Consider the following 126,660-nt stretch of genomic DNA (forward strand, 5'->3'; position numbering starts at 1 on the left):
TATGGAGCTGGAGACACTATTGTACGATGTGGACGACAGAAAAAGAATATTGTTTCCTGGCGTGGGCAGACCTGGCAGGCAGGCAGTACATAATGCATGGAGGGAGGTTGCAGGGGAAGTGTCAGGCACCTCCATATATGTGAGGATGCACCCACCCAGGAGGGCGCTGGCCAATCTGCACCCAGCTCTTCTAGGGTGGCGATAGGTCGATGCCTCCTAGCTCTGGGGCGACGGGGATCTTCCTCCTCCTCCTCCTGCGCCTTCTCCTCCTCCTGCACATCCTTCTCCTCAGGTGGTACTGCTGACTCGTCCTCCAGCGGCTGTCCACTCATGATGACAAGGTTGTGCAGCATGCAGCGGACCACGACGATTATGCAGACCTATTGAGGGTCAGCAGGGTACCGCCAGAGAGTTCCAGGTACCGGAATCTCTGCTTAAGGATGCCTATGCACTGCTCGATGATGCACCTGTTGGCACAATGAGCATCATTGTATGCATACTCTGGCACTGTCCTGAGGTCCCGCAGAGGAGTGAGCAGCCAAGTGGACAGAGGATATCCCTTGTCCCCAAGCAACCAACCGCAATCCTGATTCGGGCCGGTGAAGACGGAGTGTACACTGGTCTGGCGCAGAATGAATGAATCATGGCTGCTGCCTCCCTTGCCCGCTGCCTGTCTGCACGGTGCTGACGGCAACGCCATCTCCTGCGTGCTGACCTGCTTCTGACCAGGTGTCGCCCTCCCAACACTCCTCCCATCCTCAGGGTGAACACTGCCAAGCGGGTCTCTGCAGCCCACAGGACTCCACTAAAGAGTCAGACCTGAAAGTTGTACAAAAGTATGTGCAAATCTCTGAGCAGTGCTCAGCAGGTTGAATGGAGCCAAAACTATTAAAAGATAAATACAATGTATGCTGTAATCTTAAATAAAAATACTAAAATTAATATTTTAAAATTAATATAAAATGATTTCCCTACCAAAGAGCAACACTCCAGCGTGTCCCGTTCGAGCACCGACTCGAATACCTTGTGGGGGCACCGCTGGGAAAAGGTTTACCTTTTTGCAGCTGAAAATCCCGGTGTGGAGTTCGTGGTGTGTCGGCGAGAGGCTCGGGAGGTGTGTGGAGAGGCCTATAAAAAGGCCCAACGTCTGTGAGTCGTCAGCAGATCGTGGTGTGTCGGCGAGAGGCTCGGGAGGTGTGTGGAGAGGCCTATAAAAAGGCCCAACGTCCGTGAGTCGTCGGGAGTTCGTGGTGTGTCGGCGAGAGGCTCGGGAGGTGTGTGGAGAGGCCTATAAAAAGGCCCAGCGTCCGTGAGTCGTCAGGAGTTCGTGGTGTGTCGGCGAGAGGCTCGTGAGATGTGTGGAGAGGCCTATAAAAAGGCCCAACGTCTGTGAGTCGTCAGCAGATCGTGGTGTGTCGGCGAGAGGCTCGGGAGGTGTGTGGAGAGGCCTATAAAAAGGCCCAACGTCCGTGAGTCGTCGGGAGTTCGTGGTGTGTCGGCGAGAGGCTCGGGAGGTGTGTGGAGAGGCCTATAAAAAGGCCCAGCGTCCGTGAGTCGTCGGGAGTTCGTGGTGTGTCGGCGAGAGGTTCGGGAGGTGCGTGGAGAGGCCTATAAAAAGGCCCAGTGTCCGTGAGTCGTCGGGAGTTCGTGGTGTGTCGGCGAGAGGCTCGGGAGGTGCGTGGAGAGGCCTATAAAAAGGCCCAGTGTCCGTGAGTCGTCGGGAGTTCGTGGTGTGTCGGCGAGAGGCTCGGGAGGTGCGTGGAGAGGCCTATAAAAAGGCCCAGTGTCCGTGAGTCGTCGGGAGTTCATGGTGTGTCGGCGAGAGGCTCGGGAGGTGCGTGGAGAGGCCTATAAAAAGGCCCAGTGTCCGTGAGTCGTCGGGAGTTCGTGGTGTGTCGGCGAGAGGCTCGGGAGGTACGTGGAGAGACGTGGCTTGTGCAGCTACAGGGAGGCAAAAAAGAAGTAGAAAGAAATCGGAAGGTGACATCACAGCCAAGGGGGTAAGTGATTGGCTGGTGATTGGTAAGTCGTTTTTCTTTTTTCTTTTTCTTTCTTTATTAGTAAGTACCCTTTTAACATTGTTGTTGCCCAATTAAGTTAATCCAAGGGTTAAGTCATGGCAGGAGAGCTCGGACACGTGTTATGCTCCTTCTGTACTATGTGGGAACTCAGGAACGCTTCCGGTGTCCCTGACGACTACCTGTGCGGGAAGTGCATCCGCCTGCAGATCCTGACAGCCCACATTGCGGCACTGGAGCTGCGGGTGGATGAACTCTGGAGCATCCACGATGCTGAGAATGACGTGAATAGCACGTTTAACGAGTTGGTCACACCACAGGTAAAGGGTACACAGCCAGATAGGGGATGGGTGACCAACAGGAAGAACAGTACAAGGAAGGTAGTGCAGGGGTCCCCTGCGGTCATCGCCCTGAAAAACAGATACACCGCTTTGGGTACTGTTGAGGGGGATGACTCATCAGGGGAAGGCAGCAACAGCCAAGTTCATGGCACCGTGCGTGGCTCTGCTGCACAGGAGGGCAGGAAAAAGAGTGGGAGAACGATAGTGATAGGGGATTCAATTGTAAGGGGAATAGATAGGCATTTCTGCGGCCGCAACCGAGACTCCTGGATGGTATGTTACCTCCCTGGTGGAAGGGTCAAGGATGTCTCGGAGCGGGTGCAGGACATTCTGAAAAGGGAGGGTGAACAGCCAGTTGTCGTGGTGCATATAGGTACCAACGATATAGGTAAAAAATGGGATGAGGTCCTATGAGACGAATTTAGGGAGCTAGGAGCTAAATTAAAAAGTAGGACCTCAAAAGTAGTAATCTCAGGATTGCTACCAGTGCCACGTGCTAGTCAGAGTAGGAATCGCAGGATAGCTCAGATGAATACGTGGCTTGAGGAGTGGTGCAGAAAGGAGGGATTCAAATTCCTGGGGCATTGGAACCGGTTCTGGGGGAGGTGGGACCAGTACAAACCGGACGGTATGCACTCCTCAGGGCAGTGTTTGCTAGTGCTGTTGGGGAGGAGTTAAACTAATATGGCAGGGGGATGGGAACCTATGCAGGGAGACAGAGGGAAATAAAAGGGAGACAGAGGCAAAAGATAGAAAGGAGAATAGTAAAAGTGGCGGGCAGAGAAACCCAAGGCAAAAAACAAAAAGGGCCACATTACAGCAAATTTTTAAAGGGGCAAAGTATGTTAAAAAGTGAAGCCTGAAGGCTCTGTGCCTCAATGCGAGGAGTATTCGGAATAAGGTGGACGAATTAACTGCGCAGATAGCAGTTAATGGATATGATGTAATTGGCATCACGGAGACATGGCTCCAGGGTGACCAAGGCTGGGAACTCAACATCCAAGGGTATTCAACATTTAGAAAAGATAGACAGAAAGGAAAAGGAGGCGGGGTGGCATTGCTGGTTAAAGAGGAAATTAATGCAATAGTAAGAAAGGACATTAGCTTGGATGATGTGGAATCTGTATGGGTGGAGCTGCGGAATACCAAAGGGCAGAAAACGCTGGTGGGAATTGTGTACAGGCCACCAAACAGTAGTAATGAGGTTGGGGACAGCATCAAACAAGAAATAAGCAATGTGTGCAATAAAGGCACAGCAGTTATCATGATCGACTTTAATTTACATATAGATTGGGCGAACCAAACTGGTAGCAATGCGGTGGAGGAGGATTTCCTGGAGTGTATTAGGGATGGTTTTCTTGATCAATATGTCGAGGAACCAACAAGAGAGCTGGCCATCCTAGACTGGGTGATGTGTAATGAGAAGGGACTAATGAGCAATCTTGTTGTGCAAGGCCCCTTGGGGAAGAGTGACCATAATATGGTAGAATTCTTTATTAAGATGGAGGTGACACAGTTAATTCAGAAACTAGGGTCCTGAACTTAAGGAAAGCTAACTTCGACGGCATGAGGCGTGAATCGGCTAGAATAGACTGGCAAATGATACTTAAAGGGTTGACAGTGGCAAACATTTATAGATCACATGGATGAACTTTAACAGTTGTACATCCCTGTCTGGAGTAAAAATAAAACGGGGAAGGTGGCTCAACCATGGCTAACAAGGGAAATTAAGGATGGTGTTAAATCCAAGGAAGAGGCATATAAATTGGCCAGAAAAAGCAGCAAACCTGAGGACTGGGAGAAATTTAGAATTCAGCAGAGGAGGACAAAGGGTTTAATTAGGAGGGGGAAAATAGAGTACAAGAGGAAGCTTGCCGGGAACATAAAAACTGACTGCAAAAGCTTCTATAGATATGTGAAGAGAAAAAGATTAATGAAGACAAACGTAGGTCCCTTGCAGTCAGACTCAGGTGAATTTATAATGGGGAACAAAGAAATGGCAGACCAATTGAACAAATTTTTTGGTTCTGTCTTCACGAAGGAAGACACAAATAACCTTCCGGATGTACTAGGGGACCGAGGGTGTAGTGAGAAGGAGGAACTGAGGGATATCTTCATTAGGCGGGAAATTGTGTTGGAGAAATTGATGGGATTGAAGGCCGATAAATCCCTGGGGCCTGATTGTCTGCATCCCACAGTACTTAAGATGTTGGCCCTAGAAATAGTGGATGCATTGGTGATCATTTTCCAACAGCCTATCGACTCTGGATCAGTTCCTATGGACTGGAGGGTAGCTAATGTAACACCACTTTTTAAAAAAGGAGGGAGAGAGAAGGCGGGTAATTATAGATCGGTTAGCCTGACATCAGTAGTGGGGAAAATGTTGGAATCAATTATTAAGGATGAAATAGCAGCACATTTGGAAAGCAGTGACAGGATCGGTCCAAGTCAGCATGGATTTATGAAAGGGAAATCATGCTTGACAAATCTTCTGGAATTTTTTGAGGATGTAACTAGTCGAGTGGACAAGGGAGAACCAGTAGATGTGGTGTATTTGGACTTTCAAAAGGCCTTTGACAAGGTCCCACATAAGAGATTGGTGTGCAAAATCAAAACACATGGTATTGGGGTAATGTACTGGCGTGGATAGAGAATTGGTTGGCAGACAGGAAGCAGAGAGTTGGGATAAACGGGTCCTTTTCGGAATGGGAGGCAGTGACTAGTGGAGTGCCGCAGGGCTCAGTGCTGGGACCCCAGCTCTTTACAATATACATTAGTGATTTGGATGAAGGAATTGAGTGTAATATCTCCAAGTTTGCAGATGACTCCAAACTGAGTGGCGGTGTGAGCTGTGAGGAGGATGCTAAGAGGCTGCAGGGTGATTTGGACAGGTTAGGTGAGTGGGCAAATGCATGGCAAATGCAGTATAATGTGGATAAATATGAGGTTATCCACCTTAGTGGCAAAAACACGAAGGCAGAATATTATCTGAATGACGGCAGATTAGGAAAAGGGGAGGTGCAACAGGACCTGGGTGTCATGGTTCATCAGTCATTGAAAGTTGGCATGCAGGTACAGCAGGCGGCGAAGAAGGCAAAGGGTATGTTGGCCTTCAGAGCTAGGGGATTTGAGTACAGGAGCAGGGAGGTCTTACTGCAATTGTACAGGGCCTTGGTGAGGCCTCACCTGGAATATTGTGTTCAGTTTTGATCTCCTAATCTGAGGAAGGACGTTCTTGCTATTGAGGGAGTGCAGCGAAGGTTCACCAGACTGATTCCAGGGATGACTGGACTGACATATGAGGAGAGACTGGATCAACTGGGCCTTTATGCACTGGAGTTTAGAAGGATGAGAGGGGATCTCATAGAAACGTATAAGATTCTGACGGGACGGGACAGGTCAGATGCGGGAAGAATGTTCCCGATGTTGGGGAAGTCCAGAACCAGGGGACACAGTCTTAGGATAAGGGGTAGGCCATTTAGGACTGAGATGAGGAGAAGCTTCTTCACTCAGAGACTTGTTAACCTGTGGAATTCCCTACCGCAGAGAGTTGTTGATGCCAGTTCATTGGATATATTCAAGAGGGAGTTAGATATGGCCCTTATGGCTAAAGGGATCAAAGGGTATGGAGAGAAAGCAGGAAAGGGGTACTAAGGTGAATGATCAGCCATGATCTTATTGAATGGTGGTGCAGGCTCGAAGGGCCGAATGGCCTACTCCTGCACCTATTTTCTATGTTTCAGTGGCCCGCACGCTGCAGAGGTCTCCGCTGGAATTTCTCATTTACAGCGGCTTCATCATGCCGTTTCCGGCAGAAGTGCACACTGCTCAAATCCCCCCCCCCCCCCCCCCCCACCCAAGCTAAATATGGCTCGGGGAGGGAGAATCATCCGACCGCGGTGGCCGATCGATTTTATCGGTCGCCCACCCAAACTCTGCGGCAGCCGTCCCTTCGGGGACAGTGAATTTCGGCCCCTAGGACTTTTCCACTGGAGCAGAGATTCGATAGACATTTTCAGAACATGTGAAGTCAGGGGATAAGTTGCAGAATGGATAGCAAGCTGGCTACAAAACAGAGAATAGGGGTTAAAGGTAGTTACTCAGACTGACAAAAGGTGAGAAGTGGTGTTCCACAAGGATCGGTGCTGGGACCACTGTTGCTCACCATTTATATAAACGATTTGGATTCGGGAATCAGAAGTACAATTTCAAAGTTTGCGGTGACACCAAATTGGGGGAGTACAAAGAAGGACTGCGACAAAATACAAGATAATAATAAATTTGCAGAATGGGCAGCTCATTAGAAAATGAACTACAATCTTGATAAGTATCAGGTGATACATTTTGGTAGGAAGAATAAAGAGGTCATATACGCCTTGGAAAATTAGTGTCTAAATGGTGTAGCGAAGCAGAGAGATCTAGGAATTCAGATACACAAATCACTAAAAGTAATAATGCAGGTTAGTAATGTCATTAAAAAAAGCAAGCATAGCACTGGGGTTCATTTCTAGAGGGATAGTATTGAAAAACAGAGAAGTATGTTAAACTTGTATGGAACTTTGGTTAGACCACACTTGGAGAGTACTGTGAACAGTTCTGGTCTCCGTATTATAAAAAGGATATAGAGGGACTGGAGAAGGTGCAAAAAAGCTTTACTAGGATGATACCAGAACTGAGAGGTTATAACTATCAGAAAAGATTGAACAGGCTGGGACTCTTTTCTGTAGAAAAGAGAAGACTGAGGAGGTCTTATGAAAGGGTTTGATAGGATAGACGTAGAGAAGATAGTTCCACTTGCAGGGGAGACCAGAACTAGGGGCCATAAATATAAGCTTGTCACTAATAAATCCAATAGGAATTCAGGAGAAACTTCTTTATCCAAAAAGTGGTGAGAATGTGTCACTCGCTACCACAAAGTGTAGTTGAGACGAATAGCATAGGTGCATTTAAAGGAATGTGAAATAAACACATGAGGGAGAAAGGAATAGAAGGATATGTTGATGGGGTTAGTTGAAGAGGCTGGTGTGGCGCACAAACACCGACATGGTCCTGTTGGGCCAAATGGTCTGATTCTCTGCTGTAAATACTATCTAATATTATGTAATATATATATTTTTTAATTCTGAAAGTTTTTGATAGGGGGAGAAAAAACAAAACTCTCAATTCCAGGTGGCCTGTGAGGAGAATAAAGGAAATTTTAAAAAGGAAGAAAAGGCAAAAGAAAAAACAAAAAGGGAAATGAAAAAAGACGAGTTGGTGATGCACATGATGCCGTTTTTGACGTGAATCTCATTTGTTGCGTGCTGCCAGAAATGCTTTTGTTGGAGATTATATTTGCACAGATTGCATTCTAGGTGTTTTACGTTGTCGGAATGCGATAAGAGACGCAGAGAGGGTGGGGCCACGCCGTGCTGCTCCCGGGGCTGAGTCGGAGCCGCGAGTGCCCCAGTCTGCGTTCTACCGCCGGCCGTTGAGGGAAAGACGCACTTCCAGGCTAATGGCGGCGGACAGGGCTTACGACCTCATCGTCTTCGGCGCCTCTGGCTTTACAGGCCAGTTTGTGGTGGAGGAGGTGGCCCGTGTGGCGGCGGAGGCGGACGCGCCGCGGCCACTGACATGGGCCGTGGCGGGCAGGAGCCTCAGCAAACTGGAGGAGGTGCTGGAGCGGGCGGCCAGCGCCCTGGGTGAGTGAGTGAGTGAGTGAGTAGGCCGAGGAAGGGAGGGGCACTGCACAGACACTTCAGCCTGCTCTTGGGTTCCATTCCAGAGACATGAGCGCAACAATCTAGGCTGACACTCCAGTGCAGTGCTGAGGGAGCCGCTGCACTGTCGGAGATGCCATCTTTCGGATGAGACGTCAAAGTCTGCTCTCTCCGGTGGATGATAAAAGATCCCGTGGCTACTATTTTGAAGAAGAGCAGGGGAGCTAGTGTAATGGCCAATATTTATCCCTCAGTCAACATCACTTAAAAAAACCACATTATCTGATCATTATCACATTGCTGTTTGTGGGAGCTTTATGTGCGCAAATTGGCTGCCATGTTTACTGCATTGCACTTTTTTTAAAAAAGTACTTCATTGGCTGTAAAGTGCTTTGGGACGCCCGGTGGCCGTGAAAGGGGCTATATAAATGCAAGTCTTTCTTTACCAGGGATATAAAAATAATTAAAACAGCTTTGACTTTATTCCATACTTTAAATTTATTTTAAAATGGTCAAAAATATCTCTTGCTGATTACTCCCAGTTATGAGCAGAAATGTTATCAAGGCATAAAATGCTCTTTTTTTGAGTTTGACGTGCAAACTTATTGAAACATGTGCAATTGTTTTGCTAGAGCTGTCACCACCAAGGCGATGTTGTGTTTGGAGTCAGATTTCTGCTCCCTTTTTTTCCAGGGGTGAAAAGGATTGTAAATGAATTCAAATGCACGGAGGAGCTGTGTTTAATTTTAGGCCTCATATTTTTTAAACTAAAATGAGACACTCCTAGCACTGGGCTGGTCATTGATTTTTGCAGTTTGACCAACAGCGAGCGGTGTGCATTTATTTAGTGTCTTTAATATGTAGCAAAGCACCCCGGGGAGTCAGACCCAAGTAATAAGAGGACGAGAGATGACCAAAGGCACTATTGAAGATTTAGGTCTTATGGATTTGAAGGTGGGGAAAGGTGTAGGAAGACAAAGAAGTTTAAAGTGTAATATCCAGTGTATGGGTAAGATGGTTGAGGAAGGATGGTGCAGTAGATCAGTATTGGAAGAATGGAGTGCACAGCTAAGGATGAAGGGCTTGAGGAGGTTGCAAAGATAGGAAGCAACTTTTACAAACTTAATTCTCAGGATGTGGCCATTGATCGCAAAGCTGGTATTTGTTGTCAATCTCTAGTTGCCCTTGAGTAGGTGGTGGGCTACCTTGAAATGCTGCAGTCCTTGTGATGAAGGTACTCCTACAATGCTGTTGGGTAGGGAATTCCAGGATTTTGAACCAGTGACAATGAAGGAACATAAAAACATAGAAAATAAGTGCAGGAGCAGGCCATTCAGCCCTTTGAGCCTGCACCACCATTCAATATGATCATGGCTGATCATGCAACTTCAGTATCCCTTGGACGGTATATGTCCAAGTCGAAATGCTGCGTGATTTGGAGGGGAATTTGGAGGTGATGGTATTCCCATGCACCAGCTACCATTGTCCTACTAGATGGTGGAGGTCACGGGTTTGGGAGGTGTTGCTGAAGAAGCCTTGGCAACTTGATGCGTTGCATCCTGTAGACAGTACATACTGCAACCATGGTAGGATGGTGCTGGAAGAAGTGAATGTTTGAGCTGATGGATGGGGTGCTTATCAAACAGACTGCTTTGTCCTGGAAGGTGTTGAGCATCTTGAGTTTTGTTGCAGCTGCACTCATCCAGGCAAGTGGAGAGTATTCCATCGCACTCCTGACTTGTGCCTTGTAGGTGGTGGCGAGGCCTTTTAGAGTCAGAAGTTGAGCCACTCACCACAGAACATCCAGCCTGTAAACTGCTCCAGTGGCCACAGCATTTATGCGGCTGATCCAGTTGAGTTTCTGGTCAATGGTGACTCCCCAGAATGTTGATGGTGGGGATGAACCACCATCAACCAGACCATGAAGGGATTTGAAGATGATGTTGAAGTTTGTGCGCTGGAGAACTAAGCCCAGGGAAGTTAGCAAGGATTCAGGTGATCAGTCGGAGGTTTTGTGGGATTGGGTACAAAGATGTGGATGAAAGTTTCAGTGCCATTGGGGGTGACGTAGGGATGGTGATGAGCAATGTTTTGAGGTGGAAGGAAGCAGTCTTGACGATGGTCTGAATGCATGGTTTGAAGATCACCTCAAGATCGAGCAGTTGAGCACGAGTGAGCATCCAAGGGTAGTGGGATCACTCCCGAGGGCATGGTGTTCCTGGCTGGAGCTAAGTAGTATAGCTTCGGTCACCCCAACTTTTATTTATGTTTAAGAAACTAATGAATCAAATTCTCTAATTTCAATCATAATTGCATTTGGAACCCTCCTATCTGCAAGTCCAGTTGAATAATAAACATGTCATTGACACTGTGCTTTGTCACAGTACCCTGCAGCTGCAGTCTGCTCAGCCATTCAGATTCACAATTTAGCCATGGTAAGATAGTAGGATACTTGATAGTTGAATTGTCTGTGCTACAGTTGAAATAGTAGCTCCTTTACGACCAGCAATGCCAAAACATAAATAACCTTTTTGTTTTTTAAAATCTGATTAAGTCCCAGCTGCAAATTGTTATTTTGTATACATTTGTTTTCTGTAGTAAGGCAGAGGAGCTCCTTGAAGGCCACAGCCAGTGTTGCTTTTCACCTGACTGCTGGGAGCTTTGCAGCCAAATGATGAGCTTTTCTTTTCTTCCCTCCCCACATCATGGGGGGATGGGTACCTGCTTTCCACTCAGTACATGAACGTGACTGAGTTTGGAAATTCAAAGGAGTAGAATAATAAGCTTGTGCCTCTGCTGTATGACTATGCATGTTCTTTCAAACTTGTTTTAATGTAGATTGTTTTGTCTCCACCCTCGTATTATTAAAGGAGATTTATATGCTGTTTTAATATTACATTGGGCGTGCTTCAATGCTGAAGATATTGGCCTGGTCGAGGACGCTAATGTTGGTGCATCTGTCCTCCCAGGAGATTTGTAGGATCTTGCAGAGACATCATTGGAGCACTGACCACACTTGATCAGCTCCGCTGGGCAGGCCACATTGGGCATGCCAGACACGAGACTCCCAAAGCAAGCCCTCTACTCGGAACTCCTTCACGGCAAACGAACCAAAGGAGGGCAGAGGAAATGTTGCAAGGACACCCTCAAAGCCTCCCTGATAAGTGCAACATCCCCACTGACCCCTGGGAGTCCCTGGCCAAAGACCGCCCTAAGTGAAGGAAGTGCATCCGGGAAAGCGTTGAGCACCTCGAGTCTCATCAAGCGCAGGCAGCGGCAAGAGCGTGCGGCAAACCTGTCCCACCCACCCTTTCCATCAACAACTAAGTGCCCCACCTGTGACGGGGACTGTGGTTCTCCTATTGGACTGTTCAGCCGCCTAAGGACTAATTTTTAGAGTGAAAACAAGTCTTCCTCAGGTACTGAGGGACTGCCTACGATGATGATGATGACATTGGGCGTATCACTAAGGTGTGCAAAAACACACCAAGAAAGTAAAATAGTACAATACATTTCTAAAGTGGATTTGTATTTGACATATCCCACTGTGCCCAGTCTGAATAAAATATATTGCATTTTGTTACAGGAGAAAAACATTATTATTTTGCAAAATGTATCTCCAGATATAAAGGAACAAAAATAATGCTCTTGTTTCAGGAATTCCGGAACTAAAGTCTAAAGAATCTATAATCTGTGATGTAAATGATCCACTCTCACTTGCTGAAATGTGCAAGCAGGGATCGGTGATCCTCAACTGCGTAGGACCAGTAAGTATACTTTTGACAACAAAAGCAGGAAATCTGTTTGCCTTATTGGAGCAGTGTAGTCTTGTCAATTTTATTCAATTTAATGTATTTGCAGTATCTTTCAGAATAATCAAATTTGAATTCAAATGGGACATTTGGAAGAGCATAATTCAATCAAGCAGAGTCAGCATGGTTTTATGAAAGGGAAATCATGTTTGACAAATTTGCTGGAGTTCTTTGAAGATGTAACGAGCAGGGTGGGTAAGGGGGAACCAGTGGATGTGGTGTATTTGGATTTCCAGAAGACATTCAATAAGGTGCCACATAAAAGGTTACTGCACAAGATAAAAGCTCACGGGGTTGGGAATAATATATTAGCACGGATAGAGGATTGGCTAACTAACAGAAAACAGAGAGTCGGGATAAATGGGTCATTTTCCGGTTGGCAAACAGTGACTAGTGGAATGCCGCAAGGATCGGTGCTGGGGCCTTGCTATTTCTGCAATGGGATATAGACAGGCTAAGTGAGTGGGAAAAAATTTGGCAGATGGTGTATAATAAGGGAAAATATGAGGTTATCCACTTTGGCAGAAAAAAATAAAAAAGCAAATTACAATTTATATGGAGAAAAATTGCAAAGTGCTGTAGTACAGAAAGACTTGGGGGTCCTTGTGCATGAAACACAAAAAGTTAGTGTGCATGCAGGTACAACAAGTAATCAGGAAGGCAAATGGAATGTTGGCCTTTATTGCAAGGGGGATCAAGTATAAAAGCAGAGAAGTTCTGCTGCAACTGTACAAGGTATTGGTGAGGCCACACCTAGAGTACTGCGTACAGTTTTGGTCTCCGTATTTAAGGAATTATATATTTGCATTGGAGGCTGTTCAAAGAAGGTTCACTAGGTTGATTCTGGAGATGAGGGGGTTGACATGAAGATAGGTTGGGCCTACATTCATTGGAGTTCAAAAGAATGAGAGGTGATCTTATCGTAACATAAGATAATGAGGGGGCTCACCAAGCAGAAGTGCCATTAATAGCTAGCATTTTAAAACCATTGTTGGAAATTAGCTAGCATTTTATGATTAAAATACATATAATGCAGACAACTTTTTTTTTAAAGCGCTGGTAATGTGCATTAGAATGCGTATTCATTGTTGCTGAGGTACTGTGTAAAAGCCCCTAGACATAGACAGCAAGATAATATAAAAGTCTGGACCTTTTGCACAATTCAATTGTAATATTTCAGTATTTGTTGCACTATTATCTGAATAAGATTTCTGTAATAGAAACTAAAGAATGGAATATTTTTTTATTCAAAAATCAATATGGTATTACTCAGTCCTTGCATACATTATAAATAAATCAAACAAGACAACATTTGTGTTTTTAATGGCTTGGATCTTAACCAAAAGATTGACAATTTAATTATTGTGTAAAATGACCTGAAGCCCATGCGTTTGTGTGTAAGTTAAAGTATTTTTAACATAGACTTTATTTTGAGCTATTCAAAATGGCAGTATGTGTCCTTTTTACAATGAAATACACTCAAAAGCGTAATGATCCAATCTGACGTTGCCAGTAGCTGACACCAGACTATCTGTTATTAGTACAGGTTTTTTGGCGAGCCGGTGGTGAAGGCCTGCGTTGAAAATGGAACCCACTGTGTTGATATTAGTGGTGAACCCCAGGTATTGATATTTTTCTCTCTTTTAAGAAATGATCAGATATTAATTAAGCCATTTCCAATTTTAAAAAGCTGTTTTATATGAATTTCTCAGGAAGCTTTCAACATTTTCCAAATACTCCCTTGTATTTTTGTATATCTCCTATCATTAATCCTGAATCCGCAGACATTACAAACACTAGTTGCCATGTATGATTAAAGGCATTGGCGCAGTCCTTTTGAACTTAATCAGTTATTATATTATACAAGCATTGTTTACAAGTGGCAATCTGGTTAGACCTGTGGTCAAAAATCCAAATTGATAAAGCTGAGGATGGTATCGTACACTTTTGACCAGTCCCACTGTCCATGTGATCAGATATTGTCGCAATGGTTATGGGAGGGATTATATTTTTAGTAGCTCAAAGTTTGGTGTATTATTGATCACCTCTAACTGTGGAGCCATACATTTTAGAGAAAGAGATAATTTGCAAGTACTGAAAATCAGGAATAAAAAATTGGAAATGCGCACCCAAAGAGAGAAGCTGGATTTGCTTTTCAGATAGAAACCCTTCATCAGAATGCCCAGTTTTGATGGAGTCTGTACCTAAAACAACCTATTCTTTTCTCTCTTCAGACATTGACCTCCTGTGTGTATGTAATATTTCTTATTATTTGAGCAATAATTTACCATTGTTTGAAAAACTATGATGTAAATTTTGTGCTTGCTTGTACTTTTAATTAAACAAAATTTGGTGTAGACATACTCTTGATTTTGGTAGGTTGGTCAGCTACCTACTAATACATTAGCAGGAATAGTGAAAAACACTCTCATAATTGTGAGAAACATAAAACAGGTCAGTTAGCACCCAAAATCAATAGGTTACCTTTTTGGGTGAGACCCTTTTATTTGGAATTCTGATTTGGTCTTTCAAATGCTCTGTACTTGCAGCGTTTTATGTTTTTAGTTCAGATTTCCAGCATTTGTCACATTTCACATTTGACTGTTCATATTTTTAGCTCTTCAATGCAGAGGTATAGTTGAGTAACTTTAAAAAAAAACTTGCAATGTTTTATTATTCACAGTATTTGGAAGGGATGCAACTAAAATATGACAGCCAAGCTGCTGAAAAAGGAGTGTATGTGGTTGGAAGCTGTGGGTTTGATTCCATTCCAGCAGATATGGGTATACTCTATACCAGGAACCAGTTGAAAGGTAATTTACAATAAGTAACTTGTAAATGATGATAACTCTAATATTTGCATTGCTTTAGTTGTAGAGCACCCATGTCCTTCAGTACCATTCAGACCGTTTTGCATCGGGAGTTGTGGTTTTGAACCATATACCATTTAATAATGTGTTGGTGCACCAATGCATCACGTCACTCTATTGCCTGATGCTGCTATTTGCAACTTAGAATAATTGTAAAAATGACAAAAATAAGGTGTACTTTTCTGATCATGGATAATAAAACTAGGCAGCAGGGAATTTTGCTTGTTATGATGCAATTCTAAAGTGCAAATCATTTTCTGTTTGCTAGAATTTAATGACTTGTGCAGCTCCAGACATTCTGAAAAGCCACGATGTAACCAATAATGTACAGTGATACCAACAAGTTGCCTGTTGGAAATTATTTTTGAGTGCCAAGTTCAAATACAAATGTTAATGGACTTGGGTATACATCAGGTAATTAGTTGCTAAATTAAGGTGAGCCCAGGGGTGAATGGAGAAAGCTATCCAGCTGGAAGAGCACACTGCTGATGTGCCAACCTGAGCTGAACGTCAACACAGTACGCCATCTGGCTACTGAGCAATATTAGCAAAGGCTGTGAAGATGTCAACAGTTACGTGCCAGCCTTCATCCTCGATCCTTGGGGAATAGCCCGAAGTGTACAAATGAGATAACCTTTTTAAGAAGATAGTACCTAACTTGGTATCTGTTTGGAATACCACATTCATGGCTTAAAGTGTAATCCAGTATTTTTGTAATCTGATATATTTCCCGATTTGAAAGATTCCAATTCAAGTAAACTGAGCTGCTCTGAATTCTGTGGGCACCTTAGAAATAGTTTGGTCATTAGTCTCATAAGAACATAAAAAAATAGGAGCAGAGTAGGCCATTCGGCCCTTTGAGCCTGCTCTGTCATTCAGTAAGATCATGGCTGATCTTCGACCTCAGCTTCACCTTCCCACACTATCCCCATATCCCATGATTCCCTTAATATCCAAAAATCTATCAATCTTTGTCTTGAATATACTGATTCCAAAGACTGAAGAAGTTTTTCCTCATCTCTGTCTCAATTGTACATTAATATATGACTACCTTTTAACAATAATTAATTTACTAATCCCTTTATACTGTTTGGCTTCTCGTGCTGTTTATCTCCTTACAACACACTTGTTTGTCGTTTTAAATTTTTTTTGTTATTTTACTTTGTTCTTGTTCTGCTTTTCATAAAAATGTGCTTTTCCTGAAGCGGATAGATGAGATTATTTGGATAATTGGAATATAGACTTCCTTCCAGGATTGGGGAAGGGTGATAATTCGCTTACAACTTTGTAGTGAGTTATTAAATTCTTTAATTAGAATGAATTGGTTGTCTGTTTAAATCATCTGTTTTAAAAATGTTTTAAATTTTAATGTAGATGTATAAGGGAAAAAATGACTAGAAAGCACTAAGCAGTCATTCTGACCAATTCCTAAAACATGCATCTCAATTGCCCATTCCCTTAAGTATATGTCTAATTTTCCCTGAAATTTTTCTACATTATCTGCCGGCCCTGGTCAGTTCATTCTACGTATTCACAAGTGTCGGTGTAGTTAAATCTAACCGGTGCATCTTCTGTCTTCTCTGGCCATATCCACTAGTTCTAAAACTTGTGGCAGTTATCGGGGTTCAATTTATCTTTTCTCTCAAGAACCTTGAATACTCACTCCCTTGAACCTTCTCTACTCCAGACTGAACAATCACTGGCTCTTCAAACTCTCTTTATAGTTCAAATGCTGATGGTTTTACAGCCACAAATGTAACCTAATTTTTGTAAATGGTTCAGAACTATGGAAAATCTTTAAATTATAACTAAACAATGATTTGGGGCTTTTTTAAAAGCAGATGCATTAGAGAATAAGGTTATTCATCAATACTTTTACTTTTCAGGTACTCTGACTGCCGTTGAGGGCTTCCTATTGGTACAGACTGGACCTGAGGTTTGTCCCTTGTTAATAGTGACCATTTTTTCTGAACCATAATGTAGTGTTCTTGAAATGATGAACACTGGCATTTATATCGTTGCATGTTTACATCCAATTAACTAGTGTAGCAGATCAGATTTAATCTACATTAGCAGCTCTCCCTTGGTGTTGCTCTGGTTGAGTTGGAGGATCTGTTACTTGAGAACAATACTGGGGAGAGCATTATAGGAAGTAAGTGTGACACGTGGAGGAAGTGCAAAACTTATTATCATCGCTAGCTATTAACCATATAATTTTCTGAATCGTTAAATATGAAATTACATACTGCATATTAAACATGCTGTTTGTGATTCCTTTTTTGGTTTTATATATTTTGAAACCCAACCTTGGTTTCTCTATTTTAAAAGATTATACAATTTAAGATGGTTTTGTTAGAGATGTATTTGAGAAGCCTAGTTTTTAGATTAATTGATTGCTTTCCTGCTTCCAATCTGTATAATTCTCAAACTCTTCAGTGAATGAATTACTTTTGAAGTGTATTCACTGTTATATAGATAAATGAAACAGACAGCTTGTACACAGTAAGGTCTTGCAAACAGCAATGGGATAAGTGACTAGGTACTCTGTTCTTAGTGATGTTGGGAGGGATAAATGTTGACCAGGACACTGGGAGAAGTCCCGAATGTTTCAAACATAAGAACATTTTTTTAAATAGGAGCAGGAGTAGGCCATATGGCCTCTCAAACCTGCTCCGCCATTCAATAAGATCATGGCTGATCTTATCTTGGCATCAACTCCATTTTCCTGGCTGTTCCCCATAACCTTTGACTCCCCTATAGCTCAAGAATCTTGTCTATCTCAGCCTTGAATATATTTAATGACTCCACTTCCACAGCTCTCTGGGGTAGAGAATTCCAAAGCTTCACGACACTCAGAAGAAATTCCTCCTCATCTCTAAGTGGGTGATGCCATATTCTGAAACTATGCCCCCAGTTCTCGATTTCCCCCACGAGGGGAAACATCTTCTCGGTATCTACCCTGTCGAGCCCCCTCAGAATCTTCTATGTTTCAATAAGATCACACCTCATTCTTCTAAATGAGTACAGGCCCAACCTGCTCAACCTTTCCTCATGAGACAACCCCTTCATCCCAGGAATCAACCTAGTAAACCTCTGAACTGCCTCCAATGTAAGTATATCCCTCCTTTAAATATGACTTAGATTTACCCCAAGGTGCGCACTTGGTTCACAATCCCGAATGGCAAGGAACTTGTCATAATTGACTTGAATAATAGAAACATAGAAACATAGAAAATAGGTGCAGGAGTAGGCCATTCGGCCCTTCTAGCCTGCACCACCATTCAATGAGTTCATGGCTGAACATGCAACTTCAGTACCCCATTCCTGCTTTCTCACCATACCCCTTGATTCCCCTAGTAGTAAGGACTTCATCTAACTCCTTTTTGAATATATTTAGTGAATTGGCCTCAACAACTTTCTGTGGTAGAGAATTCCACAGGTTCACCACTCTCTGGGTGAAGAAATTCCTCCTCATCTCGGTCCTAAATGGCTTCCCCCTTATCCTTAGACTGTGTCCCCTGGTTCTGGACTTCCCCAACATTGGGAACATTCTTCCTGCATCTAACCTGTCTAACCCCGTCAGAATTTTAAACGTTTCTATGAGGTCCCCTCTCAATGTCTGACTTACTACTTAGTTTTCTAAAATGCACATAAGAATGTCTGTGTAAAATATAAAATATGTTTCTTCAGATAAAACGGGCTCTATTGTAGAAGTTGTCACCATCCCTTCGTGGATGCTATTGTATATGAATTTTACAGTAACTGTATGCCAGGCGAAAATCGATATTGGCAAGTTTTTAATAAAGGAATGCACTGTATTTTCAACGACTTAAAGATTGACCTTGATAATTAGGCAGACTGATTTAAGAAAGGGTTTGAACTGTCTCTAAGCACTTTAGTTTGAGGTTTTTGCTTCCTTAATAGGGTGCAAGTTTTCATGATGGAACTTGGCAGTCAGCAGTCCATGGAATGTCTGATCAGGATAACCTGAGGAAACTGAGAAGGCAGTTTGGACATAAACCCCTCCCAGTTATTGGGGCCAAACTAAGACGGAGGTGAGAAAATAAAATTCCATGTAAAAAATCTATTGCTGTTTAGTTAAGGTTGATACCTATCTTTTTTTCCCCCCATGGAAATAACAGTATTATACAGCCCAACTGGACAAGTCATGCACTGAAGCTGAATGTAATTACGTGGGGGATTATATTCTGTTGACTATTGTACATTAGTATACAATCCGTATACAATATTTTGCACTCTCTATGGAATCCAGTTCAGTGATGTCTCATTTGACTAAATTGTAGATGTTTAACTGCATATGAGGAACTTTCAAAAATGCTGCTTTTGAAAGGGATAGTATATTTGACAACTAAAGGGTGTAGCAGCTTTAAGTTAGACATTTCTACAATTTCTCAAAATTGTAAAAATATAATACGACTCTGTGCCCTTAATGCTTTCTTGACTGGCTCTGGATGTCGTCACCACCCCCGCCCCTTTGCATGACTTGAGGAAACTAGACATTGGACCCAACAAACATCTTCCTTCTTGACTAATTCGAACCCAGCTTCTCACTGAATATTTCAGTCCTTAGTCATTCTCTCGCTCCTTGCCCCCATTCCCCCTATTTTTGCTGCATCTTGAACCTATTTATGTTGCTTCCATAGCTTTCACTGGTAATTTATTCCATAAGTATATTATGTGACATCGTAATTTTCAACTTATGCTCCCTAACATTTGAGCCCCTTTATCTAGTTTAAAAACATGAACATTTTATATTTAGCTAGCAACAATATTTTATCTGTTCATTCTCTGGTTTCCAAATTTTCTTTTATCTTCTGCTTGAGTGCACAATTTTGCATACATTAACATGAAATAAATGCTCATTGAGATGTGTGGCTGGACTTAGATTTACCGCAAGGTGTGTGCTTGGTTCACAATCCCAAATGGCAAGGAACTTGTATAGGTTTGACTCATTATTGCTTAGTTTTCTAAAAATGCACCTAAATGTCTAGTGTAAAATGTAAAATATGTTTCTTCAGATAAAGAATATGCCAGTGATGAAAAGATCAGTTTGTGTATGTGTGTGGCATAAATCTACATATTTGACTACAGACTTCCTTGAGCTTATTGTTTTTTTTTCCTTCAGAGGTTCAGTATTTCATAGTAACACAATGAATCAATATGCTATCCCATTCATGGGATCTGATGCCTCTGTAGTCAAACGCACACAGCGTTATTTGTATGAGAACTTGCAGGAAAGTCCTGTAAGTATATTCTTGGTTTCCTTAAATCCTTTATCTCTGTATTGGTATTCATGGTCTTGTTTAGTTTATTAAAAATTTTGACCTTGGCTGAAATGTTAAAAATTATACAGGTTATATGCAATTCTCGTAATCCCCAAAAGCTGAGGCTTACTGATATATTTTGTTTTGCTTGCTCTAATAATTACAAACGCAATTGGCTGTTGCAGAGCCTGTATAATTTTGTTGGATTTGTCTCCTGCCAAAAAAAAAGAGATGTCCATTCAGCCTATAGGCTTGTATGGACTCTCCATGATCATCTTTGGCTCAAGTACAAGGGAGGAAGGTCTTCAAATAAAAACTGCTGGAAACACTCGACAGTTCAGGCAGCATTCATGGAGAGAACAGACAAGTTAATGTTATGGGTGTGGGCCTTCAAAACTGAAAAATAAGAGGCAGACGGGCATATGAATACAATCAAAAAAAGGGGGGAGGATGGGGAATAATGACACTGGGATCATAAGTGCAATGGTGTAACCGATCATCTCCATCAAGTAATGGACAAAAGTATTAAAACAATAAAGAAAGGATATTAGAAACATAGAAAATAGGAGCGGTAGTAGGCCATTCGGCCCTTCGAGCCTGCACCGCCATTCAATATGATCATGGCTGATCTCCTATCTCAACACCATATTCCTGCTTTTTCCCCATACCCCTTGATGCCTTTTGTGTCTAGAAATTTATCTATCTTCCCTCTTAAATATATTCAGTGACTTGGCCTCCACAGCCTTCTGTGGTAGAGAATTCCACAGGTTCACCACCTTCTGAGTGAAAAAATTTCTCCTCATCTCGGTCCTAAATTTCCTACCCCGTATCCTGAGACTGTGACCCCTTGTTCTCGACTTCCCAGCCAGGGGAAACATCCTCTGTCCAACCCTGTCAGAATTTTATGTTTCAATGAGATCCCCTCTTATTCTTCTAAACTCTAGTGAATACAGGCCTAGTCGACCCAATGTCTCCTCATACGACAGTCCTGCCATCCCAGGAATCGGTCTGGTGAACCTTTGCTGCACTCCCTCTATGGCAAGAATATCCTTTCTTGCGTAAGGAGACAAAAACTGCACACAATACTCCAGGTGTGGTCTAACCAAGGCCCTGTATAACTGTAATAAGACATCCTTGCTCCTGTACTCAAATCCTCTTACAATGAAGGCCAACATACCATTTGCCTTCCTAACTGCTTGCTGCACCTGCATGTTTGCTTTCAATAACTGGTGTACAAGGACACCCAGGTCCCTTTGTACATCGACATTTCCCAAGCTATCACCATTTAAATAATACTTTGTCCTTATGTTTTTCCTACCAAAGTGGATAACTTCACATTTATCCACGATATACTGCATCTGCCATGTGTTTGCCCACTCAGTCCACCTATCTAAATCGCCTTGCAGCATCTTTGCATCCTCCTCACAACTCTCAATCCCACCTAGTTTTGTGTCATCAGCAAACTTGGCAATATTACATTTGATTCCCTATTCAAATAATTTATTTATTTATATATATCCCCCAATCCCATGTGCTTTAATTTTGAACACTAACCTCTTATGTGGGACTTTATCAAAGGCCTTCTGAAAATTCAAATACACTACATCCACTGGTTCTCCCTTATCAATTCTTTGTTACATCCTCAAAAAACTCAGTAGGTTTGTTAAACACGGTTTTCCTTTCATAAATCCATGTTGACTTTGTCTAATCCCGTTGATAGTATCTAAGTGTGCCATTATCACATCTTTAATAATAGACTCTAGCATTTTTCCTACTACTGATGTTCGGCTAACAGGTCTATAGTTCCCTGTTTACCCTCTCCCTCCTTTCTTAAATAGTGGAGTTGCATTTGCCACCCTCCAATCTGCAGGAACTGTTCCATAATCTATAGAATTTTGGAAGATGACAACGGATGCATCCACTATTTCCATGGCTATCTCTTTTAGTACTCTGATATTACAGATGACTAGAACAAAGGGAAATGGAGAAAACTTGTATGTGCATACATACACAGCACATAAGAAAAAGACGGATCTGTAAACTGCGGTAGTGAAAACAGAAGATTGTTAAATGGTTTTGAGTTTTTCAAGAAGGGATGTCGACCTTGGGCAGCCCACCTCAATTATTTGGTATGTCTGTATAGGCACATGTGGTGATGTATATTGTTAGTATCTGAAGTGGAGAGAACACAAGAAAAGGGAGAGCATGATCTTTAGGGAATTTAAGAAAGCAGCAATTTGATGTCGAGCATCTGTTTTCATGAACACATTTATGTTCAATGGATGGTGTACAGCATTTCTCAAAACTCATTGTAGTGTATTTGCTTCATGGGTTCTTTACTTAAGAATTCATAGCTACACAGAATTGGCTGGTTTATTAGCAAACTGAGCACTACCAGTTCGTTCATCCAGGCTCACAACTGCACACCCAAGAGCCTAAACTCAAATAATTGGGGTTTTATTGAGTCTAGTGAACATCACATGACTGGCTAAGCCACTCACCAGTGCATACATTACACTCATTATGATTACAGTTGTGTCCATTAATATACCTTTTCCACTTTTGGGAATTCCTTCAATGCATTTTATAATTAGTTGTTACAGCCCCATTTGATGTCTTTGCTTAACTGGTTTACTTTAGGTCCAGTATGGTGCTTATGCTACCGTGGGTGGAATTGGCTCAGTCATATTGTTGATGGTAGCTGGCTTCTTCTTCTGGTGTTTCACACAGTGTCGCTGGGGAAGAAAACTTCTAATCCAAGTAAGTGGCTTGGATCTATGATTTGCACACACAAATATTATTACAACCTCAATTTTTGTAATTTAAATATTTTAACATTTATTGGGTATGTACTGGTCTGTATAATTTTTATTGCCTTCTGTTTTATCATGCAGTATCCAGAGTTTTTCTCAGCTGGATATTTTACAAAGCAAGGGCCAACCAAAAACCAGGTATGTTCATTTTCCCCTTGCCCTCTTTCTGTTTTCTTTGTTTTGAGCTTGTTTAACACTAATGCCATCATCAATCCTAAATTTTCAAATAGATATCTGTCTATTCACTATCTCTGCCTGGTTCCTCGTGCAGCAACGTGGTGAGAATGTGGAACTCGCTACCACAGGGAGTGATTGAAGTAAATGTTATTGATGCACTTGAGGGGAAACTAGATAATCATATCAGGGAGAAGGGAATAGAGGGTTATGCTGATGGGGTTAGATGAAGAAAGACTGGAGGAGGCTCGAGTGGAGCATAAATGCTGGCATGGACTGGGCCAAATGGCCTGTTTCTGTGCCGTATATCCTATGTAATTATATGTGGTGGAGGACTAACACAGTTCTTTGAACTGCCTGACTGTCCAAAGTATATTAATTTTTATTTTTTTTTAATTTGGAAAACATCAGACTTCAAACCATTTCACTGTGTATATATTGTATGTAATGTATGAACTTCAAATGAAATCTGTGTTATGAGAAGATATTTTAAGTAGTAAACTATTAATTGAAGTAAAAAGGGAGTCTGACAGTAAATCACAAAATCTTACAAGGTAGAAGAAGCCTATTTGATCTTTCACTCATCTAGCTGGTCTCTGAAAGGGCTGTTCACTTTGTCCCTTGTCCTGTACCTTTTTTTAAAATTTTTATTTTTTTCAAATATTTATCCATTTCCTTTTTTAAAAAGCTATTATGGATTTTGCTTCCACCATTGCTTCTGATTAAGCCATTCCATGTCCTCACAGCCCCCTACATAAAGACTTCCTGCAACCTCTCATCATTCTTTTGGTGATGATCTTAAATTTCTGCCCTCCAGTTATTGACTCACTGATAGTTTTTCTTGATTTAAAAAAAAATCTTTTCATAATTTTGAACACTCCTATCAGATCTTCTCAATCTTCCTTGTTCTAATGAAATGAGCCAGATTTTTTAGTCTCTCCTCATAACTAAATCCTCTCATCTCTGGTATCATCCTAATGAATCCCTTCTGTACCCTCTCCATGACCTTGAGACCCTTCATAAAGTACCCAAGACTGGACACAATGTTCTAACTGAGGCCTAACCAATGATTCATATAGGTTTGGTATTAGCTCTTTTGCTTTAATACTCCATGTCTCCATGTATAAAACCTAGGATCCCGTATAAGCAGCTGTATCAACTTCTCTCATTTTAAAATTTTTTATATCAAACTGATACCTGCTACATTTGCACATTGGAACATGTAATGTAGGTGCAGTAAAATTACTTTTCTTGTGACACAAATGGTTTCAGACTATGCCCCTGACATAGCACAGGCAGCAATATATCCCTCTGTAGTGCACAAAGTTGTTTGTTTTCACTTTGCAGCACTTAACTGGATTGAGACAAGTTGCCCTGATGGCTTACTTTATATATGGAAAGGAGCAAAGCAAATTGAAATCTGAGGCTGCACAGTCTAAATCAAACCAGAGAAGAAGAATCTGCAACAAATGGAAATAAATTGAGTTAAAAAAGCTTATTTGTATTTTGCAGATGGCGGGGACCTCTTTCAGCTTTATGTTCTTTGGTGAAGGGTATAGAGAAGACCAAGATCCACAGCAAGGAAAACCTTCAGTAAAAATCTGCACTCAAGTGAAAGGGCCAGGTACGGCCAATTTTTTATATAAACTAATCTTACGACATTGAAATACTCGCCTCTTCCTATACCCTTTTTTGTGGAGGCTTACCGTGATGAAAAATAGACTGCACAAATTCAACTAATAGGTAGGTAGATATTTGTGTAAATTAAAACTGTCGGGTAGCTGTTTATCACGATGGAGTGTTGGGATGTTTGTTCCCACGTGCCGTATTCCTGATGTAGGCATAGTGCAGAGGGTAAATCCAAGGAAAACCCATTATGGATGGTAACAGTGTTATTTGCAGAGGCTTGGGTTGAGCAAGTAGTACATGGCACTAGTACATGGACCAAAAGAAGGCCGCACAAATCCGGGTAGAGCAGGATAGAAAGGGGGAGATGGAAGTGAATTTTAATTTATATTTTAAATATGTTTTGAGTGAGTTCCAGACTACAGTATATAGTCACGTCTTTGCATTTTCTTTAATGAATTTCTGTCATTTACAAAACATTAAAAGCTGTATGCAGTTGAGAAGCTGATCCACACAAGAGAGTTGTCTTGGTGGTGGTTGAGATAGGACTGTTCACCACCACCAAAAACACATCAATAGTTATTAAACCGTAGCTGCTTGTGTAACCTTGCTTTGCCACGTTTACCTACATAACTGTGTGTGCACTTCAATATAATTCTTTGAAATACCTTGGGACGTTTGAGAGAAATGATCAGGCACCACTTGCATGCAATCCTTCCTTTTCTTTTTACACACAGCAGTGTTGCTCTGAGCACAATAATGCTAGTTGAGCAGAAGATCAAAACAGGCAGCCAAATCGGTGATGAGACTGAAAAAGGATAGAGTCAAGAAAATACTGATTGTTCCTGTAATCTGATTGGACTTTTTTGTACATCACATTACTTCCTCTTCTCCCATTATTTTTGTTCTGTTTTTCTGTCTTTCCATTGTACATGATTGAAAGCACGCCAAGAAACAGTGAAACTTCCCATGATTTGTGCTCACTTCTACAGAAATTTCTTAAAATATAAGATGGCATTTATAATGCTTTACTTTCCCTCTGCTTCTTAATCTCCCTCCCCATATAACATTCTCGGTTGTGTCTTTGTGCTTTTTGTTTACACCCTGTTGCGCAAGCGGCAATTTCACTAGTCGTGTGACTAATAGTTGCCGGCGATGGTTCCCGAGTTAAATACCAAATTACACACTAGACAAATGACAGTATCGTTTAATGTTCGTTTAATACAGGAAAAGTACAAGACTCACTACTTATACTCTAATTCTCCGATACAAAAGAAGTACAAGACTCACTACTTCTATTCTGTTTGTTTAACTCTGTAGAAAAGGTGTTCCTTTCCGATCAAAATGCTAACTTTGTTTAACTCAACATACTCTCATAGTTACCCGATATGTCCCGGGTGATCAATCCGGTCCTGACATTGTTCCTTCAAGGGTCGCTCCCTGGTCCCTGCTTCTGTTGAGTGTTGTTCCCGGGTTCTCGCTCCGGACTGTTCGAGCTTGTCTATCTTTATTTTTTTTTTGTCTCTCAGTTAACCATGTGTGTTGCTAAAAATTGCCTGCTTGTTTCTACAAGATACAGAGACATTCTGCTGTTATCTCAACTTGTCTCTCGCCTCCAAGTTATTACCAAGTCTGGAGTCTCCCTTCCCTTGTGTGAACATTATCTTGATCAATGAAATCCTTTCTTACCACCCCTTGCTGTCTCCACAGCTGGTCCTGTTTTGGTAACTCCCTCCTGTCCGTTGGCCTTCAATCTGTTATTCCTACACCTGACCTTTTGTTTGGTCATTTGCAATTGCTGGAACTTTATTAATTAGCATTCAGTATTTACACACTATCTCTTATCCAGGGCGACTCCTTTGAATTTGGCTTTATTATCCTGTAGCTTCCCAGCTGTTTTACAACTTTACCTCATCTCTTAACTCATTGACCCTGAGGTTAACGCCGGCTTGTTTTTTGTGCAAGAGAATTTATTAGTTTTTTAGACCCCCAGATCTGAACTGACTGCTTAAGCCTTTCTGATATTTCCACACACCCATATCATTCTTTTTTTAGTTTCTTCAAGCCTGCTGTCTGCATCCCACTGCAATAGAATGGTGGCCCTTTTTTTTTTGTAGTTGCCTTGGACACTGGAAATCCCACAGATGAGGCAACTTTGGGAATTCTTTGCCTGTGTATCTTGCTTCCCATGTGATAGGGCAGGGATCCGCACTGAGTTATCTGTGGATTTACCCCAGTGAAGAAACGGAAATTTCCATGAAGGTGGTAGCACTGGGAAATGCAAACTCTTTCTATATTTCATCATCTTGAAGTGCATGTCTGTGACCCTGTCACTAGTGAACCTTACTCTTGTACAGCAATCATTGGTTGTGTTGACAATTGAATTGTTGGATACGTAATATAAATTCATTGAAAATGAATCGTCACAATGGAGCTTATTTGCTTCTGTCTGTTAGTTCCTACCAGCTGTCACACTCTTTGTAAAGCCTTGCATCCTTTCAGTAGATCTGGCATTCATTTTTGTTACAAAATATTACATTCTACACTTTGTCATGTTTTTAATCACCTTGCAGTTGATTTACATCAAAAAGTAATTTGAATAGATACTCAAGGGAATTTTTTTCCAAACTTATTTTCTCTGCTCATTATTTAGGGATTTTATTAAATTGGACTACTTTGAGGTCAATAATACTTGTAGCAAAAGATTCATAAATGAAAGGCTGGTGTACAAATTGCACATTTTAAAAAAGTTGCTCTACTCGTGTAACCTGATGACTATTGTCTTTGCTGCTTCCCCCTGTGTGGTGGTGGTTTTTTGGTGAGGGAACATGGAGTGGCAAAAGTCATCATCCTAGGCAGTCTCTCGGAGTCAAGGATGACTTGAAGTGTCTGAGTTCGCAGCCAACAATGGCAGAACGACTATCTGGTCTGTTGCTGTTGGGATTGTCCATGAGTGTCCTGACATTCCAGATCCCGAACTTCATTTTAAGCGGTGGAAGATGTCTTTGCGTGAATTCTTTTAATGTGGGGTGGATATTGCACACCAGTCACCAGACAGGCTTGACCGAGCAAGGTCTTGGTCCAGTGGCAAGGGGATCCAAGACGACTGGAGACCACGCTGCATTAACCTAGTACATATATACAAACACAGACATACGCCTACTGTCCACCTTCCCACAGGCCCTCTCTCCATGGAATTCATAGGACATTCCTCGTTGGTCCCTTTCTCTGCTTCTACCCGACCACCGCTCCCGACCCCTCCACTGGGCTCCACCACTTTCCAAAAGTGGCAAAAGTATATTTTTAAAGAAAACAATGTATATCTGCTTATGTGTGTCATCTTCCTCATCATCATCATCATGGGCAGTCCCTCGGAATCGAGGAAGACTTGCTTCCACTCTTAGAATGAGTTCTTAGGTGGCTGAACAGTCCAATACGAGAACCACAGTCTTTGTCATAGGTGGGACAGATAATCGTTGAGAGAAGGGGTGGGTGGGACTGGTTTGCCGCATGCTCTTTCCGCTGTCTGCGCTTGGTTTCTGCATGCTCTTGGTGATGAGACTCGAGATGCATTTTCTATAGTGCAAAGCATTACTTTTTTTGTCTGCCTTATTTCAAAGCTCGCTGCTCTTTTATTTTATTTCACAGAACCTGGTTATGTCGCTACCCCGATAGCTATGGTACAGGCAGCTGTCACAATACTCTGGGAACCCAAGTCTCTGCCGAATCGGTGAGTTTCATGACTTTGACTAGAGTAAAATATTTGAAGCTTTAGAAACATAGAAACATAGAAAATAAGTGCAGGAGTAGGCCATTCGGCCCTTCGAGCCTGCACCACCATTCAATAAGATCATGGCTGATCATTCACCTCAGTACCCCTTTCCTGCTTTCTCTACATACCTCTTGATCCCTTTAGCCGTAAGGGTCATATCTAACTCCCTCTTGAATATATCCAACGAACTGGCGTCAACAACTCTCTGCAGTAGGGAATTCCACAGGTTAACAACTCTTGAGTGAAGAAGTTTCTCCTCATCTTGGTCCTATATGGCTTACCCCTTATCCGTAGACTATGTCCCCTGTTCCTGGACTTTCCCAACATCGGGAACATTCTTCCTGCATCTAACCTGTCCAGTTCTGTCAATTTTATATGTTTCTATGAGATCCCCTCTCATTCTTCTAAATTCCAGTGAGTATAAGCCTAGCCGATCCAGTCTTTCTTCATATGCCAGTCCTGCCATCCTGGGAATTAGTCTGGCGAACCTTCGCTGCACGTCCTTCCTCGGATTAGGAGACCAAAACTGCACACAATACTCAAGGTGTGGTCTCACCAAGGCCCTGTACAACTGCAGTAAGATCTCCCTGCTCCTATACTCGCATCCTCTCGCTATGAAGGCCAGCATGCCATTTGCTTTCTTTACTGCCTGCTGTACCTGCATGTCTACCTTCAGTGACATACCATGACACCCAGGTCTCGTTGCACCTCCGCTTTTATTAATCTGTCACCATTCAGATAATCTGCCATCCTGTTTTGGCACCAAAGTTTATAACACATTTATCCACATTGGGCAAATGCATGGCAGATGCAGTATATTCAAGTCACCCTGCAGCCTCTTGGCATCCTCCTCACAGCTCACACTGCCACCCAGCTTAGTGTCACCTGCAAAATTGGAGATATTACATTCAATTCCTTTGTCTAAATCATTAATGTATGTTATAAATAGCTGGGGTCCTAGCAATGAACTTTGCGGCACCCCACTAGTCACTGCCTGCCATTCTGAAAAGGACTCGTTTATTCCCACTCTTTGCTTCCTGTCTGCCAACCAGTTCTCTATCCACGTCAATACATTACCCCCAATACCATGTGCCTTAATTTTGCACACTAATCTCTTGTGTGGGATCTTGTCAAAAGCCTTTTGAAAGTCCAAATACTTTCCACTGGTTCTCCCTTATCCACTCTACTAGTTACATCCTCAAAAAACTCCAGAAGATTTGTCAAGCATAATTTCCCTTTCAAAGGGAAATAAATCCATGCTGACTTGGACCGATCCTGTCATTGCTTTCCAAATGCGCTGCTATTACATCTTTAATAATTGATTCCAGCATTTTCCCCACCACCGATGTCAGGCTAACCGGTCTATAATTCCCTGTTTTCTCTCTCCCTCCTTTTTTTAAAAAAGTGAGGTTATATTAGCTACCCTCCAATCCATAGGTACTGATCCAGAGTCCATGAAATTTTGGAAAATTACCACCAATGCATCTACTATTTCTAGAGCCACTTCCTTAAGTACTCTGGGATGCAGACTATCCGGCCCTGGGGATTTATCGGCCTTCAGTCCCATCAGTTTCCCTAACACCGTTTCCAGGATTTCCCTCAGTTCCTCCTTCTCGCTAGACCCTCGGTCCCCTAGTATTTCTGGAAGGTTATTTGTGTCTTCCTTCGTGAAGACAGAACCAAAGTATTTGTTCAATTGGTCTGCCATTTCCTTGTTCTCCATTATGAATTCACCTGATTCTGACTGCAAGGGACCTACATTAGTCTTCACATATCTTTCTCTTCACATATCTATAGAAGCTTTTGCAGTCAGCTTTTATGTTCCATGCAAGCTTACACTCATACTCTATTTTCTCCCTCCTAATTAAACGCTTAGTCCTCCTCTGCTGACTTCTAAATTTCTCCCAGTCCTAGGTTTGCTGCTTTTTCTGGCCAATTTATATGCCTCTTCCTTGGATTTAACACTATCCCTAATTTCCCTTGTTAGCCACAGTTGAGCCACCTTTCCTGTTTTATTTTTATGCCAGACAGGGATGTACAATAGTTGTAATTCATCCATGTGATCTTTAAATGTCTGCCATTGCCTATCCACCGTCAACCCTTTAAGTATCATTCACCAGTCTATCCTAGCCAAATCACGTCTCATGCCATCGAAGTTTCTTTTTAAGTTCAGGACCCTAATCTCTGAATTAACTGCGTCACACTCCAGCTTAATAAAGAATTCTACCATATTATGGTCATTCTTCCCCAAGGGGCCACGCATAACCAGATTGCTTATTAATCCTCTCTCGCTACACAAGACCCAGTCTAGGATGGCCTGCTCTCTAGTTGATTCCTCGACCTATTGGTCTAGAAAACCATCCCTTATACACTCCAGGAAATCCTCCTCCACAGTTTGGTTAGCCCAATCAATATGTAAGTTAAAGTCACCCATGATAACTGCTGTACCCTTATTGCACGTGTCCCTAATTTCCTGTTTGATGCCACCTCCAATCTCCCTACTACTGTTTGGTGACCTGTACACAACTCCCACTAATGTTTTCTGCCCTTTGGTCTTTTGTAGCTCTACCCATATAGATTCCACATCATCCAAGCTAATGTCCTTCCTTACTATTGCATTAACCTCCTCCTTAACCAGTAACGCTACCCCACCTCCTTTTCCTTCCTGTCTATCCTTCCTGAATATTGAGTTTCCAGCCTTGGTTACCCTGGAACCATGTCTCTGTAATCCCAATTGTATCATATCCGTTAATAGCTATCTGCGCAGTTAATTCATCCAGCTTATTACGAATGCTCCTTGCATTAAGACTCAGAGTCTTCAGGCTTGTTTTTTAACACTCTCTCTTTGTCCTTTTAGAATTATGTTGTATTGTGGCCCTTTTTGATGTTTGCCCTTGATTTCCCTGTGTCCACTCTTGCTTTTCTCCTTCCTACCTTTTGCTTCTGCCGCCTTTTTATTTCCCTCTTTCTCCCTGCATAGGTTCCCATCCCCCTGCCATATTAGTTTAACTCCTCCCCAACAGCACTAGCAAACACGCCGCCTAGGACATAGGTTCCGGTCCTGCCCAGGTGCAGACCGTCCGGTTTGTACTGGTCCCACCTCCCCCAGAACCGGTTCCAATGTCCCAGGAATTTGAGTCCCTCCCCCTTGCACCATTCCTCAAGCCACGTATTCATCTGAGCTATCCTGCAGTTTCTACTCTGACTAGCACGTGGCACTGGTAGCAATCCTGAGATTACTACCTTCTGCGGTCCTACTTTTTAATTTAACTCCTAGCTCCCTAAATTCAGCTTGTAGGACCTCATCCTGTTTTTTATCTATATCGTTGGTACCTATATGCACTACGACAGCTGGCTGTTCCCCCTTCCCCTCCAGAATGTGCTGCAGCCGCTCCGAGACATCCTTGACCCTTGCACCAGGGAGGCAACACACCATCCTGGAGTCTCGATTGCGGCTGCAGAAATGCCTATTTGTTCCCCTTACAATGGAGGAAAGGTTGAGTAGGTTGGGCCTCTACTCATTGGAATTCAGAAGAATGAGAGGTGATCTTATCGAAACGTATAAGATTATGAGGGGGCTTGACAGGGTGGATGTTTCCACTGATGGGGGAGACTAGAACTAGAGGGCATGATCTTAGATTAAAGGGCCGCCCATTTAAAACCGAGATGAGGAGAAATTTCTTCTCCGAAAGTTATAAATCTGTGGAATTTGCTGCCTCAGAGAGCTGTGGAAGTTGGGACATTAAGAAACACTCTATTTCTGTTTTAAATTTATTCAAACAATAAGTGGTTATGGTGAGTGGGCAGAGAAGTGGAGCTGAGTCCAGTTCAGCCATGATCTTATTGAATGGTGGAGCAGGCTCAAGGGGCCGTATGGCCTACTCCTGTTTCTATTTCTTATGTTCTTATGTGTGTAACTTTGCAATGCCTTATGGTGTTAGTACCACAGCTGACATGATTTCCATTTTGACTATCATCATGCAGGTTATTTCTACCAAAGTGCACTTTGTTGGATTTTTCAACTATTTATTCATTTTTGAAGTCCATTACAAATTAAATGCTATTTGCCTCTGATGTTTTTCTTTAATTTCGTGTGAGTGATTGGCACTATCGATTGTAGACATTAAATGTTTTGGTACATGTGCATATTTCAATAAGCTTTGCATACATTTGAATAGATTCCCAGAGGAGTACTGTGCTGTCCTCTGGCGACTGCTTGCCCGGCCTTCCAGTGACTGCACTAATTGCTATAGATTTGAGGAGAGTCGGGACATCCTCCGATTCAGGGTCCTGAGTACAGATTTGTCAGTTTGTTTCAAACGTAACTTTTTTTTCCATCTTTTTATAGGGGTGGGGTGTACTCGCCTGGAGCAGCATTCTCTCGGACCACCCTGACTGAAAGACTGAACAAGCATGGCATTGAGTTCACTGTTATCAGCAAGCCTGAAAGATAATTGTTCCACACAGTGTCCTTTCAGAATGTGGTACTTTTAGTCCTGCTATTTACTACAATGACTAGATTGCACTCAGTAGGAAACCTTTAATTAACCGCTTTTTAGCAGCAGCTTGTTTGCCCATATCGCAGTATAATGACCAAGAAGCATAAACTGTTTCAGAGACGATTTCTTGTGGATAGAGTAAAATTATACTTGTGTTCTGTTCTAATGGCAATTAAACTTGTTGAATGTAACACTACTAAAGTTGACTCTTGTATATTTTTTAGTTGAATTACAATGATTTTATTTGCATTCAGGCTGTTAAGAAAAAGTTGAAGCATTATATGACCAGACAGAATGCAAGACTCTTGTATAGGTTGCCTGGCTGTTTTATAATAATATTGATAAATCCAAATAAGCACGCTTTCAAAGATCCTTCCCTCGTGAATAAGAAAGCAAAACTGGGGTTAAAATAGTGAGAAGGGAAAAAATTGAGCAATTTGCCCAAAACTGTCAGTGTGCCTGCATCACTCTTTCAGCTGAAACTTTGGATCCCATGAACAGCAGTCACCCTTACTTGGGTAAGCTAAAATTACAAGACGTAAATAAATGTTAGAATCCAGATGGAACATATTGTAAATGTCCCAGAACCTTCCATATGGGCCTAAAGGTATTAACAACAATTTGCATTTATGTAGAAAAATTCTCAAACACTTTGCCGAGGCATAATCAAAAATTGAATGGCAAGCCAAAGCAGGATTTTAGGAGTGAAGAAAAAACATCTTTAAAGAAGGAGCAGGCAAACCTGGTTTAAGGGAGGGAATTCCAGAGCTTGGGACCTGGACGAATTAACTGCACAGATAGCACTTAATGGATATGATGTAATTGGCATCACAGAGACATGGCTCCAGGGTGACCAAGGCTGGGAACTCAACAGCCAGGGGTATTCAACATTTAGGAAGGATAGGCAGAAAGGAAAAGGAGGTGGGGTGGTGTTGCTGGTTAAAGAGGAAATTAATGCAATAGTAAGGAAGGACATTAGCTTGGATGATGTGGAATCGGTATGGGTGGAGCTACGGAATACCAAAGGGCAGAAAATGCTCGTGGGAATTGTGTACAGACCACCAAACAGTAGTAGTGAGGATGGGGACAGCATCAAACAAGAAATTAGGGATGCGTGTAATAAAGGTACAGCAATTATCATGGGCGATTTTAATCTACATATTGATTGATTGGGCTAACCAAACTGGTAGCAATGCGGTGGAGGAGGATTTCCTGAAGTGTATTAGGGATGGTTTTCTCGACCAATATGTCGAGGAACCATCTAGAGGGCTGCCTATCCTAGACTGGGTGATGTATAATGAGAAAGGACTAATTAACAATCTTGTGCGAGGCCCCTTGGGGAAGAGTGACCATAATATGGTAGAATTCTTTATTAAGATGGAGAGTGACACAGTTAATTCAGAGACTAGGGTCCTGAACTTAAGGAAAGGTAACTTCGATGGTATGAGGCGTGAATTGGCTAGAATAGACTGGCGAGTGACACTTAAAGGGCTGACGGTGGATAGGCAATGGCAGACATTTAAAGATCACATGGATGAACTGCAACAATTGTACACCCCTGTCTGGAGTAAAAATAAAACTGGGAAGGTGGCTCAACCATGGCTAACGAGAGAAATTAGGGATAGTGTTAAATCCAAGGAAGAGCATATAAATTGGCCAGAAAGAGCAGCAAGCCTGAGGACTGGGAGAATTTTGTAATACAGCAGAGGACGACAAAGGGTTTAATTAGGAGGGGGGAAATAGAGTATGAGGGGAAGCTTGCTGGGAACAAATACTGACTGCAAAAGCTTCGATAGATATGTGAAGAGAAACCGATTAGTGAAAACAAATGTAGATCCCTTGCAGTCAAATTCAGGTGAATTTATAATGGGGAACAAAGAAATGGTGGATCAGTTAAACAAATACTTTTGGTTCTGTTTTCACGAAGGAAGACACAAATGACCTTCCAGAAATACTAGGGGACAGAGGGTCTAATGAGAAGGAGGAACTGAAGGATATCCTTGTAAAGCGGGAAATTGTGTTAGGGAAATTGGGATTGAAGGCCGAAAAATCCCCGGGGCCCAATAGTCTGTATCCCAGAGGACTTAAGGAAGTGGCCATAAAAATAGTGGATGCATTGGTGATCATTTTCCAACAGTCTTATCGACTCCAGATCAGTTCCCATGGACTGGAGGGTAGCTAATGTAACACCACTGTTTTTAAAAAAAAAGGAGGGAGAGAGAAAACAGGTAATTCTCGACCGGTTAGCTGGACATCAGTAGTGGGGAAAATGTTGGAATCAATTATTAAAGATGAAATAGCAGTGCATTTGGAAAGCAGTGACAGGATCGGTCCAAGTCAGCATGGATTTATGAAAGAGAAATCATACTTGACAAACTTTCTGGAATTTTTTGAGGATGTAACTAGTAGAGTTGACAAGGGAGAACCAGTGGATATGGTGTATTTGGACTTTCAAAAGGCTTTTGACAAGGTCCCACACAAGAGATTGGTATGCAAAATCAAAGCACATGGTATTGGGGGTAACGTACTGACGTGGATAGAGAACTGGTTGGCAGGCAGGAAGCAGAGAGTCGGGATAAACGGGCCCTTTTCAGAATGGCAGTCAGTGACTAGTGGGGTGCCGCAGGGCTCAGTGCTGGGACCCCAGCTCTTCACAATATACATCAATGATTTAGATGAAGGAATTGAGTGTAATATCTCCAAGTTTGCAGATGACACTAAACTGGGTGGCGGTGCGAGCTGTGAGGAAGACGCTAAAAGGCTGCATGAGTGGGCAAATGCATGGCAGATGCAGTATAATGTGGATAAATGTGAGGTTATCCGGTTTGGGGGCAAAAACACAACGGCAGAATATTATCTGAATGGTGGCAGATTAGGAAAAGGGGAGGTGCAACGAGACCTGGGTGTTATGATTCATCAGTCATTGAAAGTGGGCATGCAGGTACAGCAGGTGGTGAAGAAGGCAAATGGTATGTTGGCCTTCATAGCTAGGGGATTTGAGTATAGAAGCAGGGAGGTCTTACTGCAGTTGTACAGGGCCTTGGTGAGGCCTCACCTGGAATATTGTGTTCAGTTTTGGTCTCCTAATCTGAGGAAGGATATTCTTGCTATTGAGGGAGTGCAGCGAAGGTTCACCAGACTGATTCCAGGGATGGCAGGACTGACATATGAGGAGAGATTGGATCGACTGGGCCTTTGTACACTGGAGTTTAGAAGGATGAGGGGATCTCAGAAGATTCTGACGGGACTGGACAAGTTACATAGAAACATAGAAAATAGGTGCAGGAGCAGGCCATTCAGCCCTTCTAGCCTGCACCGCCATTCAATGAGTTCATGGCTGAACATGAAACTTCAGTACCCACTTCCTGCTTTCACACCATACCCCTTGATCCCCCGAGTAGCAAGGACTTCATCTAACTCCCTTTTGAATATATTTAGTGAATTGGCCTCAACTACTTTCTGTGGTAGAGAATTCCACAGGTTTACCACTCTCTGGGTGAAGAAGTTTCTCCTTATCTCGGTCCTAAATGGCTTACCCCTTATCCTTAGACTGTGACCCCTAGTTCTGGACTTCCCCAACATTGGGAATATTCTTCCTGCATCCAACCTGTCCAAACCCGTCAGAATTTTAAACGTTTCTATGAGGTCCCCTCTCACTCTTCTGAACTCCAGTGAATACAAGCCCAGTTGATCCAGTCTTTCTTGATGCGGGAAGAATGTTTCCGATGATGGGGAAGTCCAGAACCAGGGGACATAGTCTTACGATAAGAGGTAGGCCATTTAGGACTGAGATGAGGAGAAACTTCTTCACTCAGAGAGTTGTTAACCTGTGGAATTCCCTACCGCAGAGAGTTGTTGTTGCCAGTTCATTGGATATATTCAAGAGGGAGTTAGATGTGGCCCTTACAGTTAAAGGGATCAAAGGGTATGGAGAGAAAGCAGGAAAGGGGTTCCGAGGGAATGATCAGCCATGATCTTATTGAATGGTGGAGCAGGCTCGAAGGGCCGAATGGCCTACTCCTGCACCTATTTTCTATGTTTCTAGACGGCTGAAGGTTCACATAGAAATAATGAGCCTTTTGGGGAAATACTGGAACTGTACTGCATCAAGGAAGGTAGAAGAGATAATTGCAAAAGCACAGGGAAAAAAAACACTGGGCTCTTGAGTAGCTTAAATTTAGAAAAACAAATATATCTATATTTAAAATAGTGTACACAAGTAAAAACAAAAAGTAGATCACCAAGAAGGAAATAAAACAATGAAAAACCATTTCACAAAATAGATTACATAATAGTTCTCCAAATGGCTATTCAACTTCACTTCACTGTAAATTGTTACCAAGAACAGCTCCTTGTCTAGTCACAGGTATTTTAAATTATGATTGTTTGGAACAGTAGTTCCTGTGCTACTGGAAATCTGCCAAGGAAGGCAACCGATCAACATGTATAATGTTAGATAAGTAGGCTAGAGTTTGCTTAATGGATGTTTTGGGAGGAAGCAGAGATAAGCATTGCAGAACCATTGCTCAGCAGACTAAATGGATGTGGTACAATCTATGATAGATTGCTCTATAAAGGATCTGTGGAAGGAATGGGGTTGATGAGCAAAATGACTGTTGCCAGACAATGACCATCTCCAACAAGACACTCAATGAATGGCATTACCATCATTGAGTCCCCCACCATTAACATCCAGTGACTAGAATCTCAACTGCACCAGCAACAAAAATACCGTTGCTACTGCAATAGGTCAGAGGCTGGGTATTCTATGGCAAATGGTTCACTTGACTTCTCAAAACCTCTCCACCACCTACAAGGCACAAGTCAAGAGTGTGATGGAATACTCTCCACTTGCCTGGATGAGTGCAGCTCTAACAACACTCATGCTCAACACCATCTTGGACAAAGCAGTCTGCTTGATTGGCACCCATCCATCAGCTTAAACATTCACTCCCTCCAACTGACACACCGTGCCGACAGTGTTTACTTTCCCCAGGATGCACTGCAATAACTCGCCAAGGGTTCTTGGGCAGCATTTCCCAAACCCGCAACTTCCACCATCTAGTAGAAGGGCAGCAAGTGAATGGGACCACTGTCCCCTCCAAGTCACACACCATCCTAATTTGGACATATAGCACCATTCCTTCATTGTCACTTGGTCAAAATACTGGAACTCCCTACCTAACAATTGTTCGACCAACTTCACTACATGAACTCCTACTGTTCAAGATCACCTTCCCAAGGGCAACTAGGGATGAGCAATAAATGCCAGCCTTGCCAGTGCCGCTCATATCCCAAGAATGAATTATTAAAGAAAAACTTGCATTTATATAGCATCTTTCACGACTACTAAATGTCCTAAAATGCTTCACAGCCAAGGAAGTACTTTTTTGAAGTGTAGTCACTGTTGTAATGTGGGGTACGCAGTAGCTAATTTTCGCACAGCAAGCTCCCACAAACACCAATGTGATCATGACCAGATCATTTGTTTTAATGTTGATTGAGGAATAAATATTGGCCAGGACACTGAGGATAACTCCTCAGCTCTTCTTTGAAATACTGCCACGGGATCTTTTACGTCCACCTGAGAGTACAAACAGAGCCTTGGTTAACGTCTCATCTGAAAGATGGCACCACCAACAGTGCAGCAGTCCCTCAGCAATGCACTGGAATGCCAGCCTAGATTTTTGTGCTCAAGTCTCTGGAGTGGGACTTGAACCCACGACCTTCAGAGACGAGAGGATTTAAAAGAGCATTTAATAGACACATAGACTATGGTGCTCAAAGGATCTATATCAACACTTAAAAGGTGAAAGCGAAGTTAAGATTGACACATGGAAAGTTATTTTATTGTTGAAAAGAATGATTGATTTCTTGCATAATTTTTGAATACGGCACCCAGCTTTCACCTATATTGCAATTTGCCACTCCCATTGAAAGAATGAGAGAGAGATGGATGCCATGGCCCAATTGCCTATTGTTGCTCCTAACCAGGTGGAAATGTTTTCTTGAGTATTTTGTGCTACAATTAGATTGTGAAATTTTCAAGTAATAAGCATGTTAGGTGAAAGCTGGAAACCTTTGATAAATGGTAATTTATTAACAATAGCAATAATTAAATCCTGTCTCTTGGAATCGTGTTGAGCGCTGATCATTGTGTTGATTGTAAAACTCCTAACAACCTTTTAGTTTCAAACTTTTATTTAAGACTTGCAAAAAAGTGAGTGCGAGTACAAGTTAACTATCTTGACTAGAAATTCAGTACAAGATTTAAAACCAATCATAGAAACATGGTATTAAAACTGAGCAATTGTTCTTACCATAACCGGCTCCTAGTCTTTACAGTCCTCTCTCTAATATAGCCAATTCCCGTTAAGTGAACAGAAATTGAATATAAAAAGACTTGCATTGATATAGCGCCTTTCATGACCACCAGATGTCTCAAAGCGCTTTACAGCCAATTGAAGTGCAGTCACTGTTGTAATGTGGGAAACAGTTTATTTATTAATGAAAGAGTTTATTTCGCAGGAATTCCTGAAATAGGATATTGATGAATGGGTGTAAAATAAGCCAGCTGACTGGCTCTAAAATATTGGCATTCTGTTGAAGCATCCAACCTGAAGCTTTTAGATTATCCTATTTCAGCTGCGTATTGTCCTGCTGTGCATTTCCAACATTGTTTTTATTTCTAGTAGTTGGTGTTGCTCAGGGGTAATCTAGGGTCTGGACTGGAGCACAGTTGTGATATTTAGTTGTTAATATAGACTCCCTTTGGCCAAGTGATCTAAATAAGGAATTCCTGCGGTAAAGCAGAGGCTAATTGCTGTTGCTTTTTTTTAAAAATGTTTGTGGGATGTGGGCGTCACTGGCAAGTGGTGAGCCTTGAACCACAGAGGGCAATTCATTAAGAGTCAACCACATTACTGGAGTCTGGAATCACATATAGGCCAGACCAGGTAAAGACTGCAGATTTTCTTCCCTAAAGGACATTAGTGAACCAGATGGGTTTTTACGACAATCAGGTAATTTCATGGTCACCATTAGTTTTTTATTCCAGACATATTTAATTAACTGAATTTAAATTCCACAGTTGCCGTGGTGGAATTTGAACTCGCATCTCCGGATCACTAGTGCAGGTCTCTGGATTACTAGTCCAGTAACAGAACCATTATGCTACTATTCCCTGTGCTGAGGGACATTTCTCTGTGCCGCAAGTTGCTTAGAAATTCCCCATTTGGAGAGACCAGGTTATCGAAGTCAGAGGAATGACTATCTTTTAAATTGTTCAGTGATGATTTATTACTATTTTATGCGTACTCCAGTTGTGTTAAATCTGATGATCTGTGACATTGCTCAAGGGTGAAGCAAGATCGAGATTTTAAGCCGCTAACTTGGCCTGCACCTTTAAGATGGCTGCTCAGGTACTTCCTGTGGGAAGTTGTCTGGTTAGGTCCTGAGCTCAATTAAAAACTATGCATTGTTGGAACTTTCCCGAGATTGGCAGCTTCTTGGCTGTACTCCACAGGGTTTTACTTCACTTTGGTGAACAATCTATCTGACCAGAGAAAGGATGGGTAAATAGAGGGAATGAAGGCTTCAGAAAATTGAATGCCCCTTTAACAAATGTGGGTACATTACCTGACAACTAATCTTTGTATACCTCCTAGCATTTGGGATTATGTTCATCTTTCTAATAACATATCACTGGGGTGATTTTATGAGTCTGTGCTGCAAGAAAGTAAGTCTCCCTTGCCAGGTACTTAAAATGACCTCTTTTATAACAAAAACAACAATGCATTCATATAGCACCTTTGACAGAGCAAAACATTCAAAGATGCTTCACGGAGCATTACCTGACAACAATTCACACCGAGTCAAAGGAGGAGACATTAGAACAGGTCAACGAGGTAGGTTTTTAAGGAGCGTCTTAAAGGAGGAAAGAGAGGCGGAGAGGTTTAGGGAGGAAATTCCAGAACTTTGGGTCCAAGCGGCTGAAGGCACAGCTGCGAATGGTGGAGTGATTAAAATAGGGGATGCACAAGAGGCCAGAATTGGAGGAACGCAGAAATCTGGGGGTTGTAGGGCTGGAGGATATTACAGAGATAGGGAGGGGCAATGCCCCCCTTTATATAAAAGGAAGTGAATATGTAGTTATCATTGAACAGAGAGCTGGACCTTACTTGCCCAGTAAAAGAAACGGAATGACTATGTCTTAACTCTCGCTTGACGCATGCGCAGACGCGAGACTTAGGACAAATAGTCACGGACTCTGCCCCACCCCCCAGCACAATTTACACTAACCCTTTTCTGCGCATGCATCTGGCGGGGAGAGAGAGAGAAGCAGTTCATTTCTCATTCAGCGCTAGGTTGAGGGAAGAGTCAAGCGGCACCACAAAGTGCTCCATGAGAGAGAGAGAGAGAGGCGGGGTGGAGAAAGAGAGAGAGCCATGGGGGTGGGGGGGTGGCGGGGAAAGAGAGAGATACTGGGTAGAGAGAGGGAGAGCTTGGGGGGGGGGGTGGAGAGAGAGAGAGAGATCTGTGGGGGAGGGGGGAAAGAGAGAGCAAGCTTGGGGAGGGGAGGGGAAGAGAGAACGAGATGTGGGAGGGGGGGGGGAAATTGGAGGGAGAGAGGGAACTCAGGGAAGACGGATCACGTTCTTCCAATCCCCTGGTGCGTGCAAGCTCAGTGCGTGTGCTACAAGGTACATCGTTGGGGTGGTGAAATCCAGAAGTCACGACATGGTCACTATTCACTTCATACTTAACCAATAAACCGGTTAACAATCCGCACAAAATGCTCCATCTGTGGCGGGGGGGTGGGGGGGAGGTATAAGGTCTTGCGCTTAGATAAGGGACTTTGGCTGGGGAGGGATGCATTTGCGCTGGGGTAAGGGACTTCGGCTGTGGGAGGCAGCACTTGCGCTGGGGTAAGGGACTCGGCTGGAACTTGGTGGCTTTTGGGGTGATCTGTCCTCTGGCTTCTGAAATCAAAATGGATCGAATTACAAATTGGAAAGTCAGTCAGAACTTGGGCTGGGTGGCTCCAGTTACACATTCCAGAGGAACGTCAGTGTGTGGCTTATCCTCCAAAAAGACCAATCAGCAATAGGTCATGTGATAATGGAGAGCCAATCAGAGAAACAGCTGCCTTTCAGTTAGTACAAATAAACGCATCCTAAAAGAAAAACAATTTTGTTTTGGAAAGAGGAGTCAGTGGCTGCCTCCCTCATTTCCCCTCGAGAGGATTCATTGTGTCGAGTAGGACTTGACTTCACTTAGTCATAGAGCTGCACAGGGTGCGCTCCCTCTTTTTCTTAACAATGAGGCTGACATCATTCTTCAGAGTGTTAGTGCACGATTCAAGACAATCCCCAAAATCCTTTATCACCTGAGTTTGCTTGTCTAGATATATTCGCAGCATTTCAACATCATCTTCATCCTGCAACATACATGGTAAAATCAATGAACCAGATGTGGAAAAATACATGTACTGTTTGACATGATTGAAATACTGCCCACAGTGCTTGATGTCTGCTTATCACCTCCCACCACTGCACAGCTAAGATGGGGAATCTGCAATGGTGAGAATCGCAGCCTCAAACACGTGCACTGTGTCACTGAGCAGAAGGCCAAGAGTGAATCAATCGGGCTGAATTTGCGGCCCCTACGGGTGCGTACACGCACCCATAGGGGCCCTGCAAGTTACGCATTTAGGTGTGCACTGCGCATGCACCTAAACCCGCAACTTGCGATCTGTCAAGGAAAATAAAGTTACATATTTTAAAGGATCTAAAAAACAAACGTAAGGCCTGCTTTTATCAGCGCAAGTCTTTTAAAGGGCAGAAAAATACTTTTTTTTTCAATAATTTAAATATTTAAAAACCTGTGAAATAAGGCACGTTTATTTTTGGACCCTTTAAAATAGGTAAATTTATTTTTCAAAAAATTTAATTTTTGTTTTAAGTTAATTAAATTCCAGTTTGATTAATGTTAAATGTGATGTTTTTAAAATATATATTTTAAGTGTTTTTGGGGGTATTCCCATTCATACTTATAATGATTCAGTAGGCACGGAACTCACCACAAGTATGAATGGAAATACCCCTACTTTGATTGGTTGGGCCGGCTGAGGTGATCCCAGGGACGCTTACGAAACGCCTACGTCCCTGAGATACGTGGGCCTCCACACAGGCCTACACGTAGAGGGCCCAGGACCACAAGTCTCCAAACCTCCCGGACCGCCAGGTAGTTCGTAGATTTTTTTCAGGTCGGAAGTATCCGACCGCGATTTCTGCACCAATACGTCCTGCAAGACCCATATCTCATTTACACTTGTTGCATGTGCAACCAGGCAAGTTTAAGAATTGAACTTGCACCAAACATACCGGTGGTCGATGCCGCCTCAATCCCAACAGTTGGCTTCGCACCCTGTTCATGCTTTGGTAAAATGTTTTAAGAGCCTTAGCAAATTCAACTTCGTAGCTGGCCTTGGGTGTACCTCTGCAGCCAAAGGCTTGTATGTTCATTTGGTGGAAAGACTTCTCCTCGGGCCTTGAGGCTACAGGAAAACAAAGTGAGATCAAGAAATAAGACCCGGGGGGTGGGGAGGAAAATTCATGTCATAGAATCATAGAAATTTACAGCAGGAAGGAGGCCATATCAACCCATCGTGGCCACATCGGCTGACAAAGAGCAATCCAACTTAATCCCACTTTCCAGTTGTTGGTCTGTAGCCTTGTAGGTTACGGCACTTCAAGTGCATATCCATGTACTTTTTAAATGTGGTGAGGGTTTCTGCCTCTAGCATCCTTTCAGGCAGTGAGTTCCAGACCCCCACCACCCTTTGGGTGAAAATATTTCCCCTCAAATTCCCTCTTAACCTCATTCCAATTACTTTAAATCTATGTCCCCTGGTTGTTGACCCTCTGCTAAGGGAAATAGGTTCTTCCTATCCACTCTATCCAGGTCCCTCATAATTTTATACACTGCAATAAGGTCTTCCCTCAGCCTCCTCTGTTCCAAAAAAAACAAAGCCAGCCTATCCAATCTTTCCTCATAGCTAAATTTCTCCAGTCCAGGCAAAACCTTCATAAATCTCCTCTGTACCCTCTCCAGTGCAATCACATCTTTCCTGTAATGTAGTGACCAGAACTGTACACAGTACTCTAGCTGTGGCCTGACCTGTGTTTCATACAGTTCAAGCCGTCTCCGTCCGTATGCCTTCTTAACCACCTAACCTACCTGGCCTGCTACCTTCAGGGATCTGAGGACATGCACTCCAAGATCCCTTTGTTCCTCTACACTTCTCAGTGTCCTACCAGTTAACATGTATTCCCTTGCCTTGTTAACCCTCCCCAAATGCATTACCTCACAATTCTCCGGATTGAATTCCATTTGCCACCGTTCTGCCCACCTGACTAATTCATTGATATCTTCCTGCAGTCCACAGCTTTCTTCTTCATTATCAACCACACAGCCAATTTTTGTATCATCTGCAAACTTCTTAATCATACCCCCTATATTCAAGTCTAAATCATTGACATATATCAGAAAAAGCAAGGGACCTAGTACTGAGCCTTGCAGAACCTCATTGGAGACACCCATCAATCATTACCCTGTGCTTCTTGCCTCTGAGCCAATTTTGGATCCAACTTGCCACTTTACCTTGGATCCCATGGGCTTTTACTTTCGTGACCAGTCTGCCATGTGGGACCTTATCAAAAGCCTCGCTAAAATCCATATACACTATATCAAACTATGTCACTATGTTCTGACAAAGGGTCAGCGGCCCGAAATGTTAACTCTGCTTCCTCTCCACAGATGCTGCCTGACCTGCTGAGATTACCAGCATTTTCTGTTTTTATTCCAGATTTCAGCATCCACAGTATTTTGCTTTTGTATGTCACTACTGCCCCATTTGCGTTTAGGAAAGGAACAATAGCAGAGTCAAAATCAAGCAGCGTGTAGTTGCGCTGACTAACTGCTGCATTGACGTCCAGCCCAATTTTTTGGTAAAGCTGCATTCTGGTAACTGATGCTCCCGTCGGAAACAGGTGGTAGCTTCAGAGGTCAAGTGGCATGGCTGAGACCCCAATGTAATTTTCCGTCCTGCCCCCCCAAGTCTAAAAAAAATCTCTATTCTTTTCATCCTCCATACAGGTCTTTCCAGGTCATGTCCTGAAGTTGAACGGGTGGGTGAACAAATGGCTTGCTCTCATGATTCCAGCAATGAAGCTGAGCATTAGAAACATAGACATAGAAAATAGGTGCAGGAGTAGGCCATTCGGCCCTTCGAGCCTGCACCGCCATTCAATAAGATCATGGTTGATCATTCCCTCAGTACCCCTTTCCTGCTTTCTCTCCATACCCCTTGATCCCCTTAGCCGTAAGGGGACCAGTCATGGCAAAGATATTTCTTATTGAGAAACCGAGGCGAAGGGCCAAGCTCCAGTTACTATGGAAGCACGAGCTTCATGAGTAAAATGGCCACTTGGGATTATGTTCATCTTTCTGAAGTAAAATGGGCACTTGCATCTATACTTATCTTGGTGGAAAAAATAGGAAATAAGGACATGTAAATGAATATGTCATGTTTACCTATTACCAAGCTTGTATCTTATGAACTGTAGGAGGAAAAAGTATAAGGTTCTGGGAATGAATACGTTGGATTTTTTTTTTTCTCCCTTATGGAAAGATGCTCGACCTCTGTTTGTTTGGTTGGAATTTAAAACTGTGGAAGTGATACAGATTGAACCTCCTTTATCCGGCACCCTTGGGACCTGGCCTATTCAGGATGAGGGATTTTTCCGGATGAGGGGTGGTCACGTTAAATTGGATGGTACAGGTACTGAGCAAGGGGATATCGGGGCTGACTGGCTTGGGGGTGGGAGTGCGGCAGAGAGATCATTAGGGAGGGGGGGACAGTGGATTGCGGGGTCAGGCCAGTGTTTGCGGGAGTTGATAGCGAGGAAGGACTTCAATTTGTTCGTGTCGGAGTTCTGCGCATATGCCACCTGATGGCCAGGAATGATTCTGGACGAGGGTTGGTTCCGGATAAGGGAATTCTGGATAAGGGAGGTTCAACCTGTACTTCAGTTGTACAGAACTTTGATCAGACCCCATTTGGAGTACTGCATCCAGTTTGGGGCACCGATCCTCAGGATGGATATATTGGCCTTGTAAAGGGTACAGTGCAGATTCCCCCAGAATTATACCAGGGCTTAACGGGTTAAATTATGAGGCCAGGTTGCATAACCTTGGCTTGTATTTCCTTGAGTTTAGAAGCTTGATGGGTAATCTAATTGACGTGCTTAAAATGATGAAAGAATTCAACAGTTTAGATGGAGAGAAACTATTCCCTCTGGTGGAGGGAATCCAGAACAAGAGAGCATAATCGTAAAGTTAGGGCTGGGCCAGTTAGGAGTGAAATCAGGCAGCAGTTTTTTTTCACACAAAAGGGTAGTGGAAATGTGGAACTCGCTCCCCCAAAAGGTTGTAAATGCTGGGTCAATTGAAATGTTCAAGACTGAGATCGATAGACTTTGGTTAGGTAAGGGTATCAAGGGTTATGGAACAAAGGCAGGTCCATGGAGATGAGGTGTACAGATCAGCCATTACCTAAAAAAAGAAAGACTTGGATTTATATAGCGCCTTTCACGATCACCGGACGTCTCAAAGCGCTTTACAGCCAATTAAGTACTTTTGGAGTGTAGTCACTGTTCTAATGTAGGAAATTTGACCTAATTGAATGGCTGAACAGGTTCGATGGGCTGAATAGCTTATCCTGTTCGTATGTTCCTATAGATTATTGTGTATGAGAAAGAAGCTGCGAACTTAGATCTTGGTCCCTGTGGTTTATGTTAAGCAGAACCTGATCTTATGCTTGGTGATGTACATTGTGGTAAATGGAACAGTGATATAGAGGGAGTGTTTGCTCTTCAGCCTGAGCTAAGTTGCAGCGGGCATCACAATATACTCTGCTAGTTCTTCATACCATCACTCGTCATTCTCTGTAAGGTGCCCTTCAGGGTGACATTCTCTTTGCTTAAGGTTCTGTTGACATCTCTCAGAAGTTCAATCTCCTGCTCCAACTTCGATAACTTGACAGAAAGTTCGGAGAGCTGGTCATTGCCCATCTCCTGCAATTGGACAAGAAATTTGATCATGACATGTTGTACAGAATGTATTATATTTGTTTTCCCACCTGTATTGAGTTTCCTGCAACGCACAAAGTAGGGTGTTACAAACATCGTCTGGTAAGGTGGCAATTCTTCTCATAATTTTAATAAAACATGCAACTTGTCAAAAATAAAGCACAGAGATCCAAACCATCTTGTTTTTTTGGGGGATGTTTGGCAACAACAGATCCATTTAATTGAATTGTACTAATTCACTAGAAAAGCATTTCTAAGCTGTACCATTATGTGTGGGCTGGCATTTAGGACCACCACCAAAGGCTAAAAAGTAGCTGCGTTGGTTCCAGGGTGGGCCCTTCTACCTAGCATCTACTGATTTTTATGGGAGAGCTCTACACTTCTACCACCCTTTGTGCGAAGTGTTTCCTAACTTCTCTCCTGAATGGCCTCGATCTGATTTTAAGTTTGTGTCCCCTTGTCCTAGACTTCCCCAACAGCGGAAAATGTTTCTCTCTACCCTATTAATTTCTTTCAAAATCCTAAAAATACCTCAATCAGATCACCCCTTAACCTTCTATATTCCAGGGGAACACAAGCCTAATTTATGTAATCTCCCCTCATAAAAAAATGGTAACATTCTGGTGAAACTGCGCTGCCCTCCTTCCAAGGCCAATATATCCTTTCTAAGATGCGATGCTCAGAACTATACACAGTACTCCAGATGTGGTCTAACCAGGGCTTTGTATAGCTGTAGCAAAACGTCCTCCCCTTTATATTCCAGCCCTCTAGTTATAAAGGCTAACATTCTATTAGAGTATTTAAGCTATCAATGTCTCTTTGTAACTTTATGTCCCCGTCTATACTACTTACTATGCCACCAATCTTTGAGTCATCGGCAAATTGGTATAAATGCAAATTGTGGCTTGGCTCAGTTTATATGTTACAAATTTACAACAACCCACTTCAAATGTGAATAGACCAGTTCAAAAACAAGTTGTGGCAGATCCTATTGCTTTAATGTCTCTCTTCCAAACGCACCCCTCCACAAGGAGACAGTAGGGAAAATGTCACTTATGAAGCTGACTGGAACTCATTTGCGACCTTTTGTTCACTAGTTACGCAGTCAGCTTCAGTCACTGTGGAGCTGTACCAGAGCACAGAAATCAAGGAATCATAGCATAGTTACAGCATAGAAGGAGGCTATTCGGCCCATCGAGTCTGCACTGGCTCTTTCGAAGGACAATGCAGTTAGTCCCATTCCTACCACTCTTTCAGCATATCTCTGCAATTTTTTTCTTCTTCAAGTATATATCCAATTCTCTTTTGAAAGCTACTATTGAATCTGTATCCACACCCTATCAAGCAGTGCATTTAAAATCCTAACCATGGTGAAATACAATTAGTACAAAAGCAAACTATAAGGATATTATACATTAGAGCGAAAAAGTGTACTTACCACACGACTGCTGCTGGGCAGTTGTGGACTCACATAGTCAATAACAATGCTGCCTTCGTCAGTGATTTCTATGTCACCTGAAGAGGAGGCCATCTCTGCACAACCCTCTTCGTAACATGAAAAAGAAACAAAATTCCAGAGGACAGAATACAATTACAATACTGGCACTCACTCTCATTTGCTGTTTACCAACATGGTGACCCCCACAGGACAGAATGATGAGTGCAGCTCCAACAACACTCAAGAACATAAGAATTAGGAGCAGAAGTAGGTCAGACAGCCCCTTGAGCATGTACCGCCATTCAATAAGATCTTGGCTAATCATCGTCCTCAACTCCACTTTTCCGCCCGATCTCCATTCCCCTGGATTCCCCTAGACTTCTAAAATCCATACCAAGCTCGATACCATCCAAGAAAAAGCAGCCCACTTGAGTGGCACCCCATCCACCATCTTAAACACTTACGCCCCTCCACTCCCGGCGCACTCTGTCTACAAGATGTTCTGTAGCAACTCGCCAAGGCTTCTTCGACAGCACCTCCCAAATCCACGACCTCTATCACCCAGAAGGACAACGGCATGGGAACAGCACCACCTCCACATTCCCCTCCAAACGTCATGGAAATATCTCACTGTTCCTTCATCATCGGTGAGTCAAAATCCTGGAACTCCCTCCCTAACAGCACTATGGGAGTACCATCACCTCAAGGACTGCAGCGATTCAAGGCGGCAGCTCATCACCACCTTCTTAAGGGCAATTAGGGTTGGGCAATTAATGCTGGCCTTTCCAGTGACGCTCACATCCCAGAACGAATAAAAAAAATAATTGGAGTTACAATAAAAGAAAAGCAAATCGCTATTTACTGCCGACTGCTTTTCGTGAATTAAATGGATTGGTCTCACAAGAACAAGGTTGTTACCAGTGTTGTTTAACTTTAGTGTCAGCTGTGGCTCAGTGGGTGGCACACTCACCTCTGAGTCAGAAGGTTGTGGATTCAAGTCCCACTCCAGAGACTTGAGCACAAAAATCTAGGCTGACACTCCAGTGCAATGCTGAGGGAGCACTGCACTGTCGGAGGTGCTGTCTTTCAAATGAGACGTTAAATCGAGGCCCTGTCTGCTCTCTCAGATGGACATAAAAGATCCCATAGCATTATTTCAAAAAAGAGCAGAGGGGAGTTCTCCCTGGTGTCCTGGCCAATATTTATCCCTCAATCAACACAGCAAAAACAGATTATCTGGTCATTATCACATTGCTGTTTGTGGGAGCTTGCTGTGTGCAAATTGGCTGCCACGTTTCCTACATTACAACAGTGACTACACTTCAAAAAGTACTTCATTGGCTGTAAGGTGCTTTGAGTCGTCCGTCGTGAAAGGTGCTCTACAAAGGCAAGTTGGGAGGTGGAGTGGGACATCGAGGAGGCCTATAAAAGGCCCAACAGTCGTTGGGAGGCTAGCAGTGAGTCGGGAGGCAGACCGGGACATCGAGGAGGCCAGCCAGTGCAGCTGCAGCAGGGCGAGAAGGCAAAAAAGAAGTAGAAAGAAATCGAAGGGTGACGTCACAGCCAAGGGGATTAGTGAGTAGTTTTTCTTTATCAGTAGGTAACATTTATCATTGTTGTTGCCAAATTAAGTTAATCTAGGGGTTAAGTATTGGCAGGAGAGCTCAGACACATGTCATGCTCCTCCTGTGCTATGTGGGAACTCAGGGACACTGCCAGTGTCCCCGATGACTACATGTGCAGGAAGTGTATCCTGCTGCAGCTCCTGACAGACCGCATTGCGGCACTGGAGCTGCGGGTGGATTCACTCTGCGATGCTGAGCAAGTTTAGAGAGTTGGTCATACCGCAGGTAAAGGTTACACAGACAAACAGGAAGAGCAGTGGAAGGAAGGTAATGCAGGGATCCCCTGCGGTCATCCCCCTCCGAAACAGATACATCGTTTTGGGTGCTGTTGGGGGGGATGACTCATCAGCGGAGGGCAGCAGCAGCCAAGTTCATGGCACCGTGAGTGGCTCTGCTGCACAGGAGGACAGAAAAAAGAGTGGGAGAGCTATAGTGGTAGGGAATTCTATTGTAAGGGGAATAGATAAACAATTCTGCGGCCACAATCGAGACTCCAGGATGTATGTTGCCTCCCTGGTGCAAGGGTCAAGGATGTCTCAGAGCAGCTGCAGGACATTTTAGAGGGGGAGGGTGAACAGCCAGTTGTCGTGGTGCATATATGTATCAACGATATCGGTAAAAAATGGGATGAGGTCCTATAAGCTGAATTTAAGGAGCTAGGAGTTAAATTAAAAAGTGGGACCTCAAAGGTAGTAATCTCAGGATTGTTACCAGTGCCACGTGCTAGTCAGAGCAGGAATCGCAGGATAGTTCAGATGAATACGTGGCTTGAAGTGTGGTGCAGAAGGGAGGGATTCAAATTCTTGGGACATTGGAACCAATTCTGGGTGAGGTGGGACCAGTACAAACCGGTCTGCACCTGGGCAGAACCGGAACCAATGTTCTAGGGGGAGTGTTTGCTAGTGCTGTTGGGGAGGAGTTAAACTAATATGGCAGGGAGATGGGAACTTATGCAGGGAGATAGAGGGAAGCAGAATGTGGGCAGAAGCAAAAGATAGAAAGAAGAAAAGTAAAAGTGGAGGGCAGAGAAACCCAAGGCAAAAATCAAAAAGGGCCGCATTACAGGAAAATTCTAAAGGGGCAAAGTGTCTTAAAAAGACAAGCCTGAAGACTCTATGACTCAATGCGAGGAGTATTCGTAATAAGGTGGACGAACTAACTGCACAGGCAGCAATTAATGAATATGATATAATTCACGGAGACATGGCTTCAGGTTGACCAAGGCTGGTAACTCAACATCCAGGGTATTCAATATTCAGGAAGGATAGACAGAAAGGAAAAGGAGGTGGAGTAGCGTTGCTGGTTAAAGAGGAAATTAACACAATAGTAAGGAAGGACATTAACTTGGATGATGTGGAATCTGTATGGGTGGAGCTACGGAATACCAAAGGGCAGAAAGTGGGAGTTGTGTACAGACCACCAAACAGTAGTAGTGAGGTTGGGGACAGCATCAAACAAGAAATTAGGGATGCGTGCAATAAAGGTACAGCAGTTATCATGGGCGACTTTAATCAACATATAGATTGGGCTAACCAAACTGGTAGCAATACGATGGAGGAGGATTTCCTGGAGTGTATTAGGGATGGTTTTCTAGACCAATATATCGAGGAACCAACTAGAAGGCTGGCCATCCTAGACAGGGTGATGTGTAATGAGAAAGGACTAATTAGCAATCTTGTTGTGCGAGGCCCCTTGGGGAAGAGTGACCATAATATGGTAGAATTCTTTATTAAGATGGAGAGTGATACAGTTAATTCAGAGACTAGAGTCCTGAACTTAAGGAAAGGTAACTTCGAAGGTATGAGACGTGAATTGGCTAGAATAGACTGGCAAATGATACTTAAAGGGTTAACGGCAGATAGGCAATGGCAAACATTTAAAGATCACCTGGATGAACTTCAACAATTGTACATCCCTGTCTGGAGTAAAAATAAAATGAGGAAGGTGGCTCAACCGTGGCTAACAAGGGAAATTAAGGATAGTGTTAAATGTAAGGAAGAGGCATATAAATTGGCCAGAAAAAGCACCTGAGGACTGGGAGAAATTTAGAATTCAGCAGAGGAGGACAAAGGGTTTAATTAGGAGGGGGGAAAGAGAGTATGAGAGTAAGCTTGCAGGGAACATAAAAACTGACTGCAAAAGCTTCTATAGATATGTGAAGAGAAAAAGATTAGTGAAGACTAATGTAGGTACCTTGCAGTCAGAATCAGGTGAATTTATAATGGGGAACAAAGAAATGGCAGACCAGCTCAACAAATACTTTGGTTCTGTCTTCACGAAGGAAGACACAAATAACTTTCCGGAAATACTAGGGAACCGAGGGTCTAATGAGGAGGAGGGAATGAAGGAAATCCTTATTAGGTGTGAAACTATGTTGGGGAAATTGATGAGATTGAAAGCCGATAAATCCCCAGCCTGATAGTCTGCATCCCAGAGAACTTAAGGAAGTGGCCCTAGAAATAGTGGATGCATTGGTGATCATTTTCCAACAGTCTATCGATACACCACTTTTTTAAAAAGAAGGGAGAGAAAACTGGTAATTATAGACCAGTTAGCCTGACATCAGTAGTGGGGAAAATGTTGGAATCAATTATTAAAGATGAAATAGCAGCGCATTTGGAAAGCAGTGACAGGATCGGTCCAAATCAGCATGGATTTATGAAAGGGTAATCATGCTTGACAAATCTTCTGGAATTTTTTGAGGATGTAACTGGTAGGGTGGGCAAGGGAGAACCAGTAGATGTGATGTATTTGGACTTTCAAAAGGCTTTTGACAAGGTCCCACACAAGAGATTGGTGTGCAAAATTAAAGCACGTGGTATTGGGGGTAATGCACTGGCGTGGATAGAGAACGGGTTGGCGGACAGGAAGCAGAGAGTCGGGATAAATGGGTCCTTTTCAGAATAGCAGGCAGTGACTCGTGGGGTGCCGCAGGGCTCAGTGCTGGGACCCCAGCTATTTACAATATACATTAATGATTTAGATGAAGGAATTGAGTGTAATATCTCCAAGTTTGCAGATGATACTAAGCTGGGTGGTGGTGTGAGAGGTGAGGAGGATGCTAAGAGGCTGCAGGGTGACTTGGACAGGTTAAGTGAGTGGGCAAATGAATGGCAGATGCAGTATAATGTGGATAAATGTGAGATTATCCACTTTGGGGGCAAAACGACGAAGGCATAATATTAGCTGAATGGCGGCAGATTAGGAAAAGGGGAGGTGCAACGAGACCTGGGTGTCATGGTATATCAGTTATTGAAAGTTGGCATGCAAGTACAGCAGGTGGTGAAGAAGGCAAATGGTATGTTGGCCTTCATAGCTAGGGGATTTGAGTATAGGAGCAGGGAGGTCTTACTGCAGTTGTACAGGGCCTTGGTGAAGCCTCATCTGGAATATTGTGTTCAGTTTTGGTCTCCTAATCTGAGGAAGGACGTTCTTGCTATTGAGAGAGTGCAGCGAAGGTTCATCAGTCTGATTCCCGGGATGGCAGGACTGACATATGAGGAGAGACTGGATCGACTGGGCCTGTATTCACTGGAATTTAGAAGGATGAGAGGGGATCTCACAGAAACATATAAAATTCTGACGGGACAGGTTAGATGCAGGAAGAATGTTCCCGATGTTGGGGAAGTCCAGAACCAGGGGACATAGTCTAAGGATAAGGGGTGGGCCATTTAGGACTGAGATGAGGAGGAACTTCTTCACTCAGAGAGTTGTTAACCTGTGGAATTCTCCACCACAGAAAGTTGTTGATGCCAGTTCATTGGATATATTCAAGGGGGAGTTTGATATGGCCCTTACGGCTAAAGGGATCAAGGGGTATGGAAAGAAAGCGGGAAAGGGATACTGAGGGAATGATCAGCCATGATCTTATTGAATGGTGGTGCAGGCTTGAAGGGCCGAATGGCCTACTCCTGCACCTATTTTCTATGTTTGTATGTTTCTTTTTTTCTTTATGTAGCCGTGTGTCTTGGAATTGCACTGTAAGAACTTAAAGAGGTTAAGACGTACATCAGACCCCGATTGCCCTTTTTTAGGACAGTACCGTGTGGAAAGTGCGCCGGCCCCGTTCCTAACCGAAGAGGAGCCCAAAGGGTAAGTTGTAATTTATTTTTAAAACAACCTGCCGCTGTCACACTGGGTTCACTCCTCCCCCGGACGACCTATCTTTATTGGGCCCAGCGGCAGGCCGAAGCCTACAGGTGCCGAGACACTCATTTTCCGCTCGGAGCCTGCTCACAAGGACTGGCCCTCAAAATTGAACCTGGCCTCCCGTCAGATGTGTCAGGTAACCGATGGGTGCACTCAGAGAGAAAATTGACCCCAATGTTTGAACCCAGCCCCCTCATGCCATCATTATAGGAAAAGTTCTACTGTTTTATTCTCCGAATAAATTTGCCCATCACTTTTGACATTTAATTTAATTGTCCATCTCTTTTTGGCACTCTCCGGGCAGGGGAGGAACCCACCAGTTGAAGAGGGTTGATAGGATATTGATGACCTCAATCATTTGCTTTTAGATTTCTGTCTAAGCAGGCACCTTAGTAGCTGGTTTTGGTTGAGTTTAGAAATTTGATGTGTGGCATATCACAGGCACAAATACACCTCCTTCTGCTCTGCAACACTGAAGCACTGTCTTGTAGTTAAGTTATCGTTTCAATTGCTGGAGAGACTGAGGAACACACATTATACAGAGGGGTTTAGTGGCTAATTAAGGCAGATTGATTTTTGCAGCAGCTTTATGGGCTGATTGATGTATCGGTGGTTGTTGAGTGAGTTCAGCGGCAGAGAACGCACTGCGGATTCCAACTGGCCAGTCAGTTACAGTGACCATTTGGTCTGGGCCCTGTGTAGAAAGGAGATGATTCTAACTTTGGGTGGGCAGGAAGGGAAGGGAAACAGCAAAAAAAAAACTTGCATTTATATAGTGCCTTTCACGACCAGCGGACGTCTCAAAGCTCTTTATAAAGTACTTTTGGAGTTTAGTCACTGTTGTGATGTAGAAATCGTGGCAGCCAATTTGCGCACAGTAAGCTCCCACAAACAGTAATATGATAATGACCAGATAACTTGTTTCTGTTACATTGATTGAAGGGATAAATATTGGCGAGGACACCAGGGATAACTTCCCTGCTTTTCTTCGAAATAGTGCCATGGGATCTTTTGCGTCCACCCGAGAGAGCAGATGGGACCTCTGTTCAACTTCTCATCCGAAAGAGGGCACCTCTGACAGTGCAGCACTCCCTTAGCATTGCATTGGAGTGTCAGCCTAGATTTATGTGCTCAAGTTCCTGGAATGGGACTTGAACCCACAACCTTCTGACTCAGAGGTTCAGAGACAGTACTATGATGTGACTTTGACTATGAATACCTTTTTAGCAAGATGCAAATAAGTGGGATATCTGTTTGACTGGAGCTACCCATCCTTAGGAATCGATTTCCCTTCAACATACATTGCAACAAAGAATGTTATTACTTTTGTACGATTCATTGCTCTTGACCCAAAGGCATAGAATACAAGAGCAAAGGGGTTATGCTTGAACTGTATAGAACACTAGTTAGGCCACAGATAGAGTACTGCATACAGTTCTGGTCACCACATTACAGAAAAGATGTGATTGCACCAGTGATATATCCTTACTAAACAGTATAAATGCACACGAGGCCCATACTAGAGAGAAGGTCACTCTGTGATCACTTACCTTTATTCCAGCACTGAAGTGATGAAGGTGGGTGGAGCTTCCCCTTTTATACCTGAAAGTCCAGGTTAGGAGTGTCTCTCACAAGTTCACCACCTAGTGGTCAGTGTTCTCACGGTGTACAACTTAGGTCAGTTTATACGTAGATTACAATGATAGTTGAATACATGACATCACCTCCCCTCCAAAGTCTTATTGGGATCACAGGTTAAGTCTCTCTAGTGGTTTACGCTCCCTTGTAGAGCGCCTGAGTTGGGGCTCCGGTTGTTGGGCGCTGACCTGAGTGTCTGCTGTTTGCGGTGCCTCAGGTCTGTCCGGACTGCCCACAGTGACTTGGTTCTGGTGTTTGGTCACCTGTGGTGGAGTGAACTCTACATCGTGCTCTTCCTCTGCTTCTTCTGAACCTCCTTTTTGTTTGATCCACGTGTTTGCGGCAGATTTGTCCATTGGTGAGTTTAACTACCAGAATCCTATTCCCCTCTTTGGCAATCACAGTGCCTGCGAGCCATTTGGGCTCTGCAACGTAGTTGAGGACAAAGACAGGGTCATTGACATCAATACATCGCGCCCTTGCATTCCCGTCATGGTAGTCACATTGTGACCTGCGCCTGCTCTCAACAATTTCTTTCATGGTGGGGTGTATAAGGGATAACCTGATTTTGAGCGTCCTTTTCATTAGCAGCTCTGCGGGTGGAACCCCTGTGAGTGAGTGTGGTCGGGGTCTATTGGCCAACAGGAGGAACCCCCTTGGATTCTGAGCATCCCCTGTTTGATTATCTACACTGCTCGTTTCGCCTGACCGTTTGAGACTGGCTTGAACGGTGCCGTTCTGACATGGTTGATACTATTTCCTGCCATGAAGTCCTGGAACTCAATGCTTGTAAAGCACGGGCCATTGTCACTGACCAAGACGTCCGGTAGACCATGGGCGGCGAACATTGCCCATAGACTTTCTACTGTTGCAGATGATGTGCTTGAATTGAGGATGTCACACTCGATCCATTTGGAGTAGGCATCTACTACAACCAAAAACATTTTCCCATGAAAGGACCTGCGTAGTCCACATGGATGCATGACCATGGCTTGGCGGGCCAGGACCAGAGGCTAAGGGGGGCTTCCCTGGGCGCATTCTCCAGCTGGGCACACACGTTGCACCTGCGAGCATAAATTTCCAGGTATGCATCTAACCCTGGCCACCAAACGTGTGAACTGGCAATTGCCTTCATCATGACAATGCCCGGGTGCTCATTGTGGAGTTCTCGGATGAACGCCTCTCTGCCCATCTGGGGCATGACTACTCGGTTTCCCCACAGTAGGCAATCGGCCTGAATCGAGAGTTCATCCTTGCGCCAGTGAAATGGTTTAAATTCCTCAGGGCATGCCCCGTACGTGGCTGTCCAGTCCCCATTTCTTCTCTATTTGTCCAGACTTTGATCTGACGGGCTGTCACGGGTGAGCCTTCGCTTTCAACAGCCATGACCATCTCAGCAGCATGCTCGGCTGCCCCCTCGGTGGTGGCTAGTGGGAGCCTGCTGAGTGCATCGGTGCAGTTTTCAGCGCCCGATCTATGCCGAATTGTATAGTCATAGGCGGTTAACGTGAATGCCCACCTCTGTATACGGGCCGACGCATTTGCATTTATGGCCTTGTTGTCAGCCAAAAGGGACGTTAGGGGTTTGTGATCTGTCTCCAGCTCAAATTTCCTGCCAAACAGGTACTGGTGCATTTTTTTTTACTGCATATACACATGCAAGCACTTCATTTTCTAACATCCCGTAGCCCCTTTCTGCCTGGGACAGACTTCTGGAGGCATAAGCTACCGGCTGTAACTGACCCTTGGCATTAACATGCTGCAACACACACCCGACCCCATAGGACGTCGCATTGCACGTTAAAACAAGTTTCTTACATGGGTCACATAGCGTTAACAGATTGTTGGAGCATAACAAATTGCATGCTCTATCAAAAGCCCTTTCCTGGCTGTCCCCCCAGACCCATTCGCGACCTTTGCGTAGGAGCACGTGTAGCGGCTCTAACAGCGTGCTCAATTTGGGAAGAAAGTTACCAAAATAGTTCAGGAGCCCCAGGAACGAACATAGCTCCGTCGTGTTATGGGGTCTGGGTGCTCTGTGGATCGCTTCCGTTTTGGACGCAGTAGGTCTGATCCCGTCTGCTGCTACCCTCATCCCCAGGAATTCAATCTCTGGAGCTAGGAAGACGCACTTTGCCTTTTTCAGTCACAGACCTACCCGGTCCAGTCTGCGTAGCACCTCCTCCAGGTTGTGGAGGTGTTCTTCAGTATCGCAACCTGTGATGAGGATGTCGTCTTGAAAAACCACCGTCCTTGAAATCGACTTGAGGAGACTTTCCATGTTTCATGAAAGATCGAGGCGGCTGAGTGAATTCCGAATGGACATCTGTTGTAGTCAAACAACCCCTTGTGTGTCGTGATGGTGGTCAGCTTCTTCGACTCACTCGCCAGCTCCTGGGTCATGTAAGCTGAGGTCAGGTCCAATTTTGAAAAATGTTTGCCACCGGATAGCGTCGCAAAGGGGTCCTCTGCTCTCGGTAGCGGGTACTGGTCTTGGAGTGATACCCAATTGATGGTGGCCTTGTAATCGCCACATATCCTGACTGACCCGTCCGCCTTGAGCACCGGCACAATCGGGCTCGCCCAGTCACTGAATTCGACTGGCGAGATGATGCCTTCCCTCAGCAGCCGGTCCAATTCGCCTTCTATCTTTTCCCGCATTACGTAGGGCACCGCTCTGGCCTTGTGGTGTACTGGCCTGGCGTCCGGGGTTATGTGAATCACGACCTTGGTCCCCATGAAAGTGCCGATGCCGGGTTGAACTAGTGAGTCAAATTTGTCCAGAACCTGTGAGCACGATATTCGCTTCACAGAAGAAATTGCATTGACATCGCCCCATTTCCAGTTCATGACAGCAAGCCAACTCATCCCCAGTAGTGCGGGACCGACCCCTGGGACAACCCAGAGTGGCAACCTGTTCTCCAAATCTTTGTTGATCATGGCTACTGTGGCGCTGCCTCGCACCGGAATGATCTCCTTTGTATATGTCCGTAGCCGTGCATCAATCGGCAATAATTTTGGGCTCCTGGCCTTGGACACCCACAACTTGTCGAACTGTTTGATACTCATCAGGGACTGGCTGGCCCCTGTGTCTAGCTCCATTGATGCTGGGATGCCATTGAGGAGCACTTTCATCATTATCGGTGGCGTCCTGGTGTATGAACTGTATATGTGCTCCACATGAACTTGCTGAACTTTAGCTTCCAGCGATTTCCCCCAGTGTCCATTTGGCCTCGTAGGGCTTACATCGGGCCCGTCCTCCTCGTACATCAACCTGGCTGCAGGCTTCCTGCACATACGCGCCAAGTGACCGCTGGCATTGCAGTTTCTGCAGGTATATTGCTGATACCTACAAGCTCTGGCTGTGTGTTTACCTCCACAATTCCAACATGAGCCGTTGTTGGAAACAAAAGGTCCATTACCAGTCGATCGTCTCTGACTGTCTCTGTAACTGTCCATAAGCGCACCATTGACAGGCGTTGATGGCCCCATTACTGGCCGCATTGTCCCTTGTGATGGCATGAATCGCCGTTCAGCTAGCCATTGTCTCTGTTGAATTTCCCCTTTGGGTTCGACTACATGTTCGGGCATGTCCGATTGCCCCTGTCTGCCTGGAGAACTGTGTGCTGCGTTAACAATGTTGACTCCCTGTCCATTTGCTGCATTTAAACCAAGGTTTTTGTCAAACATCATTCTGGTCTCTTCCTCCCCTGAGATAAATGTCTGGGCCATCAAAGCCGCCGTTTCCAGGGTCAAGTCTTTGGTCTCAGTCAGTTTCCTGAAAACCCCAGCATGCCCGATGCCCTCAATAAAAAAGTCTTGCATGCATCTGGGAACTTACATAGGCTCGCCAGTCGCCGGAGGTCTGCCATGAAGTCTGGAATGCTTTGCCCTTCTCGCCGCCGGTGCATGTAAAACTGGTGTCTCGCCATGTGCATGCTGCTTACCGGTTTAAAGTGTTCCCCAATCAACTTACTGAGCTCTTCAAAAATCTTGACCGCTGGCTTCTCTGGCGCTAGAAGGTCCTTCATCAGGGAGTACGTCCTGGATCCACAAACCGTCAGGAGATGAGCCCTGCGTTTTCCGGCCGAATCCTGTCCCAGCCATTCCTTAGTGACGAAACTTTGCTGTCGTCTCTCAATAAAATCGTCCCAATCATCACCAACACAGTACTTCTCATCTGTGCTGCTAGTGACCATGCTCGCGTGGTTTAAATCCCAGTTTCTCGTCGCTAATGGTATATCCTTACTATTCAATACAAATGCACACGAGGCCCATACTAGAGAGAAGGTCACTCTGTGATCAGTAACCTTTATTAGGCAGCACTGAAGCGATGAAGGTGGGTGGAGCTTCCCCTTTTATATCTGAAAGTCCAGGTTAGGAGTGTCTCCCACAAGTTCACCACCTAGTGGTCAGTGTTCTCACGGTGTACGACTTGGGTCAGTTTATAGATGGATTACAATGACAGTTGAATACATGACAACTAGAGTGGATACAGAGGAGATTAACGAGGATGTTGCCAGGACTGGAGCATTTTAGCTATGAGGAAAGATTGGATAGGCTGGGGTTGTTTTTCTTGGAATAGGGGAGGCTGAGGGGAGACTTAATTGAGCTGTATAAAATTGAGGGGCCTGGATAGAGTGGATAGGAAGGACCTACTTCCCTTTGCAGAAGGGTCAACAACCAGTAGGCATAGATTTATAGTAATTGGTAGAAGGATTAGAGGAGATTTGAGGGGGCATTTTTTCACCCAGAGGGTGGTGGGGGTCTGGAACTCACTGCCTGAAGGGGTGGTAGAGGCAGAAACCCTCATCGCATTTAAAGGGTACTTGGATGTGCACCTGAGGTGCTGTAACCTGCAGAGCTACGGACCAAGAGCTGGAAAGTGGGATTAGGCTGGGTAGCTCTTTTTCGGCCTGCACAGACATGACGGGCCAAATGGCCTTTTTCTGTGCCATAACTTTCCATGATTCTATAAGAAACAGCATTCTGAAGCGGGAGGTTTCCAACTTTAACTCATTCTTTTCCAGGACATCAAACTTTTTATTACCTTGTAGACCCCACAGATCCAGAACCAGGGCGTGGTTTTGTAGATAGTTCAGTAACTCCTGTGACACACTTTTGACAGTGAACTGCAATACTTGATCTATTCTTGCATTTACAGTGTTCCAGACTGGTTGCGTGTGGAAAGGGTACGGATGGTTCAATACACGATACCTGGAGGGATTAGCACGCAGTTAGTACTTTTCATTCCCCTGGGTTACAAGGGCTTCAGGTCTATTTTTCTTCCTTTTTAAATTCCCTTTATTCTCCTCATCTGGAATTGAGACTTTTGTTTTTTCTCCCCCATCAAAATCTTTCAGAATTAAAAAAAAATACTATTACATAGTATTTACAGCACAGAAACAGCCCATTCAGCCCAAGAGGACCATGTCGGTGTTTATGCTCCACACGAGCCTTCTCCTAGCCCTCTTCATTTAACCCCATCAACATATCCTTCTATCCTTTCCCCCTCATGTGTTTGTTAAGATTCCCCTGACCGATTTTTCCCATTTTATCCCAAAGCTGTGGACTCTTGCTGGGGTGCCAGTAATCCTGCAGTAGCTCACTAGACTGCACAGTAGCTACTGTTCATGTATGAGCCTTTGCAGTGAGTGTCAGACTATTCCACCATGCAGGGCATCACAGTCGCATCTCATTCTGCCCACATTTGATGTCCCACATGTGTACTTTCCAGCAAGGGATCAATGGAGAGCAATCAGGAGTGGAAACCCGAGCTGATTATTTTCCCTCTTGGCCTTGGGCACGGGGGCCAACTGTACAGCTCCCACTGGCTCGTTGTCTGAGTTAAACGAATGCATCCGAGATCAGTGATTAAATATGGGATCTCCCTATCAGAAACTATAAGTGATGGAAATCTGAAACATAAATAGAAAATGCCGGTCGATCTGCAGCTAAAAGGAAAGACAGTTTGTTTCGGGTGAGACCCATCATCGGAATACGGGATCTTCCAGGCCAGAGAGCAGGCACTTCCTCAATGGAAGGAGGGAGAATGGGAGGAAAGGCACCCAGATCACTTTCTTCCTATACCCCGTAAGCCAGTGAACCCCTATGTCCTGCCTACATTCTTGGCTGAGATATAGCTTAGGATTTAGAGCCAGAGGGATACAACATGTCTCAGGAAGTCATAATCCTCTTGTACAAGCCACTGATGCAACCCCATCAGGAGGGGAGCATTTTGTACAGTTTTGGTCACAATACCCCAGTGGGGACCTCCTGACATCAGAGAGGGTGCAGTGAAGAATAACTAAAATTATAACTTGGATTGGGAATCTGAGCGAGAAGGACAGACTAACACAATTGTGAATGTTTACATTGGCAAAAGGCAGCTCTGGGGTGAACTTGTTTACGTTGCAAGGGGGCCTAGAAAAAACTGAAACCTAATAAATTATTTGACATAATCACAAACTCTATCACAAAATGGAATGGACTCAAGTGCAGAAGTGCAGAAGTGAACATGCAGGTTGTATTTAACCAGTTAACACAGAAGATGGGGAAGCTATGGACCAAAGGTGTGGACCAATGTTAACCAAAGCTATTAAGGGATATGGACCAAAGGAGTTAAGATCGCAGGTTAGCCATGATCTCATTGAATGGCGGCAGAGGCTCGAGGGGCTGAATGGCCTACTCCTGTTCCTATGTTCCTATGACCAGATTGCCCAGGAATGTGGTGGAGGTTGATATCATCAGCAAATTCAAGAGGGAACTGGATAGATTATTTATCAGAGAAAGGGATCAGTGATTTTAGAAGTACAAAGTGTATGATCAGTTTCAGACTTCGGGACCAACCAGCAGGATGACAATGGTCTATCGCAGTCCTGTCCATTCCTGCGTTCCTATGGTTGGTTCAGGGAGGTCGGATAGAGTGATTAATACCCATTAACCAAGCAATCAGAATGTTTAAAATCCATAATAAAGGATATACTCACCAAATCTGAATTCCTCTCTTGCTGTTTTGTTTCAGCCACTTGATTCCCAGGCACTGAATGATCTGAACTTGAAAATCTAGCCTCTGGTCCAATAACTCTGTGGGATCAATGAGGATCTCATCTTCGCCCAGCGGTCTAGAGAAAAAGTACAAACTTATACTCTGAAAATGCACCGTTATACGACAGGTAACAGTTAGAGATTGATATCTGCTCACAGCAAGACCAGAGTTATACTACTGGTTTCACAATGTGCTCTAGCCAGACAAAGTGAAGCTCTACGCTTAACATTGGCATCCAAGTACTGATTAAATTGTAATATAAAAAAGCTATTGGGATCATAAACTCATCCTTAACACTTAAAAGATTCAAAAATAAGTTTTGGGACCGTTAAGGAATTTAAAAAAAGAATTGCTCTGGCCTGGTTGTAGTTATACTGTTCGCAGCGTGGCCCTGAACCAGAGTGAGGCTAACTCCTCAAGGTGATCTTACACCATTGGCTTAAATTCAATTCAAGCGACTTCATATTTGACTTATATTATGCATTTCACATCACTACAAAGCTCAGACCACTTTGCATCAATACAAAATGTGTTGTGTAGCTGGCATATAAAGGAGTTTTCCACGAACATGCCTCTGGGTCATTTCTGTTTGGTCCAATATGATCTACGCCTGCAGAGATTTGTTGGGGCATGGAATGCTTTGCCACAGGGAGTGGCTGAGGCAGAGACCATTGCTTCTTTCACAGGAAAATTGGATAAATATTTGAAGTAGAGAAAATGCAGGGCTTATGGGGAGCGTGCGGGGCAGTGGGATTAATTTTGAATTGCTCTACAACAGAACCAGCACAGATACGATGGGCCGAATGGCCTCCTTTTGTGCTATAACTCTCTGTGGTGTATATTTACTGTAGTATATTTATTTTATTGTTGGCTGTCTTATAGCCTTTCACTTCAGCCTCTTGGCTATTGCCTTCCAGACACAATCAAAGTGGACGTGCAAATTATCAGTGTCTTTTGCAATATATTTTGGTTCCAGATGATATTTTAAAAAGAAAAAAAACAAACTAAAGGTCCATTCTGAAACTTACTGTCCAGTTGTGGTGCACGGCACCAAGTTCATCTGTAAAATGGCCTCTTCTATGCCCTGGGAATTGTGAAACTCCACATGTTCCTCCAGTGCAATACAGTAGTTCAGAGACTGAAGCCAGACATATGCAGTACCTAAATGTACTGCCTCAATAGGGTCCCAGAACGGATCACTCTCTCTGTCCACAGAAATGTTCTCCCCATCGACAAAATGCTGATACATGTCCTCCATGATGAACTTCCTGTTCACAAACTTAGCCCTTGACCAGACCCACACCTGTTATAATAGAGAACCACTTGGATAAGTCCTGCTAATTCTCTGCTCAAGAACACGAGAGAGAGAGAGAGCATGCTGCAATTTTCAGTGAGCGTTTTACAGTAACAAGTCTGTTCAGTTCAAATCTGGGTAACTGCATCACCAGATATGATGCATATGAGGCTGTACTTTGTAGGGAGTGAGAACTTGCTTAAAGGAGTGGTCGCTGATGCTGACTCAGGGAGATAGTTGGTGCAGTCCAAGAATCCCTTATCTTATGATGGTGTACGTAATCTGCCCGCAGGTTTCTGTCAATGCTTCTCTTACCCGGTTACTAGGAGATCCATAAAAGTATCTCAGTGAAGATTTGCACGTGACGTTTGCTCCCTAGTGACGGTTTCAGTCCAAATTTTACCCCCGATTAGTGTCAAATAGAGGCATTTTTGTGCAGTATACTAGGAACATTTCAAACTAGAATCATCGAACTCAATTTTCCCCAGTTACCTCCGCTGATTTTTTTGGCGTGCGCCGTTTTTTTTGGGCGTAAATTAAAATATCCAAGTTTCCCCAAAGTTTCTGCACCAGCGTAACTCAGTTAGTTACGATTTTTTTAGGTTAGTATTTTTTTTGCGTCATGGGGGCGTAACCTGATGTCCAAGCCAGTTTTACACATTTATGCAAGTTTGGCAAACTTACATTTTTCCTAGGACGGCGTATGTGAGCACTCCCAAAAAACCTTCCGGGCACTTAAGAAAAACCAGCGCACATTAAACAATCGGCGCAGAAAGACGCCATTGTTCTTGGGCGAAGTTTTGGAGGGAGTCAAGAAGGCAAAGAATATGCATCATGAAGCCTAATTTTTTTTCAAAGTCAAAAGGGAGAAAATAGAAGTCTACTACAATTCTTTTCATTTTTGATTTTTTTTCCAAAGTACCATGCCACCACCGAACATCTCCTCACCGGGCTCGAGGGGCGGAGCATCGGCTGTCAGAATCGCTCCCTCGCCCGGACACAGGGGCTCGGGGCTCGGCTTCAAAAGAAGCCCGGGGAGGGGTGGTGGGGTGGGTTGGAAGCCGAGCTGAAGGGAGGAGAACCCTTAGGGCTATACAGCAGCTTCAAAAGAAGCCCGGGGAGGTCGGGTGGGCGCCGAGCCCTTGTCTGGGCGAGGGAGTGATTCTGACGGCCAACCCTTGAGCCTGGTGAGACGTTCGGTGCTAGGGTGGTACTTTGAAAAAAATCAAAAATTAAAGAATTGCATCAGACTTTGTTTCTTTAATGAATGCCTAGCTTCCGATTCTAAGCAAGCCTATTGGGCATGCGTAGATCAGGGTGTGGTCCATACTAGGGAGTCGACCTTGGGGCGAGAGAGAGGAAAGAAGGTGTGAGTGCTTTCTTTTCTCCTGCTGTTTTGAGCTTCTTACAAAGCTACAATTAAATTAAGGGGGCAATAGTGACAACAACATACCTTGTGCAAGCCTTCTGCAGGATTGTACTGTGGAGGAGAAGAATTATTAGACATCATCACAGGAGGAACCTCAGAGCACGTAGGATGATGGGCAGGAGGCCTTACCCACATCGAGACAGGCGTTCATACCTGCTCCTGAGTGATGCAGACTGTGTGAGAAGGCTGTGTTTCCGCAAAGAAGTTGTAACCGAGATCTGTGAGTTAGTAAAAGCAGACCTGCACCCTAGAAGCATAAGGAGGACTACTTTGTCAGTTGAAGTGAAGGTTACAGCTGCACTTTCATTCTATGCACCTGGATCTATCCAGGCCACAACTGGGGATGTGTGTGTCATTTCTCAACATGCAACACATACCTGCATTCGACAGGTGACTGCTGCACTATATGCCTGGAGGGATGTACAGAAATAACAATTTTGGTCACTGGGACTTCAGTCAATCTAATTGAGTATCCCTGAGTTGTAGTATTTCACTAAAGCTAAGAAGGGATATGTAGCAAGACTGTCAGTTAACAAAGCAAAAAGTTTTTATAAACACATAGAAAGGAACACAATAGTAAAAGGGAGGGCGAGGGGAACTGCCCAGGCAATGCGTGACAGGGCTGTGGGCTTCTCCAGGATTTCTGGTACAGGGCTGCATCGATTGTACCCATATTGCCTTACGAGTACCTTAGGATTCCAAGATGCACAGGAACAAAAAAGGCTTCCACTCTGTGACGACATGCATCATAGCATGGCAGTTGATGCGAGATACCCTGGAAGCACCCATGATGCGTTCATCCTACATGAGAGGGCTATATCTGCCATGTTTCAGCAGCAGCCAGAAGGGCAGAGCTGGTTTCTGGGAGACAACGGGTAACGGCCTCGCCACCTGGCTCATGATGCCCCTTCGCGTAACCCAGACAGAAGCTGACTGGGAATACAACATGTCGCACATTGCACCGGCAGCATAATAGAGAGGACCATTGGTATCTTGAAGCAGCGTTTCCAATGCCTGGACCATTCCGGAGGCTACTTGCAATACTCCCCTGAGATTGTCGGTCAGTTCACTGTTGTCTGCTGCATGCTGCATAACTTAGCCATCATGAGGCAGCAGCAGCTGGTAGTAGAAGAGCCACCTGAGGTGAGAGTGACTGATGATGAGCAGGAAGATGAAGATGACGAGGAGGAGGAGGAGGAGGAGGAGGAGGAGGAAGAGGAGGAGGAGGAGGAGGACGAGGAAGCCATGCAACTACCTGAACCCGGAGCATGACGGCGGAGGATGGCGGGCCGTCGTGCCCCTTTAACGATTGCTCGAGCCTTGTGCCAGCAGCTCATCAGTGAACACTTTGCTGCCTGAAGGCTCAGCGGCAACTATTCCACATGGACCCTGTTTACTATTTGGACCTGTTCGGTAATGTTGTGTTGTATTAACGGAACAAATAATGGAAATGATTCTTCTTTATTTCAAAAAGTTGTGTTAATAATGGAATAATGGAAATGATTCAGTTATAATTTAAAATATATTTTATTCAAAAATTTAACACTTGTTTGTACTTAACTTAAATAAAAATATTTTTATATCAAACTTTAAAGTTTTCAGTTAAGATCACTTAAAAACATTAAGATCACTTACAAACTTTCAAACTTGTAAATTTACGTCACTTACAAAAAACTTTAAATTTGAGAACAGTTACAACAGTAACAACAATAATATTATCATAGGCAGTCCCTCGGAATCGAGAAAGACTTGCTTCCATTCTAAAAATGAGTCCTTAGGTGGCTGAACAGTTCAATACGAGAGCCACAATCCCTGTCACAGGTGGGACAGATAGTTGTTGAGGGAAAGGATGGGTGGGACAGGTTTGCCGCACGCTCTTTCCGCTGTCTGTGCTTGATTTCTGCATGCTCTCGACGATGAGACTCGAGGTGCTCAGCACCCTCCCGGATGCACTTCCTCCACTTAAGGCAGTCTTTGGCCAGGGACTCTCAGGTGTCAGTGGGGATGTTGCACTTTACCAGGGAGACTTTGAGGGTGTCCTTGTAACGTTTCCTCTGCCCACCTTTGGCTCGTTTGCCATGAAGGAGTTCCGAGTAGAGTACTTGCTTTGGGAGTCTCGTGTCTGGCATCTGAACAATGTGGCCTGTCCAGCGGAGCTGATTAAGTGTGGTCAGTGCTTCAATGCTGGGGATGTTGGCCTGGTCAAGGACACCAACGTTGGTGCGTCTGTCCTCACAGGAGATTTGTAGGATCTTGCGGAGACAACGTTGGTGGTACTTCTCCAGCGACTTGTGGTGCCTACTGTACATGGTCCATGTCTCTGAGCCATACAGAGCAACAGCCCTGCAGATCATGAGCTTGGTGGCAGATTTGAGAGCCTGGTCTTCAAATACTCTTTTCCTCAGGCGGCCGAAGGCTGCACTGGCACACTGAAGGCATTGTTGATCTCGTCGTCCATGTCTGCTCTTGTTGATAAGAGGCTCCCAAGGTATGGGAAATGGTCCACGTTGTCCAGGGCTGCGCCCTGAATCTTGATATCTGAGGGGCAGTGCTGAGCGGCGTGGACAGGCTGGTGGAGGACCTTTGTCTTATGGATGTTTAGCGTAAGGCCCATGCTTTTGTATGCCTCAGTAAATACGTTGGCTATGATTTGGAGTTCAGCCTCTGTATGTGAGCAGGTGCAGGCATCGTCCGTGTACTATAAGCTCGACCACAGAGATTGGGGTGGTCTTCGACCTGGCCTGGAGATGACGAAGGTTGAACAGGTTCCCACTGGTTCTGTAGTTTAGTTCCACTCCAGCGGGGAGCTTGTTGACTGTGAGGTGGAGCATGGCAGCGAGGAAGATTGAGAAGAGGGTTGGGGTGATGACGCTGCCCTGTTTGACCCCAGTCCGGACGTGGATTGGGTCTGTGATGGATCTGTTGGTAAGGATCACGGCCTGCATGTCGTCATGGAGCAGGCGGAGGATGGTGACGAACTTTTGAGGGCATCCAAAACGGAGGAGGACACTCCATAGACCCTCGCGGTTGACAGTGTCAAAGGCCTTTGTAAGGTCGAAGAAGGCCATGTATAAGGGCTGGTGCTGTTCCCTGCATTTTTCCTGCAGCTGTCGCGCTACAAAAATCATGTCCGTTGTGCCCCGTAGGGGACGAAATCCGCACTGTGACTCCGGGAGGAGCTCCTCGGCCACAGGGAGAAGACGGTTGAGGAGGACTCTAGCGACAACTTTCCCAGTGGCTGAACACAGGGAGATTCCTCTGTAGTTGCCGCAGTCGGACTTGTCCCCTCTTTTAAAGATGGTCACGATCACTGCATCTCTCAGATCTCCCGGCATGCTCTCCTCCCTCCAGATGAGAGAGATGAGGTCATGTATTCGTGCCAACAGTGTCTCTCTGCCATACTTCTATGCCTCAGCGGGGATTCCATCCGCTCCCGTAGCCTTGTTGTTCTTAAGCTGTCTTATGGCTTTTTATACCTCGTGCAGTGTTGGGGTCTCACTGACGTGGTGGTGGGTAGCATGCTGCGGGATGGAGTCGAGAACACTCGAGTCAAAGGCAGAGTCTCGATTGAGGAGATCTTCGAAGTGCTTCTTCCAGCGGGCCCTGGCTGCCTTGGTGTCCTTGATGATTGTTTCCCCGTTCTTGGCCAGCAGTGGGGTGGGGCCTTGGGTGTTTGGACCGTAGGTGGCCTTGACTACGATGAAGAATCCTCGCACATCATGGCTGTTGGCCAGCTGCTGTATCTCCTGTGCTTTCTCCATCCACCACCTGTACTTTAGGTCCCGGGTTTTTTGTTGGACCTCAGCCTTAAGCCGTCTGTAATGCTGCCTTGTTGCTCCCGAGTTGGGTTGTTGTTTAAGGCTCAGAAATGCCCTGCGCTTACGATCTATTTGCTCTTGGATCTCCTGGTCATTCTCATCAAACAAGTCCTGGTGTTTCCTGATTGAGTGACCGAGTGTCTCTTCGCAGGCACTGGTTATGGAGGCCTGAAGGGCAGACCAAGCGCTGTGGGCATTCTGCATCTCAGAGTCATCAAGGCACACTTGGTTAGCTGTAGGGTGCTGATAGTATAGGGCTTTCTTAGCTGGGTCTTTAAGTGCCCGGTATTGACTTTTTTACAGAACTGCTTCTGCTGTCCCCCCACCACTTTGGGGCTGTGTTGATGTCAATGATCGATTGGATTAGGCGGTGGTCCGTCCAGCAGTCATCAGCTCCTGTCATGGCACGGGTGACACGCACATCATTGCGATCCCTGACTCGGACGATGACGTAGTCGAGCAGGTGCCAGTGTTTGGAGCGAGGGTGTTGCCATGATGCCTTGTATTTGTCCCTCTCAACAACAACAGTAACAACAACGAAAGGCTGCACCCATCTCTCCTCCACCTTATTCTAAGACCAGCCGCTGCGCTTGATCTTGGTGACTCCACCCCTGCCCTCAGGTAGTGGTGTAGCTTTTCTCAGGTTGGTACCAAGCTTACTCTTTTGAGCATCTCGGGTAATGCGACTTCTTGATAGGGGGCGTGGGCAGGCGGTAATGTGGAAGGCCTGGCTTGGGCCTCTTCAGAGGCTGGTCTGGGGATTGGAGTGGGAGTGGCAGTCGATTCTGTCAATGGGCGCGGATCTGGGTGTATTCCCTTATTGCAGCAGCTAACTCCGACATTCCCTCTCTCATGTGCCCGGACAGTGTTCCCATTTCTCCCGACAGTCCCAATACCTCATCACCCACCCCACTGATGGTGTCCAGGAGTGATCGCGTACGGTCAATGCTCTCCGCACTCATTGCCATCATCTGAACCACATCGGTTAGATCCTGCACCTCAGGAGAGCGCTGTCGAGCTCTCCTTCCTCTCCTCACCCTGGGTGTCCCACTGGATCCCGCAGCCTCGGATTGTGTGAAACCATGGAATGTCCCAACGTTTGTACCACTCAGGAAAGGGGCTGGCACCTCAATGGGTGGCACCAGCACCTCCTCCAGAGTGAGTACAACAGTGGGGGCTTCATCCCCTTGCCCCTCCCCCTCATCCCCATGCTCTTGGTCTGAAAGGTGGGATTGGAAGATGTTCTCCTCTTCAGGCTCATCCGCATCTGAATAATCTTCTGCATCGGCTTCAGCCTCGTCAGGGTTGGCCTCAAGTTCTGCAAAATATAACAGAACAGACAAATGGCTAGCAGCAGAGGAGGGGGCAGTGTGGGTGGCATGAGTAGGCTCACACAGCGCAGGCAGCAGGCTGATTTGAAGGACCACGATGAATGATAGCACGTTGCATCAACCGAAGCGTAGCTGACGGAGACATCCCCATGAACTGAAGCATGGCTAGCCCGAGCAGTACTTAATATTTAGCAAAGCCAGACTGTGGAATTTGCAGGACCTACCCTCTCGCTCGAGTGCAGGCCCAGCTTGTGCAGTGGTGGTTGCTTTTCTCCAGGCAGGACCCATCAAAGCAGCGACCTGGTCTTCCAAGGGTGTCAGTGGATGCAGATTTGCCGGGCCTCCTCCTGTTCGAGTTCTCTCTCTTTTGTTGTGTGCCACCTTCCTCTGCAAAGATCGGCCAGAAATTGATGGCTTTACCGCTCACTGCAACCGACATTCCTCTTGAAGTTGCGGCCAGTGCCACTTTCCATTTGGTGTGGAGCAGGCGGGAGGGGAAAACCGCCGGGAACCGCCCGCTGACGTCAGCGGACGGCCGAGATGCCATATTGATGCGGGCGGGAATCAGCGCCAGAACGGGAAAGGACCAGTGGCTGGAGGCTGTTCTATCCCCGACGGCGAGTATAAAAAGCTGAAAAAAAAGGTTAGTAAACATTTTTTTACATTTTTTTCTTTACAGTGACTTACCTGAAGGTGTTCCAATGTTTTTTTTTGATGATTTTCCTTTTCAGGTCTTCGACCCTCCGTGGGCCCAACTGCATCCTCGGCGGCAGTTGGACAGCTCGCGCTTTTGCCGCCAAGATTGGGAGCTCCTGCTGGCTGCCGCCCAGATTGACGGCATAAGTCCCTGTTTTGCCACCCACCGCCCTTTCAAGGACCTTTTTGACGAAAACCCCATCCAAAGTACCGTCAGATACCTCGGCGGCCATCGGCGGTCCTTTGGGTGGCACTTGGACGGGCGTGGGCTTTCACCAATTTCGGCCCCGTAACTTTTTTGAGAGGGTGTCTTTCTGCTGGATGGGACACACAGATGGTCACATTTACAATTGCAATTCCAGTCAATGAATGAAAATATTACTGACACTAACTACTTGACCAAGGTCCTGCCACTTCTTTTTGCACTGGCCTCCAGACCTCGGGGTGGTCACCATTGCACAGTAATCTTCAGCAAGTTGGTTCCAGCGTTTCTTCATTTCTTTTGGTGAAACTTTTGTGTCCTCTGCTGGTGTCCAGCTCGTGCCATCTGGCCTCAATTACAGTAACCAGTGCCTCCACTTCCTCGTGAGAAATTCTTGGTCCTTGAGCCGCATTGCATGTTGCAGCTCCGATTTTTCCACTGAGAATTAACACACACTTCTCACACACAACTGGCTCTTTAAAAATGGCCGAATGCAGACCAGGTAGTGTACTGGGCAAGCGCATTCAAAGCAGTCATGTAAAAAAACGTCAATTTTATTTGTGCATGTGCAGAAGGTGGGGGGGGGAGGGGATCCTTTTTTCAGCGCAGACATTAGGCTCCACCCCCTAAAGTTAAAGGACAGGCTGCGTGGCGGCAATTAAAAAAATTAGAACAGGGAAACTTTCAAGTTTTTTTTTGGAGTAGTCATGGCCAAATAAAATGGGCGTAGCTGTTGAAAGACGCCAAAAAACAGCACTAGGGAAAATCGAGCTCATAGAATGCTCACAGCACGGAAGAACGCCATTCTGCCCGTCGAGTCCGTACCGACTCTCAGCCCGTCCCACTCTCCTGCCCTTTCCCTGTAGCCCTGCTAATTTGTTTCCTTCAGATACTTATCCAACTCCCTTTTAAAAGATCAGATTGACTTTGCCTCCACCACATTTTCAGGCAGTGCATTCCAGAACCCAACCACTCGCTGCGTAAAAAATCTTCTTAAATCGCCTTTGGTTTTTTTGCCAATCATCTTAAATATGTGTCCTCTAGTTCTCGACCCTTCTGTCAATAGGAACAGTTTCTCTTTATCTACTCTGTCCAGACCCCGCATTAAAATTTTGAAGACCTCTATCAAATCTCCTCACAACCTTCTCTGCTCTAAGGAGAACAACCCCAGCTTCTCCAGTCTATCCATGTAACTGAAGTCCCTCATTCCTGGAATCATTCTCGTAAATCTTTTCTGCACCTTCCCTAAGGCCTTCACATCCTCCCTAAAGTGTGGTGCCCAGAATTGGACACAATACTCCAGTTGGGGCCAAACCCGTGTTTTATACAGGTTCATCAGAATTTCCACACTTTTGTACTCTATGCCTCTATTTATGAAGCCCAGGATCCCATAAGCCTTTTAACTGCTTTCTCAACCTGCCCTGCCACCTTCAACGATTTGTGCACACATACCCCCAGGTCTCTCTATTTGTGCACCCCCTTTAGGATTGTACCATTGAGTTTATATGTCCTCTCCTCATTCTTTCTATCAAAATTTATCACTTCACATTTTTCTGTTAAATTCCATCTGCCACGTGTCCGCCCATTCCACCAGCCTGCCTATATCTTCTGGAATTCTATCACTCTCCTTCTCATTGTTCACTATACATGCAAGTTTTGCGTTATCGGCACATTTTGAAATTGTGCCCTGCACACCCACATCCAAGTCATTAATATTTATCAAGTAAAGCAGTGGTCCTAGTACAGATCCCTGGGGAACACCACTGTATACATTCCTCCAGTCTGAAAAACAACTGTTCACCACTACTCTCTGTTTTCTGTCAATTTCGTATCCAGGCTGCCTCTGTCCCTTTTATTCCATGGGCTTTAACTTTGCTGGCAAGCCTATTATATGGCACTTTGTCGAATGCCTTTTGGGAATCCATGTACCTACGTCAACTGCATTACCCTCATCAACCCTCTCTGTTACCTCATCAAAAAATTCGATCAAGTTGGTGAAACACGATTTGCCTTTAACAAATCCATGCCAACTTTCCTTAATTAATCCACATCTATCCAAGTGACTGTTAGCTTTGTCCCTGAGCACTATTTCTAAATGTTTCCCCACAACCAAGGTTAAACTGACTGGCCTGTAGTTGCTTGGTTTATCTTTATATCCTTTTTTGAACAATGGCGTAACATTTGCAAATCCCCAGTCTTCTAGCACCACTCCCGTATCAATGGACGATTGGAATATTATGGCCAGTATCTCCGCGATTTCCTCCCTCAATTCCCTCAGCATCCTAGGATGCATCCCATCTGCTCTTGGGGGTTATCTACTTCCAGCTAGCCAGCCTTTCTAATATCTCTTCTTTATCAATTTTTATCCTCTCAAGTGTCTTCATTACCTCCTCCTTCACTATGTCTATTGTAGCATCCTCTTCCTTGGTGAAGACAGATGCAAATTACTCATTTAATACCTCAGCCTCCCTGCATAGGTCTCCTTTTTGGTCCCCAATTGGCCCCATCCCTTCTCTTACTACCCTTTTACTATTTATATGCCTATAGAAGACTTTTGGATTCCCTTTTATGTTGAAACTATTTGCATTTAAGAACCTTGCAGCCAGACAGAAGAGAGGGGACTTTGATCATGTTGACTCAACGACCAACTCATTTCAGAATTCTCTTTAGGGGTAGATTTTTAACCACTGCCTTTTCTCATTTAACTTTTCCCTCCAAAATACCTAAATCTTCTTAATACCCAATGATGCTCAAGGAGGGAAAACACATTTTAAAATTGGGAGAGGTGTGAAAAATAGGAAAAGGAATTATTTTCTTATAATGCTGCATGGCTGGTACCCAAGAGTGACATGAGTGGATTCCTTCCTACCTGATGAGTCACTTTGTTTGTCACCTTCACTGTCACCTCCTTTATCAGGTCATGGCCCCTGGAGTCTGCTAATGCCAAGTTCTTCACTTCCAATTCAAACAGGAGATTCTGTTATTGTAAAATTAAGATAGTTATTCAAACTTCCAAAAAAATTGCACTCAAACTTTTCAACAACTCCAAGACTTGAGCACATAATCTAAGCTGTCACTTCACTGCAGTACTGAGGGAGCACTGCATTGTTGGAGGTACCGTCTTTTGGATGAGACGTTAAACTGAGGCCCTGTCTGCCCTCTCAGGTGGATGTAAAAGATCCCATGCCACTATTTGAAGAAGAATTATCCCGGTGACCTGGACAACATTCTCCCTCGAGCAACACCATCAAAAACAGATGGCCATTCATTAATTTGCTGCTTGTGGGGCCTTGGTGTGGGGAAATTGCCTGCTGCAAGCTTGCCTTCAAAACAACAATGACTGCACTTCAAGCCATTAGTCGTAAAGCATTTTGGGAGGCCCTGAGGACGCGAAAGGTGTTATGTAAATGCCAGTTCTTTCTTCTGGTTTTGCAGTGATGTGTGAGGCACTGTGTGGAGGAGGATGAAGGAGGAAGATACAAGAGAGAGAAACAGTGAAATTACCTTATTTAACTCTTCGCTGATCTGGTTCACTTCTGCCACCATAGGCTTCACCCTGATGTAATCATGGAACACAGCAAGCACACTCGGGTCTACTTTCCTGTTATTCCTACACGTGAGACCTGGTCAGCGGATGGTGAGAAAGTCATTAAAGCCGCAGCACTCCTTTTCTAATAACCTGCCTACTGGTGTTCAAAATTCACTTTCACCAGCCCTAAGTCAATGATTTTTGTGTGCTCGAGCCGATTAAAAAGCCAATCTATGACTACAGCATTACCACAAGGAAATGTAAATGTCTAAGTCAGTGTTATCCACTAGTGTTTAGTCAAGGGCCACAACCACAACACAGCTTGAATTAGATGTATTAGAAAATGATCAGGAATTACCACAGAGTTGTTGATGGTTTTGAAAGATACTGCTCAACTACCAACAACAAAACTTCATGTTATTTTTAACCTGAAATTTCATTACATAATTAAAAGGAATGTACATCACACAATACCTTTAGCACTTGTCTTTCCAGCCCGCATTTAAAACAATTTGCTCATGGGACATGGATGACTGTGACTAGGCTGCCTTTGTTACTCATCCCAATTACCTGAGCAAGTGTTTTCTGCTGGTATCAATCATCTTTACAACTGAGAGGTCGCTTCAGAGGGTATTAAGAGTCAGCCACATAGTGCGGGACTGGAGTCACGTGTAGGCCAGATCAGGCAGGTTCCCTTCCTGATGAATGTTAGTTGGGGTTTTTAACGACACCTTTCATTTTTTGGTGCCACCCTACACATCATCAGATTTACTGAATTCGGTTTCACAACTTGCCATGAATGGGATTTGAACTCATGACCTCTAGGGCTAATAGTCCAGTACCATAACCACTACAACCATGTGAATTTGCCACATATTAGGCTCTAATTTAACAAAGGTGAATAGACATATATTTCTCCCTTTATTGCTTACCAAGAGCATCTCTGTCAAAACCTTCTACTGCTGCCAGCTCTGACTGGAAGAAATCATAGTCATATTTGGTCAAGTCTTCACTGTTATGCTCGCACGGATATCCCACGTAAAGATAAGTACTGTTGGATCCCAGAATAACTCGGTCCTGAGGCACACAAGTACAAAAATTAAAAAGGCTCGCCATTCATTAATTGCCCATGTTTTCATGGTAACATAATACCCTGGGCAAAATAAACAACAACAACTTATATTTATATAGTGCCTTTAATGTAGTAAAACGTCCCAAGGCGCTTCACAGGAGAGTTATAAAACAAAGAAGGCACGGCCACCAATGGTGGAGCGATTGATGTTGGGGATTCTCAAGAGGCCAGAATTAGAGTGCAGATATCTCAGAGGGTTATGGGGTTGGAGGAGATTACAGAAATTGAGAAGGGCGAGGCCATGGAGGGATTTTAAAACAAGGATGAGAATTTTAAAATCGAGGCGTTGCTTAACCGGGAACCAATGAAGGTCGGCGAGCACAGAGGTGATGGATGAGTGGGACTTGTTGCAAGTTAGGACACGGGCAGCTGAGTTTTGGATGACCTCAGGTTTATGGAAGGTAGAACGTGGGAGGTCAGCCAGGAGTGCATTGGAATAGTCAAGTCTCGAGGTAACAAAGGCATGGATGAATCTAACAATTCACACCCATCTGGTAAGACCCTTACAGATGACGACGTCCCTTCATTCTGGGCTGATTCCTGGGACCTGGGTTCACAGTGAAAGGAGGCCTAAAATGACAGGAGGCCCAAAATAATTTTCCTTTTGTCTTATTTTTTTTTAGCTTTTATTTGAAATTGTTGACTCACTCAATTTAAAAGAAGGGTAACAAATATTTTTTACAATATATTTTTAACATGAATAACGAAAAGTACTTTTAAGAGAAAGCACTCCCTGTCGACTCGTGTCAGAATGTCACACGTCAGTCCGTATGAAGAACTACTTTATTAAGAGCAAGAGACTTACCAAATGTCTAAGTTGAACTTTAGTAAGAACAAGGACCCCGTTTAAAGTCACTTTGGCCTGTCCATGTGGCTCCAGAGTTACTTTGCTATCTCGGTTTGTGATGGTGGCATGTTTATCAGTAATACTACAGAAGAAAAATAACATGCAATGTATAAAATCAACCATGCTTATCCAAGGAATAAATATTTCAAGATATATATGTCACTATATTACAACATAACAGAACATAGGACTATAGACCGATACAACTTTACAGCACAGAAGGAGGCCATTCAGCCCATCGTGTCTGTGCTTGAGCAATTCACCTACAGCCCCGTATCTCTGCTTCAAATATTTATAAAATGTTTTATTAAAAGATGCAATGGTCTTTGCCTCAACCACTCCCTGTGGCAAACTATTCCGAGCTCCAAGAACTCTGCACAGAGAAAGTTCTTTGAACTTCTCTCATCTCTTAGTGACAATTTTAAATTGTTGACCGCTCGTCATTGACTCCCCAACCAGGAGTTCTTTTTCCTTATTCACTCTATCAAAATCCTTCATGATTAAAAAAAACTCTAATTAAGTCTCCTTTGCTCCAGTTTAAACAGTCCCAGTCTCTCCTTATAACTATGGTTTCCCATTGCTGGTAAGCTTTCTATGACTTGTGTCCATTCTATAATGGGGTACCCAAATCAGCACACAGCACCGTAACTGTGGCCTACTCAATATTTTATATACATTTATTACTTCTTGTACCTTTGTATGTTATGCCCCTATTAATAAAACCTGAAATTCTATTAGCCTTTGTTTAATGACTTTCTGTAGCTGCACTTGCACGTTTAGGGAATTATTTATTTGAACTCTGCTGAAATATCATTGAAATATCAATGAAGGCATATCATTCTTCAAAATTGGGTAGACAAATAGCAGGTTTCCATTAAGAATATACTCCCATTTCTTGTGATTTTTTTCTCAAAATGTATTATCTCACACTTATCAACATCAAATTGCATTTGTCACCTGTCTGCCCATTCCACTAACCTGTCTTCCCAAAACCTTTTGCAAGTTCTCCTCATTGTTCCCCAAACCTCCTAATGCTGTCTCATCAGCAAAGATTTTCATGTGGGAAACTTGAACCTTGAGAATGTTTGTTGACAGATCATTCAACCATGGGGGGTGGTGGGTGGGGAGCACAGCCAAGCCTGATTCTGTCTTCACCTGGCATCCATGTCCGTGCACGCTATCTAGCAGGAGACACTGTATAGCAATTAGAAGCAGTATCCTCACCCTGGGATGTTGAAGGAAGTGCAGCTCTTCCCCACTGTGACTTGGCTAATTCATCATCTACAAATAGTCACACCTTGAACTTTAAACCTGCTTTATATTGTTTGATATTAATCAAGGCAGCGCATTTTCCCAGTTGAGCTATGAGGGGTGCACTGCATTCCATTCATAAAAGAGGGAAATATAACACTCGCTTTGTGTAGTCATCAAGTCTGAAAGTATAAATAGCCCCCCTCATTCATATATTACCACTTTCAATAATCTAACAACTGTATTGTCACTTTGCTGAAACTTCCCATGGACTATACCACAGCCTACTTGTATTATTTTCTAATTCTGTTGAGGTTTCCACATACCCGAAGCCTTTAATAACAATGGCCTGTGGGAAACTTCCGGATTGTCCCACGACAGTCTCTCCTGAAACAAAGCACAGGCACTCTAAAATATTCAGCGTGTTTGTAGCGTCAGTAACATAAGAACAAAAGAAATAGAAGCAGGAGTAGGCCATTCGGCCCCTTGAGCCTGTTCCGCCATTCAATGAGATCATGGCTGATATTCTACCTCAACACTTTCCTGCACTATCCCCATATCCCTTGATTCCCTTAATATCCAAAAATCTATTGATCTCTGTCTTGAATATACTCTTACATACATTGAAGGCATACTGTTCTTTAAAATTGTGTAGACATCTAGCAAGTACGGTGTGCGTTGAGTCAACGGGTTCACGTCAACCTGCATTTAAACTACCTAGCTCCCCAAATTGTGAAAACTGAATACAACTACTGTTATTGGGAGACACTAAAATCGGGATCTCATTGGTTCTGATGAACTGTTTTGCCCGCAATGTTAACCTAGCAATCTAATGAATGACAGACTGGGCAACTCCATCATTCCATTGTTTTTATTCCATATTGGCAGCAGTCACAGTTTTTGTTGTAAAAAATCAAGGCTTCGAGGCTTCGAGGAACGGAAAAGCAGCTTGTGCGTAAATTTTGATAAGCGTTTTCACCCCACCGAGCTCTTACACCTGGGTGTTGAAGAGGAAAATCTCAACCCCTCCCCTCCCTCCCTCATTTAGCTATTGGAATGAGTTGCCCACCTTTCAGCTCGTTCAATAAACAGACAGAAGGTGAGCTAGGGGCAAGCAAGGGTAGGAGAGGATTGGTGTGGTGCTGGGATCATGGTTTGAGTTCTGAGAATGCATTACTGATGATGAAAATTCGTCACAAAGCTTAAATCACTCAATCATTCATATTGCCTCCACAATGACATCACGAGGCTGAAGTAGGAATATTGATTTTCATTAAAAAAAACTTTTGGTGTCTGCTTTGCCCATTAGAAATTACTGAACACCTCACTGAAAAATTAAAATAAATACAGAAAATGGTGGAGACACTCAGCCGGTCAGGCAGCATCTGAGAGAAACCAAGCTAACGTTTCAGGTCGATGACCTTTCATCAGAACTGGAAGATGTTAGAGAGAGGAACAGCTTTAAAGTAAGTGCCGTGCCAGGGAATAGAGGGGCATGAAATGAACAAAAGGGAAAGAGGTCTGTGATAGCTTAGAGGGCAGGAGTGATTAAATGGCAGAAGTGATGATGGTACAAGGCAAAAGGTGATGTTAGGAAAGGTAGAACCCACGGAAGGAGGACTGTGCATCTGTATAATTCCTAAAGAAAGGGAGCATCACACCACTTAGAACAGCCCTCCAAATAAAATCCTTAAGGCAAGACCATTTTTCTTCCCAATTCTAAAACACACTCAGATGTTACAGCCGTAGAAATGCATCAAGTAGATTTAAGTTGAGAAGTGGGTTGACTCCAGTCCAGGTGAAGATCGAAAGAACAACTCGAAAGTGCAACAAGCAAAAGCTGCACTTGGATCTGCACACAACAACACAGCGAGAGAGGCCAATACCATCTTGAATGAAGTGCTTGACAAAGGCAGAGAGCTGTGGGTCCGCATTGACATTCGACAGATAGGGGAATAACTGAATCATGTGCTGTTCCTAGAAAACAGATTTATTAAAAGGTCAGTAATGCTTTCCATTACACAAATTATTCAAACCTGCTACCAGTTGGGTTAAATTAGCAGCTACAAGTACGCTCTTGTAATTAAAAATGTCTATAAAAGTAACAAGACGACTACTGAACTGAGTACAGATGTTCCACATTATGTTTCAGACCACAGCCTTTCTTTGGTCATAAGGTAACGCTCCGTCTGATGAAAGAATTCAGAAGCAGAAGCTACTTTATTGATACTGCTTTGCAGCCTTGTTAAGCGCTGTTATTCGTGTAGGGGCCCCTGGCAGTGTGTTTTGGTAGACTATTTCCCATGGGAGGCAACGCGGAACAATCAGCTTTTTATTAATGTATTTTTATGGAATCATTTTTGTGGTGTATGTAGCACACAAATCACTGAGTCCACACGGTCTGGTGTAAATCTAACTGCTGTGACCTTCGTCCTTTATTGTTCAGCTCCAGAGTGCCTCTCAGGTGTGTTGTCCAGCCTTATAATAGCCTGTTGCAGGTACTACCAGGTTTCCCGCCACAGCGCCCTCTGTGGTGTGGCATAGTGCTTACATTACATTTAAGGTACTGGGACGATACACACATCATTACATAACATCACCTCACCACCCCCCCCCCAACCAGGACGCAGGACAACGATACACACATCATTACATAACATCACACTTGTCCAACGGAAGGCAGGTAGGCATAGACAGTGTGTTAGTATGGTACATTTTAGCTGGTACATTAACTAGTTATTGACTGGTAACGGATCCTTGATTTCCTTGTTAGCCGTTATCATTAATTGTACTTCATCCATTATTTTACACAAATACAGTTGCCATTCAGCATTAAAAAATTAATTCTTATTATAAATTCGCCATCTCACATTCACATTGCTCATTTTAGACTCGCTCTGCCTTACAGAAGTCCTTTGTGGGGACCACCTCTTGGTAAGGCCCTTTTAAGACTCCCGGGTGTATTTCCTTTTTAAGGCGCCATCTTTGATGCAGGAGGATTCCACGAGGCTTCTCCTTGGGCGCCGCCATCTTTGATGCTCTGCTACTCTGAGCACGATGCCGCCGCCATCTTGCTCTCCGCCGCTCCAGGTGCCCTCCGCCGTCGCAGCCTCCGCTCCCCTCCGCTGCCACCTGACTTGCCGCCTCTCCTGCGACCGTCGTGGTCTCTCCAGCGGCCGCACTTGCCGCATCCCCCGCGGCCGCCGACCTCCAGTTGCTGCCACCGCCCGACACTAACAGCTCCTCGGCGGGGCTCTTCCGAACCGCCGGCCATCCTGGATCCCTCGCACCCCGCCGGCTCATCCCCCCCCACTAGGCTCCTCTGTGCAGGGCTGCTTGCTTGTGGGGGCTGAGGCTGCAGGATCTCGGTGTGAGGCCCAGGCCTGGGACTTGCCTGTGGGGGGACTGAGGCTGCAGCTCCAGTTCGGTCAGCGCTGCTTGCTCTCTGGGAACCCGGGGCACAGCAGCACCCTGGGGAGCAGCAGCCTGTGGAGTGGTGAAGTCTTCCCAGCTCCCACGGACCGTCCCCATCCACCTCCGGCCGAGGAGTGTCGGCCCATTGCCTGCAACGACCCACAAAGGTAAACCGTGCGCCTCGTCCCCGTGGGATACCTGCACCGTCGCTCTGCCAAGAACAGGTATCAGTTCCCTGGTGTAGGTACGCAGCTTCGCCGTGACCGGGACCAACTTGGGTCGTGCAGCTGGGTTAATCCACAGTTTATCAGAAGTTCTCCGACTCATCAACGACGGACCCGAGCCCGTGTTCACTTCCATACTCACAGGGACTCCGTTGATGTTTACTTCCATTATCACTGGGGGCGAATCGTCGGTGCACGTATACAGTCCCAACACCTCATCATCTTCTGCCTGCTCCCCGCTGAACAGTAGATCATCCCCCATCTCCTCAGCCACATGGTGAGTCCGATTTCTTTTACACATACGCTGAAGGTGGCCTTTCAGGTGGCAAGTAGTGCACGTATACTGCGCAAACCTGCACCGGTGAGCCCCATGGCTTCCTCCACAACGCCAGCATGGTGCTGCTTGATTGGCCCCCCTCAGCAGACTCTGAGCTCCAGGATCCTGAGGTCCGTGCTCTCTGCCCCGGGCAGAGCCACGTTCTGCAGTTTTGTCCGTGGTGGGCGCTATCCTGTGGGCAGTGCCTGCCGGGTTCGAGACTGTGTGGATTATTTGCTTGGTGCTGCAAGTCGAGGTCATATATGCTCGGCTGATGGTGATGGCCTTTGTCAGAGTGACTGTGGGTTCCGTGGCCAGCAACTTGTGAAGGAGGCCCTCGTGGCCAATCCCCATAACAAAAACGTCTCGCAAAGCCTCGTCAAGGTGTGCGCCAAAATCACACGGCGCCGCGAGTCTCCTGAGGTCCGCAGCATATTTGGTGATATCCTGGCCCTCAGGTCTGCAGTGACAGTAAAATTTGTATCTGGCCGTGAGGATGCTCTCCTTCGGTTTCAACTGGTCACGAATGAGTTCAGTCAGCTCCTCGTATGACTTGTCCCTGACGCTCCTGGGTGCCAGCAAATCCCTGACGAGACAGTAAACCTCATCTCCACAACTGGAGAGCAATATCGCCTTACGCTTCTCTCTCATTGCGTATGTGTCCTCCGTCAGGTCGTTTGCTGTGAAGTAGTACTCGAGCCTTTCCGTAAAGGCCTCCCAATCATTGCCCACGGTAAAATCCTTTAGCGAGCCCAGAGTAGCCATGGTTGCGTGGAGTTCGTCCACTTCCTTGTCGCCAATGTGATGTTTGTAGCACACAAATCACTGACTCCACACGGTCTGGTGTAAATCTAACTGCTGTGACCATCGTCCTTTATTGTTCAGCTCCAGAGTGCCTCTCAGGTGTGTTGTCCAGCCTTATATAGCCCTTGTTGCAGCTACTACCAGGTTTCCCATCACAGCGCCCTCTGTGGTGTGGCATAGTGCTTACATTACATTTAAGGTACTGGGACGATACACACATCATTACATAACAATTTTTATGAAGGCCCAGCTTCTGACTAATCATACATTCAAAGCATATTTAAGAAAGAAATCTCAGCATCAATTTGGAAATACAAAGTCGAGTGGCAATCCTATTCCATATATTTCTTTTTTATTTGTTCCGGGTTGTGGGCGTGGCTGGCAAGGCCAGCATTTATTGCCCATCCCTAATTGCCTTTGAGAAGGTTGTGGTGTGCAGACTGCTGATTGGGAATGAGCAAACTGAAGGCAGTAATTGATGACCGGAATTTGTGATCAGCGGCGAAGTGACGGTGATCGCAGCTGATCTCCAAGAAAGCTGTCCACCAAAGAGCTCACAACCTTAATTTGATTGCAGCATTGTCTATAGGGGATCCCCAGCGTACATTACCAGTGATGCCATCAAGCTGTCTAAGCAACCAATTGCATTGAAGAATTCTCACTGACAGCAAACCAGGAAATAAAAAGCACTGATTATCATTTACTTTTTTTTTTTACAGAGAGCGAAATAAAGATTGGGATCTACACATAGGGTTAAGGTAGAAGCTGAAACATCATAAGCAGACTTAAAAAAATACTTATTAATTTAAAATCTAGTAATTTTTATGATGATGGAGAAATTTGACATTCTACAAATATAACATTATTTTTAAGGGCCAGAACGGTTGTCCAGCAGTCAGCAGTTAAAACCCCAGTTACACTTCTTTCAACAAGACTTAACTTTTTATGGGGTGTTTAACAGTAATATTACCACAGAAAAGGGGATATTTTCAACTGATTTCTGGCTATGGGGAGTTCCGTAGCCTGTGGCGAAGCAGGGAATGACGGACCGCAACTTCAGGATTTCCATGTTTATCTGTGAATGCACTAAATCCTGAATCAGTTTCAGAGGGGTAATGATGGCGAACGCTGATGGTTTCTCCGTCATTACCACTGCAAAATCCGGGCCGATGTGTTTTGCTCATTATTACCTGCGTTACAGTTAGGTATTGTTGCTCCCATTCTTTCCGTGCTACCTCGAGCCGCTGCTCCCAAGTAGTCAGAATCTCCGCCATTTGGAGCTCATTCTCAGCCAGTGAACGTCGTAACTCCTCTGGTGAACAAAAGGGGCAGCATGATGTTGCAATAAACCTGCCAAATGTGGGGTGGAAGCATGAGTTGCATGCAATAGAGGCGCGGTGTCAGGGTTTGGTGAGAGCATAGAAGGAGAAGATTCTTCAGAAGGCTGGAGATGAACACAAGAACATAGGAAATAGGAGTAGGAGTAGGCTATACGGCCCTTCGAGCCTGCTCCGCCATTTATTAACATGGCTGATCTTATATCTCAACTCCACTTTCCTGTCCGATCCCCAGAACCTTTGATTCCCCTAGTATCCAAAAATCTATCTATCTATGAGAAGAACTAAAGGCTGGCGTTGTGATGAAGATTACCATGTGAATTGGAAAAATGAACATTTACCATCATATGATCCTGGATTATCTTGACTCTCACAGTCTAAATCATTCTCATAGTTAAGTGCCAGCTGCCCAAGTCTTCAAGAATGTCTATCCTTGCTTTGAGAGCGAGGTAACATACCAGAAAAATAAACAGCAAACTCTGTCTGGTAGTTGCTTTTAGCTAATGGACTTGTGCATTCAGAATATCTCATTCCAGCCTTCGAAAGTGGTAGAGCAATACATCAGGCCGCAAATTAAACAAATTAAAATATTAAAATGATTACATTCTGCTAAACCAGACACAGACACGTACTTGTTTCTTCCTCTACCCTTTGTCCAGTGTTTGTAATTTTGGTGATTTTTGATCGCAGCCTGGCATTCTCTGCCTTCAGCACCTGTAAGAGTCGTTCTGTTGGATTCTCATTTATTACTGCCTTGTTCTGGATATTCTTAGTCCTTCAGGCATAAAGATGGATGGGATAGCAATCACAACATTTCCTCTTACAAATTTCGAATGCACAGATTAAAGCATCAAGCTAACACCCAGAAGCAGAATGTGCCCCACTCCCAGCTGTAATGATTCGGACCGGGGGGTGGGGGGGGGGGGGGCAGTGAGGAAAGGGGTGGAGGAGAAGAAAAGGAGGGACATTTAACCAGAAAAATACCCTGTGAAAACATTTCTCTTTAAATCACGTGATAGTCAGCTACTTTGTGTTGCATTTATACACAAACCACTGGTTTGTACAAGTGTCAGCTGCGGCTCAGTGGGTAGCACTTTCGCCTTGGAGTCAGAAGGTTGTGGGTTCAAGTCCCACTCCAGAGACTTGAGCACAAAACTCAAGTTCGGTGCTGAGGGAATACTACACTGCCGGAGGTGCTGTCTTTCAGGTGCGATGTTAAGCCGAGGCCTCTCAGGTGGGTGTAAAAATAATTCCATGACACTAAACCCCACCTGCATTCTGGCCAATATTTACCCCTCAACCAACATCACTAAAAAACTGATGATCTGGTCATTCTCACATTAGTGTTTGTGGGACCTGGCTGTGTTCAAAATGGCTGCCGCATTTCCGACCTCACAACAGTGACTACACTTCAAATATCTTTCACTGGCTGTAAATTTGGACGTCGGGAGGTCAGTAAAGGTGCTATATGAATTCATAATAAAACACACATTATTTTTACCTTTCAGCGTAACGCAATGTTGCTAGCGTTTCCTCGTAGCAGATATCAGCTGGACTGACTGTTGCAATCTGCAAAACAATTCTTGATTCATTTAGAAAGCTGTATTCTGGTACTTGCACTCATCAAGTTGAGAAATGGCAGTGCTGAGAATGGATCACTAGTGTCAGCATTAACCACTGTCATATCTCCTATCGTAGGATGGATGCAGAGTAAACCTCCCTCTACTCAACAATGGGGGAAGATTTCTGCTGTTCACTGCTTAGAACTTTCTTTATACAGGCATTTACAATTTTGCTTTAAAAATAAATAGTAGAAATCTTCCCCCAAAGTATGTTATTCCCAACCTTAAAAGTGCAGTCCATAATGCCCCCGTGTGACATATCTGCTCCTCACATCTGCCATGTTCCTGGTCTCTCTGAATGAGATATTTAATATAGTACCAGTTCATCCCAAATTATAAGAACATCAGAAATAGGAGCAGGAGTAGACCACTCGGCCCATTGAGCCTGCTCCGCTATTCAATAAGACACTTGAGGTTGAAGATCAGCCATTCAACCTTCCCGCACTATCCCCATATCCCTTGATTCCCTTGGTATACAAACATTTATCGACCTCTGTCTTGAATATACTCAACGACTGAGCATCCATAGACCTCTGGGGTAGAGAATTCCAAAGATTCACCACCCTGTGAGTGAAGAAATTTCTCCTCAGCTCAGTCCTAAATGGTCGACCCCTTATTCTGAGACTGTGGCTCCTGGTTCTAGACTTCCCACCCCAGGGGAAACATCCTCTCTGCATCTACCCGGTCAAGCCCTTTAAGAATGTTATATGCTTCAATGAAATCAACTCATTCTTCTAAATACTAAGGAAGATAGGCCTAGTCTCCTCAATCTCTTCTCATAAGACAATCCCTGATCTCAGGAATCAGTCTGGTGAACCTTTGTTGCACTGTGTCTAAGGCACGTATTTCCTTCTTTAGGCAAGGAGACCAAAACTGTATACAATACAGTTACAGGTACTTTAGTGCTGTAAATTCATATCTACCTGACACTGGGTTAAAACTGGCCATTTTCATTTTGTTGCCAGAAGAAAGAGGAGACTTTCATCCCCTCAGACTAGCCTGGATTCAAACCCTCAAAGGTGACCCATTGCACCATCCAACCCCTTCAACACTATTCGCTCTTAATCCAGGTCAAAAAAAGGAAACTTTACGCTAGTAATGTTCAGTTTATCTGCACTATATGTAGAATTTAGACATGGGAATACAACAAAATATTACTCTGTGGAAATAAGCAAGCTCTTGTTTGCCTCCCTTAAGTCACTTCCCCTGTTGATCCACAGATCATTCTGGCTATTAAAGTGACGTTAAGGATGGATGAAAACAGGCAGAAATACATCTAAAGAAAGTAAACAACCAGAGGGACAGAATTAACAGTGAATTATGATGCAGATTCCCTAATGCACTGGGAGTGCAGTCATTTTGATTGCTGACTGCCTACCTAACATCAGTCACTGCATTTCAAATCTAATTCATTACCTTTGTTTTGTTGTTTTGACGTGATAAGGAGCTGCATGAATGTAAGCATCGTCATAATAAAAGGAAGTTAAAACAGTACAGAACATAAACAGCAGAAAAGTACAGGTGTAATGAATAAAAGGAAGCATTTCCTCACCCAAAATAAATGCTTGGAACAATTTGCCCGGCAGTGTAGTGGAGGCAAAAGTATTAAGGACACAATTGGATAATATAATGGGAGATTTTAGGTACTTAAATGTAGGTATGAGAAGCCTACTCTTTTTTTCTGTATGTTAATTGGCGATCCTAATTGTTTGCTCTTGCTCCATCTTGAATTCTTGTGATAACTGGAAATGAAGACAGCCTCCAAGGAATACCAAGTGTGTGATTATGGACAAAGTGGAAGGTGTAAATGCGCCATCATCAGCCTCATCTCCATGTGGGGGACAACTTTATGATTATGGTTATCGGTTATTCAGGTACAAGTGGCAAATGGAATAATTATTGATTTGTAAAGCTAATCATCTCCTTGACCTTTCTGGCCATCATATTTTTTTACTTAAATGGTGATTGCTGATAATATCCTTGGAGGGACATGACTTGGTCACAAAAGACCCAAATCATTATGTAGAAAACTGAAATGGTACAATCGTTGAAATATTCTTGGTTAATGGAAATTGCCTGGATAATCCTGCCTATTCAGGGTTCAGGGTCAGGGTTCAGAGTCGAAGGTAAGGTCCAGGGTAATGGTGCAGGGTCGAGGGCTCAGGGTCGAGGGTTCAGAGTTCGGGGTCGAGGGTCGAGGGCTCGGGGGTAAGGGTTCAGGGTCGAGGACAAGGATTCAGGGTCGAGGGCAAGGGTTCACAGTTGAGGGTTCAGGGTCGAGGTCCCGGGGTCGAGGGCAAGGTCCCGGGGTCGAGGGCAAGGGCTCGGGGTCGAGGGCAAGGGCTCGGGGTCGAGGGCAAGGGCTCGGGGTCGAGGGCAAGGGCTCGGGGTCGAGGGCAAGGTCGCGGGGTCGAGGGCAAGGTCGCGGGGTCGAGGGCAAGGTCGCGGGGTCGAGGGCAAGGTCGCGGGGTCGAGGGCAAGGTCGCGGGGTCGAGGGCAAGGGCTCGGGGTCAAGGGTCGATTGCTCACAGTCGAGGGTCGAGGGTCGAGGGCAAGGGTTCAGGGTCGAGGGCAAGGGCTCGGGGTCAAGGGTCGATTGCTCACAGTCGAGGGTCGAGGGCAAGGGTTCAGGGTCGAGGGCAAGGGTTCAGGTTCTTGTCATGTGGTTATTAGCAATTACGGTGCATTACTGCACAAATAAAAGACACGGTTTTACACAAGAATTTGATTACTGAACGTGATGTCAGTCGGACGCACGGCTTTAGCGATCCAACAAAATGTGAGACACAGGCCAGCAAGGCTGAGCCTGGAAGTTGAGAAACAGAAAAGACAAAGTTTGGCTGAAGAATGAAACAGGAACCAGTCCTTTCAGACTTGCTCACTAAATAGCTCAGTGTAGACCGCTCATTGAACATTTACCATCATAGTTTTACTGTTTCCTCCCAAAGCTGACTGCAGTAGTTTGGTAAGTGTGGAGTTTCTATAAGGCACGTGCAGCACCTTCCTCCCCATGGCTATTTCTGCTAAGGCACTAGGGAGAAATACAGAAACAAATGACAACTTGGTTAATTAGATAAAACATGCTAACGGTACTGAACCATACAATCCAGTAAGGAGAACAATAGCATAATGATTGTATTACTGAGCTAATAATCCAGAGGCCTGGACTAATAGTCTCAGAGAATGGGAGATCAAATCCCACAATGGCACTTTGAAAATTTGAACTCAGCTTGTACATTTTGGAAATGAAAAGCTGGTATCAATAAAAGTTGCCACGATGCTATCGGATTGACGTAAAAACCGAACTGGTTCAGTAATTGTCCTTTATAAAGGAAACCTGTCGCCTTACCTGGTCTGGGCCTATACGTGACTCCAGTCCTACACCATTGTGATTGACATTTAACTACTCTCTGAAGTAGCCAAGCAAGCCACTCAGTTTAAGAGTGGGGAATAAATGCTGGCCTTGCTGGCAACACCCATATCCTGAGAATGAACAAACAAAGGCCCCAGGTTCGATCCCTGGCCTGGGCTAATTTAGCTCATCGTAGCGTGTGGCAGCTGTAAGGACGAAGACTTAAAAATGGAGTTTTCAACAATCCTGCTGAACTCTGGGAGTGTCAAAGACTGCACTGTGAGAAAGAGAGAGCCTTTCACACCCAGAGCTGATAAACCTAGGTTGTCAAGGCAAAAACGTGTGATACACATGAACTGCCTTTATAGCTTTAATAATTCCTTCAGTTAAAAAACTGCATTTCTTAAAAGAACTCCAGCCCTTACAGCCTAAAATTAAGAATTTACTGAGTATCAGCAGCATGACTGTGATGAGAAACAGCAGCAAATAAAACATTCTGTGCCTATAGCAGTAGGATTCAAGTTAAAACCCATGATTCCTCAAACTGCAAGGAGCCAAGTTAGGGACACGGTAGCATTGTGGTTTTGTTACTGGACTAGTAATCCAGAGGTCTGGACTATTGATCTTGAGTTTAATTCAATAAATCTGGAATAAAAAGCTAGTATCAGTGATGGTGACCATGAAACTACCGATTGTCGTAAAAACCCATCTGGTTCACTGATGTCCTTTAGGGAAGGAAATCTGCCATCCTTACCCGGTCTGGTCTATATGTGACTCCAGACCCACAGCAATGTGGCTGACTCTTGACTGCCCTCTGAAATGGCCGAGCAAGTCACTCAGTTGTCACCACCACCTTCTCAAGGGCAATTCAGGATGGGCAATAACTGCTGGCCTGGCCAGTGGCGCCCACAAGCCATGAACAAATTTTTTTAAAGTTAAGTCGCATTGCTGTAGCACCGAACAAATAGAAGCCAATTTACCTGCTTAAGTACGTTGCCTATTGTAATGTTTAGCATTAAAATGCTTCTAATCGTGTAAACATAAGTGTTAGTTAAGAAAAGTCTGACATTTTAATTTTTGGCGAAGTAGACGTTAACTTATTCGCTGATTGGTGCATTGGTCCTCTGAAGGCTGGTTGGTTGTGTAAAAGTGAATATAATTTGGACCGGTTAATATAAGACGGATCAGGTGAGCCAAATTTAGGCATCGAATGATCTCCTAGAGGTGGATGGTATATATTTCCAGATGGTTCCCAGCTCCTGTAACATTCCAGTTTAAACGTACGCAAACTTACTTATTCATTCACACTTACTGACTCATTCCAGGTTTGAATAAGATACATACAGATCTATGGATGTAGTAACAAATAAAAAAAATGGACTTGCATTAAATTATAGCAATGGTTGGCTTTTAACTGTGGGCCTAATAATTACTCCCAAAAACTGCTTCTAGTCTTTCCCATGTTTCACTCATCCTGATTAAAACCATCAGGAAAGGCTGAACAGGCTGGGGCTTTCTTCTCTAGAAAAGAAAAGGCCGAGGGGAGACCTGATCCAGGTCTTTAAAATTATGAAGGGGTTGCCGGGGTAGATGTAGAGAAGACGTTTCTACTTTTTGGGGAGTCTAAAACAAGGAACCATAAATGTAAGATAGTCACTAATCATAGAATGGTTACAACACAGAAGGAGGCCATTCAGCCCATCAAGCCCATGCTGGCTCTCTGCAAGAACACTTCAGCTAGTCCCAATCCCCTGCCCTTTCTCTATAGCCCTGCAATTTTTTTTCCTCAGGGACTTTACAACTCCCTTTTGAAAGCCACAATTGAATCTGCTTCCACCACCCTTTCAGGCAGTGGCTTCCAGATCCTAAACAATCACTGCGTAAAAATGTTTCTCCTCATGTCGCCTTTGATTCTTCTGACAATCACCTTAAACCTGTGTCCTCTGGTTCGCGACCCTTCTGCAAACAGTGTCACTCTATCTACTTTGTCTAATAAAGCCAATTGGCAATTCAGGAGAAACATCTTCACCTAGCGAGTGCTCAGAATGTGGAATACCACAAGGAGTAGTTGAGGTGATGAGCATCGATGCCTTTAAGGGGAAGCTAGATACGTACATGAGGGAGAAAGGAATAGAAGATGCAGATAGAGTTCGATGAAGTAGGGTGGGAGGAGGCTTATGTGGAGCATAAATACCAGCAGAGACCAGTTGAGCCAAATTATATTTTCCTCTTTCAGATGCTGACTGACCTGCTATCCATATTTTTGTTTTTTGCCTGCTTTTATCCAGTTGTACTGGAATCCCAATTCATTTACTTAGAGCCACCTAGCACCAAAAACAAAGTACAGATCTTATTCCAGCATTGAACTGCCAGTATCGAGAGAGATTCAGTTACCATTTTATGCAACTGAACTCACAAGTGACAATGGCTTCCCCACCTGTTAACTATAGTAGAGAAACTCAGAAATAATTAATGTGCTGAACAGAAACAGTATACCTGTATAAACATTTAACCGAACAGTCTTTTCTCGATAGTTCCAGGAGGTGTACTTCAGAGAAGACAACGGTGAGCAAAATTGTGGAACACCTATCAGGCCAGGATTAACAGCGAACACATGGTCCGCGTGATCTCCTGGATTGGTTTCGATCACCTGAGGGGGTCGGAGAGAGATTTTCCAGTTTTTTTTTCCTTGTTGGTGCTGGTTTGGTCTCTGGTTTATTTTGCCTCTCCAGCTGGGGGGTGGGGGGCGGGGGAAGGTGGGAGGAGTGGGGGCGGGCAGAGTAGGAAGTGTCTAGTCATGCTGCTCCAGCCATCATGAGTGTGGGGCAGGCTTGATGGACCTGTTGGTCTTTACCCGCCCGTCAATTTTGTATGTTGGTATGGTGCTTTACACATTACTAACACGAACATTGACTCATTCACGTACCTCGGCAGTGGGATTAGTCGGGATGAGAGGAGCACTTCAAGGAAATGACCACCAACTGTGCAGAACAATATGCATGAAGAGCTGAAAGAATAGACGTGCCCTCCTCCCTGTAGCCATGTAGGTAAAGGCACCAGCTGGGGTGGTCCTGAGCCACACAGACCAGAAAGGTGTCTACTTTATATGGTCCACATCTCTGAGCCATATATGAGGGAGGGTATCACTACTGCCCCCTGTAGACCATAAGCTTGATGCCAGATTTGATTCTTGGGCTATGCTGAGTTAGCTGATCTGTGCTAGGCAGCAAATAGCTTTCGTAGTACCCCCTGTGCCGGGGAAAGAAGTCAGGGTTCCTCCTCCTCATCAATGTGCATTGACCCCATTGGAATATGCGATTACTGGGTCAGGATATCATTGAGCTCATGGGGGCCCTTCCACTACAATATTGATGCCTTCAGAATTGAGGAAAACATGGCACAAACAAAACAAAATCGATCCATAAGGGCTATTTTAATTCCTCATCATCGCAATTGGATCAACAATTGACCTCAGTATCCCGGAGTGGAGGGTGAGAGACAAAACAGCCAGGGCTTCTACTCTTGATCGCTTATCGAACATGCAAAATTAGCAGGCAGGAAAAGACCAGCTGGTCCATCAAGCTTGCCCCACACACCATGATGGCTGGAGCATCAGGGCTGGACACTTCCTCCCTCTCACCATGCCTCCCTCCCTCCCTCCCTCCCTCTCCTCTTATCCACTGGTCTCTGCTGAGATTGAACATCCTGCGAGAGATTGGGCTAAACTGTGATGCCTCCGAAGGTCAAATAGCCTGTTAACACTTGTGCGAAGAATGGGCAATATATCAGAGGGCTTCTGTAGCCAGCATGGACACGATTGGCTGAAATGGCCTCTTTCCGTGCTGTAACTTTCTGTGATTCTATTTCATGTAGCCAGCGGAACTGTACTACAGCACCTTGAGATAAGGAAGAAAGGAAATTGCTAAAATAATATTCAGAACACACAATCAGTTTACTGATCCTTTTCAATAATTGAAATGTTAAATTATTTTCAAATAATCTGGAACTCCCCCTGTATTTAGTGAACTCAAAAAATAGGCATAGTAACCCGACAGCTATCTTCATTTAGTTAAGTATTATTGAATTCATTCTAATTGTTCTTCTTGTCATTTTAAATTCAAATTGTGTAGTCATTCCATTACTATTCTGTATTTTCTGCACACACTTGGGTGCACAAAGTATAATTCACCCATCTAGCATTTTCTGCAGTGAAATTTGTACCGTAATATTTTTATTTGACTACTATCTCTGCTGTCTTATCTTTAAGGCATCTCATTCTAACCAGGGTCTTCGATAGAAAGAGAAAATGAGAGATCGTCAACAGAGACACAAAGAGATGGATATTGAATTCACCGTGATATTCCCTGATGATGCTGGATGTTTTTTATTGGAAGCCCGAAAATGACATTTTTAGAAGAAGGGGAGAAAATTAAAGTGGAGATTTAAATTCATATATTCTCGACTTTACCCCGTTCTCCACGTCCAGTTTTAGTTTGTTACCCGTGTTGTCTCACCTGATGACGTTGCCCAGGGTAGTTAAGCTGAGATTGATGGCAGTTCCCTCTCGCAGATGGTCAGCCTCAGAACCAGAGGACTTCTGCCGTTCGCTGCCAGCCAAGTCCACCAGGTTTATGTCAGACTGTTTTGTGAGGTGCTCTTTTAAAAATACCTGTGTGAAAGCACATCAAACAGAAGTTACCATTGGTCTTCTACAATCTGAACTGCTAACCAATCAACTGTGCATTGACTTTAAAAAAAAAGGACATTGTTCTTCTGCTTTAATCGAGCTTCAGTAAATAAGCAATAATGTCATTGGCAGCGAGCTCCTCTTCCTTTGGCTGTCATTTTCAAACAGCCCTTAATTAACTAATACAAAAGCAAAATACTGGGGATGTTGGAAATTCTAAATAAAAACAGAAAATGCTGGAAACACAGTCAGTCATAGGCAGTCCCTCGAAATCGAGGAAGACTTGCTTCCACTCTAAAAGTGAGATCCTAGGTGACTATACAGTCCAATATGGGAATTACAGTCTCTGTCACAAGTGGGACAGACAGTCGTTGAAGGAAAGGGTGGGTGGGACTGGTTTGCCGAAACACTCAGCAGGTCAGGCAGCATCTGTGGGGAGGGAGAGACAGAGTTAACGTTTCAAGTCGAGGACCCTTTATCAGAACTGGAAGAAGTTAGAGATGGTAACAGTGCAGGGACAGGGGAGGCAAACAGAGAATGGAATCAGAAAGCAATGAAGATGAACAAGGTAAAAGAGACAAATGGAAATCCCGTCGGAGAGAAGAGCAGGACCTCTTCAAGGTGGGCATTCCTCGAAGAGAAATGGCAGTGAATTAAATACTAAAACAAAAGCGAAATATCGCGGATGCTAGAAATCTGAAATAAAAACAGAAAATGTTGGAAATACTCAGCAGGTCAGGCAGCATCTGTAAATTAACTAAAATGCTTCACAATCATTTGGAATACAGTAGCTAGTGAATCTATTTGATTGATCACTTTCTCCAATTTTACAAACGCTTTTGGGAAAAGATGTCCCTAACCACATGGCAATGTCCAATTACTGTCCATCAACAGACTCAACTATTCCCATGCTCTCCTGGCTGGCCTCACTCATGTACCCTCCATAAAATTGAGCTCATCTAAAACTCTGCAGCCCGTGTCCTAACTCGCAGCAAGTCCCGCTCACCCATCATCCCTGTGCTCGCTGACCTACATTGGCTCCCGGTTCAGCAACGCCTCAATTTTAAAATTCTCATTTTGTTTTCAAATGGCCTTGCCCCTCCCTATCTTTCTTACCTCCTCCATCCCTTCAACCCTCCAAGATCACTGCGCTCCTCCGTAATGTCCTTACTCAATGGCACAAAACTCACACGAGGCACATTCTATGGACAAGGTCACTCTATGACCTAAACCTTTATTCACAGGACCAAGAAGTGATGACCCTGCGTGGGACCTCCCTTTATATACCTGGGTGACCAGGTGAGGAGTGTCTCCTACAAGTTCACCCTCTGTGGTCAAGGTGTGCATTGCTTAAGTATATAAAGTATTGCAGTGGTGTTACATAGAGGTTACATACATGACATCACCTCCCCACCTCCCAAAGTCTTATTGGGATCATAAGTTAAGTCTTTCAGGTGGTCTACGCTCCCTCGTGGAGCGCCACAGTTGAGGCCCTGGTTGTTGAGCCTTGGCGTGAGTGTCTGTCACCTGTGGTGATTCCGGCCTGTCCGGGCTGACCGCCGGGACTGTGCATGCTGCTGAATGTTCTTGTTGTTCATTCACTGGTGGTGGTGTGAGCACTATCTCATGATCCTCCCCTGGTTCCTCAGTGTCCATGCTGAACCTTTCTTTTTTACTTGGTCCAGATGCTTACGGCATATCTGCCCATTGTTAAGTTTAACCACGATGACCCTATTCCCCTCTTTGTCTATTACAGTACCCTCAAGCCATTTGGGCCCCACGGCGTGATTGAGGACAAATACGAGGTCATTTATTTCTATACATCTCCCCCTTGAATTTCGGTTATGGTACTCGTTTTGGGACTGGTGCTTGCCCTCAACTATGTCTTTCAGGACTGGGTGAATGAGGGACAACCGAGTTTTGAGTGTTCGTTTCATAAGTAGCTCAACGGACGGGACCCCCGTGAGTGAGTGCGGTCGGGACCTATAGGCCAGCAGGAGGCGCGATAGGCGGCATTGTAGGGAGGGTCCTTGAATCCTGAGCATGCCTCGTTTAATGATTTGGACCGCACATTCCGCCTGGCCATTGGAGGCCAGCTTGAACGGTGCTGTCCTGACATGGTTGATGCCATTGCCCGACATGAACTCCCGGAATTCGTAGCTCGTGAAACATGGACCATTATCGCTAACAAGGATGTCCGGCAAGCCGTGGGTTGCAAAGACCACACGTAGACTCTCCACAGTGGTGGATGTCGTGCACGAATTCAAAATGATGCACTCGATCCATTTTGAGTACGCATCTACCACAATGAGAAACATTTTTCCCCATGAACGGGCCCGCGTAGTCTACATGAATACGTGACCATGGCCTGGTGGGCCAGGGCCACGGGCTGAGCGGGGCCTCCCTGGGGGCAATATCCAGCTGGGCACACGTTGTGCACCTGTGAACACAGTGTTCTAGGTCTGAATCAATTCCCGGCCACCACACATGTGACCGGGCAATGGCCTTCATCAGCACGATGCCTGGATGCTCGCTATGGAGTTCCCTGATGAATGCCTCCCTGGTCCTCTGGGGCACGACTACCCGGCTGCCCCATAGTAGGCAGTCAGCTTGGATGGAGAGCTCATCCATTTGCCTGTGAAACGGTCTGACCTCCTCAGGGCATGCTCCGTGTGCGGGCACCCAATCCCCAATCAGGACACATTTCTTAATCAGAGATAGGAGGGGATCTCGGTTTGTCCAGATTTTGATCTGGCGGGCTGTGATGGGGGAGCCTGCGCTGTCAAAGGCATTGACAGCCATGACCATCTCAGCGCTTTGTTCCGCTGCCCCCTCGGTGGTGGCCAGTGGAAGCCTGCTGAGCGCGTCAGCGCAATTTTCGGTGCCAGGCTGGTGCCGGATGTAGTAGTCATAAGCAGCCAGCGTGAGAGCCCATCGCTGTATGCGAGCTGACGCGTTGGCATTGACAGCCTTGCTGTCTGACAACAGGGATGTTAACGGCTTGTGGTCCGTTTCTAATTCGAACCTCCTGCCAAAAAGGTACTGATGCTTTTTTTTTTACACCATAGACACATGCGAGTGCCTCCTTCTATCCCCATATCCCCATTCTGCTTGAGCGCGCGACCTGGAAGCATAAGCCACAGGTTGTAGTTGGCCCTCATCATTACTCTGCTGCAACACGCACCCAACCCCATAGGACGAATGCATCACATGTCAGCACCAATTTCTTACAGGGGCCGTACAGGGCCAATAACTTATTTGAACAAAGTAGCTTCTGCGTCCGATTGAAAGCCCGTTCTTGACAGTCCCCCCAAAACCAATCACAACCCTTATGCAGGAGCACGTGAAGCGGCTCCAACAACGTGCTTATGTTTGGCAGAAAGTTCTCGAAATAGTTCAAGAGTCCCAGAAATGAACGCAACTCCGATGTGTTGCCGGGCCTGGGCGCTCGTCGAATCGCCTGTGTTTTGGATTCGGTGGGCCGAATCCCATCTGCAGCAACCCTGCTGCCCAGGAACTCAACCTCAGGAGCCAAAAACACACATTTAGACTTCTTGAGTCGCAGGCCTACCCGGTCCAGTCGGCGTAGCACCTCCACCAGGTTGTGGAGATGTTCCTCGGTGTCACGACCCATGATGAGGATGTCGTCCTGGAATACGATCGTTCCAGGAATGGATTTGAGCAGGCTTTCCATGTTTCTTTGAAAAATCGCGGCCGCTGATTGAATGCCAAACGGGCACCTGTTATAAACGAACAGTCCCTTGTGTGTTGTGATGGCGGTCAGTAATTTAGATTCGTCGGCCAGTTCCTGGGTCATGTAGGCTGAAGTGAGATTCAACTTGGTAAACAGCTTGCCGCCTGCTAGCGTGGCAAAAAGATCCTCCGCTCTCGAGAGCGGATATTGGTTTTGTAGGGACACCCGATTGATAGTGGCCTTGTAGTCGCCACAGATCCTGACAGAACTATCCGCTTTTAGGACGGGAACGATGGGGCTCGCCCAGTCGCTGAATTCAACGGGCGAGATGATGCCCTCTCTCAGCAAACGGTCCAATTCGCTCTCAATTTTCTCCCACATCACATAAGGCACCACTCTGGCTTTGTGGTGCACTGGTCTGGCATCCGGGGTGATACGTATCACTACTTTGGTATCTTTGAACGTCCCGACGCCAGGTCGGAATAGTGACTCAAATTGTTGATGGACTTGTGAGCACGAACTTCGCTCCACAGATGACATTGCGTGCACATCCCATTTCCAGTTCATCTCAGCTAAGCAGCTCCTCCCCAACAGCGCGGGACCATTGCTCGGGAAAATCCAGAGTGGCAGCCGGTTCACTGATCCATTGTGTGTGACCGCCAACATTGCACTGCCTAGTATTGGAATGATTTCTTTGGTATACGTCCGTAGTTTGTGTCTCAATGCGTTCTAGTTTGGGTCTACTGGCTTTGAGTGGCCATAGCTTTTCGAATTAATGAACGCTCATGAGTGACTGGCTGGCACCCGTGTCCAGCTCCATGTGTACAGGCATGCCGTTTAATAAAACCTTCATCATCATTGGTGGCGTTTTGGTATATGAGCTGTGAATGTTTGCCACATGAACCCACTGAACTTCAGTGTCCATTGATTTGCCCCAAGAGTCATCCTGCCTCACAGATCTCTCTTCTGGTCCATCCGCCTCGTAAATTAGCCTGGTTACAGGCTTCCTGCACATTCGAGCTAAATGGCTACTGAGGTTGCAATTTCTGAAGACCAATTGTTGAAACCTGCAAATCCTGGCAGAGTGTTTGCCCCCACACCTCCAGCATGAGCTAAGATTCCCATTGTTGTGAACAAAGGAACCCGGCATTCCTCGCTGATTGTCCCTTTGACTGCTCTTGAGTACCCGCTTAGTGGGTGTCAATGGCCCCATCCTGGACCGCATTGTCCACTGTGGTGGCATAAATGTCTGTTCAGCCTGCCATTGTCTCTGTTGAAAACCTATTCTGGGGTCTATTGCTGCCTGGGGTGTGTCAAACTGCCCTTGCCTGCCTGCGGGGCTCTGAGTCGCGTTTATGATATTGACTCCATGATTCCCCGCCGCGTTGGAGGCAGAATTGCGCGCGTATATTATTCTGGTTTCCTCCTCCACTGCCATGAAAGTCTGAGCCATCAACGCCGCCGCTTCCAAAGTCAAGTCTTTGGTCTCAATTAACTTTTGGAAAATCCCCGCATGACCGATGCCCTCAATAAAGAAGTCCCTTAACATCTCCCCCCTGCAGGCGTCTGTGAACTTAGAGGCTGGCCAAACGCCGAAGGTCTGCAATGAAGTCCGGTATGCTCTGTCCTTCACGACGTCGGTGGGTATAGAATCTGTGTCGGACCATGTGTATGCTGCTCGCCAGTTTGAGGTGCTCACCGATTAGTTTGTTGAGCTCTTCAAAGGTTTTCTCCGCCAGCTTTTCGGGTGCTAGTAGGTCCTTCATGAGCGCGTAAGTCTTAGTTCCGCAGCTGGTCAGCAGATGGGCCCTTCGATTGTCGGCCGCTGCATCTCCCAGCCATTCTTTCGTGACAAAGCTTTGCTGGAGCCTCTCAATGAAATCATCCCAGTCCTCACCAACACAGTACCGTTCCTCTGTGCTACCGGTGGCCATTCTCGTGGGTCGTTGATTCCCGTTTCTCGTCGCCAATGTAATGTCCTTACTCAATGGCACAAAACCCACACGAGGCACATTCTATGGACAAGATCACTCTATGACCTGAACCTTTATTCACAGGACCAAGAAGTGATGACCCTGTGTGGATGACCAGGTAAGGAGTGTCTCCCACAAGTTCATCCCCTGTGGTCAAGGTGTGCATTGCTTAAGTATATACAGTATTGCAGTGGTGCTACATAGAGGTTATATACATGACATCCGCCAATTCGGGCCTCTTACACCCCCCTGTTTTAATCACTCCACCATTGGCGGTTGTGCCTTCAGCTGCTTAAGCCCTAAGCTCTGGAATTCCCCCCTAAACCTCTCTGCCACTCTCTCCTCCTTTAAAAGGCTCCTTAAAGCCTATCTCTTTGTCCTAGCTTTTGGCCTCCTGTTCCAATATCTCATGATGTAGCTCGGTGTTAAACTTTGATTGATAACACTCCTGTGAAGCACCTTGGGACAGTTTACTAAGTTACAGGCGCTATATAAATACAAGTTGTCGTTGTCGTCCTTTATTAAAAAATAATTTCCTTCTCTTTGTTTGGTTTCCCCTCACCAGTGTCTGTCAGAAAGCGCAGGCAGTCAACATATTCCCAATGCCTTTGCCAATATCATTCTTAGCCTTGCAGCTGGTAGGTACACAGCAACAGGCTGGGATAAATAATTCCTTTCTCTCTTTGGCAAGCAGCCGAATCCCTGATGTCAAGGCTGGTGACTCACCTTGATAGAGCCTCCTGGGACCCCTATTCTACTGCTGGCTGATACAGCGCGGCAAGACACATTATACAGTTTAAAAAATATAAGTAGAAAAGAAGTGATACAGAAAACTATTAACTGCAACTGGTTAGTCAGGATGGTGACTGCCTCTGTCTACCACACGTACACCTTCACAGAACTAAAGGAAAAGATCTAACATAATGGTTACGTTTATGGACAGAGGAGTAAAGCTCCAAGGTTGTACACAGCAGGTAAAAGTAATCCCAGGTAACGGCATATTTAAAGTTTAATGATGTCACTAACTTTAAAATAGAAATGGCAGGTGCTCCAATATTCGCTGCTAGAAGAATGGCAGGGACATAGAAAACATAATTTATATAGTGGCTGCAGTCTCCAGGCTGGTGGTCCCCACTTATGCTTCCAAAGGGTCACTACTATAATTTTTTCTTGAGATGCATTAGTGTCAAAAGCAGATACCCTTAGTCCTGAAGTGTGTCAGAAATGATACCAATGTCAGTCATGTCACAAACAAAACAGCTTAAAGCATGCTTACAGCACAGCTTCATCAATGGTAACACAGCACGGTAACTTTTGCAGTCAATCAAATGGCAATTTGTCTAAGACTCTAAAGAAAGAATGAAAGCCTTGCATTTATATAGCGCCTTTCACGACTACCGGATGTCCCAAAGCGCTTTAGAGTCAATGAGGTATTTTTGATCAGCAGTTATTGATTTAATGTAGGAAACGTGGCAGCCAATTTATGCACAGCAAGCTCTCACAATCAGCAATGAAATAATGACTAGATGCTTTAGTAATATTGGCTGAGGAATAAATATTGGCCAGGGCATGGTGGGGAACTCACCTGCTCTTCTTTGAAAAGTGGCATAGGATCTTTTATGTCAACCCGAGAAGAAAGACAGGGCCTTGGCTGGACACCTCATCCAAAAGACTGCACCTCTGACAGTATAGCACTGCCCTCTGAATTGTCAGCCTAGGTTAATTGCTCAAATCTCTGCAGTGGAAGTTGATCCCATGACCTTCTGACTGAGAGTGCTATCACTAAGCCATGACTGACACGTACGTAACTTGTATGCAACCTAATCTTGCAAACACTAAGCCGCAAAATGCCATGTGTACATTACCTGATTCCACAGTAGGGTGAATTGGCAGTTAAAATGAAAAGTGCACCTGAAAAGGTCAATTTAACTTTTTAAAGAACAATTTAAAACTACTTATTAACAATATTCACACCTTCTGACCCGGAAGTGAGCTAGCGACTATGTGAGGCAAGGTGGCACTTACAAATGCTACTATTGATATTAATTCAATGTCATAGAAACTGCAAACTAGGATGCACATTGGTGATAGTAAGCTTGTGAAAAGTAAAAGATTTTTATAGTCAGTGCCTTAACTTGCTTGTCTGTGTCATGGCTCCATTGTCTCCGAGTCAGTAAGGTTGTGGGTTCAAGTCCCAAACCAGACACTTGAAATCTGAGCATAAAAATCTAGACGAAGGTGCTGTCTTTCAGATGAGATGTTAACCTCGGCCTCATTTGCTCTCTCAGGTTGATGTATAAGATCCCATGGCACTATTTCGAAGGGAGTTATCCCCGGTGTCCTGCCCAATATTTATCCCTCAATCAACATCACTAAAAAAAAACAGATGACCTGGTCATTATCACAATTCTGTTTGTGGGAGCTTGCTGTGTGCAAATTGGTTGCTGCATTTCCTACATTGCAACAGTAACTACACTTCATAAAGTAAATCAATGGCTGTTAAGCGCTTTGAGACGTCTGGTGGCCATGGAAGGTGCTATATAAATGCAAGTCTTTCTTTCTTTCTATTGTTGCCACTCTATTGTTTGTGATCCATAACCCACTGGTCACTGATGTGTATTCTCTATTTGCTTAAAATATTCCATAACTTAACTTTAGAATAATCATAGAACGATACAGCATAGAAGGAGGCCATTCGGCCCGTTGTGCCTGTGACGGCTCATTGAAAGAGCTATCCAATTAGTTCCATTCCCTTGCGCTTTCTCTATAGCCTAGAAAATTGTTCTTTTTCAAGTATTTATCCAATTCCCTTTTGACAGTTATATTGAATCTGCTTCCACCGCCCTTTCAGACAGTGCATTCCAGATCACAACAACTCGCTACATTCATTTTTTTCCTGCATCTCAACTCTGCTACTTTTGCCAATTATTTTAAATCTGTGTCCTCTGGTTATTGACCCTTCTGCCATTTGAAACAGTTTCACCTTATTTACTCTATCAAAACCCTTCCAAATTTTGAAAACCTATCAAATCTCCCCTTAACCTTCTCTGCTTTAAGGAGAACAACCCCAGTTTCTCCAGTCGTTCCACAGAACTGAAATCATTTAATCCCTGGTACCATTCTAGTAAATCTCCTCACTAAGGCCTTGACATCCTTCCTAAAGTGCGGTGCCCAGAATTGGCCACAATACTCCAGCTGGGGCCCAACTAGTGCTTAATATAGGGTTAGCATAACTGCTTTGCTTTTGTACTGGCGGGGGCTAATGGAGCGCAAAGAGGTTATCGCCTGGGGAAATGGGGGGAAGGGGTCGATAACACCTCCGGGGAAATTGCCCTGGAGGTTTTGTGGGGGGGGGGGGGGGGTGCTGGTATTGTCGTTAGCACCGTGCCCCGCGATTTGCGCCCCAGGCTGGCGCATGCACGGCAATGACGTCATTGCCGTGTGTGCACCGACCCCTCACCACCCGTGCCTACCCCTTTGTGTCCCGCGGGGGAAATTGCCCCACAGGTGGCGAAGATGGCGCCAGCCGATGTCACTGGCAGCTTCACGGGTTGTGAAACTGATGGACATCCGCCACCGGGGCGCCCCTTAAGGGGGAGGCTGTTTGTGCCATGGGCCGCCATATTTTTCTGTCAGCCGACTCTTCTGTCAGCCCAACAATCGCAACCCTTGCCCTCGACTGGGCCGCTATCCTGCAGCCTGGCACTCATAACTGAGTGCCAGGCTTTTGGCCCGGACGAGGGCGTTCCTGGTGGCCCAGTGACGACCGCCTAAGGGGCAGCAGAGCATGCAGTGGCCCTCCCCTTTAATTGAAGGGGAAGGGATTTCTGCCACATCAACACCGCGCAGAGCATTCGCGTAGCGCTGACGTTGCCGGCAGGGCACTGGGCTCCGCCTCCATTGAGGGGAGGAAGGGCCGGAAGGTTACCACACCGAAATGTGGCCCCGGGCAATTTTGCCCCCTCTGTCTCTATTTATAAAGCCAAGAATCCTGTATGTCTTTTTAAAATGCACTTCCTTTAAAATAATACCATTTAATTTATATTGCCTCTCTTCATTCTTCCCATCAAAATGAATCACTTCTCTGCATTAAATTGCACCTGACATGTGTTTGCCCATTTCACCAGTCTATGTATGTCCTCCTGAAGTTTGTTACTATCCTCCTCATTGTTTACTCCATTTCTGAGTTTCTTCATCTGCAAACATTGAAATTATGCCCACGACCAGGTCAATAATATAATAGTACACTTTGCACAAATGATTTCAATTGACAATGGTTAATGACTAAGGCGACTGTCTGAACTGGTGTCACGGCACTGGCTGCCTTGGTCCAGTGACCCGATAGGCTCGTACCTGTTTGAAGCGGATGGTGATGATCATGTGTGAACGGCTGCTGGTCGCATTGATATTGGTGGATGCCGTGCTCCTCTTCTTATTTCCTTCCTTCATCAACTGTTCAATCTGCTCGTAGCTTTCACAAGGCACTGACTTTAGATTCTCCACATAGAAACCCGTTTGGGGGTTTTCTCGTACTTTTAGACCTCCAGGCTGTTTATTCTTTGATAACAAGTCAATCACCTAGCAAACAGATTGGTTTTAGAGGCAGTAAAAATAACCGGGCTGTACTTCTTTCATTTAATCCTTAGACTGCTGGAGATTCAAGTCTCTCTGGGTCAGCCAGATTTTTTTGAGTTTTCAGCTCATACACTGAGACTGAAATGAACTCTAACATTATAGTAATAAAGCTGTACAATTATCAAGCTTGCCCAAATTGTTATAAGTTTTGCCATTTAATAACAAATAATAAAAAGTCAAAGTAACTCCTTGTATAGTACCACGAGAGACTGATTAATATATAAAAAAATATAATTCCTTCATCTGTAATTGGTCCTATCATACCTTTTCCTCATTCTCTCAATCCCCTTTTTCTAGCTAGTTTAGCTTTATTTCTTACTATCTTTTCTAACCTTTTTTGCTATTTATTTTAACAGTACTTTTTATTTACATGTCCTCTTCTGCCTCCCTGCTCCCATCTTCTATTTTGGTATTGAGCAATATTTGTCGAAAAAAAAGTTTCTATTGGTTAAAGCCATATCTAAAGGCTGCTTATTCAGCCAATGCAAAGCTTAGGTTGTGACGATTCACATCTTCACGTCGATGAAGAGTTCAGTCTTCACACTGCTTCTATATGAGCACCTCCAGCCCACCAACATCTTAGATAATGCAAGTTACATGTGGGAAACCGAAACTCCTCTATATAATTCACTGGAGTACTAGTTGACATGTAATATATTATTGACTTATTTATTGCACTGGAACCGACCCGATAGGCTGATCTATACTTATAAAGCAAAAATTCTTGGCATAGTGTAATCAAGTTAATAAAATGTCCACTTATCCAAAAACCACTGGTTTCCAATGCACCAGAAAGATCTTTGAACTTATCCCCTTAGAACTTGCCTTATCTTACACCAGTATACCACCTACTTAACGCATACATTCACACTATGACAAGAGTTGGACAATATTGAAATACTTCATACATATGCCAGTAGAGAGGAAAAATTACCCTTTCATTGTAGATTTCCAACATGCTGAAATAAATCTGTGAAAGAAAGAAAATGAATCTGGGACTTTAATGTGTTATACTCAACAAAATCATCCTACATTCATAACACAGACATCTCCCTCTTACATCATTAACCTCTCCATGCAGTCCAGACTGAGGGACATTTCAGTGTCTATCACCAGTTAATGACTACAATCTACCATCAATATAAATGGGTAATGGTAGGGTAACTCAAGCCAATTGCAATCAAAAATTCAATTCCGAAACCACAAGAGCAAAGCTTAAGCAGTTTATGAATGATCTACATTACAACGGTGACGATACTCCAAAAGTACTCCATTGGCTGTAAAGCGCTTTGAGATGTCCGGTGGTCGTGAAAGGCGCTATAGAAATCGAAGTCTTTCTTTGTTTCTGTCTCTGAATCCTAACACTGAATTCGACCTTGAATTTATTCAGAAATATCAGGTATAGTTCATAATATATACCAGCTAGAAAATTTCCTCTTGAATGGGTTTTCCTGCTCTTGTGGTGTAGTTTGATGGGGATGTTCCTCGATATTACTTACACGTGAAAATAGCGCTGTTTGATAGCGGACATTGATTTGTATTCCTACTGTCTCCTATCTATTCCGTTACTACCAGGAAATATGTATCCTAATAATTACTACATAATCAGCCCTATGCACCTTGAGTTTTCCCTGTTTTGGCTGCCGCCCTGGAGCCCAGCCGATCACTTCTATTTCCATTTTTTTCTCCCCCTTTTCCTTTTCTCATTACCCTTCCTTGACCAGGCTCTCCGGTGGTCAGGCCTCCTTTCATTTCTCTCCTCTTGGGTACTCTGCCCTCCCAAATCTCTCCCCCGACCCTTCTCTGGAACTCCCTCCGCCTCTCCACCTCCCTTTCCACCTTTAAGACGCTCCTTATACCCTATCTCTCACCTGGCTTAATATCTCCTTATGCGGCTCGGTGTCAAATTTTGTTTTATAACACTCCTGTGAAGCACCTTGGGACGTTTTACTATGTTAAAGGCGTTATATAAATGCAAGTTGTTGTTGTTGGGTTGAAGTTATGAACTAGCACCTAAAGGCACATTTGGCTTTTGTGATCTGCTAAGTTATTTCAGTCACAGAGTGGGGGGAGATCACAATCTACACATGCTTGCGCTGTTGTCAGGCCAGAGTAAAATAAGAATATGTATAATATATTCGGGCACATCTCACTGTTGGAGGATACACTCTCTTTCTCTCACTTGTCATATCACAGGGAATGGATACCTTCAATTATATCTTCCTCTGCTATTAGGTACTACGTCTACTTCTGCTGCTGTCTCCCTTTCTTAGCTTTGGTCTGTCCATTTCTGGTTCTATTCATTTCTGCTTTATTCTGGTTGTCTCGTTTTTGTGCTTAACTCTCCCTTTCTGCCTTCTTTCACTCAGCCTCTTACTCCTATCATCTCTTGTATTGTTCCTAGTCTATCATTCCCTTGTTCCTTCTGCTCTTCCCCATTCCCGATTGTCCTGTGATCCCTCTTAGTTCCCACAAAATGGCCTGTCCCTTTCCCACCACCTCAATGCTCCGATTGACTCCATGCAGCTTTACTGCAGTGTTGCACCCCCATGTCATCCTCACTGCATTGTTGCCTTCTTCTTCCTCACCCCTTTCCCATTGCTGCACCCATCCCCAGGTTCTCCCCCTCAACCCCATCTGTCCCATCGTACTTACCTTCTGTACTGCCACCCTCCCGACCACGTTGTGTCCTATCCCTCACCTCCTCTCCCATGTTATTGGCCTTTAATTCCTCACTCTCTTATCTGTCCGGTTCCCATCCTTGCACCCGTTAGCATTCCCATGTGCTGTATCCCCCAATCCCTATTGGCCTCTGACTCTCCCATCCTTTTTTCCCCTTCAACTTTCACCTAACTCGTCCCATATGTCTGTGTCTGATTCCAAGTCTGCCCACGTGACAACAACTCTGTCTCTCAGTCAATTCGTCTGCCACTAAATGTAAGTTATTTTTGTAATATTTTAAATCTTAAAAAAATTAATCTGTTAATTTTGATCTCTTAAATATTAATGAATTAATTCAAACCCGCTCTGGCTCGAGGTGCTTTCATTTTAATTAAATAATTTGTGGCAAACCTCTGTTTAGAAATGATTTTTTGTAATGTATGCACCGGAGAGTATGCTCTCAGGTTTGTAGAGCTTGTTGCGGCCTGGAGGGTGGTGCGCGGGGCAGTCCCGTGCAATAAGTTTTTAAGTGGTTGACGGGCTCCCAGGCCGTCTGCAATTTCTGTGGTCTGGAAGAGTCCGTGTTCCATGTCTGTGTACATTGTGCGAGGTTGCAGCCCCTCTTCCATTATTTGAAGGTGTTGCTCCCTCGATTTCTGGTTGCACTTCAGTCCCACACTCCTGATCTTTGGGCACCCTGTGCAAAGGGGAGCGGGCAGTTCGGAGGGCCTCCCTGTGGGACTGCTCCTGGGCATGGCCAGGGTAACCATTAGCAGGTCCAAGCAGCGGGCGGTCGAGGGGGCTGTTCAGCCTGCTTCCGTGGCTACATTCGCGCCAGGGTGTCCCTGGAGATGGAGCATGTGGTGTCTATTGGTACGCTCGCGGCCTTCTGCGAGAAGTGGGCACCGGAGGGACTGGAGTGCATCATTACAACAGGGAGCAGAATTTTAATTTGATCTGTTAAAGTTCCCTTTAATGTTTAGTTGGTGATTTGTGGGTTCTAGTGTCGGCTTTATCTGTTTATTTAAAAATAGTTGTAGAGCTTAACCAGTCACATGATGTTCACAAGACTCAATAAAACCCCAGTCAGTTGGGTCTAGGTTATGAATGATGAGGTATGCAGTTGTGAGCCTAGTGGATGAACTGGTAAAGTATAGCATGATTGTTAAACCTTTGTTGATAAACCAACTAGTTCTTAATAGTAATGTGTTGCTATGAATTCTTAAGCAAATACATTACAATTTTCATCTTTTTAAAATTAATCTACCTTTGAATTGTTTCGATAACTTTCTATCTTTTTTTTGGACACCATGTTTTTATTCAATTAACCCACTGCAGGATCACTCCTGTTGAAGGCTCATTTTTAATTAATTAATTCATTTGTGGAAACCTTGAGATCTGAGGCCAAAATGATTTATTTCTGATTGGCTCTATTTCTTCCATTTGATCTTTTATTTATTTTATTCATTCTCGGGACGTGGACTTCATTGGCAAGGCCGGCAATTTTTGCCCATCCCATAGTTTCTCCTGAGGAAGGTGGTGGTGGGCCTTCTTCTTGAAGCCCTGGTAGCGGTTTGCTGCAGCTTCAAGCCCTGACCTTTCAGCATCCCGCCAGGGCCACCTGTGTCCACTTTGGTGTTGCACTCTCCCTATTCCTCTGTAGCTTCTTACACTTGGGTCCTGCTCTGTCTCCAGATCAAACCCTCCATCCAACTCTATTCCTCTCCATTTAGATTTTAGATGTATTTGAAACTGCAGCACCTGTATGTGCCCCATCTTATGTAAAGGATTCAGAAGGAGACCAAACCAATCTGGTGTATAGCGAGTATATTTTATTAGTAGCAGATTTACAAGAATATATAGAAGCTACAGATTCAACAAGCAGACTCAGTGGCAAAGCACAATTCTTGCGTACAAGAATGGCCTCCTACCTCAACAAGTCAAAGCGATGAATACTATGGAAACAATGTTCCCCAATCCTGTTGGGAGGAGTGTTGACATCCGGAATTCTTCCTTCTCTCCCTCAATATGTGGAACTTGTACCATGCCTTATGCCTCGCCTTATCTCCTAGAATCCTAATCCCATCTTGTAATTCACATTCTTTTCATCTAGCCATCATCTCTTGGTCAATAGCCTCTGAATGTGCGCAGACGCACATGTCATCCGCGTACTGTAGTTCGATGACAGAGGATGGGACGACCTTGGATCTAGCCTGGAGGCGACGAAGGTTGAATGGGTTCTATAGTTTAGTTCTACTCCAGCGGGGAGCTTGTTGAGAGCGAAATGGAGCATTGCAGCTGTTATGTCTCAAATAAAGTAATGTAACTGAGTACTGTAGACGTGAGTAAGTGTGACCTTAGTTCCTTTATTTTGACTCCAGAGTGTTGGTACAGCTTGGGAGGCCTGCTTATATACCGTGCTCCCAAGGGATGCTGGGATCCCTTGGGATGCCAACAGGTACGTCGTCTGGTGGCGGTACAGTACTGGTTACATAGGGTTGCATACATAACATCACTCCCTCCCAAAGTCAATAGTACACTTATTTACAGGGTGAGACGATCTGGGGCCTTTTGCTCCCTAATTGATCGTCTTGGTACAAATGCAGGTGTAGGTGAGATGATTGGTTCTTCGCTGGACTGCTGTGCAGCTGGCCTTGCTGGGCTTCTGGGAATGGTGAGTTCAGCTTCGTGGTCAACCGTGATGTCAGTTACCACTTGTGTGTGTGTTGCAGGGTCGAAGTTGGTGGTGTCCTCTTCGGGTTGCTCGTGGGTCTGTGAATCGCAGTTCGGTTTGCTCCAAAAGCTTTCTGCAACTTAGTCCATTTGCGAGTTTGACCTGAAACACCCTACTCCCTTCTTTGGCTATGACAGTGCCAGCAAGCCACTTGGGACCATGTCGATAGTTGAGTACAAATACAGGGTCATTGACTTCAATATCGCGTGACAAATTTGTGCGATCATGGTACATGCTTTGTTGATACCGCCTGTCCTCAACGTGATCATGGAGATCAGGGTGGACAAGAGAGAGCCTTGCTTTGAGCGCCCTTTTCATGGGCAGCTCGGCTGGGGGAACCTCGGTGAGCGAGTGGGGTCTGGCGCGGTAGCTGAACAGGACTTGGGACAGGCGGGTCTGTAGGGAGCCTTCCGACACGCGTTTCAAGCTTTGCTTGATGGTTTGGACTACCCGTTCTGCCTGGCCGTTAGATGCGGGCTTGAACGGGGTAGATGTGACGTGCTTGATCCCATTGCGGGTCATGAATTCCTTGAATTCAGCACTGGTGAAGCACGTCCTATTGTCGCTGACAAACGTGCGTGGCAAACATGGCTCGTAGGCTTTCGATGGTGGCAGTGGCCGTGCTTACAGACATTATTACACACTCAATCCATTTTGAATAAGCATCCACAACAAACAAAAACATTTTTCCTAGAAACGGGCCAGCAAAGTCAACGTGGATCCTGGACCACGGTTTGGATGGCCATGACCAGTGCCTCCCTGGGTGCACTGCTCAGTTGAGAGCAAGTGTTGCATTGGCGCACGCATGACTCCAAATCTGAGTCGATGCCGGGCCACCACACATGGGACCTGGCTATAGCTTTCATCATTACTATGCCTGGGTGGGTACTGTGTAGGTCGCATATGAACATTTCCCTGCCTTTCTTTGGCAAAACTAAGTGTGACCTTAGTTCCTTTATTTTGACTCCAGAGTGTTGGTACAGCATGGGAGGCCTGCTTATATACCGTTCTTCCAAGGAATGCTGGGATCCCTTGGGACTCCAACAGGCATGCCCTCTGGTGGCGGTGTAATACTGGTTGCATAGGGTTGCATACATAGCAGCAGCAAGGAAGATCGAGATGAGCGTTGGTGCGATGACACAGCCCTGATTGACCCCAGTCTGGATGTGGATTGGGTCTGTGGTGGATCCATTGGTCAGGATCACAGCTTGCATGTCATTGTGGAACAGGTGGAGGATGGTGACAAATTTTGGGGGCAGCCGAAACGGAGGAGGACGCTCCATAGTCCCTCACGGTCAAAGGCTTTTGTGAGGTCAAAGAAGGCCATGTAGAAGGGTTGGTGCTGTTCCCTGCTTGTAGTCCGCATGCCCGACACGAGACTCTCAAAGCAAGCGCTCAACTCGGAACTCCTACATGGCAAGCGAGCCCCAGGTGGGAGAGGAATTGTTTCAAGGACACCCTCAAAGCCTTCTTGATAAAGTGCAACATCCCCACCGACACCTGGGAATCCCTGGCCCAAGACTGCCCCAAGTGGAGGAAGAGCATCCGGGGAGGGCGTTGAGCACCTTGAGCCTGGTTGCCGAGAGCATGCAGAAACCAAGCGCAGACAGTGGAAGGAGCGTGCGGCAAACCAGACTCCCCCCCCACCCTTTCCTTCAACCACAGTCTGTCCCACCTGTGACAGAGACTGTAATTCCCGTATTGGACTGTGCAGTCATCTGAGAACTCACTTTTAGAGTCTTCCTCGATTTCGAGGGACTGCCTATGATGATGATGATGGTCAATAGCCTATTGTGGAGGATTGGTAGCTACTGGACTTAATCTAGAGGGAGGCATCCTTGAGGGGCTGGTTGAATAATGAATAGTGTTTCTACATCAGTTATTGTTAAACAGCGAGCTGGGGTTGCTCAGCTATCCTTCTGAAATGGTTAATGATTTGTAAAAGCAGCTACAGAGCCTATTTCAAAAGCATGCTGGGATACTTAGCCATCTCCGATAATGTGCGCTATCTAAATAAGCATTTTTTTTTTAAGGTGTTGTAGGCTATATCTTACACTTAGTCTGCCTCCGTCAACTCTCCCACACCCATACCCGCCAATATCCACTACCAGTCTCCACAGTACCCACTGTACATCTCAAAGTTATTATCTTCCACCCACTGCTCCCCAATACCCACTAAACCCGAATACACACCAGCAAACATTTCACTTGATGGCAGCTAATACTTACCTGGTACTGCTTATCATGTTCCTGATTTTGTTTAATTGCTTTGAACAACTCCTCACAAGTTAACGGGATTATCCCTCTGTCCCGACCATAACCGACCATGGTGTAGCTCTTTCCTGAGCCGGTCTGACCATAGGCTAACAGTGTAGCATTGTAACCTTTCCACGCATTGTTCAACACTCCTTGGCCAAGATCACCGAACATCCTTCTCTAAGAAATCAAATTTTAAACAGAATTCAGCATTTTTCTTTTCCCCCCCCATTTTCTGCCCCTTCTTTCCTTAGAAAACTGGTGTTGGAAATTAACTGTGTCTACCCGCCTTGGTTCCGTAACCATTAATATCCTTGCCTAACAAAAACCTTAGTTTTTAAATTTTCAATTGACCCACAGCCTCAACAGCTTTTTGGGGGACAGAGTTCCAGATTTCCATTACCCTTTGTGTGAAGAAGTGCTTCCTGACATCACTCCCGAATGGCCTAGCTCAAATTTTAAGGTTATGCCCCCTTGTTCTGGATTCTCCCACCAGAGGAAATATTTTCTTTATCTACTCTATTAAATCCTTTAATCATCTTAAACACATTAATTAGACCACCCCTTAATCTCTATACTCAGGGAATACAAGCATAGACTATGCAAACTGTCCTCATAATTTAACCTTTCCAGCTCCTGTATCATTATGGCGAACCTGTGTTGTATCCACTCCAAGGACAATATATCCTTCCTGAGGAGGGGAGCCCAGAACTGAACACTGTGCTCCAGATGGAGTCTAAGCAGAGCTCTGTACAGCTGTGACATCACTTCCTCCCCTTTGTATTCCATCCCTCTTGAGATAAAGGCCGACATTATATTAGCTCTTTCAATTATTTTTTGTGCCTGTCCACTAGATTTGAGTGATTTCTGTACTTGTGCCTCTAAATCTCTGCTCCTCCAAAGTTCCTAGCTTCTCGCCATTTAGAAAATACTCTGATCTGTGAGAGATCAAGTACCACACTAAGCAACACTTGAGCTATCAGGCAAGCATCAACATTCTGCCTTGTGGCATTCCACGTTATCAGAATGGTCCTGTGACAGGAACCCTAGCATCAGCCTTTAATGCCTCATTTAGCCTTGTTCTCGTTTGTGGTGCATTGACTGGGGAGAATAGAGAAAAGAGAAGATACAGCTTCAAAGAGAGATATGTACCCTTCCAAAAAATTAACCCAAAGGTAACAAGGCGTCTGTCCTTAAATGAGGACAGAGAGGCCAGACCATCTTTCATGTAGTGGCTGTGATGTTGCGAATTACAGGTTCCACGAGTTAAGAGAGAACCTCAACTTATTAGACGATCACAACTCGTATCAGCACAGAATATAAAAGGTCAAGAAAAAGCCACTCAGTTCAACAAGATAATCTTAAGAAAAACACGTTACTAGAATTTCCTACAGGTTCACCTTGTCCCAAACATACTGTGATAAAATGTCACAGGGAGTTTGAAAATAAATACTGTCACTTGAAATTAATCTTTCTGTGCCTCATCTGTAGTATGGCACTTACAGCAATGCAATACTCCCTCAGTACTGTACTGAATAGTCAGCTTAGATCATGGGCACTAAATAAGGTTAACACTAGACTGTATTAACAAAAGTCTGGTCCTGTCCCTGATCAGTGGTACGAACCTACCTGGTCTGCGTATCTGCTAGTAGGTCCATCTGGAATAAGAATTCCCTCCTCGTTTTTAACAAACCCACTGTGTGACCAGTAGGACAGGTCGAATGTAAAAGTTTTTGTGTTGTTCCGATTTCGGGGATCCCAAATTGTGATGTTGTTTGAAGCCTCGGAGATAATGCAACAGCTTCCTGCATCCTTCTCTGTCTGTTACAATTAATAACAAAACAAAGATATGTGGGGTTACACTCTATTAAAAAATTGTTAATCAAATATACGTTGACGTGGAAATATTTGCAACAGTGCGCGAGGAACATTCAGAACAACTTTAGGTTCAGGAGATTAAAGATTATTCTCTATATCCAGCTGATGGAAGGTAAGGTTAGATATCTCATAATGTCACCAGTGGAGGCCCAATGTGCCATATCCTGAGGAGAGACTAGCATAGACAATAATTATTGGCAGGCTTTGTGGCAGTGGAGAACATCACAGAACATGCTGTGTACAGGAGCCCAAAAGACAATGAGTTAAAAAAGTACGTTAAAATATCAAGGCTGTTCGAGCCCTGCTTGACTTCGGTCTGGACGTGGATTGGGTCTGTGGTGGATCCGTTGGTCAGCCGACACCTGGAAGTCATCACACCAACCCTCTTCTTGATCTTCCTCGCTGCCATGCTCCACCTTACACTCAACAAGCTCCCCGCTGGAGTGGAACTAAACTACAGAACCAGTGTGAACCTGTTCAACCTTCGTCGTCTCCAGGCCAGATCCAAGACCGGCCCAACCTCTGTCGTCGAGCTACAGTACATGGATGACGCTTGCGCCTGCGCACATTCAGACACTGAACTCCAAGTCATAGTCAACATCTTCACTGAGGCGTAGAAAGTATGGGCCTTACAGTAAACATCCGTAAGACAAAGGTCCTCCACCAAGCTGACCCCACCACACAGCACTGCCCACCAGTCATCAAGATCCATGGTGCGACCCTGGACAATGTGGACCACTTTCCATACCTTGGGAGCCTATTATTAGTAAGGGCAGACATTGGCGACGCGGTTCAACAACGCCTCCAGTGCACCAGTGCAGCCTTCGGCCACCTGAGGAAGAGAATGTTCTAAGATCAGGCCCTCAAATCTGGCAACAAGCTTATGGTCTACAGGGCTGTAGTGAGAAGGAGGAACTGAAGGATATCCTTATTAGGCGGGAAATTGTGTTAGGGAAATTGATGGGATTGAAGGCCGATAAATCTCCAGGGCCAATTAGTCTGCATCCCTGGGTACTTAAGGAAGTGACCCTAGAAATAGTGGATGCATTGGTGATCATTTTCCAACAGTCTATCAACTCTGGATCAGTTCCTATGGACTGGAGGGTAGCTAATGTAACACCACTTTTTAAAAAGGGAGGGAGAGATAAAGCGGGTAATTATAGACCGGTTAGCCTGACATCAGTAGTGGGGAAAATGTTGGAATCAATTATTAAGGATAAAATAGCAGCGCATTTGGAAAGCAGTGACAGAATCGGTCCAAGTCAGCATGGATTTATGAAGGGGAAATCATGCTTGACAAACCTTCTGGAATTTTCTGAGGATGTAACTAGTAGAGTGGACAAGGGAGAACCAGTGGATGTGGTGTATTTGGACTTTCAAAATGCTTTCGACAAGGTCCCACACAAGAGATTGGTGTACAAAATCAAAGCACATGGTATTGGGGGTAATATACTGACGTGGATAGGGAACTGGTTGGCAGACAGGAAGCAGAGAGTCCGGATAAACAGGTCCTTTTCAGAATGGCAGGCAGTGATTAGTGGCGTGCTGCAGGGTTCAGTGCTGAGACCCCAGCTCTTTACAATATACATCAATGATTTGGATGAAGGAATTGAGTGTAATATCTCCAAGTTTGCAGATGTCACTAAACTGGGTGGCGGTGTGAGCTGTGAGGGGGACGCTAGGAGGCTGCAGGGTGACTTGGACAGGTTAGGTGAGTGGGCAAATGCATGGCAGATGCAGTATAATGTGGATAAATGTGAGGTTATCCACTTTGATGGCAAAAACGCGAAAACAGAATATTATCTGAATGGCAGCAGATTAGGAAAAGGGGAGGTGCAACGAGACCTGGGTGTCATGGTTCATCAGTCATTGAAAGTTGGCATACAGGTACAGCAGGCGGTGAAGAAGGCAAGTGGTATGTTGGCCTTCATAGCTAGGGGATTTGAGTATAGGAGCAGGGAGGTCTTACTGCAGTTGTACAGGGCCTTGGTGAGGCCTCACCTGGAATATTGTGTTCAGTTTTGGTCTCCTAATCTGAGGAAGGATGTTCTTGCTATTAAGGGAGTGCAGCGAAGGTTCACCTGACTGATTCCCGGGATGGCAGGACTGACATACGAGGAGAGACTGGATCAACTGGGCCTTTATACATTGGAGTTTAAAAGGATGAGAGGGGATCTCATAGAAACATATAAGATTCTGACAGGACGGGCAGGTTAGATGCGGGTAGAATGTTCCCGATGTTGGGTAAGTCTAGAACCAGGGGACACAGTCTTAGGATTCGGGGTAGGCCATTTAGGTACTGAGATGAGGAGAAACTTCTTCAATCAGAGAGTTGTTAACCTGTGGAATTCCCTGCCGCAGAGAGTTGTTAATGCCAGTTCATTGGATATATTCAAGCGGGAGTTAGATATGGCCCTTACGGCTAAGTGGGTCAAGGGGTATGGAGAGAAAGCAGTAAAGGGGTACTGAGGTGAATGATCAGCCATGATCTTATTGAATGGTGGTGCAGGCTCGAAGGGCTGAATGGCCTACTCCTGCACCTATTTTCTATGGCCCCAAGTTTCCACATGATTTGCTCCTGATTTTTAGGAGCAACTGGTGGAGAACGGAGTATCTTAGAAATCGGAATTCTCCACATTTAAGTTTTCTGCAGTTCTAGTCAGGTAGAACAGTTTCACTTTTGAACAGAATTTTTTTTTCCAAAAGGGGACGTGTCCGGCCACTGACGCCTGATTTGAAAATTTCCAAAGTGAAAACGTACTCCAAACTAACTTAGAATGGAGCAAGTGAAGATTTTTGTAGGCTTGAAAAAACCTTGTCCACACATTAAAAAATCAGGCGCAGGTTACAAATTAGGCGTCGGGAACGAGGTGGGGGGGAGGGAAGTCATTACATTCTACAATAAATCCTTAGTTATACTTATACAAATATTATACAAATAAATCCAACCTGAATAAAAATTTATAAGCAAAGAAAAGATTAAATAAACCATGTTCCTACCTGTGTGAAAGTGCTTCAGGCAGGCCTTTCAGGCAGCGGTTTCCTGACGGCAGTGGGGGGGGGGGGGGGGGCGGAGGCAGTGAGAAGGCTGCAGGAAGCCTCAGAACTTGAGGCAGCCGTTCCCGTCGGGACCGACCGACAGCAGGGGGAGAAAGCTGGAAGAAGCCTCAGTGCTGATCATGGAAGGGCAATGTGGTTTTATTAAAAAATGTTAAAAATTGAACAACTACAAAGAATTTGAATAGTCTCAAACAAGTGCATGTGTCCCGTTTATCACAGTCTATCTTTAATTACAGAATGCACTCCCTCACACACAGAAATATCAAGAAAATTAAAATACAAGCCTTTGCAAGGGTTCAATAAACAAATTTTCACTTTTTCTGCAGCACTTTTGAAAATGGCCGAGTGCCAATGTTTACTTCAGACTGCGCGTGCGCGAACGCTCCAACGCGCACGCGCAGGGTTGCCGGCACGAAAAAAACTCATTTAAATTGTACCCACCCCCTCCTACTTACAAAATCAGCGCGAGTGGTAGGCTCCGCCCCCTGGGCACCGCGCCAAGCAGACATCGAGCTGCAAGGCGCTCGAGAATACCGCGTTTTTTTTCAGGCTCTGTTTTCGGCTCGAAAAACGGGCGCCCAGCTCGGAGGAGCGCCTGTTTTGCCGCGTGTGGAAATTTGGGGCCTATGTTTCTATGTTTTCTATGATACCTGTCCTCCTGTATGGCTCAGTTTCAGCCATGGCTCAGTTGATGGCTCATAGTGCGCAACAAAAATATATTCCAGTGAAAAAGAAGGGCGGCAAGAGAAGGGATAACCAGCCGTGGACAACCAAGGAAATAAAGGAAAGTATCAAATCAAAGACCAATGCGTATAAGGTGGCCAAGGTTAGTGGGAAATGAGAGGATTGGGAAAATTTTAAGCAACAGTAAAGAATGACTAAAAAAGCAATAAAGAAAGGGAAGATAGATTACGAAGGTAAACTTGCGCAAAACATAAAAACAGATAGTAAAAGCTTTTACAGATATATAAAACGGAAAAGAGTGACTAAAGTAAATGTTGGTCCCTTCGAAGATGAAAAGGGGGATTTAATAATGGGAAATGTGGAAATGGCTGAGACCTTAAACAATTATTTTGCTTCCGTCTTCACAGTGGAAGACACAAAAACCATGCCAAAATTTGCAGGCCACAGGAATGTGGGAAGGGAGGACCTGGAGACAATCACTATCACTAGGGGGGTAGTGCTGGACAGGCTAATGGGACTGAAGGTAGACAAGTCCCCTGGTCCTGATGAAATGCATCCCTGGGTATTAAAAGAGATGGCGGAAGTTATAGCAGATGCATTCGTTATAATCTACCAACATTCTCTGGACTCTGGGGAGGTACCAGCGGATTGGAAAGCAGCTAATGTAACGCCTCTGTTTAAAAAAGGGGGCAGGCAAAAGGCAGGTAACTATAGGCCGGTTAGTTTAACATCTGTAGTGGGGAAAATGCTTGAAACTATCATTAAGGAAGAAATAGCGGGACATCTAGATAGGAATAGTGCAATCAAGCAGACGCAGCATGGATTCATGAAAGGGAAATCATGTTTAACTAACTTACTGGAATTCTTTGAGGATATAACGAGCATGGTGGATAGAGGTGTACCGATGGATGTGGTGTATTTAGATTTCCAAAAGGCATTCGATAAGGTGCCACACAAAAGGTTACTGCAGAAGATAAAGGTACGCTGAGTCAGAGGAAATGTATTAGCATGGATAGAGAATTGGCTGGCGAACAGAAAGCAGAGAGTCGGGATAAATGGATCCTTTTCCGGTTGGAAATCAGTGGTTAGTGGTGTGCCACAGGGATCAGTGCTGGGACCACAACTGTTTACAATATACATAGATGACCTAGAAGAGGGGACAGAGTGTAGCGCAACAAAATTTGCAGATGACACTAAAATTAGTGGGAAAGCGGGCTGTATAGAGGACTCAGAGAGGTTGCAAGGAGATTTGGATAGGTTAAGCGAATGGGCTAAGGTTTGGAAGATGGAATACAATGTCGGAAAGTGTGAGGTCATCCACCTTGGGAAAAAAAAACAGTAAAAGGGAATATTATTTGAATGGGAAGAAATTACAACATGCTGCGGTGCAGAGGGACCTGGGGGTCCTTGTGCATGAATCCCAAAAGGTTAGTTTGCAGGTGCAGCAGGTAATCAGGAAGGCAAATGGAATGTTGGCCTTCATTGTGAGAGGGATGGAGTACAAAAGCAGGGAGGTCTTGCTGCAACTGTATAAGGTATTGGTAAGGCCGCACCTGGAGTACTGCGTGCAGTTTTGGTCACCTTACTTAAGGAAGGATATACTAGCTTTGGAGGGGGTACAGAGACGATTCACTAGGCTGATTCGAGAAATGAGTGGGTTACCTTATGATGATAGATTGAGTAGACTGGGTCTTTACTCCTTGGAGTTCAGAAGGATGAGGGGTGATCTTATAGAAACATTTAAAATCACGAAAGGGATAGACAGGATAGAGGCAGAGAGGTTATTTCCATTGGTAGGGGAGACTAGAACTAGGGGGCACAGCCTCAAAATACGGAGGAGCCAATTTAAAACCGAGTTGAGAAGGAATTTCTTCTCCCAGAGGGTTGTGAATCTGTGGAATTCTCTGCCCAAGGAAGCAGTTGAGGCTAGCTCATTGAATGTTTTCAAGTCAAAGATAGATAGATTTTTAACCAATAAGGGAATTAAGGGTTACGGGGAGAGGGCGGGTAAGTGGAGCTGAGTCCACGACCAGATCAGCCATGATCTTGTTGAATGGCGGAGCAGGCTCGAGGGGCTAGATGGCCTGCTCCTGTTCCTAATTCTTACGTTCTTATGATGGCAGTCTTGCCTCTGAGTCAGAAGGTTGTGGGTTCACTCCAGAGACTTGAGCATAAAAATCTAGGGTAACACTCCAGTGCAGTGCTGAGGGAGTGCTGCACTGTCGGAGGTGTCGTCTTTCGGATGAGACAGCACCTTCTTCGGTGGATGTAAACAATCCCATGGCACTATTTCAAAGTAGAGCATGGGAGTTATCTTTATTTATTTATCCCTCAAACAGAAGCACAAACACAGATTATCTGGTCATTATCACATTGCTGTTTGTGGGAACTTGCTGGGCGCAAATTGGTTGCCACGTTTGCTACATCCTACAGGGACAACACTCCAAAAGTACTTCATTGGCTGTGAGTCGCTTCGGGACATCCCGAGGTGATGAAAGGTGCTATAAAATGAGATTTTTTTCCCCCTCTATTTGAAAAAAATACATATCTGCAGTGGTTCACAAACTAGCTAAATGAGTGAATTACTGATCTAGTTAAGGTTTATAGGTTAAGAAAAGATAAGAGAATTGGGACAACCATATTCAAGGAGAAATAAATAAGAGAAATAACTTAAATGGCATGGGGCCTTTAATTGGACCAATACAAGAGCTAACATGCATGGGATTACATCAGTCACTTCATCAGGGGAAAACACCAAATTATATTCATGTTTTTCAATTCAATTCTCACCCAATGAACTTCTCATCTGACTGTGTGTATTTAAACTCTAATGTTGGTTCTGTATTACAGCACAACAACAATTTGCATTTATATAGCACCTTTAACAGTAAAACGTTCCAAGGTGTTTCACAGGAGCATGATCAAACAAAATGTGACACCAAGCCACAAAAGGAGAAATTAGGACAGGTGACCAAAAGCTTGGTCAAAGAGGTAGGTTTTAAGGAGTGATTTAAAGGAGGAGAGAGAGTTAGAGAGGCGGAGAGGTTTAGGGAGGGAATTCGAGAGCTTAGGGCCTCGGCAGCTAAAGTCACGGCCACCGATGGTGTAACAATTAAAATCGGGGTGCACGAGGCCAGAATTGGAGGAGTCCATATATCTCGGAGGGTTGTATGGGTGGAGGAAGTTACAGAGGTAGGGGGAGGGGCGGGCCGTGGAGGGATTTGAAACCAAGGGCCTACTTTAACCTCTGCTGGAAAATACCTGCAGCAATAAAATGCACAAGTACTATGCACCCAGCCTTAGTTTAATCGCTGCCGATGTGCACAGGTTCTTGCATTAAGTACTGTTCTGTTAATCACTTGAAATATTTAAAGAGTACCTACAGCTCTCACTCACCTGGTTAAAGGCTCGAACACGGACTGCCACTTTCACACTGTCTGCACTCAGCATATTTCATCCTTCCTTGCTGGGGAAACCAAGAAAAAACTTGCTAAATTAATAATGATGTGAATGGTGCCCCAGCTGCCTTGTTAGGCCTGGTATTAATTTCAGCACCAAATGCAGGTCGTCGCTTTTTAAACTTGAAAGCTGCTCACCGGGTTCTCCTTCTACATGACTTTCTCCTCTGTGAGCTGTGCTGTTATGGGTGGTGGTGCACAGAGGGAAGAGTATCTGGATGCCAGGTTGGTATCAAATGCATGGGGGAGGGAAGAGTTGGCTTATCACCTGTTGCCCAGCCAACAATCAGAAAGCAAAGTATCTCCGGAGACGTTGTGTACATTGAAACCTTCCCCTCTCGTAGGTCACCGGGCTTAAATGGCACGCATCTGTTCAGGGTAAGGGGGGGGAGAAAAAATGTAAATCGGAAATTTGAGTTTTTCTAGGCAAGTTACTGAATTTAACAAATAATTTTGAAATGGATAAAGCACATAAGGAAATGGTAAACTTGAAACCGATCTATCACATAAGGAAAAAAATAGACAGCATCGCTGGTGACTGAATTGTTGCATGGGATCCCGAAATTAGTTTAGAACCAACTTATACATTTTAATATGAAGAGAAATAAAGTGCAATTGAAAAACAATCTTACTCCCGACTTAGTCTGGTTGCCTTTAGAGATGATGTGTAGAATTTACCAATATCTTGCAAAGATTCCAGGTATCTTTCCCCTACAAAGGAGAAGAATCCCTTTCTGGGCTTTTAAAATGAGTTTATAGGGGCAGACGAAGCCTGTGGGGGATAAAAGGGGATTCATTCATGGAGACCCCCCCCCCCCCCCCCAGTGTTTGGACTCATAAGAAAGGGAATTCAAAATGGACCTAAATTACAGAAGCTTGTGATCCCCTAAACATCTATGGGAAGGAGCATATCAATTTTAAGATTCTACAACATTTTGGCTGCGAAAAAAAGAGTTACCAAATACAGGAGGTGGAGCCAACGTCTGAAGCAAATTCATGTATTAAGGATCCCAGACTGTCTGGGGGAACGATTCACCCTCTAAGAGATAATCGAATTACCCAATCAAGCACAATGGAAATCATGGTCAGAAAAACTGGACAATCCTAAAACAATGCAAAACCAGTGATAGCACATTCTCACACCCTAATCGAGTTACTGCTGACAAAGGAGACATTTGAAAATCAATGGACAGAACAGTTTAAACAGAGCCCAAGAGATTTGATGGGAGATAACAGAGCATTTTTTTGGGGGATATATCTATCTCCCAGTTTTACAAGGAAAGACTAGCAGAACACAAAGCTAGCAGAACAGAGACTGGAACAGAAAAAAACTAGCAGAACACAGAAACTAGCAGTACACAGGAGAGAAGCAGAAAAACTAGGAGAACACAGGAGAGAAGCAGAACACAGACTGGAAGTCGCACAGACTGGAACGCAGACAGAAACAAGCAGCTGGAGCTGGGAGTGAAGAAATGGAGTAGTGAAGGAAACTACAAGAAATCGTCAAGGACCGACCGAGCACGAGTCAGCAACCAAATTGACAACCACTCTACAATCTACTTCTGAACGACCCAACGGGGGAGAAATTACCAAAAGGGACCAACTAAAACTATTCCTAACCAAAGAAAGTGGGTACTTACCCCATACATCCAAAACGTAACTTAGCGCATCAACAGACGCACCCCAACCGAAGACTACGCAGTCCGAAGTCCTCTCCTCCGTCCGGGGTACGGCTAGCCTAGAAGGCCAAGTGCAGCAAACCCCGAAACCGTGATTCACCGGCAACTGTCTAAAGGGATTGGTGCGCATAGCCCCTGAACCCTCAGAGCTATAACTTAGTTAGTTAGGGGAATTGGGAGGGGGGAGGCTGGGATAACTTGTGTAAATGTATCTGCATTCTCCTCTATACCCCATTTAGAGTTTAAGCTGTATTCTTTTCCCCACAGGCTGTAATTTGACATTTTATTCAATGTGTTGTACCCCTCAGTGTGTATTGGTCTGTGTGTGTTATTAAAGGTGTGCCTTTTACTTTTTAAACACAATAAAGCCATACCTGCTTCCTACCTTGAAACCGATTATCTGTCAAAGTGTGTCACAGTCCCTTCATAATCCCAGTGTCTAGAACCAAGGGTGTGGGAGCGATTCAGAACTGCTCATATAAGGTCAGAAGGGAAAGCTGACCCCTTGAAAACCTCCCCTTACAGGTGTTACTCTAAAACTGGACACAGTCAAGACAACATTTTAAACCATTGACCCATGTTGAAAATGACTGATAGTAATAAATTAAACCTGTAAGATTTTATTTTTGTTTAAAGAAAGACTTGCATTTATATAGCGCCTTTCATGACCACCGGACGACCCAATGTTTTACAGCCAACGAAGTACTTTTTTTTGTAGTCACTGCTGTAACCTTCTTCTTAGGCAGTCCCTCGTATCGAGGATGCCTTGCTTCCACACCAAAAAATTTACAGGTGTTACAATGAGGGACCTGATATTCCAGATCCCAAACTACAGATTGAAAGGTGGAAGATGCCTGTGCGTGGATTTTTTTAATGTGTGGTGGCCGTTGCACACCAGCCACCATACGGGTTTGAGAGAGCTAGGTCTTAGTTCAGTGGCAAGGATTAACCAAGACAACTGGAGACCAGCTCTGCTGCACGGGCCTAGTGTGCACACATCACAGCGTGGGCTGGCCCGTGCTGCCCCTTGGCCCTCGCCTCTTCTGGGCCCTGATCTCGTCGCTCCACAATCTCTCGCCGCTCCATCGCCCCGACCTCACTGCTCCGACTGTACGTGCCCACGCTCCAATCAGTGACCTGGATTATAATGACGTCCGATCCAGTCGCCCTCCTCCGAGTCGTCGCCTTCCTGAAGCGGCTCCGCTGCTCCCTTCAGTGGCATGCCTCCACGCCGCTCCTCCTACAGCGCCGACCCATGGTCGATACTCCTCTGCAGGTCGGCCCGGCACTGTTGTAATGTGGGAAAGGCGGCAACCAATTTGCACACAGCAAGGTCCCACAAACAGCAATGTGATAATGACCAGATAATGTTTTAATGATGTTGGTTGAGGGATAAATATTGGCCAGGACACCAGGGTAAACTCCTCTACTCTTTGAAATAGTGCCATGGGATTTTTTCCATCCACCCGAGGGGCAGACGGGGCCTCGGTTTAACGTCTCATCCTAAAGACAGATAGTTAAACATTAACATAATGGAACCTCAAATTTTATTCATTGATTAACCATCAGCTATATGACAGAAAACTGGTCAATTTGGGGGGGAAATTCAGCTCTGATTCAACAGAATACAGGTAGATCTGCAGATGAACTTGGAGATCCTTGGTACATTTATTATAGTATTTCCAAATCATTATGTGTCTAAAAGATAAGAAAACCATGTCAAACAAAAAACATCCCTCTTCTTACTTTATACCAAACAAGTATCAGACCAGTCAACTTAATAATACAATTATAACACCCTTAGGACCTCCCTTCTCTAGGTACCTCGTCCTGTGCACTCAGTCCTCGAGACTCTTGACTTCCGTGCTTTTCCCCCTCATGCTGGCTTGTCCTATCCAGTCCAGTCCAGTCAGTGGTCCAGCTATCTTACCCATGCATCCTGGAGATGTTTTTCCAAACCCTACTACAACTCTTCAATGCCGCTTGAAAACCCATCTCTTCAACTGTGCCTTGTCCACTACCCCAAATGCTTCTTCATACTGGTGCAAAGATCTGACCCCCCCCCCCCTCTCACTCTGTGCTGAAGTTTCGGGATCATGTCATAGGTATTATGGAAGTGCATGTTGTTATAATCAGCTAAGACTTTAAATAAAACCTTTTAGCTTCTAGCTTGAATTGGAAGTCTGTGAAGTCATCCCACAACTATTTTGACCCCTGTAATGTTGACAGAACACACTGATCATGCCAGCCTTTTTTGGGCATACCCTGAATTTCTATGCATCCTTGTGTAAGGGTATGTTCAGCAGTGTTTTGCTTTTGTACAAAGACTAACAGGTATGTTAGTTAGGAGGGATTAAGTAGAGAGGGATTAAGATGGAGGCCATTATTTTAAAAAAAACTACAACGGGTGAATTTCCCGTTACCCATGACACTGACTTCCCCCAATTTATTGTAAGGGTGTAATACTTATGGTCATGAACTGTTTGCATTCTATTAGCTGAAAAACATAAGGAATCTGATTAACCACCATTAATAAATGAAAATAGTTTAGAATGTTGATGGGAGTGATTTCCAGATCTGTTTTTTCTGTTCCATTTGAGGAGCCTATCATCTCTTGGGTTGGTAACAGAATGCTGGACAAGATTTAATAAAATAGAACCGCATTTAGACACATAAAAGCAGGATATTACTCAGCACGGTCAAGTCATATTCCATGCTGGAAGGACAATACTGGAGTCACCGTACTGGATGCAACGTAAATACCATTTGTAAGTCATCCAATTTCAGCAGGCCTGGAGTACTGCGTGCAGTTTTGGTCATCTTATTTAAGGAAGGATATACTGGCTTTGGAGGGGGTACAGAGACGATTCACTAGGCTGATTCCAGAGATGAGGGAGTTACCTTATGATGATAGATTGAGTAGACTGGGTCTTTACTCGTTGGAGTTCAGAAGGATGAGGGGTGATCTTATAGAAATATTTAAAATAATGAAAGGGATAGACAAGATAGAGGCAGAGAGGTTGTTTCCACTGGTCGGGGAGACTAGAACTAGGTGGGCACAGCCTCAAAATACAGGGGAGCCAATTTAAAACCGAGTTGAGAAGGAATTTCTTCTCCCAGAGGGTTGTGAATCTGTGGAATTCTTTGCCCAGGGAAGCAGTTGAGGCTAGCTCATTGAATGTATAAGGGAATTAAGGGTGACGGGGAGCGGGCGGGTAAATGGAGCTGAGTCCACGGCCAGATCAGCCATGATCTTGTTGAATGGCGGAGCAGGCTCGAGGGGCTAGATGGCCTACTCCTGTCCCTAATTCTTATGTTCTTATGTTCTCTTTCCGACAGGTTAAAGGACATACATTTATATAGCACCTTTCATGTCCTCAGGACATCCCAAAGCACTTTACAGTCAATGAAGTAGTTTTTGAAGTGCGGTCTTGGTGTAAAGTAGGAGAACACTGCAGCCAATTTGCACACAGCAAGCTCCAATAGCAATGAGATAAATGTTTTCTCCATTCCAGTTGCTTTTGAAATTACAAAATTGATTTTACTTCCCTCTTTGAAGCTGTCAATTCCTTGCTAGAGTACAATTCCAGTCACTGGTTGTCTTGCCGCATACAACCAAAAGAACATTAATCTAAACCTGGACAATAATTGAGCTATTTAACAGTGAAAGTCACAACAGTCTAATTCTGTTCCCGTCTGA

At 44.6% G+C, this 126,660-nt stretch overlaps 2 protein-coding genes across 2 annotated transcripts; one reads left to right on the forward strand and one right to left on the reverse strand.

The window, feature by feature from the left end:
* Nucleotides 1-7,688: 7,688 nt before the first annotated feature.
* On the forward strand, nt 7,689-33,113 carry sccpdha.1 (saccharopine dehydrogenase a, tandem duplicate 1). Its single transcript, XM_070889211.1, has 12 exons — nt 7,689-8,043; nt 11,719-11,828; nt 13,415-13,495; nt 14,557-14,686; nt 16,630-16,679; nt 18,668-18,798; nt 19,890-20,007; nt 22,669-22,788; nt 22,923-22,979; nt 24,528-24,639; nt 28,290-28,371; nt 32,762-33,113. The coding sequence occupies exons 1-12, from the start codon at nt 7,857-7,859 to the stop codon at nt 32,865-32,867; spliced, it is 1,284 nt and encodes a 427-aa protein (XP_070745312.1). The 5' UTR covers nt 7,689-7,856; the 3' UTR covers nt 32,868-33,113.
* A 9,070-nt stretch (nt 33,114-42,183) lies between these two features.
* Nucleotides 42,184-121,273, reverse strand: kif28 (kinesin family member 28). Its single transcript, XM_070890946.1, has 23 exons — nt 121,220-121,273; nt 113,831-114,022; nt 112,175-112,381; nt 105,485-105,520; nt 104,269-104,493; nt 94,076-94,230; nt 89,129-89,240; nt 86,089-86,156; nt 85,220-85,362; nt 84,441-84,562; nt 80,379-80,469; nt 78,819-78,879; nt 77,200-77,323; nt 76,195-76,339; nt 75,238-75,356; nt 74,603-74,710; nt 63,992-64,266; nt 62,905-63,039; nt 60,966-61,132; nt 48,504-48,610; nt 46,906-47,050; nt 43,298-43,470; nt 42,184-42,351 (listed from the first exon to the last, which is right to left on the reverse strand). The coding sequence occupies exons 1-23, from the start codon at nt 121,271-121,273 to the stop codon at nt 42,184-42,186; spliced, it is 3,132 nt and encodes a 1,043-aa protein (XP_070747047.1).
* Between the last annotated feature and the right edge of the window lie 5,387 nt (nt 121,274-126,660).

This window comes from Pristiophorus japonicus, chromosome 9, assembly GCF_044704955.1.
Source record: "Pristiophorus japonicus isolate sPriJap1 chromosome 9, sPriJap1.hap1, whole genome shotgun sequence".
Taxonomy (NCBI): domain Eukaryota; kingdom Metazoa; phylum Chordata; class Chondrichthyes; family Pristiophoridae; genus Pristiophorus; species Pristiophorus japonicus.

Coding starts and splice junctions, on each gene's coding strand:
- kif28 (XM_070890946.1), bottom strand. CDS start 121,273: ATGCTGAGTGCAGACAGTGTGAAAGTGGCAGTCCGTGTTCGAGCCTTT. Junction 84,563..85,219: donor AAGGGTAGAGGAAGAAACAA/GTACGTGTCTGT, acceptor TTTGTTCACCAG/AGGAGTTACGACGTTCACTG. Junction 80,470..84,440: donor AATACCTAACTGTAACGCAG/GTAATAATGAGC, acceptor TCTGTTTTCTAG/GAACAGCACATGATTCAGTT.
- sccpdha.1 (XM_070889211.1), top strand. CDS start 7,857: ATGGCGGCGGACAGGGCTTACGACCTCATCGTCTTCGGCGCCTCTGGC. Junction 18,799..19,889: donor GGGGCCAAACTAAGACGGAG/GTGAGAAAATAA, acceptor TTTTTCCTTCAG/AGGTTCAGTATTTCATAGTA. Junction 24,640..28,289: donor CACTCAAGTGAAAGGGCCAG/GTACGGCCAATT, acceptor TTTATTTCACAG/AACCTGGTTATGTCGCTACC.